The 109,457-nt window shown below is 53.4% G+C and overlaps 35 protein-coding genes across 35 annotated transcripts; 18 read left to right on the top strand and 17 right to left on the bottom strand.

Annotated features, from left to right (window-relative positions):
* Nucleotides 1-2,326: 2,326 nt before the first annotated feature.
* Nucleotides 2,327-4,822, top strand: CORC01_12263 (uncharacterized protein; the record flags this gene model as incomplete). Its single annotated transcript, XM_022623884.1, has 2 exons — nucleotides 2,327-2,519; nucleotides 2,604-4,822. 2 exons carry the CDS (start codon nucleotides 2,327-2,329, stop codon nucleotides 4,820-4,822), a joined length of 2,412 nt encoding a protein of 803 aa, XP_022469641.1.
* Nucleotides 4,823-5,065: 243 nt separating this feature from the next.
* CORC01_12262 (glycosyl hydrolase family 12) lies at nucleotides 5,066-5,908 on the bottom strand (the record flags this gene model as incomplete). Its single annotated transcript, XM_022623883.1, has 2 exons — nucleotides 5,066-5,465; nucleotides 5,574-5,908. The coding sequence occupies 2 exons, from the start codon at nucleotides 5,906-5,908 to the stop codon at nucleotides 5,066-5,068; spliced, it is 735 nt and encodes a 244-aa protein (XP_022469640.1).
* A 6,531-nt stretch (nucleotides 5,909-12,439) lies between these two features.
* Nucleotides 12,440-14,316, bottom strand: CORC01_12261 (uncharacterized protein; the record flags this gene model as incomplete). The annotated part of the gene is made up of 4 exons (XM_022623882.1): nucleotides 12,440-13,075; nucleotides 13,128-13,522; nucleotides 13,594-13,810; nucleotides 13,882-14,316. Coding segments are annotated over 4 exons (1,683 nt in total), but the record flags the coding sequence as incomplete, so codon positions are not given.
* A 2,277-nt stretch (nucleotides 14,317-16,593) lies between these two features.
* On the top strand, nucleotides 16,594-18,129 carry CORC01_12260 (uncharacterized protein; the record flags this gene model as incomplete). Its single annotated transcript, XM_022623881.1, has 6 exons — nucleotides 16,594-16,794; nucleotides 16,858-16,985; nucleotides 17,039-17,138; nucleotides 17,200-17,341; nucleotides 17,400-17,608; nucleotides 17,680-18,129. The coding sequence occupies 6 exons, from the start codon at nucleotides 16,594-16,596 to the stop codon at nucleotides 18,127-18,129; spliced, it is 1,230 nt and encodes a 409-aa protein (XP_022469638.1).
* Nucleotides 18,130-20,357: 2,228 nt separating this feature from the next.
* On the top strand, nucleotides 20,358-21,178 carry CORC01_12259 (uncharacterized protein; the record flags this gene model as incomplete). The annotated part of the gene is made up of 4 exons (XM_022623880.1): nucleotides 20,358-20,551; nucleotides 20,605-20,707; nucleotides 20,815-20,981; nucleotides 21,061-21,178. The coding sequence occupies 4 exons, from the start codon at nucleotides 20,358-20,360 to the stop codon at nucleotides 21,176-21,178; spliced, it is 582 nt and encodes a 193-aa protein (XP_022469637.1).
* A 173-nt stretch (nucleotides 21,179-21,351) lies between these two features.
* CORC01_12258 (uncharacterized protein) lies at nucleotides 21,352-21,636 on the bottom strand (the record flags this gene model as incomplete). Its single annotated transcript, XM_022623879.1, has 1 exon — nucleotides 21,352-21,636. The coding sequence occupies one exon, from the start codon at nucleotides 21,634-21,636 to the stop codon at nucleotides 21,352-21,354; it is 285 nt and encodes a 94-aa protein (XP_022469636.1).
* Nucleotides 21,637-24,415: 2,779 nt separating this feature from the next.
* On the top strand, nucleotides 24,416-24,955 carry CORC01_12257 (uncharacterized protein; the record flags this gene model as incomplete). Its single annotated transcript, XM_022623878.1, has 1 exon — nucleotides 24,416-24,955. One exon carries the CDS (start codon nucleotides 24,416-24,418, stop codon nucleotides 24,953-24,955), a length of 540 nt encoding a protein of 179 aa, XP_022469635.1.
* A 744-nt stretch (nucleotides 24,956-25,699) lies between these two features.
* CORC01_12256 (protein kinase) lies at nucleotides 25,700-28,764 on the bottom strand (the record flags this gene model as incomplete). Its single annotated transcript, XM_022623877.1, has 4 exons — nucleotides 25,700-25,995; nucleotides 26,070-26,335; nucleotides 26,415-27,268; nucleotides 27,334-28,764. 4 exons carry the CDS (start codon nucleotides 28,762-28,764, stop codon nucleotides 25,700-25,702), a joined length of 2,847 nt encoding a protein of 948 aa, XP_022469634.1.
* Nucleotides 28,765-30,602: 1,838 nt separating this feature from the next.
* On the top strand, nucleotides 30,603-31,601 carry CORC01_12255 (uncharacterized protein; the record flags this gene model as incomplete). The annotated part of the gene is made up of 1 exon (XM_022623876.1): nucleotides 30,603-31,601. One exon carries the CDS (start codon nucleotides 30,603-30,605, stop codon nucleotides 31,599-31,601), a length of 999 nt encoding a protein of 332 aa, XP_022469633.1.
* Nucleotides 31,602-31,831: 230 nt separating this feature from the next.
* On the bottom strand, nucleotides 31,832-33,613 carry CORC01_12254 (MFS monocarboxylic acid transporter; the record flags this gene model as incomplete). The annotated part of the gene is made up of 1 exon (XM_022623875.1): nucleotides 31,832-33,613. The coding sequence occupies one exon, from the start codon at nucleotides 33,611-33,613 to the stop codon at nucleotides 31,832-31,834; it is 1,782 nt and encodes a 593-aa protein (XP_022469632.1).
* Nucleotides 33,614-33,819: 206 nt separating this feature from the next.
* Nucleotides 33,820-36,637, top strand: CORC01_12253 (F-box domain-containing protein; the record flags this gene model as incomplete). The annotated part of the gene is made up of 5 exons (XM_022623874.1): nucleotides 33,820-33,824; nucleotides 33,907-34,138; nucleotides 34,255-34,309; nucleotides 34,461-35,250; nucleotides 35,320-36,637. 5 exons carry the CDS (start codon nucleotides 33,820-33,822, stop codon nucleotides 36,635-36,637), a joined length of 2,400 nt encoding a protein of 799 aa, XP_022469631.1.
* Nucleotides 36,638-37,243: 606 nt separating this feature from the next.
* CORC01_12252 (heterokaryon incompatibility protein) lies at nucleotides 37,244-39,076 on the top strand (the record flags this gene model as incomplete). The annotated part of the gene is made up of 1 exon (XM_022623873.1): nucleotides 37,244-39,076. The coding sequence occupies one exon, from the start codon at nucleotides 37,244-37,246 to the stop codon at nucleotides 39,074-39,076; it is 1,833 nt and encodes a 610-aa protein (XP_022469630.1).
* Nucleotides 39,077-39,570: 494 nt separating this feature from the next.
* On the bottom strand, nucleotides 39,571-42,083 carry CORC01_12251 (calcineurin-like phosphoesterase; the record flags this gene model as incomplete). The annotated part of the gene is made up of 6 exons (XM_022623872.1): nucleotides 39,571-39,687; nucleotides 39,777-40,614; nucleotides 40,671-41,178; nucleotides 41,263-41,554; nucleotides 41,613-41,736; nucleotides 41,854-42,083. The coding sequence occupies 6 exons, from the start codon at nucleotides 42,081-42,083 to the stop codon at nucleotides 39,571-39,573; spliced, it is 2,109 nt and encodes a 702-aa protein (XP_022469629.1).
* A 2,630-nt stretch (nucleotides 42,084-44,713) lies between these two features.
* Nucleotides 44,714-45,113, top strand: CORC01_12250 (uncharacterized protein; the record flags this gene model as incomplete). The annotated part of the gene is made up of 2 exons (XM_022623871.1): nucleotides 44,714-44,772; nucleotides 44,861-45,113. The coding sequence occupies 2 exons, from the start codon at nucleotides 44,714-44,716 to the stop codon at nucleotides 45,111-45,113; spliced, it is 312 nt and encodes a 103-aa protein (XP_022469628.1).
* Nucleotides 45,114-46,479: 1,366 nt separating this feature from the next.
* Nucleotides 46,480-47,839, top strand: CORC01_12249 (uncharacterized protein; the record flags this gene model as incomplete). The annotated part of the gene is made up of 4 exons (XM_022623870.1): nucleotides 46,480-46,843; nucleotides 46,946-47,111; nucleotides 47,220-47,627; nucleotides 47,728-47,839. The coding sequence occupies 4 exons, from the start codon at nucleotides 46,480-46,482 to the stop codon at nucleotides 47,837-47,839; spliced, it is 1,050 nt and encodes a 349-aa protein (XP_022469627.1).
* Nucleotides 47,840-48,164: 325 nt separating this feature from the next.
* CORC01_12248 (hsp90-like protein) lies at nucleotides 48,165-52,159 on the bottom strand (the record flags this gene model as incomplete). The annotated part of the gene is made up of 3 exons (XM_022623869.1): nucleotides 48,165-48,882; nucleotides 48,958-51,592; nucleotides 51,796-52,159. 3 exons carry the CDS (start codon nucleotides 52,157-52,159, stop codon nucleotides 48,165-48,167), a joined length of 3,717 nt encoding a protein of 1,238 aa, XP_022469626.1.
* A 1,748-nt stretch (nucleotides 52,160-53,907) lies between these two features.
* CORC01_12247 (BRO1-like domain-containing protein) lies at nucleotides 53,908-56,820 on the bottom strand (the record flags this gene model as incomplete). Its single annotated transcript, XM_022623868.1, has 4 exons — nucleotides 53,908-54,313; nucleotides 54,365-55,607; nucleotides 55,657-56,365; nucleotides 56,440-56,820. The coding sequence occupies 4 exons, from the start codon at nucleotides 56,818-56,820 to the stop codon at nucleotides 53,908-53,910; spliced, it is 2,739 nt and encodes a 912-aa protein (XP_022469625.1).
* Nucleotides 56,821-57,857: 1,037 nt separating this feature from the next.
* On the bottom strand, nucleotides 57,858-59,480 carry CORC01_12246 (uncharacterized protein; the record flags this gene model as incomplete). The annotated part of the gene is made up of 1 exon (XM_022623867.1): nucleotides 57,858-59,480. One exon carries the CDS (start codon nucleotides 59,478-59,480, stop codon nucleotides 57,858-57,860), a length of 1,623 nt encoding a protein of 540 aa, XP_022469624.1.
* A 2,757-nt stretch (nucleotides 59,481-62,237) lies between these two features.
* Nucleotides 62,238-62,456, top strand: CORC01_12245 (uncharacterized protein; the record flags this gene model as incomplete). The annotated part of the gene is made up of 1 exon (XM_022623866.1): nucleotides 62,238-62,456. A coding segment is annotated over one exon (219 nt), but the record flags the coding sequence as incomplete, so codon positions are not given.
* Nucleotides 62,457-63,975: 1,519 nt separating this feature from the next.
* On the top strand, nucleotides 63,976-64,311 carry CORC01_12244 (uncharacterized protein; the record flags this gene model as incomplete). Its single annotated transcript, XM_022623865.1, has 1 exon — nucleotides 63,976-64,311. The coding sequence occupies one exon, from the start codon at nucleotides 63,976-63,978 to the stop codon at nucleotides 64,309-64,311; it is 336 nt and encodes a 111-aa protein (XP_022469622.1).
* A 3,783-nt stretch (nucleotides 64,312-68,094) lies between these two features.
* On the bottom strand, nucleotides 68,095-69,904 carry CORC01_12243 (LAS seventeen-binding protein; the record flags this gene model as incomplete). The annotated part of the gene is made up of 2 exons (XM_022623864.1): nucleotides 68,095-69,209; nucleotides 69,271-69,904. The coding sequence occupies 2 exons, from the start codon at nucleotides 69,902-69,904 to the stop codon at nucleotides 68,095-68,097; spliced, it is 1,749 nt and encodes a 582-aa protein (XP_022469621.1).
* Nucleotides 69,905-72,460: 2,556 nt separating this feature from the next.
* Nucleotides 72,461-73,294, top strand: CORC01_12242 (citrinin biosynthesis oxidoreductase CtnB; the record flags this gene model as incomplete). Its single annotated transcript, XM_022623863.1, has 1 exon — nucleotides 72,461-73,294. One exon carries the CDS (start codon nucleotides 72,461-72,463, stop codon nucleotides 73,292-73,294), a length of 834 nt encoding a protein of 277 aa, XP_022469620.1.
* Nucleotides 73,295-73,472: 178 nt separating this feature from the next.
* On the bottom strand, nucleotides 73,473-74,552 carry CORC01_12241 (NAD dependent epimerase/dehydratase; the record flags this gene model as incomplete). Its single annotated transcript, XM_022623862.1, has 1 exon — nucleotides 73,473-74,552. One exon carries the CDS (start codon nucleotides 74,550-74,552, stop codon nucleotides 73,473-73,475), a length of 1,080 nt encoding a protein of 359 aa, XP_022469619.1.
* A 683-nt stretch (nucleotides 74,553-75,235) lies between these two features.
* On the bottom strand, nucleotides 75,236-79,571 carry CORC01_12240 (aminotransferase class-V; the record flags this gene model as incomplete). The annotated part of the gene is made up of 4 exons (XM_022623861.1): nucleotides 75,236-76,254; nucleotides 76,347-76,460; nucleotides 76,568-76,865; nucleotides 78,198-79,571. The coding sequence occupies 4 exons, from the start codon at nucleotides 79,569-79,571 to the stop codon at nucleotides 75,236-75,238; spliced, it is 2,805 nt and encodes a 934-aa protein (XP_022469618.1).
* Nucleotides 79,572-84,179: 4,608 nt separating this feature from the next.
* Nucleotides 84,180-85,076, bottom strand: CORC01_12239 (uncharacterized protein; the record flags this gene model as incomplete). Its single annotated transcript, XM_022623860.1, has 1 exon — nucleotides 84,180-85,076. One exon carries the CDS (start codon nucleotides 85,074-85,076, stop codon nucleotides 84,180-84,182), a length of 897 nt encoding a protein of 298 aa, XP_022469617.1.
* Nucleotides 85,077-87,325: 2,249 nt separating this feature from the next.
* On the top strand, nucleotides 87,326-88,939 carry CORC01_12238 (SPFH domain/Band 7 family protein; the record flags this gene model as incomplete). Its single annotated transcript, XM_022623859.1, has 1 exon — nucleotides 87,326-88,939. One exon carries the CDS (start codon nucleotides 87,326-87,328, stop codon nucleotides 88,937-88,939), a length of 1,614 nt encoding a protein of 537 aa, XP_022469616.1.
* A 791-nt stretch (nucleotides 88,940-89,730) lies between these two features.
* On the top strand, nucleotides 89,731-90,735 carry CORC01_12237 (uncharacterized protein; the record flags this gene model as incomplete). Its single annotated transcript, XM_022623858.1, has 1 exon — nucleotides 89,731-90,735. One exon carries the CDS (start codon nucleotides 89,731-89,733, stop codon nucleotides 90,733-90,735), a length of 1,005 nt encoding a protein of 334 aa, XP_022469615.1.
* A 1,222-nt stretch (nucleotides 90,736-91,957) lies between these two features.
* On the top strand, nucleotides 91,958-93,599 carry CORC01_12236 (CFEM domain-containing protein; the record flags this gene model as incomplete). Its single annotated transcript, XM_022623857.1, has 7 exons — nucleotides 91,958-92,050; nucleotides 92,107-92,478; nucleotides 92,543-92,579; nucleotides 92,642-92,709; nucleotides 92,775-93,157; nucleotides 93,238-93,308; nucleotides 93,376-93,599. 7 exons carry the CDS (start codon nucleotides 91,958-91,960, stop codon nucleotides 93,597-93,599), a joined length of 1,248 nt encoding a protein of 415 aa, XP_022469614.1.
* A 581-nt stretch (nucleotides 93,600-94,180) lies between these two features.
* CORC01_12235 (uncharacterized protein) lies at nucleotides 94,181-95,735 on the bottom strand (the record flags this gene model as incomplete). Its single annotated transcript, XM_022623856.1, has 2 exons — nucleotides 94,181-95,502; nucleotides 95,558-95,735. 2 exons carry the CDS (start codon nucleotides 95,733-95,735, stop codon nucleotides 94,181-94,183), a joined length of 1,500 nt encoding a protein of 499 aa, XP_022469613.1.
* A 1,337-nt stretch (nucleotides 95,736-97,072) lies between these two features.
* CORC01_12234 (uncharacterized protein) lies at nucleotides 97,073-98,920 on the top strand (the record flags this gene model as incomplete). Its single annotated transcript, XM_022623855.1, has 4 exons — nucleotides 97,073-97,211; nucleotides 97,272-98,366; nucleotides 98,432-98,783; nucleotides 98,848-98,920. 4 exons carry the CDS (start codon nucleotides 97,073-97,075, stop codon nucleotides 98,918-98,920), a joined length of 1,659 nt encoding a protein of 552 aa, XP_022469612.1.
* Nucleotides 98,921-99,496: 576 nt separating this feature from the next.
* On the bottom strand, nucleotides 99,497-100,624 carry CORC01_12233 (uncharacterized protein; the record flags this gene model as incomplete). The annotated part of the gene is made up of 2 exons (XM_022623854.1): nucleotides 99,497-100,015; nucleotides 100,082-100,624. 2 exons carry the CDS (start codon nucleotides 100,622-100,624, stop codon nucleotides 99,497-99,499), a joined length of 1,062 nt encoding a protein of 353 aa, XP_022469611.1.
* Nucleotides 100,625-101,393: 769 nt separating this feature from the next.
* Nucleotides 101,394-102,191, top strand: CORC01_12232 (uncharacterized protein; the record flags this gene model as incomplete). Its single annotated transcript, XM_022623853.1, has 2 exons — nucleotides 101,394-101,668; nucleotides 101,726-102,191. The coding sequence occupies 2 exons, from the start codon at nucleotides 101,394-101,396 to the stop codon at nucleotides 102,189-102,191; spliced, it is 741 nt and encodes a 246-aa protein (XP_022469610.1).
* Nucleotides 102,192-102,382: 191 nt separating this feature from the next.
* Nucleotides 102,383-103,425, bottom strand: CORC01_12231 (class II Aldolase and Adducin domain-containing protein; the record flags this gene model as incomplete). Its single annotated transcript, XM_022623852.1, has 3 exons — nucleotides 102,383-102,780; nucleotides 102,844-103,101; nucleotides 103,191-103,425. 3 exons carry the CDS (start codon nucleotides 103,423-103,425, stop codon nucleotides 102,383-102,385), a joined length of 891 nt encoding a protein of 296 aa, XP_022469609.1.
* Nucleotides 103,426-104,269: 844 nt separating this feature from the next.
* CORC01_12230 (uncharacterized protein) lies at nucleotides 104,270-105,790 on the top strand (the record flags this gene model as incomplete). The annotated part of the gene is made up of 1 exon (XM_022623851.1): nucleotides 104,270-105,790. The coding sequence occupies one exon, from the start codon at nucleotides 104,270-104,272 to the stop codon at nucleotides 105,788-105,790; it is 1,521 nt and encodes a 506-aa protein (XP_022469608.1).
* Nucleotides 105,791-106,027: 237 nt separating this feature from the next.
* CORC01_12229 (uncharacterized protein) lies at nucleotides 106,028-108,650 on the bottom strand (the record flags this gene model as incomplete). Its single annotated transcript, XM_022623850.1, has 7 exons — nucleotides 106,028-106,981; nucleotides 107,050-107,248; nucleotides 107,300-107,424; nucleotides 107,494-107,547; nucleotides 107,626-108,347; nucleotides 108,406-108,454; nucleotides 108,549-108,650. 7 exons carry the CDS (start codon nucleotides 108,648-108,650, stop codon nucleotides 106,028-106,030), a joined length of 2,205 nt encoding a protein of 734 aa, XP_022469607.1.
* Between the last annotated feature and the right edge of the window lie 807 nt (nucleotides 108,651-109,457).

Raw genomic sequence — 109,457 nt, 5'->3', positions numbered from 1 at the left:
TTTCATGGTTTTTTCCTTCTTCTTCCTTCTTCTTTTGCCTTTCAATCCATCCTCAGCTGGCTGCTACTTCCAACCCACCCCATCACTAATACCAATGACGGAAGGATAGCAAAATGAGTATGTTCTCCCAGGTAAGGTACCAGGGAGGCTGCTGTGCGATTTCGGAGAGTACGAGATAAGACGGGAAGTTGTCCACGGCCGAGGTAACGTATCAAAACAAAGTCTCCAAGTCGCTTTTTTGGCGGCATCGTCGTTAGTGTCCGGCCAAGTTGCGTAGCGTGCGGTGCGGGACGACGGCTTGACAAGCAAGATGCGGCAGAGAAGAGGATCTTGGTAGTTAGAATATGCCTCAAATCAAGTTTCGATGGGTGATGAGTCAACGATCAGGTCATACGGACATTGGCGCCACATCGGCTCTTTTGAAATTTTTGAGCTGCATGGCTACTTGGCTAGGACAAGTTCTTGGCTCGCACGACTAGATGCTGCCTTTTGATCCGTCTTCATATTGACAAGACACTAAAAAGTATGAATGGAGAACCACAAACTGTCAGATTCTGTTGTGACGGGTGGTTGTCGGGTCAAAAGGGCAATGTTTTTCTTATTCGGGGGCTGATGAATGGACGAAATAAGGTGTGGTGTGGTGGACGTGGTAAAGGTACGGAGCTTCGTCCGTGGTGATGGGCCAAAGCGCGAGGGGAAAAAATCTACGAACCGCTCCACAATTAGTGTGGGTGTGGGAAGCCGTTAGGTGCGCCGTGTGCGTTGTGGGGCGGCGCCGGCTGCTGACCGGATCTCGACTCTTGGTGCTTTCGGATGCGGGGGTGCAGACGGGGGCGGGATTGGGTGGGCGCTAGCGAGCCACCGAGGGGAGACTCAAGTTCCTTTGGTGGCCGGGGGGGGAACTGCTAGGGCGCAGCTCCGGGCACTTAGCGCCGAGGGAGGTGACTGGGTGGCTGGGGAGGACCCTGGCCGTTGTTGTTTTTCCGGACCCGCCAATCGCTCCGCAGTGCGCAAGCTATCTATCAGACGGACTCGTTCGCGTAGACGAAAACTATCGAAATCAGTATTAGCCTCGGCAAATGTCGTCTTGTGAGGTTAGTACATAGTAGAGAGGATACTCTGGCGTGACCTTGCGGCACTCTATTGCCATTGCCGGCCTTGCCGCGTTTAGTCACGGGAAGAAGGCGCCGGACACGCCGGGGACTCCCGAGGTACGTACCGGAACCATGCCTAGGTAATCCGAAAATTCCCTGGCGTCTCTCGCCCGGATAAACTTGGTTACCCCGCAGTTAAACGACATTATCGGTTTATCCGCACAATCGTACAGTCGTACAGAACCTGGCCAAGGGTCCTCAGACATACGCACGTTGCGTTACGGACGAACCGCGTTGGCATGTATTATGCACAGCCTCGACTTGCTGCTGACGTCAACCAACACCCGCCCGATCGCCCAGAACAAGTCAGGCCAGGCAGAGAAAGCAAGTAAGCAAGCAGGCAAGCAAGCGGACACACCAAAGATGCGAGGCGACAGAAGTAATCGGCGCAATCTTACACGCCCGACTCAGCGATGATTGCTCGACAATCACCACACACAGCAGCGAACAATCAGCACCGCTTCCATGCCCTGCCACTCACGCCACTGTCCCCCAGGCACTCCCATGTCACCCACGTGTCGACGCCGTCTGGATGCCCGCCTTTGCTTCAGGTCAATTGCGGCTTTGTTGAAGTTCAACGCAAATAGATCTGCTAAAGGTCATCCTCAACGACTTTCAAGCTGACACGCCTCGACTGAATTCCTGGCATTGCCCCCCCTTGCTCTTCATCATCGCCGCATCGCGTTGTTGGCACAAGCCCGAGAGACCGTCGTCAAAGATTTTCGACCTCCCGCAGGGTCGCGGCCTGGACGGCGCGGGTCATCATTCACTGGAATGGGAACTGCATCATTCTCATGTCTGTCGACCACCATCTCACGACTCTCACGCCACTTTACTTTTTCCAGCCTCAGTCTCGCGGGTGTTACACACGCACTTTTCCACATCGCGACTAGCTGTGCATGCCGTCAGTAAAGCATCATCTCAACGACCATCGACTGTTTGGTCGGCGTTGCAACGTATCGCCTGTTCATCTCGCTCCAGCGTGATCGTCCAGCAATAAACGCACCCACGTTTGCTCCTCTGCATCGGCGCATGTTTCGGCGTGAACTGGCCCCCAAACCCGTGGAGAAAGGCGGCAAACTGTTTCATCGTCTGCTACATACCCATGATCCTGGCATAGGACTCCCAAGTGGTCTCAATCAGGAGGCGCAAACAAAACCACCAACACCAACATGGCCTCGCTGCCATCATATCAGGATGCCGTCAGTATACTCGACTGGCTCGAGTTGGTGGCACCATATGTAGCAGACAAGGACTTTGCTAGTCTTTGTTCTGTGAATAGACGTTTCTACGCCGTCTTCGCACCCCGCCTGTGGAACGACCCGTTGGTCGCCGTTCGACGGTTGGGACTGGATCCAAGTGACGGTATGTTTGTCTCAGCCCACGCCCGTAAAAAAAAAAAAAAAACCCCATTGCTGACCCTTATCGCTGCTATTTCGAGTGCAAAAGACCTGGAATGGTACCTGGCATTTGTCTTCGATCGCATGCATCGCCTGCGGCCGACAACCCTGGCTCTGATCATCACTCTCGACTTTCGTGACTTTGCCAAAGACACTGCCCACTTCTCGTCCGACAGTAGCACCAGGACAATACCTCAAACTCTTCGCCAACTCCCCCCAATACTGCCGAATCTCAGATGCATCCTCCTGGACGGCCACGCCGAGGCGAACCCTGCCTTCTTGACAGCCACCCCGGCGTCCGAAGCAAACGTGACACCTCGGGATCCTTGTCAAGGTCTGTTGCTTCTCAGTGTTGCCCATTGCCAAACGCAACTCCCCAACGGCTTCTACATGTCGGACAAGCTCCAGTCGCTGGTCTTTCTAGACGTTTCCGGTTTGTCAGGTTCCCTGCAGCCCCTAATTGCGGCAGCACACGGACGTCGCAACCTACTCGCATTAAAGGTCCTCAAATTGAGGCGTCGAGAGATCAACGACCCATTGGCTTTGATGCTGTTCCAGGCGTTCAAAAGCTCGCTGTGGAGTCTGGATATCAGCGAAAACAACATCACAGACGCTATTCTTGGTCAATTTACTGCACTTTGCTTCAATAGTCCATCTTTGAGGTCTCAGTCCCGATTCATGACTGAGGGCAAACTTGTCTTTGATAGCCAACATAATGACACACATGGGCCGTTCATGTTCATTCAAGAATCCGACTCGAGCGGGACCTTCAGCCATGCAGAGCGGCACTTCGTGGATGCCCCCATCTACTCTGCCGATGCAAGTCGCGATCTGCAGGAGGACGAAGCGGTGCGAGCCAATGGCAGAACCCCGTTGAGACGAGACAGTGTGGACTGCGTTAAGGCCGCAACCTCGGGAGGCATGGATCATCCGGTACCTGACTGGTCAGACGTGCCATACCTCGACGTCTGCTCTGCACCTGCTGGGATCACCCACTTGCACATCTCAGACACTCACATCACTTCTTCAGGTGTGGAGAGACTATTGCGTAGCTCGCAAGGCCAGCTGGAAGAGCTGTCCTGCGATGCTCCGTCTTTTCTACCCGTCCAGGGATCTGCTTTGAAGCAACAGCATCTCCTCCCATGGCCCAAGAACACCACCCTGCGCGGCGTTCTGGGTTGTGCGCACATATTCAGGCCCGTCTTCTCATCCAACCTCCGGGAGCTGAGAATTCACCATTCGCTCGTGACGCAGATTCCGACGCTTGAGACCGATGGCCTGTCAACCATGGCACGTCTCTGGCTAGCCGAGACAGTCCTCAGGAAACGATCTGAGATGGCCTTCCCACAGACGTTTGAGCCGGACATGAACCCCCGGTTGACGTCCCTAACTCTGACCAAAATCCCACGTCGCTCCAATGGCCCATTGATCGACAAGCTTTTGCACTTTCTCAGACAGGTTGGTCTACAGGAGCGTGCGATCCTAGAAACATCGTCTCAATCGTTATCGCGACATGGCCCGGTGCTGCTGCGCGGCCTTCGCCATCTCCGTCTAGAGTTCGAAGCCGATCCTATTGAGGATCCCGCCGGCTTTTCAGCCGCAGACGACCTTGACGCCGAAGAGCTCTTGAACGTGGGCGTGGGCGAGGGCTTCAGCTTCTTCGGCGACGAGCGCAGGCCTCAGCCGCGCCCTGAAGCCAGCAGGAAAAAGCAAGCAACAGCGCCCGACGAGGTGGCTGCGCGCCCGTCCCAGCCCGCCACAGTCCGTCTGAGCGCGTTCCCCTACAGCGATATTGAGGGCGAGTTTATGCGCTACCGTGACACATGGGGCGAGAAACAATTCGAACGGAGAATCTGGGTCGGCGCCGGCGTTCTGGGCTCTGATCATCCTGCTGTCGATGCGTACATGAAGCTCGTGACGAACCCATTGCTGAGAACCAGGGCCGGACCAGCCACTCCAGCGCACGTCAGAGCCGGTGTTCCAGAAGGAACTGTCCTCTTCCACGCGGCTTGGGACGCCATCGTCATGCCTTCAGAGTTGAGACCTCCCAGAGCGGCAGGACTCCGTGGCATGCGGGACGTTTTGGAGGCAATCAAGGCGTTTCGCGTCGAGACTAGGGCGGCCTACGAAGCCGCGAAGAAGACTACCGTTGAAGGCGTGGCAGAGCTGACTACCACCAGACCGCAAGATTACTTTTGGTCGGGGAGGCTTGAGGTCTCTGCCCAGCAGAGCATGGCACACTATCGAGCGCCTGATTATTGGCGATGAACATTCTTTTTCCAAGTTCTCTGATTTCCAACGGTTTTTGGTGGCCCGTCTTACTCTCTCTCTCTCCTGTGAAGGCGCAAACTTTTCGTCATTTGTGATATATACTTGTTTTGAAATAAGTATGAACAGTGAAGTGGAATAGAGTCCTCGAGGCACTTTCTTTTCCCACCATATCCCACATGTCTGTCTCAGTCAAGCGCCCCCCCCCCTCCATCCAATGTCACCTGACTTGCTAGTCAAAACTCAGGAAAGAGAGGCAGTGTAAGCAGTGGTGGTGAACTTTGCATCCGAGCCGACAAAAGGCTCGGTGCCGGCGCCGATGCTCTGGAGAATCTGGGAGGAAGGGAGGCCCTGGCTGTTGACGAGGTAGGTCGTAAAGGCCTTGAGGTCGCCGCTGAAGCTCTGGACGTCGCTGGGGGCGACGAAGCTGAAGACGGTCATCTGGCCGTTGACGCCCTTGTAGAGGTTCCAGGTGCGGCCGGCGACGGTCGGGGTGGCAATGGTGCTGCCGGTGGCGCTGATGGGGCCGGCGCCGCCGAGGGCGCCGAGCCAGATCATGATTTCGTACTGGGCGGAGCCGGTGGCCGTGGAGGAGGTGAAGAGGTCGTAGGCTACGTTGGCTACGATGCCGGTTCCGGAATAGCTTTTTGATGATGATGTTAACATTCTTTTCTACGTGTGTTTTTGTATGTGTGTGTGTCCAACGTGAAAGCTGCAACGTGATGGAAAAAAAAAGAAACGAAAAAAGTACCTCCAGGTCCAGGTCGAGGGGATGCTGCTGATGGTGCTCAGGGCCTTCTTGCTGATATTGACGACGGCGTTGGCGTACGACTTGACGTTGTACTGGCCGCCGGACCAGGACCAGGTGGTGGACCACTGTAGGTTGCTGCCGGAGAGGCCCGTGAGGGTCGTGCACTGGCTTCCGGTGCCGGCGCTCATGCCCCAGAGATTATTGTAGACGGTATAGGTGCCGGCGACGGCCGAGTCCCACTGGCCGCAGAAGGTCGTTGCGCGCTTCTCGACAGTCGGTGTCGGCGTGGCGAGCGTCAGGGGGAGGAGGATGGCAAGGACGGCGGAGAGCTTCATGGTGGACTTGCAGGCGTGTTTTGCTTGACGGGGGAGGAGACGAGGGGCACCGAAGTTGGGATAGAATGGGAGACTGGTTATGGATATGGGATAATACACTGGCGAAAGGCTTCCAGAGCATTGACACTGCGAAACGGTAATCAAGTTTATATATACCCTCACGTTTAGAATATATCAAAATGGTCCTACGTTCAAGGTTGATATTGAGTTCCTAAGCCCGGGAGTCAATAATCTGCCTCATTCCCTGTAATCCATCCGTTCTTCCGTGGTGTCCCCGGCAATATCAGCCATGTCAGCCAGCTTGTCGTCAATATCATTGTCCACGTGGGAACGTTGGATATATCCGCGCGAATCGTCACCAATGCCGGACCGGTTTCGTGGACCTACCTTCCGTGACTACCTCGAAAGGGTAGACTAAATTGATCACGAGTGCCTTTGCTCCTTGGGACCGTAACGGGGTGAGTTACCAATTGGGACGATGATCATGTCCGCTCTTGATATAAGTTCTTCAGTACGACAGTGAGCTAAGGTCAGGGTGCCGAGTCTCCATTGGCGGCTCGCATCGTGCTGCTGCCAAACCCGGGCGAGATCCCATCCAGTTCGGGAGTTTAGGGAACCACGAATCAGGGGAACCCGGTTATTGGAGACGCGTGGAACCAGGACCATGGATGGATTGACAGTCAAGAAATTAAACTTTCTTGGAACGTTATACACAAAACTCGAGAGCGCGGTTATTTGCCCATGTTTCTCAGAGAAGCTGCATTCTGGAACACAAAACAACTAGTTCTAGAAGTATATTACGCAAGATAAGATAGCCATAACAGTCCAAAGTTATCTCGTCTGGCGTCTCTTCTCTCCAGGAAATTAACCACGCAATCCAGCCTGTGGCGCTGCAAGCCCAATACCGACATCACCTGGCGTACCGCTTACCCCAGCATGGCTTTCAACGCACGGGATTCGAGGAGATATAATCTGCCCTGGAAAGCATGGACTGCCGGCGGAAAATGCGGGGTTTGACTGCCGTCATCCGCGCGCTGTCCGGGGGGAGAGGTGCGCCGCGATGTAACCGAGAAGGGGAGGCCAACCAGGTGGAGTTGCGGCAAGGCGGGATCTCGAAGCCGCGATTGGCGGGATTCGATCGGGCGTTAATTTACTACAAACGCACCGGAGGTTTCCCCTTCGTTGAGGAGGAAGCGAAGCCTCCAGTCCTCTCTGTCTCTCTCTCTCTCTCTTTCTCTCGCTCTTGCGAACTACGAGCCGCCGTTTTCTTCTTATGAGAAGAATAAGTGCAAGATTTGCCCAATCTTCATGCTACGGACGTACGCGATCGGCTCCATGGGGACATGGAGTTTATAGAGGTACCATTATTCCAAATCTCGAGGTCTGTTGTCGTTTAGCCTTGGCAACGATGACGAATTTTTTTTATGCCCGTGCAGTAGCTGGATGTCAGTGTTGATCGGCGCCGGTGAGATGTCGGTGCTTCGCGACCCGTCATTTCAGCTTGCATTACGTGCGCATTCGATCTGATTTTGTGAACCCTTGGCTTGCCGCTGGCTCTTGGCGATTACGCAATTACCAACAGTCTGACCCTCTTCAAGTCTGGCAGAGAGGTATTGCTGGTCCCTGGATTCTAGGATGCCTGTTCCCTGGCAGCCATCTGACGGTTCTGGCCCTACATTCGCTTATCTGAGCTGGATATCGAGACAGGATGCACAGCTGGGACACGGACTGCCGGACCTCCCTTCTTTGCACGTGTAAACCAATCAGATTCAGATTCATATGCCCATGAGATGACCCCGCGTCATGATTTATCAATGGAAATGATGAAGTATTTGTGGACAGCCCATCTCATAACCCAGTGTCCCGGGTTGATCCAAAGCTTGTTAGCATGGGCGCTCTCTCGGTACAGCTCACAGTATGGTAGGTAAGCTCAGTATTCCACGAAGTCTGTGTTCAATAAGGGATCTTCTAAGGTGAAATTGAAGAACCACACCAAAGCTTTGCTGCATGCATGGATATGGAGCACCGTCCCAAACACAAACGCGGAAAAGGTCCGACACCGTGGCGGCGCCGCTGAGCTCCAGCTCAGCGCAAGCCCACAGCCTCATGACCTGGGGGGGAGAAGGGCTGGACGGACTCAAGAACGGCTCGTGGCTTCGTGTGAGAAAAACCAATAATCACCAGTGTGGAGAGGAGAGTGTGATAGTGGCTCAAGAAAAACCTATCGATATTTGGTTTTTCCTCGCGCTTGTCCAGGAACACCTGAACGCCTTCCTGCTAGGCTCGCAGAGCAAGCCTTCAGGGCACATGAACTAGTTCAGCACTGCTGGAAATATTTTGGTTTTTCTTCGTATCTGCAGAGTGAGCCTCGCGTGGGCAGCGCCGCGGCGGACTGTTTTGACGGATATGAGATGTGAGGAAAAAGTCGAGCACACCATGAGGAAATGCTGACGGCGCCGTTCGTCTACGCCACTTGGCATACGCCATCGACTATCTACCCAGGCACGCCAGGCAAGAGAAAAAAAAAAAAAAAAAAAAAAAAAGGTAACGCCTCATTTTGACCTAGGAGACAGGACTCATCTGGTTCGGACGAGAGACTGGGGCACTCGGAGCAACATGAGAATGGTCAAGGTTGTGATCTTCGGCGCTCCTTCCCACGAATCTGGGAAGATCGCCTTCGACCCTGTTTATGTCTTGGTTGTCTACCTGGCCTTTCCTTGTTTTGGGCCCGCGGACGTGCGTCGTGCCTGAGCCGGTGGAGACGCGTCGCGATGGTGGTGATGTTTGGGTAAAAGGGTAGAGGGGTGTGGTGAGTGTATGTTGACAATGGCACATTTGGCTAGCGGCGGGTTCATCTGAGTAGCGTAGCCGACAAGATAGACTCAACTTTAATCAGATATCATTGCTTTTTATTCTTATGCTGGGAAGGGGGTGTGTGCAGAGACGTGCCTTTTCATTTTCTTGCCGTCTTGCTATAAAGACGCCGAAGAGGGTTGGCCTAACGAGCCAGGGGATAGAGGTCCCGGTTCCGAGGAATGGAATTTGAGTTGTTATCCGAATCCCTGAGGGCGACTCAACACTGCGCTGTCTCATCTGTCCTGCGTTCCCGATCGGAAAGAGAACAGGGGCGCAAGAAGGGGTGGCCGGTTCCACGTGCTCGGGACCCAACCATGAATCGCAGAACTAAGCCTGATGATTGATTTTGTGCAAGAGAAGAGACTCGAAAAGCGGAGAGATGAGGGTGGTGTAGGTGAAGACGCACTGTGACAGGGATCGTGGAGAGACGGACTGAGACTTGTGGCGCACGCCGGCCGGTACGGGTTTTCGCGCCGGTGCGGCCTGCACTGGACTAGGCCCAAAATATGGGACAGGGCAAAGAAAAAAGACTCTGAGCAACGAACAGGAACGTTCATCGAGGAATGTAAAACGGGTAAATTGTGCGGCGGGAGCGTGAGAAAGAGAAAGACGATTTGCCGCAAAGGGTGCCCGTTGGTGGCCTGCCTCGCCCCCTCCACCACAATAGACGGGCTGGACTTGGCTTTCCTCTGTCCAGTCTTGTTATCAGCCATCGTACGCAGCGTTTTGAGGGGTCGAGACATGAACCGGCCGGAATGTGTCGGATGAGGGCTTGCGGGCTTTGCAAATGTCTATCGTTTTGACTTGTTTCTATTGTCTTTCACGAAGACTATGCGCGGTTTTTTTTTTTTTTTTTTTTTTTTTTTTTTTTTTTTTTTTTTTTTTTTTTTTTTATTTTTTTTTTCCTTTTTTTTTTTTTTTTTTTTTTTTTTTTTTTTTTTTTTTTTTTTTTTTTTTTTTTTTTTTTGGCTTTGGGGGCCTCTTCCCACGCTTTATTACTGTTGTGGCGAGAATGCCGTGGCCGTTGATTGAAACAGCAAAAGTGCGTGTCCAGGGAAGCTTTAGAAGCCGAAATCTGAATTGGTGGCACCTCCTGAGATGCAACGTCCACTTGCGTAACCTACTTTCACTTGTGTTGCTGACGATGGCGGTTGCCGTCGGCCTGATTTTCTTCATCAATGACTGCAGTAGCATAGGCGATCAGATGAGGCTCGGGTACTGCCCCATGTGAAGTCCTGCTCTCATCTGCAATGATAGTCATCAATATACAGGGCGGGCGTATCAGCTGCAATCTAGATTCTCGCTTTATGCATGTCTCTGCCGCTCATGCAGCTTAACGATTTCGGACATACATAATTACGCTCGGTGGTTGAATTTGCCCCCCCTCTCGCCCAGAGACGAGGCTTCGGATTTAGACGCTAGGGAAAGCTGGAAGATGGGATCCGGGGAATGCGGGCTGATCCTTATTGGGTAATAGACATGCCAAATTGAGGATAACCTCGTCTTTCCCTCATGCTCGGTCTCGGACTTTTGCGACAGCTGGGTTTCGACGGGTGGTTCGTTGGTTCGGTAATCCACCCGTAAAGAAGGGGGAGCTCGTCTCGCTATTGGTAGCCCAAAGACTAACATGAATCGAGGGCCTGCAGAGTGGAGGAACAAACAGAGAGAGTGGATGAGGCAAGATGTCTCTCAGTATTTGCGTTTTGTGCATTAGTGCCTCGGAGCTGAAAGATGCAGCTACTGCAGGACTCACCAGGGGTTGATGCAATTGAGATCTACATGACGAAAAGGAGATCGCCTGCAGGTTGAGCGGCGACTTTGAATGCCTAGCGGAGGTTGGATGTCATTAGATGTCAGGTAGATATCGCCAGACTGAGTCTTTTGCAGGTTGGAATCCTCACTATGACGATGAGCTCGAAATCTCAGTCAATAATTGCGCCACATGGGTAACTCGCCGTGCTCACTGCACCGAGTGGATCAATGGGAAAATACCATCCGACCCATTTCGTTTCTGAATTGTGATCGGAACCCATGGAAGGTTGTGATATCAACAAGAAGCGAGCAGAAGTTTCTTGACCCGTTTGGATTCTCACAAACTGTATTCTAGGTATCTCGAACTTGCAATAATGACTATCGGATAAAGTCTAGGGCAAAAATGAGGTGAATATATTCATGGCTGTCAATGCTTATATATTCCCGACCCAATGCTCCCATCTCAGGTTCAAGTTGGGGAGGATGAAATTCATCATTCCAGTCTTCTGGTCCATGGTTTTGGCAGCTCTCAAAAAGCTTTAACCGTAGTTCCCTTTCTTCTAAGCTTTATAAAGGTCATACTGGGGCTTGTTGGCAGAGAGAACCTGTGGCTCTGGTGCTGATGAAGCTGGAGCGCCCGAACGGTTTCATCCTGGATGCCAGCCTTTCTTTCTGGTTTTCTTCCTGAGTTTCTCCCTCAGTCATGGCCCGTTTAATGACAAAGAATAAGCTGGGGGAATTGAACTTGCGTTTCGATCTGTGACATCTACCTTATCCGAAGCTACATGCAACACTTCTTGTCGAGTCTGGTCTCAGCGGTGAAGTCGGCTACGATGATCAGTGCCGCAAACGGACGTAGGTCGTAATACTCAACGATAGAAATCAAAACCTGCTGTTTCAAGTCTTTGATTTAACTTCCGGTAATCAGTATCAACTCCTTACAATTAACTGACAGTGAAAATGTTTTCCCCTTGGACTCTTTTAATAGCCGTCATTATCTGGTCAGGGAATCAGGTGCTACATACGGATAGTGAGTGAAGTTTTTTTTATGAAGGCTATGCCCAGGACAGCAAAGGTGCCTCTGATTGATGTATTATAGCTTACTTCGGTCTTTTGCCGTCATCTAAATCACCATATTTAAGGCTCAGGTCACATCCGTACCGAAAAGAAGTGCAAGCTCTACAATAAATCTAGGGCTACGCTTCGGCTCGTTATTTATACTTCTATGCATTAATTAAAATCGCCATCAACGTCGTCCTTCTAACAATGATCACCATTGGTTTCAGCCTTCTCCGCTGTAGTTGTCTAGTTTCACCTCCCACCTAAGCAAGCCGAGAATGAGCATACTTTCACAGCATCAAAAAGAAGTAATAGATGACAAAGAAAGAAAAAAACACAAACCGACCTAAATTCGCTTCGAGCTGTTCAGGAAGCGGGCAACCATGAATCTCACCACTGACACAGACTTTTGCGTTGCATGAGGCCGCTATCTGAGTAATGAGGAGCAGGGACATCGTCGAGATGTTCGTCTTCAACACATGACTAATGACATATTTGCAAGCCATTGAGTATCCTACTCTGTATTTATGAAGGAAAATTGGAATCAAGAAGGATTGAGGCTGTGGGCCAAACCTCCCGCCAAGGCTGCGTTGTGAACCTAAATCGCAGGCTTTAGAAGTTGAGTGAGAACGACGCGAGAGATGTGCATGAATTAAGGGAGAGCATAGAAACTTGTTCTTTTTTCCTAAGTTGAGAAATACAAATTACACGCATGTTCAACGCAGGAGAGGACCTTTATGTCGGTACTAATTGCCAACTTCGATTTACGTGGTGATTTTCTAAAGATTAAGCTACTATCGGCTGATTCCCTCTTCAAAGTACAATAATTTCGTGTAGATACAAAGGCCAAACCTTTAAATTCTTCTACGCAATGGGACCGTAGAAGCTGAACTTGCCGTTAGGGTCATATTTGGTCTTCAGAGACTGGAGACGCTCTTGTCTCCATTGCTCGCTACCGTACCATTCCTTCGGGGTCTCGTCACCGAAGGCATAGTTCAGGTAGACGTGCTGCTCAGTGCGACCACTCCCTTCATGAATGATATCCCGCAGCTGGTTACCGAGTGTGGCGGCCTTCTGATCGAGTTCAGTTCCGTTGGGCAAGTAAGTGATGAGAGGCGCGAAGAGAAGATTGTCGCCACGATAGGCGAAGGCGGTCGAGTCGCTCTCAATGGCCTTCACACCCTCGTTCGAGTAACCCTCAAACATGAAGAGAGAGTTGTTGAACGGTGAGTTGCCCTTGATAGAAGACGCGAAGAGATCGTATGCCTTGCGTTGAGCCTCAATGTTGTATGACTCAACATAAATAGGGAAGCGAGGGTTGTTCAAGCCAACCTTTTGGCAGGGGATGGAGTCCAGAGCAATACCCGTCCATGTGGCGAGGTCGAGGTAGGTTCCGGACTCCGGAGTGGCGGAGATAGGTCCGATGTTCCGGAAGGGCTGGGTATACACAGAGTCGACGGAGGTGACACCCTCCTGGATGACCCAGAAAAGAATGATGGGCTTAGTTACAATTAGCAGTAGCCACAGACAATGATAAGCGGGCTGCACTCACATTCTCGGGGTCGGCATCGGGGTTGTTGAGCCAGTAAGACCAGTTGATAACTTCAGCAGCCTGGGTACCATTCTTGACGAGGTGCTCATTCGCAGCTTGGTAGACTTCCTCGACCTTTTCCCCGCCGAAGATGAACGTCTCAACTGCCCAGTCGCTGTGCTCGATATCATAGACCTTGACGTTGACGGAGGTCACGATACCAAAGTTTTGGCCAGCGCCCTTGACAGCCCACCAGAGGTCCGAGGTCTCATTAATGGACTGTAAGGTACCATCAGCTAGCACAATGTTCATGGATACAAACTGATCGGCGACCAAGCCGTGGTGGCCCTGAAGCCATCCATGGCCACCACCGAGAGCAGGCCCGAGAGTGCTGACGCACTCGCAAGTTCCCGTGACTGTAGCACGTAGTTAACGAAACATCCTCGATACTAGCGATGGAGGAATATAAAGCTAGAATGGAGCTGACCTGTCTGCTTTCCGGCCTCCCAGAGTGTGTCAGTGACGAGCTTGGACCCGGTGCCACCACCAATCTTGGCTGTTGTCCCGTCTGCTGCCATCTCGACCCCGCTCAGCTGGGACAGGTAGATTTCGATACCGCTCTCCATCTTGCCCAGAGTAGTGATAGCTCCATGCACGCCATTGTACGCAAGGAAGGGCATGTTCTTCTCGTTGGCGAACTTGACCTGCACGCAAGCTAGTGAGCAACCTGCTTCGTAGCTTTTACGTTCGGACGAAGCTAGAGTCAGTAACTAACCGTTTCTGCAACATCGTTCTCAGTCCCAGGAATCACGACGAGGTTTGGCTTGGGTGCGTGGAGATTAGACCACCGGATCGATGCGTTTGTAAACTCAACGGTGCCCGGCTGGTAAACCTTTGCAGCAGGTGACAGCCTGTCACCGAGCTCGGCCGTGTCTCTTGGGCAGATGCCTCCAAGGAGCTGACGCGCGACAGGAACGTTTAGGCTTGCAGAGGTGATTGCCCATGTAGCAATGGCTGTAAGGACCTCCATCTTGAATCGATGCATCTCGGCAGCAGGGGGGTGGCAGAAGAGGGAGCCGGATTGGCAGTAGATAAACTCTCGAAAAACCCAAGGATGCAACAGGTGACACAAAAGCTGTAATGTAGATGTCAAAAGAGTTCGAACCGAATGTGGTGGGAGTAAACGAACAGACCCCTCATAGTTAAGTGCGCCTAGTTCCAAACAGTCAATCCGTCGACAAGCAGCGCTTCCACCATTATTTGTTGTACAAGGGAGGAGTGATGGGTTCTATAAGCCAAGTTTACCGGGCGCAACGCTGACTGCATTCTTAATTTCGGCTCCTTGCCCGCGGTGCCCCTATGCATGCGCCCCTGCTTTTTTCGACCACGGAGCCGCCAACCAAGTTGATCAAAGGTGGCGAAAGCTCCTCGCAACCCTCGTCGAAATCTGTCGCCGTATTCTGCGTATCTTGGGGGACACGATGCCGAATTGGCCAGATGATTGCGTTTTCTGAGAGATGGAATTAACCGTGCGTGTTCTCTGCGAGACGTCTTTCCTTACACCCATGTGAGTGAGATGCCTCGACATGCCCCCCCTCTCAGCCCACGTATCTCTGTGTGTGTTCATTTGTAAGTGTGTTACATTCGTTTACCAAACTTCCAATCAGCACAGATTCCTCAGCGGACCCCTAAAGTTCCAGGTTACTTCAAGGAGGAATAGTGGAATAGTTCCGGCCAGTGTTTGCAAATCCTGCGGCCTGTTTCCGTACCATGGGACACCTGTGTACCAACGAGTCCAACGGCTGCCGGCTTCTTAGCGCAAAGTCAAGTCAATTCAGAGACAAAAATTCGAATTTGACCCATCTGCTACACCTCTACGTAGCCCAGCAATGTATCCCACTCTCAACCCCCCACCCCTTCCCATAACTTACCCTTCATTGCTGCTGCATAGAACTCCAGGTCCTCTGAATCCTCGGCTGTGCGGCACTGGGTACAGCGCAGCCAAAAACATCCCTCGTGCCAACCCTTTGGGAGGGCGTTATCTTCTGTTGTGGAGTGCCTTTCTTCAGTAAGGACATTGCTACTCGGAGCGCGTTTGCACTGGGTCCAATTGATCCTGGAAAGTTGGTTGAACGTGAGGCCGGAGTTTTTCCCCTAGTCTGTACCTCACTGTGCCCCTTTGCTACAGGACTTCTAAAAAGTTTTTTTTTCTTTTGGTCTCTCGGGCCGCTTTGACCTGTCAACCATCCTCTTGGACTCATGTAAGGTCTTCCATCATCTTCTTCCCCTTCTGGAAGTACTCTCGGGCTTGACCGTCTGATATGGAGCACCGCGACCGAAGTATTCAGCTGCCCGTTTCTGGGGCCGGGCCCTCTCAACTGCAGTATCGTCTGCAAATCCTAGCCATTTACGTCTAGTGTTCGCAACTCCCCCCGCCCCCTCCCCACATCACCCGAGGTATCCTCATTACCTTAATTATCGTAAAGAAAAGTATTGAGAGTGTGGGCGCTCTACGCCGAGGGAAGCACCTGCGTTCCACTTGGGCCCTCCTACAGGGCTCAGGGGAGCTGTTCATTTCGAGTCATGGGGTAGGCATGCATCATATTCCGCCATTATGATCTAGGAGCTTGACGAGCGGAGGAAAGCCGCGTCAACTGAACGCTGGACAAGCGCGAGAGCGGAGGCTACGTCGACCCAGAACATGGCTGCGAGGCTGCGTGTGATTATCATATTTAATCTGAGCTGATGTTAGGGGGCCTGCGGATCGAAGCGTGCCGATGGAGCGGACGGGGGCCCAATTCTTAAAGTATACATTGTAGGTATCCTTACCTATGAGCCCACAAATCCTTCCACCTAGAACCCTGCAAAGAGCCAGAATTACCGAGACAACTTGGACTGCCAGGGGTAAGGCGAGGGAGACAACCGCAAGCCCGACGATGAGCGAGTGTAGCATCATCCTGAGCCACCACCGTTGTGGTAACCCCGCGTCCTGCTCATCAGATGCGGGCTTCATCCGACGAACATGTTCATAGACACTCGAACCCTTATAACGGTAGTAGGTATGGTTTGTCTTGGTGCTTCCCAGACACGGAGCTTGGTTTGCGCTGTGACAGATTGGAGATGGAGGTATGCAACCGGCAAAGTCGGATGGGTCCTTGTAAACTCATCCAAAGTCGCCGTGCTGATAGTAGGGGAAAAGTCTCCTCCACCATGGGTTGCATCAGTTGGGACGCTGCGCTCCAACTTGCCGCGTTCAAGCCTGTTTCTGTGTTTCCAATGATCTATGGTCTAGTTCCCTTACACTAGTGTTGGATCGTAGACCCTGACTCAAACATCTACATGCTCCTTCCAGCATTCCAGGGTTATAATACTCGTACGAATGGCACTCCTCACTCTATCGGTCTACCTTGCCTTCCCACTTGGTTATTTCCATAGTCATCGGGCGAATTCAGAACCCATACTCTCTCAACTGCGATATAATCTACCAATGTCGACCAGCGAGCCTACAGACCTTGCTGCACAGGCAACGGCAGCAGCTGCCACCGAATCAAATCAACAGTTCACAATCGAAGTTTGGACGCTGTACGGAATCGGAGTCGCTGTGACTGTCCTCAGGACGTACGCCAGAGCCAAAGCCGTGGGGTTTCGAAATTTCCGGGCTGATGATTACCTCGTATGGGGAGCAATCGTATGTGGTCTACCAAGACAGCGCAAGGCACCAAGGGCATGTCGCTGAAGTCAATCTGTGTAGCTATTCTACACAGTCCTGTCAACCCTGGCCTACTCTATTGGCAACATTGCCAACGGCCTCGCCAACAATGGCATGACAGATTCAGAGCGAGCAGCACTGTCCACTAGTGATCCGGAATATCAACTAAGGTAGGCTTGCAATGAACTCAATACCTGAAGCCATTCATTGAGACGAGAAATAGAGTCACCGGGTCGAAGATCCAGATTGCCGGGTGGACCACGTATTGGGTACTCATCTGGCAGCTGAAGCTCGCGATGTTGGTCTTCTACCTTCGGCTCACGGTACCTACCCCTACTACCTAGTCATATCGTATCGTAGCTGGTGACTAACACAAGCACGCAGGAAGGTCTAGGTCGTCGATACCGCATGCGTATCTTGATCGGTTTCGGCCTTGTGATTGGGACATTCATCGCCTCTCTTGGGGCGGTTTTCTTGTCTTGCAGACCGGTCAGCAAGTATTGGCAAATAAGCCCGGACCCCGGCAGTAGGTTTCCAAAGTCAAAAGCTTGAAGTGCAGCCCATGCTGATCAGTTTTCTTCTAGATTCCTGTCAAGCTGCCGTCTCGTTACCGATAATCTGGACATCCTTCGCTACAAATGCCTTGACCGATATCTACCTTATATTGATCCCTATTCCTCTACTGTGGGGGACTACTTTGCGGCTTGTTAAAAAGATCGCGTCGACAATCGTGCTCGGCGCAGGCATTTTCGTCCTGGTCTGTGCCACGCTCAAGAGCATCTTCGTCTTCGTGGTACATTTCAGAACTCCAGAACTATTCATGTTCTCTTTGAACTATTTATCTGTTTACTAACACTGGCCTAGGATCCCGTCAATGGTGCCCAACTTGCCGGCAGTTGGGGCACTCGGGAAATCTTCGTCGCAACCGTCACTACAAACCTTCCCATGATCTTCCCACTCATCAGAACCCATGTCAAGCCTCTTTGGCCCAATTTCTTACGCTCAACGAAGAATCCCAAAAAGGTCTACAGGACAACAAGCGGCTTCCGAACTATCGGAGTCAGCCACGGAGATTCTATCCGTCGCACTGGCCCTCCTGGCGCAAACCCTGTCGCCTCCATTGTGACTTTTACCGAAAGCAAAGAGCGCATAATGAGCAACGTTCAAATGCAAAATCTAGAAGGCTTTTTAACGCCCACATCAGGGAAGCTGCCGAATGGTATCGTGGTATCGAACGAGGTTGAGGTCATCACCGAGGAAAGAACCAGCCAATTTGGTGGACAGAGCCATCAACGAGCATATGAAGCTTGGTAGTCCTGGAGCTCTTATCGTTCATTCGTGTTCAATTTCAAATTTGTTATCAATGCCCGGTTATTTACCACATATTAATTTCTATCTTCGTGCCATCAAGTAGCATGCTGGTTCCCAGAAAGCGTGTCTGACTTTACCATGCTGTTGAACGCCATACCAAAATTGGCTGGCTAGCCTTGTCAGATGGGAGAAAATTCATGTTGTTAGAGATTCAAGCAAAGGGTACAGATTCCCATCAGGGAGCATCGGCTGTACAGGCTGTACAAAATTTCTTGGACTGACTCGGCCCAAGTCATTTGAAACTCTCCCTCTTCGCAACAACCACCATGAAGGTTTATGCAGACTCGGGGAGTTTCTGAACCTTCGCTGATAGCAGAAGTTTAATTGAAAGCCAATCAAATGTGAGGGGAGGATACATAGCCGCCACCCATGTTCGCTCAGTCATCCTCTGTTTTGTGCACTCTACCTAGTCAGCAAAGGCGTGTATTATCACACAAAGAGGCCAGCCCACTACATTCAAATGTATACACGTCCACATGTTGGTGATCATATGTCTGTCTATTCTGCAACATTTGTTTTTGTTGGGAGTGAAGCCGCAGATCTTCAATGCACAAGTGATGATGCAGTGCTTACTTGGCGATCACCAACGACATCCAGAGCCCGGTGTCTCTCAAGAACATACTCTGTAATCTTCTCGGTGGATGCATGGAGGCAGAGCCACAGCGAGCTATCCCCACGTCGCTGCACAACCCATCTGTCTCCTAAATGAACCGGCGTCTATCTTGCTGACGCCTTGCTGCTACCTACATTTTGAAGCTGCAAAGACAACTCGGGCTAGAACGGACTATTTGCGGCCCACCTCATACCGTTTGCTTGAAGTTCTGGTTCCCAGCGGTGGGTGAGGTGAACATCCCTGCTCGTTGGGCCTCCCACTTCCCATGCCCGCTTTGAACATATCAGAGGGTGGGAGCATATTCAGCAAGGTACTTGGTTTGAAAATTTCAACGCGGAGAGCAAAATTTTCTTAGGTCTACTCGGGAGAAACATGAAAATTGGCTAAGCAAGTCCTTGCAATTTCAAGTTCTTGGGGTTGACGGACGATTGAAATGAATCTCACCTACTGTGGGTATCTCGACATCGAACTGGGTATACCTACAAAGAATGGTGTAAATTGTTGCTCATGGTCACCTCAAAATCAATACGATCTTGCTTGGACTATAAAAAAAGAAGTTACATTTGTGTGGAGGCGAACGATAGGAATCGGACTTGATGTTGGGTTTGCAGGCTCGGCTATCTGGACATACCTAGCACGCTGCCCATGCGGTTCACGAGGTGAATGAACATATGCTGAGCAACTCTCCGTATACCAGAATTGCCTGAATCCAGATGTTTGTACGGTGAGAAGGTCGTCGATGACATTGATTCGCGTGGATATTGTCCCTTATGTATCACCAAAGAAGATACCGGCTGTCGTTGAGTAACAGCAGCACGCTCGGCGCCTTGCTGTCGATTTATTGTTTTTAATCGTTGTTCGAGAGTTTCTCTGTCAGTTACCTCAGACAACCCATAGGAAAAACCTTTTTTTAAGCTTACGATCATTTCAGGCGAAAATTGACCAAACTAGCGAATTGCGTGCTGCCAAGTTGGCGCAGGTGCGTTGAAGTCCTGAGATGAGAAAACTTAGGCAACTGAGCGGGACGGGTTCGGCTGTGAGAAAATGTCTCAATGAACGTTTGGTAAGATCTCTTAATATGGACCGAGCTAGCCACACTGCGATTCTGTATTGGTGTTGTGTGGAGTTGCCCAATGTGAGCAATCAACTCGGCGCCGACAGCTTTATTTTTCAGCTTGCCTAATATATACCAGTTGTAAGACAATTGATTGTGCATTGTTTTCGGAGCCGGCGGCGAAAGTAAGCACTAAATTCAGGGAGCGCTGACAAAGATGACGTAGACTCGTGTAGTCCCAAGGGCTGCCTTTTTAGAAGTGATTATTCGACCCCACCTGACCGGCATGTCGCGCCGTGACAAATTCGCTCTGCCCGGCGCCGACAGCGTTAGTCCCGGACTTTCCAACCCGTCTTCGACATGGACTTTGGCTACATAAGGTTTGACTTGCTAGAATTATCACTGTGATATTACTGCTAGAATCGAACCAGTCAAGTATTACTTGCTATTCTGAGCTTGCCTAGTCACACTCAAAGACAATACAGTAATAGTTTTGTTCTCAACATGACAGATTCAGTGCCCCGCCGACGCATCGTCTTGTCGAATCTTCATCTCAACTCGATCGATGGCAACATCAATACTGAACCCGGGGTAGAGGTAGTAACCAACAACTTGGAGACAGAAAACCTCTTCGACGGTCTTCTGCAGAGGACCAAGATCGGTACTGTCTCTGCGGTCCCTGCGAGTAACGAGGGATTGTGCGTAATGTCAGGCTCCCAGAATCGAATGAGTTGATATTGATTCCTTGCAGAGGTCTCCCAGCTTTTGCTGATGTGCCTGGAAGTGGCATTGTTTTGCCTGGGGGCGTGAATCTTTACTTTTTGGACTTGGCCCCAGGATATACAACTCCGATGGTACGTAGAAACTGTCGGGTTCTTTATACCGATTGTTTGGCCCTTAAATACTTTCGATACAAGTCATGGCTTGGATTTACCTCCAATTCTGACTCAATTCTCTTCAGCATCGGACCGTGTCAGTCGACTACGTTGCCGTCAGCCAGGGAACACGCACCCTTATAACCCCCAAGACTGCTTTCAGCGCCGAAAACAATAAGGCCGACTATAAAGACACTATTGAAAGTCTGCTTCGTCCAGGAGATGTTGCCGTTCAACGCGGGGCTATGCACGCGTACGTACTACTCTCGTCCCTAGAGCCAAATGAATACCATTTCTGAACATTAGAGCTAATCCGTTATTTTTTGTCATAGCTGGGCGAACAGAACTGATGAATGGGTTCGTATGATTGGCATAGTTGTGGACGCAAAGCCGTCTGAGATTGTAATAGGCGGAAAGCAGCTGGAATTAGGTGAAAAATGGCTTCAGTGAGCACTGAAGATCCAGAAGCAAGGCTCTGTTCAGTAGAGCTTCCCGCTGTCTAAAAGGGTTTTGCATTGGAGTATTGACACGATAAACACACGAAGAACTATTGAATCTTGCAAGGAGAGAAACATGAGCAAAGAAGTCAGAAAAATGAAGACATTTGAGTCGTACGTGCGTCTCTAGTCCTTGGTATTCATGCCAGGTCGCGGGTTGTATACGAAGCAATCCCTGTTGTAGAATGTGATACCTGTGCCAACCTCTCCATCAACTCCGGCTTCCGCTGAAACCTCAAATAGCCTGCACTCGTTCGCGCTCGGCTCCCATGAAAAGGACTGGCAGCGGGGTGGCCGGCGAGCGTCGGTGCATAGCTCCCAACCCTTGCATGCGTTGTCGCTATCAACTCCAAGGCCGTAATTTCCATATCCGGGTTTAATGCTACCCTCAACATTGCAGGTCGCGTTCATTGGCGCCTCTGGTGGCCAAGATGATAGGGCGTTGACACAATATGCTAAGATGGCGAAGTAGGAAAGAGATACAAGATCAAACATATTCATATTTTGGCTTATTTCCCTATATTGATTTGAAGAAGATGTTTTGGTATACGATGATGAGCATAAGAATTTCATACGCTGCCAACCAAGATTGGAGCGACCTATATATAAGTCACGAAAAGCGAAGGGGAGTGATGCTAGCTTGCCCTTGAGACTAGCCTGCCACACTGCCTACCTGGGATAGGAGATTTGGAGGCTTAAACAGCCTTAACGCAGCTGACGAGGAATTCTGGTGATCCCATGTGTGAAAACATACGGAACTGCAGCCAAGTCGCAGCTCGTGTCTGCCACGGACGCTAGGCATTTGCAGGCTGGCTAAATTGTGCCACAGCGGTTTCGCGAAATGGCCACTCCTTAATAAAATTTCATTCGCCAACGTTGAGAAATGGCGAAACGGCAAATCAAACCACTATATCTATTCAGATTGTGTCCCTCTTATGCAACAGTATCTCACTCGAAGAGCTATGATAGGCAAGTATTGGTTGCGTTCGTCTCCAATCAGGATACCTGAAGCAGAGTGGCGTCGAAACATGCGATACGAGCAGGTGGAGGGCTTATCTCAGGCTTCTATGTATGATTTGTCCCGAGATAACCGAAAGATGAGTTTTGCCTAACAACAATTCATCGACTACAGATCAATATATTTTCAGCCATGAATAGTAGATATGTATTTATTCTTCCATTATTTGAATAGTTGGTTGTCGAAAAAACGACGCCGTTAATTGCCACCCGCAATTAACGCCAGATACACCTTTGTGGTACAGGTAGATAAATAAATCTCAGCGAATTTACATATTTTAATGTTGTTGACGCAAATTATTCGCCACTTTCATCTAGCTAAGGCTGACATTCTTGAGTTTTCAAGGTACAAAATTGTCACAATAGTGTACATAGCGTTAATTTTTGCCCGCAATTAACGGCGTCGTTTTTGCGACAAACTTCGGGTCGAATAGTGGATTGAGATACAAAAACTGGTAAATAATGAGCTCACAATTATGTTCTGCTCACATCTCAGCTCGGGTACGCTGGTGAAAAACGACCTACTGTATAGCAAAGGACTTTTGTAGTCTGAGAGACCTGCAAATTTCATGTGACCATGCCCAAAGTAACTTTATTTTGTCTCCGTTGCGTTCCGGCCCTCATCTTAAGTAGCATGGAAGAAGATAATTTGGTATTCTATGCACTCCTAGTTCTTCCTTGCCGAATGGTCAGTATGGAGGCTCAAATAATGCTTACTGGATCCTAGCCAGTAGGTGGCCTGGTAGGTGAAAGAAGCCATCCTAGCAAGTACGCAGGTGAGGATGCTGGTTTCTTTCGACGCCATATTAAGCACGCCATTTCTCGGAAAGGTGCCGAGACCTGATGTACATTGCCGATCGGGGCTCTTAAGCCGGACAAGCGGCATTTCTACTTCTGTCTGTTGATGTAGCGGCCATATGAGGCAAGGATTGAGACGGAACATCCTAGTTGAAGGATTTAAGCTTGTTCTGATCACACGGAACGACAAGTCTGAATTCTCCTTCATAGATGGGAGCATCATGCTACTTTGTTGCCATAAAGTCTATTCCAAACCTGCACAATGAAGTCGACGATGCATCACAAGGTCTATGATATCAATCGACGAAATAGGATACGGTAATGTCATTTCGAGAGGAAGTATTGAAGTGAGGCGGTCTCCAGCTACAGTTGGATGATCTGCTAGCAAGTGAACAGAGATGTTGAAAAACGCGCGACCGCCATACTGCACGTCAATAACATAAAGTATCAGGTATACTTCAATGATTACTATCACATGTGCGTCTCGAAGTCGATGATGATTGATGAGATGGCATGCCATCAGCTAGAAACGGCCACCGGCAAAGTCTCGGAAAGTGTGCAAGATACTGAGTGCCGAGCTTCAAGTTCAAGGATGCCGAGATACAAGCGATGCTTCCTTAAAAGTTATGACATCAGTTGTCGGCGGACTTTCAACAATGACGTTGGCGCTTATCACTTTGCCTGAATCAGAATCATGCCTCAGAACTCACATCAGCAGCCTATGATGGTCTTCTATGTGCGCGGGTACGTTATTCTCGATATTAGACTTTTCCCGTCACCATTATTCTCAATGACGTAAATTTGCCATGTCGATGACTGAGACGGGCTTTCCAGGAAAGCCGAAAGCACTGGAACTGGTTGTGTCAGTTGAGCCTCGGCCCGGTGAAAAGGGAAAGGAAGCCGTGCCGGCCGTCGTGACTCCGCCGAGTCCGCATTTCCATAGTTCGTGTTCGCATAATGAACTTGCTTTCCACGGAGGTGACGGGAGTTCTAGCCTCATCGAGACCAGTAAATCAGGGACGGATGAAAGCCAACGGACATAGGTCATTATTGGTTGGAAGTGGGTGTGTGAAGTCCAAGTATAAAATTTGGCAATTCCCTTCTCAAAATCAACTGATGAGAACGCATCCATCACATCTCTTCGTCCACCTGATAAGCCAAAGATCCCTCACACACACACACACACACACACACATACATACTGATCACTGTACCTTGTTTTATCATTCAAAATAAGCTTTTTAAATTTCCGAATTTCCCGTCAGTCCAAACTTTATCCACGTGGCTGGGCTCCTGATCTCCCCGTACCCGGGTTCCCCGAAAACTCAATCCTGAGAAACGCAGGATCATCTACCTAGCTATCTGCTTCGTTACAATGAAGCCCGTTCAACTTTTCCTCTTTGCCACCCCCATCCTCGCCGGTGTGGCACCAGCCACCGCCGCCGAAAAGTGCGGAAACCTCGGCGTGATGGCTTATACCGCCGCATCTCTCGACGCCGCCGGTGGCGTGGATCCCGCCCAGATCCGCGCTTGCCAGGAGCACCCCCTGGGCCCGGACCCTCGACCCGAACATGCCGTCGGACCCCGTCCCCAGGCCTCCCCCACCCCCACTCCCTCCCCCGCTTCGTCCTCTATTGAGGACGTTGACGGCAAGGAAGGAAACTCCACCGTGAGCCACTGGGGCTGGGGCTGGCACCACGGCGGCTGGGGCAACTGCTGGGATGTCGATCCCGGAGACTATGGTTGTTCGGGGGGCTACTGCTACAAGGCTTGCGACGGCGACGGGCGGTGGTGCTGGACCGCCCGCAATAAAGGCTACGGATCTTGGAAGAAGTGCGATACAAAGTCTGATTGCGCGAATATGGATGATCTCGCATGCGGCCGGGGTTGCAAGTCTTGTGGTTGCAGCTGCTAGACGACCACGCCCTATGTATCGCCTTCGCTTCTCTTCCTTTCGGAACTCTCTTGTAATTCTTGTTGCGTGTATGGACCCGGGAATGCGATTGAGTTGGGTGTTTTGGCTTCACGGAATTTTGTATTTAGTCTACCTTATTAGTAAAATCTTATTGAGGTGGCATTAATTATCGTCTTTGGGTTCCTCCCTGCTTGTCGCCGGTTTGGATTTTTATGCCCATGCCGTACTTTGCACGTGTTACTTTTCCTTGATTGACCATCTCGTCTCAAGAGTTGACGTAGACGGGCCCGGCATCGACACATGCATGACATGGATTAGAAATCTCAATCACAAGAACAAATCACATGAATCTCTTTTCGGATGCAGCCGAACTTTTCTCAGGCGCAACCAGGAGACGACACAAGAATGATATAGCCCTATGGATCTACAGAGGAAGATCCAATTGTGCTTACCTGAAAACCATTGTCGGATTGATTTTTTTGTCAAAACATCTGATCTCGATGTGGAATTTCTTTAACGTCGGACAATGCGTGACAAGGCTTGGGGTATGTATCTCAATATCTCAATAACCGGATCTAGCAGCTTCTTCTAATGAATAACAAATGCCCAGAGTCCGTTACTCCGGCTAGTAGCTCGGGGTTCTGCTTAACATCAAGACCCCGTGGTAAAGTCCCCATAAACTGATTCGCAACAACCATGAACAAGAAATTGATTTCCATCCACTGCAGCATCTTGTCTCATGATTCAGATCTGCTGACCTTGACAGTTGAAATCAGTCGCTCGGTTGTACTCATATTGAACCCGCTCCGCTTCAACTTGCGTCGATATTGCATCAAAGGATAGTGTTGAATCATTGGACCAACCACCTGTCATCGACGGCGCTTCAGATAGATACGTCGATGACTGTGTGAAAGACATTGGGTTCTGGAATTCGTGAACCCACTTTAGGCATATGTCAATCTCCAACTGGACGTTGTCGTAAATTCCATGCTGTTTCTGCGACTCCAGAAACTCGCGGAACCTTTCAAGCTCGTCGCGATCTAACAAGTCAGCTCTCCATTCGTATTAGGCTTCTCCACGCCAGCCTCGGCCCGGGTTTTTGAAGAACACGTACATGGAGAAGGAATTTCCTCTGGGGATGTCGACCCAAAAAGAATCTTGTAGATCTCACCCCATTTGTAGGCACCCGGCATGCCGCGCATCTGGGCTTGACATGAGCTCAATTGGGCGTCGTCCATCTTGTCATCAACCACGTCATTCCGACTAAGGCATGGGACTTTAGCCTTGTAGTGATCATTCAGTTCTGTCGCCGTTGGTAGCCGCTGCAGACACCTGCTACATCTGTATCCAGCAGCGTAATGCTTACGACGGAGATGTTCCCTAGTATAGGGTATTAGCCGGTGCCATCACGTACGTCCTGACCAGGTTAGACGAAACATGAGGCCGACGCTGAACTTACTTGAGTCTGGGAATCTCCCAGCCAAGACCTCCACAGGAGTTCCATTCCTTCACGCCATACTTTACCGGGTTGTATTTGAAATAGGGGCAAGCAAATAGTCGCTCTACCCTCTGGGCACTCGTAGGAGACTCGGAGCATGACTCGGCCGCCCCTGGTGAAGATGCAGCACTCCATGTCAGCGGTTTCTGCGACCTCTGCCGTTTACGGCCAGCCTGCTCGCTTGTAGGACCACGACGCCGCTTTTTCTCCCTGGTGCTTTGAGGGACAGTGAGGCGAGACGTCGAGGAATTCTCGAAAGCGGGTAGATTTTCTTCTATGTTCGGAGACGTGAGTTCACCCTTGTCTCGTGAGGCTAACAAGGCCATGTCTCCAAAGACATGGACTGGCTGATTCATGGAGCTGTCGTAATGAGCTTGAACCGGAGGGAATGACTCCGACAATGAGCTTGACGATGGCACACCAGACGTTGCGTCAACCCAGTCACCAAACCCAGTAGTTGAGTAGCAGGGACTCCAGGGAGCGAGCGGAGGTTGAACAGTCTGCAATGTTCGATTCTGTCGTTTTGGACTTGGTATTTGTACCATGTTCACACTGAGAGACCGAGCTTCGTGAGGCGAGGATCCCCTCAAAAGCGCGCTTCGGCAGTTCCAACTTGACATGCCTCCACAAGGTCCTGGCTTTGTATAGCCAGGGTCATCGGCGCACTTTTCGTACATCTTCTCGAGCCTGGATACGACGTCGGCGCTGGTTATCCGCTTGGACCCGTCGACTTCCAGCATTTCGTCCCGAATCAGATCCAGTAGGTCGCGTGTAAATGTGCTCGCTGTCGGGGCTCGACGAAGCCTGCTGATCCACTGCTCAGACCGCATTAGCATACGTACAACTGATGTCGAACATTTCAGTATCCGTTACTACTCACGTGAGAGACGGCATCCTTGAGTTTGATTCGAGTCCCCTTCGCCTGGTCTTTGGAAACCTCGAAAAAGGAGTTGTCGAGCCGTCCATCGGCCTTTGTCTGACGATTGGCGCTGAATGTTTTGACCCCTTTGCGTCCCAGTGTCATCCAAGTAGCTGCTACGCTCATGACGCAGCCGAGTGACCAGATGTCTGCCTTTTGGCCGTCAAATGCGCCCACATCGTGCTCCGGAGCGCGGTACGTCGGCGAACAGCCTGCAGGCCTATCTCCCAGCGAATGGTCCGTCCCGCTACCAATACGGGATAGGCCAAAGTCGGCGAGCTTCCACTGTCCGTTCTCGACGAGAATATTTTCCGGTTTGATGTCCCCATGATAGCCACGAACGGTCCTCACAGGTGATTCATGGCATTCTTTGTTGGGACGCTTCTTCAGCCGGCAGTAATGGATTGCCTTCAGGGCCTCGGCCACGCCAAGCATCTGCTTCGCGGTGAATGTCGTAACCTTTGTGGTACTGCCCGTGTCACAAGGCATAGAAGATGGCTGGCCAGCGAAGAGGCCGTGAAGATCGGTTTCGGCCCAGGGGAATACCAGATAGTAGGTTTTCCCACGCTTGAAAGTGGCAAGGAGCTCAATGACATGAGGCTGGTCTCGGCCGCCAAAGGTCTTGAGGGCTTCTACCTCACGCCGATAGTCTTCCGACCCCGCGTGGAGGAGCTCCTTGACTGCGACCCCGGAGACGGGAAAGTCGTGATGTCCGTCGTGAACATGGGCGTGGTATATGTGAGAATTGTTGCTCGGACCGTTGCGAAGAGTCCGCACCCCATCAGAGGAGCCCGGCATGACGAAAGGGAGGACAGTACCCGCCGGGAACTGGCGGGGCTCGCCGTCGAGATCTCGTCGCGCAAATACAGGCGCCAGAAATTTCCACTGCGTCTCCTCGAAGAGTAAAGTTTCGTAGTGACTGAACCCGACCAATGATAGATCGAAACAGGACGGGGTAGTCGTGGACCGCACTAAGGTGGTGGTCTTTTCTACCGGAGGGGAAGTAAACGCCAAGGGCAATTGCTCGTCGCCGAGAGAGTTCTGTATGAATCCTGGGAGTGCATCGACTCGACCGATCAAGACCAGAATGGCAAAAATCTTGGTGTACGTCTTCTTCTGACTGAAGATTGCAGAAGCATAGATACCGCACATGAAGTTGGGCATGCCAAGGCAAGAAGTCTGTAGAGCATTCCGAACCGACTCCGTGGTAAGGATCCGGCCAATGTTAGGCTCGGGGAGGAATTCTTTGGAAGCATTCCCATTGAGGTTGAAGGAGCGACACATGGCAGCTTCTAGCAGCTGTTTAAGAGGCATAGCGGACTCCGAGATGTCAGGCTGAGGCACATTCGGCGGGAAAATGGAGGTTTCATCTTCGGCAGTAGTCTCGACCATGCTCAAGTAATTGGTATGTTTATGGTATGCTGACGGGTGTAGTCTGATAAATCGACGAGGCTATGAGCGGCTTCGATGAGTTGGTGGGAGACTCCGGCAGAGGGCGGGAGCAACAGCTTTATAAAGACGAAAAATTGTCGCACTTTCCATGGAAAACAAGGCTATCCAGCATCAAAGTGCGCCAATGCCAGATTCGCTAACGCATGCCGCATCACTTTTTTCTTGCGTATCTGCGCGTTTGCGTAGGACTCGACGCTTGACGGGACATCTCGGGCCATCAAGATTGGACAGGTTCACGTAGGGCAACCAGGCATCCAGCACAGCCTCAATTCCTCAAATGCAGCAGCGCCTGTGATTTACTCGGTTGATTGGCGAGGCCAATCCCCTCACCGAGTTTCAGTGTGTCTGATTGACGAGTGAAGGGAGAATGGGCCTTGTGAGCCACAAAATTAAGAACTACGCGTGAGGAATGTTGGATAAATGAGGGAGTGGGTGGTGAGAGAGGTCGTACCTTACCTTTCTAGGTATTTTAGGTGAGCAACAGAAGCCGAAGTTTAAGCTTATCCGGAATTTAGATCGGACGTAGAGCTTGGTTAGTCATCCACCGACTCCACGTGCATCCCCCCTCCCATTGTTAAGGTACTTTTCTTCGACCAAAACTTTCAGTACCTTAATCACTTATAGCTCGAGAACCCTTCATTAATGACACTTGTCCGAGTGCCTCGCCTGCCATCTCATCTCATCGAACTCTACTGAGCATCTCACGCACTTACTCCCATCATGGCATCACGCTCTCAAACAACACATGGGGAATCGAATCCTTCCAAGTTCCGAGAAACGGAGAGCTGAGCATTGGTAGACTTAGATAAGCCAGCGCGAAGAACAATCGGTGAGTGTGCCAAGACCAATGCCAAGGAAAAGAAACCACCATTGGGCGCCTATCACCTCGCACCACGCGACTTTCTCGCCCGTTGCATGGTGCCGCCCCCCCCCGATTTCACTCGCTCTCTTTTTTTTTTTTTTTGTGCTCATAGATGTAATCTGTGATCAGTATCCGTAGTACCGTACGTACCTTGCCTTATGGTGTGTGTGTGTTTGTGTATAGTGTAGTGCCGCGCCTTTTCACCCCCGCTCACTCTCTCCTCCGTGTTCGCGTCCTCTTTTCTCGGCGGTGTGCCCAGGAAAATCCTCACTCTCCAAAGATCAAAACCAAGAAAAGAACAGCCGCCCTCGGGTCGAAGGATGAAGCCGGCGACAAAGGTGTCGGCGATATCTTCATTACCTACCATCACCACCATCACCCATCGGCAACCCGCCCATTTTTCTCCATCGCCTTGACAAACCAGAAAACCTCCGTCCGCATAGGTCGGCAAGCCAACAGCATACGCACACACACATACTGTACCGCACCGCCCGCCGCGACCCCGGTTAGGACAGAGAACACCAGTAAGCGTTTCCCGTCAAATCCACAACCCGCCCGCGAACACACGGCGCCGAGATCAGAATCTCACCCGTCGTTGCCGTACTTCCGTGCCAGACGAACCACCTCACTCCCAGCCCGCAGCATCGAGCGACGAACAGGCAGAGCAAACCCGGCGCACCGCGTTGCCATTGTTGCGCCCCGGCTCCCCCAGCCTTTATACCTCTTCGGCTGGGTCTTGGGTCTCCCTTTGCCTTTGTCTTGGCCCTGCGTGGCCTCTTGCCGGTTTCCCGTGTCTGGGTCCCCTTTACCAAATTTACCTTGCCGGCCGTGAACCGACGAACAAGTTGGACAACCCGTTTCGTCCGTCCGTCGGTCCGTTTCCCCCTCCCCTGCCTGCGGATACGCACCCCCTAGCATGAGGCTCTCGTCCCTGAGTCTCATGGGGACGTCCCTCCTCACGGGGCCCGCCCTCGCGACGGTCCCCATCCTGACCGAGGTCTCCCTAAAAGGCTGCGCCGACGTCGCCTGCCCGGCCGGCGCCGCCGACGACCTCGTCGGTGAATCCAACTGCACCCTCGGCGGCTCCGTCCTCCGCCGCGTCGGCATCGCCCCCGAGGTCCTCGACATCCCCATCGACGACGACAACACCACCGACATCCGCAAGCTCTCCCTCACCGTCGCCACCCTGGCCAACAGCCCCGCCCCCGCAAACTCCCCCAACTGGTTGAAGAAGCAGCTCTACACCCAGTCCTACTACCTCGGCGCCCCCGCCGGCCTCAACCTCTCCTCGGACCGCTACCCAAAGGGCTGCGCCCTCATCTTCCAGCACATGTTCCAGACCTTGCCCACCCCGCACGAGGTCCCCGACCTCGACACCACAGACTGCAGCTCCTGGCTGCAGCAGTCGTGCATGGACGAGATCACGGGCTACGTAGACGACTTCCGCGCCGCCCACGCAAAGGACGAGACGCTGCCGCGCTGTCAGGAGATTGCCATGTATCTCGAGGAGCGGACGCGCACGGACAAGGACTTCCACTGCAACCTCATCGCCGGTGCCGTCAACATCACCGGCGCCGAGATCATCGGGCGCGACGCGCCGACGGTGCTGGCGCAGGACGCCGGCGACAACAATGACTGCCATCCGACGCTGCCGCAGTCCTACGACATGCTGAAGCTGACGGATGTCGAGCTCATCCTCGACGGGGAGGGGAGCACGACGAAGCCGACGGGCGGGCTGAACGGGTATACACCCGTCATGAGCGTGTTGTTTGACAAGCTCCTATATTCACAGTGGATTTGCATGAAGACGTTGAGTGAATATGATCAAGAGAACGCAAGTGCGAGAACGAGCACACCGGTGATGGCGGGCCTGATCATGGGGCTTGCGACCCTAGTAGCAATCATGATGCTATGAACAAAAACCACGGCGAGAGAGAGAGAGGGGGGGACGACTTTGAGTGAATCACGAGAGGAAAACAGGACTAGCCCGACTATTTATGACTTTACGCAATATATACCCAAAGAAAATCACGGCGAGTAGATATGATACCCCTTATTCAACCCAGTGCCTTTGACCAAACGCCTGTATACATGCCCAAGTATGAATGTTGATGTGATGATGCAAATGGCGGTGGTAGTGATGACTTAAATGACGATGCCGCGTTGCGCCCATCCACCCTTGCCCTTCCAGGCAAAGAGGACCATGCCACATGCCACCCAAACGGTGACGGCCATGGCCCAAAACGTCGGCGCGTAACACTGCCGGCCGTAGCAGAAAACGTCCCCGCCGCCGCCACGTTGAGGAGAGTTTTCAGCGCCAGATTGGTATATCGCCGAGTACACCAGTCCCCAAAAGGTCGATCCCAGGGCAGGGAACATGGCGACGATGCCCCAGTTGGTCGCGAAGTTTTCGACACCCCAAATGACCGTAATGATGATGGGCGTCAGACTGAAAACAGCACCGTAACCGGAGCCGATCAGGCCGGAAACGATCCAGAATCTTTCGCCGTGTTCCTGGATGAAGCCGGAAGCCAAGGCAACCAGGCCCAGAGATAGGATGATGGCGAAGAAGAGCAGGAAGGCGACGCGAGAAATGGTAGGTCTTCCGCGAAGGAATGGCGGCGCAGAAGAAACCTGCAAGTGCTGCGTCTGCGGCGACGGCGCCAGAAGATCGGTCAAGGTACCGGTGGCGAGACGAGCAATGGTGCTCGTAATGCCAACAATGGAAACATGTGTCGCGGCCGACGTCGGAGGTCCAACATAGTGCATGGTGGGAGGATACAGGGTTCCAATCACGGTGCCGAGATTGTTGATGAAGGCTTCGCCGGGTCCAATCATCAACAGGAACCCCACGGCGAAGCACCACATGGTCTTGTCCGTGAGGAAGCTTCTGGTCTCGGTGTTGAGGACGAGCTTCTTTCTAAGTTTGGCATCGTCCTCCGCCTGCCCCAGGACACCGCCGTCTTCTTCGTCGTCGTCAATCTGTCCGATCGCGCCGTAGCCTCTGCTGCGCTCGACGCTGCGGGCGCTCAGGAAAGAGGTGCTGCGCTCCAAGAGACCACTCCGCTCGAGCTCCTCGACTGCTTCCTCAAAGATCTCTTCTTCGTCAACCACCTTGAGTGTGAAAGCGCCAGTCACTCCGACTACCAAGAGGAGAATAGCGAGGAAAACGAAAAAGTGGAAGACATCCAAGTCTCCGGCCGAGCCGTCCGGCAGGCGCTCGTAGAAGACGTGACTGCCCAACTGACTGAGCCACATGCCGCTCAAACCGAAGGCGGCGATGGGTACGGCTAGGGCCAGTCCACGATGTTTCCCCTTGCCAAAGTTCTTGGCGCACGTCGCGACGGCCGCGAGGTACATGGAGCAGGTGCCGACACCCACGCAGACGAAGGCGAAGATCATCAGCGGGTACGTCCAGTCGGAACCGCCAGCGAGGCGCCTTCCGGCATAGTCGCGCAGTCCACCCAGGTTTTCCGCCTCGAGCTTCCGGTATGTTCCCGCAGCTATGGCATAGCCGCCGCTGAAGAGTACAGCGGCCAGGAGTGAGAGGGGTGGGGTGCCGACGCGGTCGCAGATGTAGCCTAGGAACGAAACAGGGAGGTAGAGAGCGATGGAGCTGCTAATGGCGAGTCCATTGACCTGGAACTGGGTGTAATGTAGCCGTTCCTGGAAAATGTGACCGTACATGGAGAAGACGGTGATTGAGCCAGCGCAGAGGGCCGAAATCAACGCGGCGACGAAGGAGATGGCTCGAAGAGTGGTAGCCGCCCGGCGGCTTGGTCGTTTCCGTCTCGGTGGCGTCTGAGAATCAAAGGAGGACCTTGAGCTGAATCGGCTGATAGTCGAGGACGCATCGTCGTCGTCGTGAGCTTCCGCAACGAGGGTCCGGTCATCGGACGGGGTTGGTGTGTTTGAGGCTCGCGCCATAATGACTGATGGCTGGGTGGGAGGTTCGGGTTCGGAGATGATGGGAGATGCGATTGCGATCTGGAAATATGCGCCGTGGTCGGCGGTGTGTAAGGGAAAGAATAAGCAATTAGACAGGTAAAGAAAGGCAATCGCTGCTCATTATTGCGCAGATGAAGACGTGGCCAGATCCGCGAGACTCGAGTCACAAACAGACGAGACCAAACATGACGTGCGCGAGGGGGGAAGAGAGGGAGAGGAGAAGTCTCGGGTTGCGGATGGCGGATGGGACTGACTGGGGGAGATGACCGAAGATGGTGGGAGGAGACGGACGGTCCGCGTCGGAGTCAGGAGTTGGAGTCACGACTTCGCACGTCAGCAGGTCGCCTCAATGATGTCGTGCTCGGCGGCCCGGTGGAGGTCCTTAGGCTGTTTGAACACTGCTGGATGTTGTCCGGCGGCAAGTTTGTCACTGACACAGCGCTGAGCACGGAGCTTAGGCTGCACTATGCCACTGTCCAGTGGAGGGCGGGCAGCAAAGCTGGGGTGAGCTAGGCATCTTCCGCTTACTTTAGCGAGATCGGAGTCAGGTCCCGAAGCTCACCGCCGAGGTTCCGCCTGTTACGTACCTTAGCCCAGCCTCCCAATCAATGATAAGATAGGGTACGACTGGTATCGATAAGAAGGTTGATGTTGGTGATGCATCAGGCGAAAGAGGTCACGTGAACCTTCCTCCATTGAAGTCACCAACTCCCCTCTCACCCCGCCATACTCTCCCTTAAGGTTCTTCCATCTTGCTTCTCCATGACATAATCTCTCGGTACTTAAATCCCTTCTGAATCCTCTAAAACCAATCTAAGCTCTACAGACGACAAGATGGACAGCTTTGGGGACCAGCATAGTGTCCTAGCTGAGCAATTCTCGAAGCTCACACACGACGATGGGTCCCCGGATACATTACTCCGACACACCAACTTGAACAATCTCGTCTCGAGACTCACACCATGGGAACTAATATATCTCAGGCAACTGACAAGGGAGAGTCCTGTCAAACTTGGAGGAATGCAAGATCTTCCAGAAGATTTAGTTGCCATGATATCCCGGTATCTACGCCTAGGCGACGCTATGAAATGCACACTGGTTTCCAAAGCATGGCGGGAGAAATGGACATCTCACACAGTCGTCAAAGACATTGCAATGACCTACTTTCCTGGATTGACTGCGTCATCCCCGGATGCGTCAGCCTGGGATCTTCTTCGTCCCATCGCCCAAAAGGCCATAGCTCGTACTGAAGGCAAATTCATTTCCTGGCTCGCTGTTAGGACGGCTGACGTGCCTCTGCTGGACTGCACCGCCCTGAAACTCGATGATCGCAGCCTTGAACTGGCCAAGTCTAAGCCCAAGCCCAAGCCCTCGAGAGTTTTCATTAGTGACAAGTGGGGAGCGGGCTTGCAGGTCGACCTTGGCTTTGCTTATTGCAATGGAAAGGTCGCCTGGCAGTGGGATGCCTACAGATTCTTCATTGACGACATCCGAGCCTTGACAAGGAAGCTCGTATCACCGCCCGATCTTGTGCTAAAGGGTGACAGAGACTTCATGGTCTCTACGATGTCGGAAAACCTTCTTGTTCTTGCCAATCAACTTAACCAGAGGGCGCTGTAAGTTGTTCGACGAACATTCATTGGAATGATATATGGTCCTGTTTCGAACCTGATTAATGGTCTTAGTATCGTATATAACCTTGAAACGGACCAGCACCGTCGTATCACCCTCCCTGACCGCATGGTGGACATACAAGCCCACAAGGATACATTCGTCGTCAACTTCAGCAGCGACTACTTTGCCAACTATAAATCCGCAACCCCGCCTCATATCTGGCACTGGTCTACTGGCCTCGTCAAGCTGGAGGTTCCTGACTTTGCTGCGGCCCAAGAGCTTGGCTTGGCCCATGTATGGCAAGAAGACACGGAAGAAGGCGTGGACTTTCCCGATCGCTTTATTTTTCACCCAACGAAACCTCACATTCTCTACTTTGTCAATGCTGTTCTAGACTATTCAAAGACGGATGATGATATTGATGACGACAGTGAATCTCAGGCTGAAGCTGAGAAAACACCTCTTCGTTCACGCCCTTCTATCCTCCTCGTAAAAGTTCACAAATTCGAAAAAATGAATTTTGTCGAAACTTTCAGGTACAAGTCTACTATTGAGTCGCCGGGTATTCCACGATTTGCAACGCACTGCCGACCGATGAATGCCTTCGGGCTCTGCAATATTGGTATACTATACAGGCCACTTTCGAGGGGCAAAGTCACTACTGATAGTGGACTGCCCGGCTCGAAACTTGTAAAGACGCCTAGCCTTTCCATGTTACACCTCAATTTCAATACGGCGACGGAGTCATTCGTGTTGGAACAGAGAGTTTTGAAGGGCATGCGGAGGCCAATATGGGACAGCGGTTCTTTGGATCCAGCACAGGCCGGTGGTATCTTGTGGAACGACTCTATCCATTATGTTCAGAACCAGACACCCCAACTTGAAGGTCATCGTACTCGATGGAGACATGAAGGCGAGGGGCAGGTCCAAAGATCAATCTGCATCGCCAACAAATCATCGACGTTGGTCCTGGACACCACCAAGCTCTGGTTTAGAGAGCCCGTCCACGGGTATCACGGGGAGAAATTCCGAAGCATGGCGGTGGACGATGACTTTGTGATAGGCCTCTCCGGGAGGAGCTACGTCGTATACAACTTTGGCGACCCGCGTCTTAAAGGAGGGCCCTGGTCCGAGGCTCACCGGGTGCGGCATTACACGGCCAAAGACACGGACTGTCCCGTATGGGGGTGCTTCGGGCCGAGCAATTCAAGGGGATGCCTGAGTTGCGGCGTGGAAGGGAATTCGGTTGACGGCTCCGACAATGACTGGGATACTTCGGATGACGAGACAGGCCGTCCCCAAAGAGCGGATGAGGCTTTCGGTGGCAATACTACTGGCATTCTTCAGGCCACTCGCAGATTATTTCCGCCAGGCACATACTTGGGCTGATTTTAAGGACACTACTGTCTGTGGATTCAGTACTCCAAGACATTGAATTGACAAGAAACTGATAGCTGAGAGATTCGACCCCCTGGGCTACAGCAGCAGACAAAACACGACAGAGTCTAAAATGGTGGAAGTTAGGAATCCGACACTGCGGTTTTTAGTTACCTGAAGACACCACAAAAAAAAAACAGCTCAGAAAAGAATTGCTTGCCACAGAGGCGCCCATACCCCTTGCCCTCCAAGGCCTTCGAACACACTATCACCAATATAGGAGGTCTGATGCAAGTCACTCTTCCAGAGAGGCTTTGCTGCTCATCGAATATCCAACGGTTCATCCCAGCTGGCCCCAGCTGTCCACCGCTGCATCCCCACCCCTGCTCAGCCGTCACTGCGACTAATTCTTAGCAGGGAGGTTACATGCATCCAACGAGAGCACTATAAAGTCGGTCTACCAACTTTTTGCTAACGGTCAAACAATGTCCCCGCTTCTCAGCTTCGGATTGCGCACACGTCAATCCTAGGGCGGCGTAACTTTGATATTGATGCTATGCAGCGAGCCTAACCCAACTTACATGTCTCTACGGCAGTGTCTTTGGATTTTGCAGCGTGATGCGCCTCATCAACACTCGGACTTTGGCTCTAACCGAGTTCTTTGGCGATGAGATCCCGCGCTACGCCATCGTCTCGCACACGTGGGGCCTCGACGAGGTGACTTTCCAAGACTGGGAGGACCTCTGCGTCGCGAGGGAGAGGCAGGGGTTTCGGAAAATCGATTTGGCCAGGATCCAGGCGATCGACGATGGACTCGACTACCTCTGGATCGACACTTGCTGCATCAACAAGGAGAGTTCCGCCGAGCTGTCCGAGGCCATCAACTCCATGTTTGCCTGGTATGAATGTGCGGTGAGATGCTACGCCTATCTTTCGGACGTTGAAAACTGGGATTGCCCAGACGATACCGGTGATGGAGAAGACAGCTTCAATGTCCTTTCGCAGAGTCTCTGGTTTACACGAGGTTGGACACTCCAAGAGCTCTTGGCCCCGAGGGAAGTCCTCTTCTTCACTCGAGGCTGGCATCTCCTAGGGACCCGCAAGCTCCTCGCGGGCGTCATTCAGAGAATCACAAACATTGACCGTAAATATCTCCAGCCGAGGAGCAGGAAACGCCTGTCCGACGCCAGCGTCGCCGAGCGCATGTCGTGGCTGTCGTGCCGCAAGACCACCCGCAAAGAGGACCTGGCGTACTGCATGCTCGGCATCTTTGACATCAACATGCCCCTCCTCTACGGCGAAGGCGCCAAGGCCTTTGCGCGCCTGCAGGAGGAGATTCTCAAGACGTCGACGGACCAGTCGCTCTTTTGCTGGTCCTGGACCGAGAGCGACCCCGGTTCGTGGGTCAGCATGCTGGCGCCGTCGCCCCGGAACTTTAGAAACGGGCAGGACTACCACCCCGCGTACGATGCCTCGAGCAGGCCGGTGCCGTACTCCATGACGAATTTCGGCTTGTCGATACAGCTCACGCTGATACGGCCGGCCGATATCCGCATTTCCAATTTCGGCTTCCGGCCGCCAGAATATATCGGCATCCTGTCAGCGAGCACAAAGGGCGGCCACCTCATCGGCGTTCCCCTAGAAAGCACCGGCGTTGTGGACACTTATAGAGTCGTCCGGGACTTCCCCCGACCCATCTCGCTGCGATGGAACGTTCACGATCTCAGCCTCATGAAGTCAGGTAGCCTCAAAGTAGAAGTCCACGACATTTTCGTCCCCTCGAAGGCACCGGGCAGCGATCTGGGCATCGTCCAGCTCAAGCCCCACGACTCCAGCTTCCACCTGGGTGAATACGCCATCATGCTCCTCATCATGCACAGCCGGGGCTCCGGCGTCGAGATCTTTACGAGGATCGAGGCGATTCCGCGCTACACGGATTCCATGGCGGGGTTCATCACCATGAAGAAGTTCAAACTGTACCCGTCACCGACGACAACGACGAGGACGAGCCCGTCGGCAGAGTCCAACGTCTTTGACGCGGTCGAGGCCCACGGCGCGCTCGTCCGGCTGCACGCCAACTCCCTCAGCCAAAAGGACGGGGCCCTCTGGATGCTCTTTGGTGTGCTGGTCAACAAGGAAGGGCAGTCGAGGTGGATATTTCGGTATCTGGACGGTTTCGCCGACGCCTCGTCGAGGGCGCCCATGACCGAGGCGAACCTGGAGAGGCTGCTGAGGGACGCCGCGACGAACTGGCAGCCGTCGTACAGGGCCAAGGCGTACGTCTCCCCGCAGGCGGTCGAGAGCAGGCGCGTGACGAAGCGGGACGCCATCACGATCACGCTTGGGCCCGAGTTCCGTGCCGAGGTCAACGATCGAAAGACGGTGGCAAAGGCCGCGCATCTCATTGTCTCGAGTTTTGCTGCTGGACTCAAAACGGCAGATACCATATAAGTCGGTTGAACGTGAAGAAGATGGAGAAACAGTTTTGCTTTTGTTTGCTTTAGTTTCCGAACCTCGGAAATCGGATCTGATACCCTCCATACGGACGCTTGATCGTCTAGACTCTCGAGTCGAAAGGGTTCATGTGCAAACTGGCCGCTTTGCGCCTCTGTCTCTCGACCCCGGCCTTTGGGTTATGTGGCGCAGAAAGGGTTGCTGGCGACGGCTCTCTCGGTACTGACTAGGCTTCCCACTCAGCCTGTAGCTACCTCGTGTAGTCTCGATAACCAGAATTCAATGATCAAAGGTCCAATACGTTGAACGGCGTGCTTAATATGTACAATTGAAGAGAAAAATATATGTACTGGTGGCAGGTGAGAGATCCTACGAGTAGCGGTCTCATACGCCAGACACCCGATGAACCCAGGTGGACCTAGGTCAATCCCACGATTACTATGTTCCCTGGATGCTTGTGTACCCAGACTCTTATATGAACATCACTCTCTTTACGCGGTCGTAATGTTGTAGCCGATTCCCAATCCAACTGGGCAGTTGGGCACATCTGCCTGCCACGACGCGTCGCTCTTTGCGAACGCGGGCAAATAGGAGTTGGTTGTGAATGTCTACGAAACGGGTCAGCTTATCACGTCCAGGTAAATAGCGGCTCTCCACCACGGGTGCCCGGCCGCCCTCCACCAATGATTTGACTTACGCTAGGCAGATAATAAGAAACATCGGCAGACGTGTAACTCGCGCCAAGGGAGCGCAGCACCGAGACGACGGAGCCGGCGACGTAGTCCAGGAAGATGAGATCAATCTTGTCATCATCTGCCAGGGAACCACTGCTGGGGAAGCTGCCGTTGGCCTGGAAGAAGTTGGGGTAGTCGTACGTCGGGATCTTGGTGTGCACGGTGTCGTCGCCGTCGGTGCCAAAGTCGTCGCTGGTGGTGTAGCCCGGCGTGACGGCCTGGCGCCGGACGATCCGCCCGCCGGCGTACGAGCGCTTGGAAAAGTGATCGTTGGTCACGTGCGGGTCGATGCAGCTGTCTACGGCGGACAGACCCGGGTTGACGGGGGTGAAGCCGAACGCGTCGTCGACCGCTGCGAGAGAGCGCTTCCGCTTGGAGGGGAAGTTGCCGGATTCGAGACCGTTGAGGACCTGGCGGGCGAGGGACCACGAGACGTCGGGGATGTACTGGAAGCCGTCGGTGAAGGGGGAGACGATGAAGGACGAGTCGTAGTCAAAGGGGCCCTGGGCGAGGTCGAAGCGGATGTGGCCAGTGTTGGCGATGATGATTCGCGGCGTCGACTTCCTCGCCTCGGTGACGATGGTGGCGGCGAGGGCCGTCGTCGTCAGGGAGAAGATGGAGCTGTCCGACCGGAAGGGCGCGCAGCTGATGCACCAGGTCTGGGGCGCGCAGCCGTAGAGGGAGGTCAGGTTGAGCTCCTTGCGGGTGTCTGTGATTTTCTTGGACACGCTGACGCCCTTTGACGTGTTGAATGCCTTGATCTGGCTGCCGACCGCGTGGTACTCGAACGTCAGAGTGTTCCTGAAACGTGCGGTCAGTAAATTGCGTTGCGCTGATGGCACTTTGGGTATCCTTACCAGTCCAGGTAGCGGCGAGAGTAAGTGATGCTAGAGTTGCTGGTGGCAGAGGTCGGGCCAGAAGAAGCACTCTTCGCAGCCACGCTGACGGCCTTTTGAGAAGGGTGAGGTACGCCCTTGGGGTACACCGCGCCCTTGTAGCTGTCAGACTTTATGCCGCTCAGAGACAGCCAGCCCACGGTCTCGCAGTACCGCCCAGATTCCAGGGCGGTCGACTTGTCGTCGTAGACGGCAAAGTCGCGGATGTGGGTGTGGCCTCCAAAGAACTGGACCGGGGTATCGGGCTTTATGGCGCGGATGGCGTTGAAGACGGTCTTGAGCGTGCTGCTGCTCTGCGTCGGGCGGACGGGGTTGTGACCGATGACCAGGAAGAGGTCAATGGGCTCCGCGTAGTTGACGGCGTCGAGGAACCAGGACTGCTTCACCATGGTGGCGGCTTTGGTGACGACGGAAGCGTTGGAGTTGCCGGTGAAGTCAAAGAGAACGCCGAAAGCCATGATTCTCAGGCCTGCACCGGGGTGTAAGTTAGAATATCTGATCAAGAGATACTTGCACACTTGTGGGACCAATGGAAGATGGGCGGGCTACTTACCCTTGCGGGTGGTGAAGTATCTGTACTGCTTGCCAATGGTCTCGAGCGCTCCCGTGCTGGGGTTGCGGATCTGGACGTTGCTCGTCAAGTATTTGTCGCCGTAGACCTTAGCGAACTGGCTAAAGGTCTCGTACGCGATGGCGGAAACATACAGCTCGTGGTTGCCGATGCTTAGCACATCGTAGTCGATGTTTTCAAAGATTGGGTTTGACAACTGGCCGTTGACACCGGTGCCATTGGCGTAAGACGAGACGCCAGTGGCATCACTGATTCCTGCGCCGTCGTGCAAGTCCTGCACGTGTGTCAGTTGCGCGCAGTGGTGTTGAGAGTGGAGGATAGGGAGGACATACGCCAGTGTCGACTACCAACAAGTCGACATCCAGGTCCTTGGCTTTCTTGCGCATGTGCTTGACAAAGCTCACAAAGTCACCCCAGTCGGCGCCATAGTTTTGCTCGCGGATGTGTCCTTCGAGCCTGTGATTTTGTCAGTGTCTGGAGCATGGGACTCGTCAGGTAGGAAGAGAGAGAGGTCCTAATACCATCCGTGAGTATCTGGATTAGGGTTGTAAGTCAGTATACGCGAAAATGCACTCTTGTTTTGAGACGGAGTCCAGCTTACCAGTGGTGTGAAGGAAATTGAGTTGACCCCACGAGAGCGGACCACGAGGTGCGACTGTGGCCGCCTGCGCATCGGGCTGCGCGCGACGGACATTTCTGGTCATGACGACGTCTCTCTCGGGATGCTCGCAGCTCTCGCAGGCGAGGACCGGGGCGGCCAACGCAAGGGCGAGCGAGGCCCAGATGCCATTTCCGAGACGCATTGTGACGGAACCTGAAAGTGCTTGGCTCCCAAAGGAAAAAAGAGTGATCCAATGGGGAAGACTGACAAGCTCAAGCAAAAGACGGAGAACTCAGAAGATTGGGGAGGGTTCCTGTGAGCATTCAGGTAGGTAGCATCATCCAAGGCTTGGGTGGCATGCAGCCAAGCTTTTAAGCAAGATGCAATCCCACTCGAACAAGCTTTTCCTCTCCATGAGCCAAGGGACCAAGGGTTGTGGAGGAGCTGCAGCTTTGGCGCGGTGACGCGGCGAATGATAAACAACCCCCCCATTATCCCCATTCAATATTCATCGGGGGCGACCGAAATCGCAGAGTTGGGATCCCGTATCTTGCTATCATCCAAAGAACAAGACGACCCAGGCACGTGGGATAGAGCAGCTTCCAGGATTGCTGTGGACCGAGCTTCCTGTTGTTGTCTAGCGCCGACATGGCGGACCCGCACGAGAACTCGTTTGCGTGCCGGCATTGCCGATTTTCCCAAATGGTGATCGCTAGTGATCCACGGGGTGCCTTGATTGGTGAGTATATTGGCTGAAAGTCTATCTGTACTGTACCGATTAGCCATAGCAGCGAACGACCTGGGACCCTCAAGTAAGAAAGAAAAAAAAAAAGTTAATCGTCCCTTGGTTGTGCGTGGCTGGCTAAGGTCCCCAGTGCCACTTCAACACCACCATTGCAATTCGTAAATGTAATGTAATTCAACTCTGGGCTAGCCTACGTTGTACATGCAGATCCATGGTGGAGGCCAATGGTACCTACCCGCCTGTCATCCATTTGAATGAACCTACCTTTAGACGCTGTTCGAAGGCTGTTGTGCATAGACGTGCTGCGCGAGTGAGCTCGTACATAAGCGCGACTTCCAAGCTGGTGTCACCCTCAGCGTTTCCCGCAGCTCCCCACAAATCTCCACCGCCCATGACTGGGTGAGCTTATCATCGAGGTGCTATCAGTCCCAATCGTGCTGGGGTACATCACGGGTGACCAGCTACCTTACCTTATACAGCCTGTGAATATAGATGTAAACTGCTCAACGGTGGAAGGTGGAGAGTGCCAAAATCTTGAGTCGTGGTCGACTGGCCCACCACAACGGATCATGCGCACAACAATGGCTAATGGACGTCAACTCCCAGGAGAATACATGTATATTCCCATGCCATCGGCACTCTGTTTCAGCCTGGAACTCTGGTACTATGCATACCAATGAGGGCTGAGGTTGTCCACAGCAAGCTATAGCATACAACATTCTGAGTACCTATGCACATGCAGTGACTGTTCCTCAAACTGCCTCTGTACCACTACCTCGGGGAGCAGTTCGGCATGTCTGGTCTCGAACTAGTTGTGCTTTTCAGTCGTAGTCTCTGCCCACGCTTCTGAACTTGAGACGATGCGCCTTCGCGTCGCGTGGTAATCACGCATCCCGCCCTATGATAAGGTGCCCATACTATTCAAAGGGAATGCGGTGATGGGCTTGTGCATCAGCTGGCTGGGATACCCGACACATTCGCGACCCTCGGCAGCACCCCCTGAACCGGTGTGACGGACCCACTCAGCTATAGAACGAGTTTCGAAGCTTCCACCCCGGATTCGCCTCACATCAGCCGTCGCATCCAAAGACCTGGAACGAGGCTATTTACAAGAGACCCCACCAGATGCTGCTCGTACATGCTATCCGTTTGCCTGGTCCCAGTAAGAACGCAGGAGTTGGTTCGTATCGCTGTACCTGGTGATATGGTGAAGCCTACATGTATGATACTGTGCGTGTTTTGCTGTCCGGAAGTATCAAGACCTTGCCCTGCGTCCTGTCTCGACGTGGAGCCACGGTCCATCGGTTTTAAAGAGGCTCTCAATGGTTGTCAAAAGGAAGATGTACACCGAGAAGCTTGTCGTAGACCAAGGATTGGGGTCAGAGGCTCAGAGCCAGGTCATTGAAGGTGTCTCCCCGGCCAACGTCGCCAACTTTTGAGACAGAGTCGACGCACTGACAAAACACGCGCGAGGTCCGCTGGGAATCTTCAGATGGCAGCCCACGTCAGACTGTATGATGGGACGAGCTTAAAGTCTACAATTCACAAAGCCTTATTTCATCCCCCGGCCAAATTGTCCCCACGAGAGAACTACAACTACAACACGCGATCGGCACGATTTTCGCATTTCTCTTCTCTCCTCCTTTCTCGACAAACTGAATGGCGGGGTTTAAACCCATGTACCTAGCTTGGCTCTGCCCAATCTTGACACGTTTTGTGAATCAAGACTCAAATGCCCATTAAGCTTGGTTTTAGAAGCAGAGTTTCGCAGGGACTCCGGCGGTGGGCCTACCCCGTATCCTCTTCGGAGTGAGCGATCCTACCTAGCAACACAGCCGCGGTCTTTGGCCAAGATGCTCAGGAGCTGAGACTTTTGCAGATCATAGCTGAGCTGATGGTTAATAGGATCACCTCAATTTTCTATAAATCTAGATGCCAATACCGCGGTTTATACTTCCTGTATCCATTCAAGCCATCTCAATTCGAATACATTCAGGTTTTCTTTTCATATTACTCATTTACCTTTGTAATCACATTCATCAATCTGCTGTGCAGAAATCTTCCATTACAACCACCAGACCTCGACAATGCATTTCTCAACCATTATCCTCACCCTCTTTTCCGCTGGCGTCCTCGCTAAGAATGGGTTAGTCTAAACAGCAGAAATCGTAGATCCGATCAAGCTTGCTTATTGAGATGAAAAAATTTGTTTGCTAACCATGTGCGCGCATCAGATGCGGCTTCCCGGATGGACCTGATTGCAAATCCCTCGGCACGGGCGCCGATGGCCTGGAGCAATTCGCAGACCCCGATGGTTGCTGTCTGCTGCCCATCCGCTGCGGAAACGGCGATGGCGGCGAGAGATGCGAGCGTGTGAGCGGTGCCAGTGCCGGCGGCGCCGCCGCCGCCAAAAAGAAAAATGGCACCACTGGCAACGCGAGAAACGGAAAGAATAGGATCAACGCCAACGGAAATGGGTTCATTTAGTTCTGTTGGTAAAGAATTTGCGGCTGTTCCGTGGTCAGAAAATGGCAATCAATGCTTCATGGTACACCACTTTTATGAGTGAGGCCCTGGAGAAAATCAAAGCTCCTTCCGACAGACGTCTTCAGCCGCCCGTTGGAAAACAAGAATCACAAAGTCTCTTCAAAATTTAGACTTGAAGAAACCTATACCTTCAACTGTGGACTCCCATGCTGTGAATATTTCATTAGGTCAGACGTTTCTTCTCTTGAAATTAAGATTCATCGCAGCTCCTAGGATGATTATGGGAACGGTGAGATCCAACCTGGACGGATGCACAACCTTCTTGGGTATGCTACTACAAGAGTGCCGCTCCTTCACCGGGTCAAGAGGTTGAAGTGCCGTTTCAACTGGTCCTGAGGTCCATCTTTGTGAGATTTCAGACTAACGTCTTCGCCCCTTCCTCTCTGCGTACGACCCAGCCATCAGCTCGTCCTCGTCCTCGTCCTCGCCCTCGCCCTCGTCAAACTCGTAGGTTCTTGGGTCGACAGCTGCTACTGACGAGAACGCTGTGAGAAGATTTGCTCGAAGATCCAAGAGGTCATAGTCAGGCAATTCTTCTTCACTAAGGCGTGTATCATGATGATCTCCCCGTCAGGTTCGGTCTTAATTTTATAGTCAAACTCATTAAAAAGTATCTCAGCCATTGCATCTCTTAGCGAGGTTTGAGTATTCGCAATAGAACACATCAAAGTTCAATGATACTTTAAAATGAAGATGGGACTAGGAATTGAAAGTAGAGGCATAAGGTTACATCCATGGTCTTTCTCTATACGATCTTAATTACTTCTTCTGGTCTAATTATAGCTCATACTCGTAGCTAGAGAAGACATTGACCAAAGACCAGTATACATATCAATCGCCCACCATATTTCTACGTAACTTTTACGCTTTGTCGTGAGGATTCAGACCGTCCATGGTTTTTTCAGGGACCAGACGCTATCTTGACTGAAATCGTGGAGCAGCGGGTCTCCCGTCCGATCAAGTGCCGGTGTGAGCGGGACGCCCCATGCGAAATTCCTCACCCAGATTTAAAAGATTGCCGAGAACGGGCAAAAACCAGGCTGCCGCATGGAGGAAGGGGGGGCCGTTCACAGCAAACTTTCTTAAAAGCCTCAACTTCAGCGCAAAAGAGCTCCACTCACCAATCACGTCAACCATCTTTCGACTTCACATTGGGTCGTCTCCCCATTGCACTCTACTTTCTCTTCTCCTCCACGAACGTAAGTTGAGCCGCGCTCTGGAAAGTACACCATAAAAAAGGAGTAAAATCCTTTTTACATCGACCAAGGCAAAGGGTAACTAACAGATCAAAAAGGCACAAAAAAAAATGGCGGACAAAAACAACATCATCCACCAGCCGATCCACCCCTCCGTCCGCGCCAAGCTGGACCCGGAGTACGTCGCCCTCCACGACGCCATCATCCAGTACATGGAACCCTCCGAGGCCCGGCCGTGGGACCCGGCCTCGCGCGCCGCGCCCAGCCCGCTTGCCCACACCACGCAGAAGCTGTCCACGGTCGGCAAGCAATGGGACGAGGAGCTCGGCGGTAGCGGCGAGATCCAGGTGCGCGTGTTCGTGCCCGAGGGTCAGGCGCCGTCGGAGGGGGGTTGGCCGTGCTTGGTCTGGCTCCACGGCGGTGGGTGGGTGAATGGTGGTTTGGATAGCGAGAACGGCTTCTTGACGCACGTTTGTCAGTGTTGGTTTCCCCCCCCCTCCCCCCAAATAGAGAGGTGAAATCTTGGGAAAAAACATATGAGTGGTGAGTGTAAGTGTTGATGGAGCATCAAAATAGATGTGAGATGCGTTGTCGTCACCATAAACTACCGCCACGCCCCGGAGCACGTCTACCCCGCCGCCGTCGACGATTGCCTCACGGGACTCAAGTGGATATACGAACCTTCAAACGCCTCCCGTCTGGGCCTCAACACGTCCCTCGTCACAATCGGCGGTCTCTCAGCGTTCGTTATCCCAGCAGCCCTCACCCCCGCCCCCCTTCCAGACCTCTCTCGTAACAGTCACCTCTGTCGAGACAACGAACACTAACATCCTTCCCCCCTCCCAAACAGAGGCGGCAACCTCGCCGCAATCCTAACAATGAAAGCCTCCCTCGCAAACATCCACCCGCCGCCCATCGCCCAGATCCTCATATGCCCCGTCATCGACAGCACCGCCACCGCGGAGACGGGCTGGGCGTCCACGAAGCACGTCCCCTGGCTGACCCCGACCCGCATGGGATGGTACCAGGACCTCTACTTCGCCCGCGGCGACGAGGACAAGAAGCAGTGGCAGGCCTCGCCGTGCTTCGCTCCCGCGGACGTCCTCGCCCGCAGCCCCCGGACCTGGCTCGCCGTGGCCGGGGTGGACCTGCTCACGCCCGAGGGGCTGCGGTACGCGGACCAGCTCAGGGACGCGGGCGTCGAGGTCGAGACGGAGGTCTACGAGGGCGCGACGCATTCCGTCCTCGTTCTTGCTGGGTATGTTACAGTGTAGTGTTCTGCTTGGCGTATCTGCGCTTCGCTGTTTACCTTTTTCGTTGCTTGGACGTAGGCCGGCCGGCTAATTGTTCATCTCCAGTGTCCACCAGATTAGCAGGAAGCTTGTCCATGACGCATGTGCCGTCCTGGCCAAGGGCTTCGGCTCTTCTTACGATCCTGCGTCGGCTCCTATCCTGTCGCAACAGGAGTAAGTCATTTGGGGGAGGGGGGACCAGCTAATGCCCGGCCAACATCGGGTTCCATCTTACACTCACGGCGGCAGATAGCCTAGAACGCGTCGGATATTGGACATGGAGAGATCGTCAAGGTTGAGGAGAAACATAAAATGGTATTTTTTTGTAATTACAAACCATTACCGTCAAAGGTTTGGAACCGTAATACTTCGTCAGGTCTGAAATGTAGTTGACGCAAGACGACCTAATCTATTTCCCAGAAAGGGGGGTCTTGTTTATTATGCTGGAAGAAAGGAAAAATCCCAGGGATGAAAAAACCGGCCCGGTTACCGCTTTCACAAACTCACGACGCCGTAAGCAGCTTCTGCAACTCGGCAAAGCGCACCGGTTTGGGCAGGAACACATCGAACCCAGACGTCTCGGCGTCCCGCCGCGCGTCCGCGCTCGCCAGGCCCGTCAGCGCCACCACCGTCGTCGCCTGCAGCCTATTGTCCCGCTCGTAATCCCTAATGCGCTTTGTCGCCTCGAACCCGTTCATGATGGGCATGCTAATGTCCATGAGCACGAAATCGAAGCGCCGGCGCTTGCTGGCGCTCGCCTCGATGGACGAGCTCGAGGCCTCGATGAACCGGTCGAGCGCCTCTTGTCCGTTCTCGGCCTGCTCGTACGTGAAGCCGCACTTCTTCATGAACATGACGAGCAGCTTGAGGTTAATCTGGTTGTCGTCGACGAGCAGGACGTGCAGCGTCACGCTCTTCTGGCCGACCAGGACCGGCTGGCCGCCGTTGAGGGCCGGCGAGAGCGCCATTGCGCCAAGAGGCTTAATGAGGGGCTGTACACCCATTGCGGGTTCAAGTTGCTCGGGCCTGGCTTGCTGGTGGAGGGGAGTGCCGACTCTTTCGACCTGGCGCACCTCGTTCTCGGGAGCGGTTCTCCCAGGGGTCAGTGGGACCGGAGCCAGCAGCCCGGATGAATTTCGTGCCATTGCCTGACTCCTCTCTAAATCTTCTACCCGCTTGAGGCAGTGGCTAAACACTTTGGCGAGTTTTCGTGGGCCGCATCTGGGGCAAACGGTCAGCTTTTGCAATTGGCAGAGGGCTTCTCTGGTGATCAATCATGGGAGTTGGTTTACTCACGGTTGCGGTATCACTTCAACAATTTCTGAAAAGTCCAACAACAGCTTGCTGTGGTCCTGAAGAATTTTGACTGCTTCTTCAGCTGTCGGGCAGATAATGACAAAGGGTGCCTTCTTCTGGCTGGGCGATCTCCGCGAGTTGTTCTTGAAGCGCTTCTCCAACACTTCCACCGTGGGTGGCTCAGAGTAGAGATACATGTCTGCATCTGGTGGGTCGGATGGATTTTCTTCAGCAACGTTCATCTTGAACCATTCGGAACAGGTCTCTGTGAGAATCTGGTTCAGTTTCGCAGCGTGTTTCGGCATGGGTGGGGTATCGGCGGTGCGCTCCTCCTCCAGGAGGACAATCTTCATTCCCTTGGTCTCGTTCACGGTACTGCGCATCACCTCGTCCGGCTCGCGAGGTCCTTCCGTGTCATCGGATGCTGATGTGAAGCTGAGATGTACGTCGAATTCGGTCCCTCTGTCTTGTTCGGACCTGACCTCGAGACTTCCTCTCAAAGAGTCGACGATTTGCTTGACGATACTGAGACCCAACCCTGTGCCGGGCTGAAACGAATCTTCCTGGCTGAATGGAAGGAACAGCCGTGTTTGTTGGAACTCCTCGGACATACCTTTGCCAGAGTCGGCCACTCGTATCAATGCGTCGATCTTAGTCCCCTCCGATCTTGACTGGCCGGTCAGGGAGACAAGGACGTAGCCTTCGGTCGTGTACTTCAAGGCGTTTCCAAACAGGTTCATGATGATACGCCGGAGGGCACCTGGTTGCGCTTTTACCAGCCAAGGTATTTTCGGGTCGACGTCCAGCAATATCGATACAGTACCCTTGGCCCCCGGAGCTTGGAAATTGCCCACCGACCTCACATTATTCGTTTCCTGGACACTGATGCTAGGCTTGGGCCCATCCAGAGAGCCCGCGCCTATTAGTTTCTTGAAGGCGTGGCCGGCCGCGATGGCGTCAACAACCTCTTCGACGAGGACAGCAAGGTCTACCACGGAGGACATGCTCAAGCTTTCAAGAGAGTCTGACGTAATGGCGACCGGTCTGCTTTGGTTCTGTTTTGCTCGCCTCCTCATCTGCGCCCGTCCAAGCCTGTTGATCTTGCTGTAGTCGAGTACGTGATTCAAGGTGTCGAGCAGAGTCTTTCCGCAGGTGGCAATAGAGCTGATGAGGCCGGATTGATACGCGTCTGTGCTGGTATCTTGGAGGAGCTCGGCGGATCCGAGGATGCCGTGTAGAGGACTGCGGAGTTCGTGACTCATACTCGCGATAAAGGTCGTCTTTGCAGCCTCGTTCTTTTGGCTATTGATGCGGCCGACTTGGGTCATGATACTGTTGCTGAAGGCGCGGAGGTAGGAGAGGTCTTGGTCCAGATTCATCATGCGGCCAGTGACGGAGGTCCACAGGAAACATCCACCGGCAAGCCTGTCTTCGCTGTAGTCGAATAAAGGCACAAAGACTACCGTTTTTGCACCAGGGATCTTCTTGAGGAGCTCTTCGTGGACCATCTTAACCTTGCGGCGTCTGCCTTCGGATTTATCGGGTGGCAGTGCGCCGTCGACACCCATAGTCTCCCTATCACTAGCACTGTCGTCCCCTGATGATACCCCGAGGCCGGCCTCGGTAAAGGAAAAGGTCTTGCCCATGGGAAACATGGAGAAGTACTTTTCAAGGATGCCGAGTGAAAGCGCCGGGCCCTGCTCAATGCGAGCGCGCGCTCTTTCATCGGCCACGGAGAAACTCAGAATCTTGCAGGGTCTGGCGGATGGTGAGGTGTCAGAGTCGGAGCTGTCGAGCCCAGAGCCTGAAGTGGCGGGTCGTGTGGCGTCCTCATCGTCCGACGACTGATTCCTGCCAGACCTCGACTGACCTCCGGGTGTAGCAGTCGTTGCCGTGGCTCCGAAGAAGGCAACACCGTCAGCCAGCGTCGAATGACGGAGGACGTCTGTTGCACGGTTGAAGAGTTTCGAGAGGCCGTCGACCCTCGGCTGAAATGCTTTTTGGGGGGATGGCGGGTTTTCGGTGCTGGGACCTGGGGGTTCCGTAGTGTCGCTTTCCTGGCGAGACGTAGACGACTCTCGAGACCGTAAAAGGTCTTCGGCGTTGCGGAAGTACGAATTCGATCTCGGCATCGGACGCCGTGTCGAGACGAGTGGCATATCCGGCGGTCGTACTGTTGAGGGGCTTCTCGGTACATCGTCCTTCACAGAAGTCGAATCCTCATTCATGCTGGAACATCCCTCGATAAAAGTCGCCAGTCCCCGCACAATCCGCTCGCCCTTGAACCTGTCCACGCGATCTCGTGCCCACTCCAAATGCTCCATGGCCGTCTGGGCAACGCCCTGCATGAACCGAATCTCATCCGCCGTAAGTCCATCGTGAGGTCGTTCGTCGGAAACGGCAAAAGATCCGATCTTGTGGCCGCTGCGTGAGATGATGGGCACGCCAGCGTAGAAGCGTACGCCCGGTTCCGACAGCACGTACGGACGTTGGCTGAAGCGAGGGTCGAGGCGGCAGTCATTGACAATGAGTCCGGTCGCCGTGTACGAGCGGCCTCTGTGGTCTAGACCAGTGCAGGTGTTCACCATTGAGTGTTCGCAGACAGCATCGGGACGAGATAGGATGGTGGCGCCGACTAGTGGAATCACAAGTGTCAGCATATGAGCTCCCAACACGTATACCCCCTTCCATTGCGTCTGAGCCTGAAATTGCACGCGGGGAAGGAGATTGAGCATGATGCCATCGTGTATAAAGGCTGTAGGCATGCAGCGACGGCGGTGGCTCAAGAGGCAAGCAATAGCCGAGACGGAGTGGTTATCTAGATGGAGGCCTACGTACGCCAAAGTTCGCTATCACCACTGTTCGTCTGGTCATCCCCATTGTTCAAGCCGCTGCTCTGAGGGTCCTGCAAGTGGTCAAAGTCTCCGAGTTGAATGTTACGGGTACCCTCGGCAAGGATGACTTGGGTGGTGGAATCGATCAGCGACACCATGGCACGCTTGACGTTCAGTTTCAGTACGGCCAGCTGGGCAAAGGCTGTGAGAGCCTTGTCGGCCGAGGCCTTGGGCTTGTAGCCATTTCCATGTAAGTCCTGGGCGGCGATGCTATCGACGTTGAGGGCGACATTGAATGAGGAACCCTGCGCAACCTGCCAGCTCTGGAGATATCGCTGCACCTCCCGCTCGCGTTGCGCCTCGGACATCGGATGGGAACGCGAATGCGTGTACACCGCACAGGGGTGGCGGTGCGATCGGTCTGTGGGGTGTGAGGGGAACGAGTGAGAGGGAGAGTAAGAATGATAGTGAGAGTGAGAGTGAGAGTGAGAGCGAGCCGTGCTCCGATGTCAAGCAGGGCGGCGGCGGCGGCTCTCGTCTGCCCAGGCGTCTCTCCTCGGAAACGTTCTGCTTTTTTTTTTCTTTCCTCCCTCGGCTTTGTTGCTTTGTTTTTTGTCAAGGGGACTCGGAGTGACAGCCCGGGAGCGAACTACGCTCGTGGACCTCGCGTGGCCACGGGGTGCATTTGGAGAAGGGGGGAGAGGGGCAGAGAGGAATGCGGAAAGGCGGGCAAGTGTCACCTAACCGTTCCGGGCGCGAGCTTTTCCTATTCTTTCTGCTTTTTCTCTGGCGGCGGTGGCGGCGGTAGGCAGGCGGGTGGCTACTGGCTGGGCAGTTAAACCCAAATCCGCAGCCAAAAAAAATTTAAAAAAAAATAAAAAAGGCATCGGCGAGGCTCTTTCCTACGGCAAAGTATCTGACGTCTTACCCCTCCTTCCTCGGCCAGCTCCACCCTTCTGAGGGTCTTCCGCGAGGTCTAGAGCGACCTATAAGACGTGTCCCAGCTAGAGACCAATGGAATGATTCGGCCGGACGTTTTACTCCTTTGTCACCTTGTCATGATCGGATCTTGTCCTGTCAGGATCGAATCGAGTTGGTTGATCGCCTGATGCCGCAATACCACTTCAATTTGCCACAAATACGAGTAAAACAAAATCCAGACTGATTCAGATTGCCACGATAACAGTGTGCCTTTTAATCTACTCTCTCGTGACGAAACTTCTTCTTCAAGCCACTGTAAAAGAGAGGCGCAGTTGTCCAACTGCATATCTTCTGCAACAGCAGACTCTTCCACGGCTAGGTGTTGCGGACCACGTCCGAAATCCCCTTCGACAGATCCTGACTCAGCGACGCCAGCTGAATTACAATTTTTTCCCTATGGAATATGTCGTCTCAGTCCCATCGCCAATGGAGCCACACACGCCCCCTTACCCCAAATTCTCTCGGCTGAAGGAGGGCAGAAAAAAAAAATTAGAGACAAGAGGCGCAAAATAGAGAAAACATTCCCGCTGTGAGACTAACGCTGTGAGACTATTAGCGCTGAACCTTGCCTACCTACCTTACCCAGGGAACATGGGTGCAACGTCGACGGCTGGAGCCTCCCACGCAATCCGGGAAGTCCCGCTTCCGGCCATGCCGTGATTATACATAGTATCCCATCACATCTGACAACTCGATTCTGGCGCTTACATGAATGATGGGAGCGACGAACCTAAATAATGGTCAGATCTGCAATTCACATCATTCCCGATACCCAAGGATATGGCCTCCCATAAGGTAGCTATCACAAAGACCGCACACGGCACGGGTAACACATATATCCTCTTACACATGTTCCGTATAAAAAGTTTCTCCCAACATTTGACGTGGTCCAAATACCTCACTTGGGTACCGGTATGCTCCGCTTCGGCTACTGTGTGTGAATGAACCATGCACTTGTTGGTCATTTGCTAAACACAGAAAGCATGCTTTGCGACGGATCTATGGTACATCTAGCAAGACGGCGCAACCCCATCAACGCCAAACTACTCGCTCAAAAAGCCGACTCAATAGACCCTTCGCACTCCCCCTCCATTCATGATCTCTTCTTTCTAGGTGCTGAGAATCGATCCGCGTCCTAACCGAACTTGATCCCAGAAGAAGGGTTCCAAGTCCCTCCCCGCGGGGGCTGGCTCGCCGTGCTTTGGCCCTGCGTTGATCCGCCGGAAGGCGCCGCCGGTGCACCTGGTTGAGCCCCGAACTTGATGCCCATATCAGGTTGCCACATGTTTGATATTGCGGCCGCCGGTCTCGGGTGTTGGGGTTCGACAGTCGACCCGGCCCACGACTGGATGTGTGCTTCTGCGGGAGAGTGCACTTCATGACGCGAAGGTTGCTGCTGCTGCTGCTGCTGCGCCGTTGTGCCAGGGACGACGCTGGCGCTAAAGTAGGACTGGGAACGCGGGTCGTAGTTTGAACCGGTGGGGGAGTGGACCGGCGATCGGTTGAGGTTCAGAGAACTAAGCGGCGGCATGCTGACCTCCCTGTGAGCTGGTTAGCACAGTGTGTGTTGACACGCCGAGGAACTTTCTTACTCTTCGAGACTCTTGGCGTCCATCCGCCGCTCAGCAGCCCAGGCCTTGACAGGATCGCGGAAGTTCTGACCCACGACCTTGCTCAAGTCATTGTAGAACTTCCGACCGACGTCAACATTGTTAACGATCTCCTTGTACTTGTAGTAGGCATTGTCAAGCCTCTGGAGCGCCTGCTCGCGCTCGCGATTGCCGCTCGTCATATTCTTCTTTTGACTCTCAAATTCTCGGTTGACTCTCTGTACCTCAGTCATGAGACGCTCTTGTTCGTCCTCTTCCTTAGCCACAGCTTCAATCTCAGAATCGTACAGCTTGTCGAGACGCTTCTCAAAGAAGTCCTCAAAGTGGGCCGGGACAATCGCTGTTGTCGGGTATGTTCTCTCGAGTCGTGCGGCTTCTTTCAGGATTTCCGGCTTTATATCATCCGTTCTAGCCCTCTCCCGCAGCGCCTCCGCCTTCTTTCTCCTTTTAGACTCGAGTCGCAGGACGTCGTTGTAAGCTCCCCGAAGCCTACCTATCACCGGCTTCAGGTGTTCTGGGATGTCCATGCGCCTAGAAGAAGGGACAAAGTCCATAATGGCTCGATCGGATCCAGAGAGCATTTCGAGCAAGTCCTGGACCTCTTTGTACTTGTCTCGAACGACCGCGTCACTACTCGTGCTACTCGCAAAGTAGCCCTCGATCTCGGCCACTTGAGCCCAGAATTGGCCTCCCTGGGGGTCGCTTCGACTTTCTGGTCTTGACCACCTATCTGTACCGTATTTCCGTCTCATTCGATTGTCCTCCTCCTCTTCCGCTGCCAGTATCGCTTTGCCTTCGTTGAAGATTGCGATATCAGCAGTCCTTAGCTTGTCAATATCCGAGAAGGCCCGCTGAATCCGTCCAATAGCATCTGCTTGCCGTATTTCCTCCGCATGGTGAACCAAACTGTGAGGCAAGCCAAGCGGCTTCTCAAGGGCCTGCAACGAACCAGGCAGGTTGATGGAGCTCAGCAAGGCATGCAGCTTTTCGGTCTGCGTTTCCATCTGGCCAATGATGTTTTCGTTTACTATGCGATCGCGAAGTTGCTCGTAGATGGTGATGGCAGCGTGAACGGAGAATGGAACCAATTTCGTAAACAGGGCCGGTCCGAACTCGGCCTGGTCTCCGAGATAGTCAAACGGACTGGCTACTTGTGGAGGCACTCTGGCGATTGCCATGTTGGCTCTGTCGAGAATCTTGAGCTCTGACTTTGGCGGCACGGGTTCTTCTCAAGTTAGCCGTGCATCTACTGCTAACCAGCTTTCGGCACTTACGGAGATAGATGACGTCGTTGTCCTTCTCTGCCCTCTTGAGATCCTCTTCGACCTTTCGTTTGAGGCCATTAAGATCCTCGAGCACTGCCTTGTTCAGGTAGCCGCCCCGACTCTCCTTCAGGCCCTCATTTACGCAGCTCACAGCGTCCTGCAGGCGTGCAACCTCTTCGCCGTATTTCCTCTTCTCCAGACAGTCACATGCGGCTCGGTATTGCGCGGCACCAGCAAAGTGATGGTGCTTTGCGCTCATGTGGTGGATCCAGGCAGAGCTGATGGCCTCACTCTTCATCGCAGCGTCCCCCGCCGAGTTGTACAGATCAGATACGCGAGCGGCCAGTCGAGCAATGATGGCATCCTTGTACCCATCCATGACCGCCTTTTGCCAAAAGCATTCTTGCGACTGTGCCAGGAGAAGTTGGGACAGAGACTCGAGGGTGTTGGCGTCCATGTCCTCGGGTGGGTCAGACATGCGAAGTTCGGGTAAGACTTCCTTCTGCATATGTCCTAGTACTCCAGAAGCCGAGGCGAAATAGCCTGCGGCTGTTTTAAGACCTTCTGTACCTGATCTCGATTGCGCAACCGCGAGCTGGGAATAGAGGGAGGCGAGGTTGTAGAGGATATTCATTAGCTCGTATTTAAGATTGTTTCGCACCATCGGTCGTTCGGTATTGTATCCTAGCGCTGGGTACCACGTAAACTCGGCACCAATCTATTTGCAAGCTGCGTCAGCGATCTCAAGATTGCTCCGTCGGTTGGGTTTGTATAGGTGGAGGAGAGACGTACGTCGATTGGGAACTTGCCCCCGATCCACACTAGCTGTCCAGCATAGGCCTGAAGCTTCTTCACTCCGCTGGGGTGCGGCTCCCTTACATTGACCGCATCTCGTCGTAGGGTGTCGATGACCTCGAGGTCCTGACGAAACATGTCGGGGTGCTGGTCATACTTGGTGTTGATGTACTGTCGTATTGTCGACGAGAGCGAGAGCTGCGTGGACTTGCGGAATGGCAACGACAATATGTTTGAAATGCTGGCCATGACGAACAGGTTAGCAGGGGTCTCGGTGTGCGTAGAGGGAATACTCACGTCGCCATGGTGGGAGGTCGCCTCGTGGAGCTGACCGGACGGCGTTGGAGAACCTCGAGCTAGGTACGACACAAGCCTCATGACTTCATTGCTCAGAGCACGGAGAAGATGCAGCAATCCGAGGGATCAGACGTTGGCGGGGCACGAGAGCATTGTGGCGCGAGCGTATCCCGGGTGGGGGTGGGGCTTGGCTGAGACAAATTCATTTGATGCCTGACGACTGTTGTTGATTAAAGCCTGGGATGTCAGGCTGGAACGGCACAGTTCGTCCCATACAGGAACATCTCCTGCTGCAGATGGCAATCCCCAAGTTATAGCGACAAGATAGCGACAAGCCTTGCATGGGGGAGGGAGCGGGATGAAGTTTTTAAAGTGTGTGAATATTTCGTAGCATTGGTATACACTTGTTCTAAAACTCTACAAAGGCACCGATGACTGCCTTTCCTTGCACCAAAATCAAACCAAACCAGGTGGTAGACCTCCAAAAAGGACACCCAATGTCCTTATCATTGACTCCAAACGTCCGGCCTGTCACAGGTCTATGTGCCGATTGCAAGATCCGTCCACGCAATCCATCTATGTGCAATGCAATGCCACAATGGTAGAAAAGAACAAAGGGTAAGCGTTTGCCAGCATGCTGTCAATGAGGGGAAAAAAAAATGCTCCGTATCGTACTCAAACGCCGAAACTCTATGCGAGCTGTATGCCGAAGTCGAGATGCGAGTTGAATCGAAGAAGAGTTTTGGTGTGATGAAATGAGGGTATCGCGGTCAGCGGATTATAATTATGATCCTGTCCAGGGGTGTTGTTGTAATATAGGTACCCCTGGGCATTGCAACCTGTCGTTTTCTGTCTGCCAGATTGACTTTTTGCTGCCGTCTGAATCGGAATGGGCCCGTGCCATTTCAGCCGAATGCTAGCTATGAGAATAGGCCAGGATGTCCTTGTTTGGTCAAGTGGGTTGGTTAAGCGCGTGGAAATGAGCTTTGGAGGTGCTTTCGTCCATCCTTCAGCTTGATGCAATGCCAGAATCATCCGACCCGTCATGTCATGAGGCGAGAGGTAATCGAGGGTGCCTCTGCCCGTATCGTATCGTCGTGCTCGGCATATCCGACACTTCATGTTGAAGGGATCCAGACAAGCTCAATAACACCGTCAATCTTGCTCATTGGCTCGCCATCCTCCTCAACCCACCGCTCGTCGTCCTTCCGGCGGGTGTAGACTTGGAGCACAGATCCATCCTCTTGCACGTGAGCCTCCTGCAGCTCCCAGGCAATCTTGCGGCCAGTCTTGTGCAAGGATCTGCGTTGGGGGCCAAACATGTAGTCCAAGTTCCAGCCAATGTCATCCGGGGCAGGTGTGAAGGTGCGTTCCATTTGGTCAAGGTTGAAGTCGATACCCTGAGGATAATGGGCAACGCTGAAACCGTTGGCAATAATGAAGTCATCGGCAGTGATAAAACGCTGGTAGGCGCAGTCCTCGCCACAAGCGTGTCCGACCTTGGCGGATTGCAGAGGCTTGGCGTAGTGCCAACCGCCACCCTTGTAGTGGTGCAAGCTCAATGGTTTGATACCAGACTCGTAGAAGCCGGCCGGATCGCCGTACAAGTCGAGCTGCCAGAGCTCCCAGATATTGGTAAGACGGACCTCGGTATTTTCGTAAATGCACTTGCGGAGAAGGATATCGCCCTGAGGGCCCCAGCCAGAATTGGCCTCCTTGATCTTCGTCTCGGTTTTGCAAGACTCATAGAGCTGGTTAATCGCAGCTGCAAGAGGAACACTGAGGAAGACACCGGCACCGCCGAAAGCCTGGGAACCATGGCGGTGGATGGCATTGACGTCCTCAGAAAGGGTTCCAATGTAAAGGGGATCAAGGTGGTCGAATGTAGCAAACTTGTCGATCAGACCGTGCATACTGGGGAAGAATGTGTCGTCGTCGCAAGTGACGAGCCATTTCCTTGACTTGCGCTCGGGGTGGTTGTAAAGATAGGGCACAAGAGTGAGGTAGCGAACAGCCATCTCCATCGAGGGGTCGGAGTGGGCGACATCGGCGTCAATTCCAACCCTCTTGAGCCTGTCGCTGGCATCCTTCAGCTCAGCGTCGCTGGCGTCAAGGAGCAACAGCAAAAGCTTGCCGCCATTGGACTTTCCGTTGCTGTCTGTGAGCCAGTGAGCCCATTCCTTGATCGGGCTCGTCTTCGGGTCGTTGAAACGCTTATAGGTGGTAGAAACAGCAAACATAAAGTCGGAGGCGTTGACAGTGGACGGGTAGGGGGACTGATTGACAGGAACATCCAGGGGAGCGTGGCACTCCTCGGGAGCGTACGACTTTGTGATGTCGACAGTCTTGAATTTCCTGGGGAGGAACTCCTGATCTAAAACGGTGTAGCCCTTGCGCTGGATGGGCTTGCGGCTAAATCTGACGTAGCGCTTGAAGTAATGAATCTTTTCGGAAAGACCATACTTGTCCTTGAGGGTCTTGATGTGATCGGTGTTGATATCGCAGTTCATGACGTGGGTCGAGGAGGGAGCGGGCTCGGCAGGAATCTTTTCGGAAAGCGATGATGAACCGTGGGATTTGACGGGGTCCATAGGCTGCTGGTGGGTGATGGATGACTTGACGCCAGCGCCCGTCTTCATGATGCGACCGCGAACGTCGATAGCGTCGTTTCTGAGGGTGAGGGCCATGATGATCAGAACAATGACTGCAAAAAGCAGCGTTCTCGCCAGTGGGTTACGCATGCTGCAGACGCGATGCGGATTGGGCAGCTTCGCTCCCATTGTCCGAAGAAAGACTTCTACTTTTTTTTCGTCCAGCTTGACGGTTGTGAGTGGGTGTCGTCCTTGAGAGGCGGGGGAAGGTGAGGTATACGCAAACGCTGGTGAGAGCAGCTAGGAGATCTCGACCAAGTATCCTCTGGATGATGTACAGGCAAGGCGGCAGCGGTAGTTCGGATGAGAGAGCTCCACGGGCCAAGACGTGTCAAAACGGACGGAAAAGGGCGTCAAGGCGAGAACCGCATAGGAAAGACGTAGATACTAAAGATAGTAACTAGCAGTGCTATTATTGTTGCTGAGCGAGTGACACGATCATAGGACCGGCAAGTGATCGGGAAGACGGCGAGAGCGGGAGCGGGATCGGAATCTCTGCCGCTAGGAAACGAAGACGCAGACAGAGAGACTGGCAATCCAGATTTCGTCGTGAACTGGAGAGACGAAAAAGGAGGAAAGGAGTCGGAGGGGAAGGGTGGGAGATGAGGGAAGAAGAGGAGGGTAGAAGAGGTCTGGATGAACGAAAAGAGGGCCTTTGCGGATGGTAGTGGTGCGTAGGGGAATCAAAGGTGTACGAATAGTGCGCCGACATGAGCGGGAAACCAGGCTAGGTTAATTAGGAGAGAGAGACAGGGCCCAGTTCGCAAGGACCTCGAAGACGTATTCGTGGACAGCAGCGAAGAAGAGGAGACTCTAGTACGGCGTACTATGTAGAGTGACGGACTGGGGGTGGTGGGCAGTCCCAGAACAGGCCGCCAGGGGGGGTGGGAACTAGCAGAGATGGAGAGAGAGATGGAAACAGGAAAAGAGCAGGGGGTGTGTGGATGAGCCAAATGGGCGAGGACTACATGCACTAGGATCGTGTGGAAAGGGAAAGGGTGGGAACACTGAAGAGGACCGGAAAAGAAGGAAGTAAATAGGAGGGCAGTCTGTCTCTGTAGGGAGTCCTGGAAGAGAGACAGGTATTGGTAGTGTGCACTTGAAGGTACAGAGTAGAAAGAATACTGCGTACTGTGCAGGAACGAATTGAGAAAGAGACAGACTGGCAGAGCATTTTGGACCAGGTTTGGTTGGTGTAGCCGGGTCCTTGAATTGATGAACCGACACACTCGGAAGAGGACGTGGGGATGCAGGTGGGATGGTAGATTGGAATTAAATTGGGTGTACAGGGGTAGCCTGCCATGTTGAAGAAAGACGATGCCGTACCGTCCATCGCTTCGTTGTGCCGGACGGTACGGTTGAGGCACCGTCAAAATGAAGTAGCTAATTATGTGTGTGTGTGTGTGTGTGTGTTCGTGGGTGGGAATCAGAACACCAGCTTGGGAAATAGGGGATGGGTGCTTTAACGCCGCCTGCCTCCTACCTCGGATGAACAAGGATGGAGGTCAGCACACTGTCGTCGAATACCTACCTGGCCCCAAGTCTCAGCCGCCATTTTCTCAAGCGCCAGTTGACGACAAGCACGCCCGCCGCTGCCAGTGTCACTGACGCCACACACAACCGATTGCCAGTGCCCGCCAGACACCGAGTATTGTTTTAACGTACCCGGTTACTGATTAGACGCGGGTAGAGGTTGGGCCAGGAAAGAATAGGAATTTGTGAGGCGCGAAAAAAAAAAAAAAAAACGACAGAGAAAGAGAAAGAGAAAGATTCTGCGTGATGCAGTGACATTGACGGCAAAAGAACAGGGGCAAGCTGAACGGGATTGGACTGGCCTAGGAGAATGGGAGGCGCCTTCATCCATGGGAGACTTCCTACCTCATGCAGCAGAGGCAAGGTGCAGGGGAACCTGGGACGGTACCCTGGCGCGGAACGGGACCTGCAGCTTGCGTCTTGCATGGGAATTTGCAACCGAGTTGGAGGTTGACAAGGCGGATGGAGGGACCGAGTCGAGCCTCTCTCATTCTCGATTCCACGAGGGTCGAAAACGTCAAGTGAGGCTGCTTGCTGCTTGCTGCTTGCTACTCGTTGCTCGAGACAAGAAACAACCAGCTTGGTAGATTTCCGCATCGTCTCCCTTTTGTCGGGTGCACACGCGGCAGCGGCAATATGGAACAAGCAGAAGCAACATGAGTCTGGTCTGATGTTGCTTGCTGCAGTCGTTGCTTCTCCTGATGGCACAAGCGAGCGTCCTCGGCATCTCATCTCATCTTCTCGCGCCCCCGAGACTGACCTCAGTCATCTCCGCCGCCTGCATCTTAGCAGTTGGATAGACATACCATTCTACGGATAGCCTCAGGAGAGGTAGGTACCGTAGGGAGAGAAGAGACTGCAGGCCACTGAATGAGGTGCTTCGTATGGCGTACCGCGTGGGTGCTGGGTGCGGGCTGCACTGTGAGAAGAGGTGGAGAGAGGGGATGAAAATTAATGGGTAACGGCTCACGGGTCGACACCTGGAAGGACATGGGAAGGTGGGAGAGGTCCAGCCCGCGCGACAAGGGACGGGGAAAGAATCAAAAAGTTTGACTGGCCAGGACCGGGCATCCCACGAGGGGCGTCGAGATAGTCTAGGTGGGGGCTGGGTGGGGTTTGTACTTCCATTCGATGTCTATCACGCTATCACAGTACGTACCTCCATTGACTCCCCAGTGAGCTGCTCTGTCCTGTCGCCTGCGGCCTGCTTTGAGATCACTGGTTCAGTGTGCCCTTGATTGTTATCGCTCACCCCATCAATGACCAAACCCAGCTAGCAGTCTGGCGAGACCGCGGTTCTATTTGCTAGAATCTGCATCTCGTCGACGTTGCGATACCAAGACGGCAAGGGCCCAACAATCCCATCTGCTGGGCACGGCATCTGGCGGGCTGTCAACCGTGCCGAGAACGCTGGGCGCTGTATGCGGAGGCGCTATCGTGGATGGGACGGCACTGTTGTTGGTAATGATGATGATGCCGACTCTCGGTACTGCATCCGATGCTTGGAAACCTGGCTGTGAACATCGGCGTTGACGTCAGCTATCAACACATACAACACCCCGTCGTCTTGTCAACACCCGGAAAAGCATATAGGTATCCCACAATTCTCGGCCTTCAAGCGCAGTTACGTGGCAGAAGGCACCAAAGAGCGTGCTAGAGGATGGTCGATCTGACTCTTTTGCTGACATTCCCGTCGAGACGGCACTATCAACGGCTCCTGTTCCTGACTTGCGTTCCGAGTCCGGCGTCAGCTCCAAGACAAAAGCTTGAAGCTGGGCGAAGGCTGGGCTGGTCCCTATCTGCTGAGATTCAGCGCCGAGTCGCCTGTGGGTGGGCGCTAATTAGCGTCTAGATTGCATATAAGACTACTGCTACCTGACCTGGGGGGGCTAGGGTAGTTTTGAATTCGCAAGCGATGGGCGTTCGTTAGTACAGCCATCTACGGACTGCCCGACTGTTAGCTTTCCCTCCCTTTTACGCGGTGTGTTAATTCAGCGTCGTTCTTATCAGATAGGGAGGACAGATTTTGAATGTCGCAGTGTGCGCTGCATGAGCGCAGGATAAGGCGAAATGAAAGCCAAATACAAGTGCCAGAAGAAACTAAAAACGAAAAATGAATGACGAAATGTTCATCCGTAAGGTATCAGTCTATCAGAGTTCGCCATACCGGGGGTTACTATAGGGTGTCCACACTCATGTGATCCGTACCGTCTCATTGGCCTACAGACCACCAGATTCAATCGCCATTTGATCTCATGGCTCTGCCAAGTCTGTCAACGTGCTCGAGGCAATAGCACACAATTGGAAGGTGCGCGGTTTGCACGCTCCAAATACGCATGGAAAACCCCAATGGGCCCAGCCGTCATTGGTCGAGATGGCACAATCTGTCTGTGACTACGGAGTATGTCCCTTTTCCTTCTCAGGGGATCACTGCTTCGTTTCGGTGGGTGGGGTGTGTCAGTAGCGGGCCTTTTGTCACACCCTCCCTCCCTCTTTCTCCTTCCCCTTCAGTGCCTTCAGTGGGAAAAAAACTTGGGAAGGGACCATCTTGCATCCACAGCCCAGAGATGATGTGTGGCCAGGGAACCCAGAATGTACCTTCAACAGCCACCGAAATGACCGCGGCGAGCGAGGTACCGTCCCCGTGCCCACGAGCCACCTGCAATCTCTCGCCTTTCCACGTGCCGGGTGACCCTAATCTTAAATCCCACCCCCCTCATTTGCAACCCGCCGCGACCCAGACTGTCCAAATTTCATGAATTTGCTGCCGCGGTGCTATCCAGGCCAATCCCTTGCAGTCTACCCGAAATTCGCGTCTGGGTTCCAACTCAGACCGCAGCGCGCCTCCCAATCGGGTTGTTCTGAATTAGACTGCTCATGGCATCATCGCAGCCCTTCCAAACACGCGGTCCATATAGTGACTGTCAAGGCTCCCAGGACCGAACGTACCGCCGGTTGCAATACAGGTCCTTGGCCCGTGGGATTTCTCCGTCTGGTGGATGCTGCTGCACGGCTCGGACAACTCTGCTCGCTATTCAATCTATATGCTCCGATGCTGATCATCGTCGACTCGTCTCAATCCGGGCCTGCCGTTTCCAACTTCCGTTGGCCGGGGTATCGACAGCCCTCGGTCAAGGTCAAGAAACTTATGGCATCCGCCACGGAGTTGTTTCCGTACTCCGTACAGCTGCTCAACTCGCAGAGACGAAGCCTCCCCGAAGTCTCCACGGTCATATCACGAACTCGGACCGAGTCGCCGCTCCTCCTCCAGGAGACTCGTGACGCCGGTCCTGTCCGCCTTGCCATCGTCATGGACCCATCTAAACCCGCCCGAATCATGTGTACTCTATTTGGTTCCATCCGCTACAGGGCAACCAACACGAGCTGAACCGCTCTGCTTTACGGATGCAGCGTCCTCCTGAGTCCTGACTTGGGTTTGCGTGGTCGCCACTGGGGACTTTACCCGCTACAGATCGACAAGCACAGCCTGTTCTGGTGCCACTGCTTCCAAGTTCCTACTGTAGGCCAACCGCCGCTTGCTCAGTATTACTCCGAATGAAACCCTCCGTCTGCCAGAAATCAAAGATGCATACGACGGAGGAGTTGCTATTTTTTGCAACACAAGAAAAACGGGCCGCCTTACGCGTCGTCACCAACACCATCCGAATGACCCAGTATGTACCATCGCCTCCGCCGAAGTGGCCTAATAGCTGCGCACTTGGCCACGCCAGCAACTTTCGTCTGTGGCCCGGGAGGCTTCAAACAGAGAGTGCTAGTGCCTTCAAAGCATTTTACGCATTTGCCGTGAGCCGCGGAACGGTTGGTTACTGCGCTTCTTCCAGAAGATTACCGCCCCCGAGAGGCTCAGCAGATCTTCAGCAACTGCCCTTGTTGCCCCTCTGCCAACGCCTCCCATCATCATCATCAACGGTCATGGAGCACTAAGCTACCAGAATCTTGTTGCCAATCCTGTATTCTCACCGGCTAGGATCGACGTGGACAAAAGACAGGAGGCGTTGCTTTCAAGCCGCTATTCCCCTCTGGCCGGCCAACTGCTCTGGTACCCTGCGACATAACGGTCCTGAAAACGGACTGAAGACTAGCTGAACGGGTCCGCCGTCACCCTGTAGCAAATCATTTCTCGAGTCTACGTATCCTAGACACCTCTAAAGCTCTGACTGACAGCGACTCTGCCCGATTCAGGGATTGTGCCGCTGTCGCTTGATTCCTTTCTGCTTCGACGAAACATGAAGCGGATCCTGCTGCGAACCGCGGCCGATCAGCATTTCTCTGACAACAAACACGCATCCTTTGTTTCCCTTTCAAGCCATGGTGGTATTCAAAACCATAGCGGATGCTCGGAGCGGCAGCTGGCCCAGCCCAACAGACTTTCGGCTCGACGCCGTGCACCCTAGCCATAATACATACTTTCCAGCCTTCCAACGCGTGCCCCGACAAGCGGGAAGGTTAGAGCCAAAAGTCGGGGAAAAGTCAATTGTGGTGCCAGCTCTACCCGGTCAGTCAATGCAAACATTTGGACTGGGCGATGAGCTTAATCGTCCAGAAATCGCAAATGTTTAGATGACGGCTGCACCAGCGAAGCGGTCGCAGCCGCGTGCGAATCGTGCAACAGACACACAGAGTACACCCTGAGCCCCAGAGCGAAGAAAAAAGAGGTAAAACCGGGGAGCATTGATAAAGACAATCGATCGACCTGCCCATCCATTTAATGGACCCGACACGGCCTGACGGATCTGTTACTCAACATTCCAGTGCTAGTTTCCAGTGACCGTTTCCTTGGCGTGGGGATATCAGATGAAGACGGGGTTGTGGACGTTAGAGGCAAAAATAGGGGGGGCTGAGAGTCGCCGGCGAAATGCCGAAGCAAGCAACAAGGAGACCTAACCTCTGACGAGGGCCCAGAGAGCATTGTTGCCAAAAGACCTGAGAGGCCTGCACATCCCAGGCCGTCTCATCGTCGTGGAGTCGATGACGTCCTCAGCACTACCGTGCGCACCAAATACAGTCTCCAAGCTCCTCCGACCTCCACCAGCCCACACACTACCATGAAGGCTGGGAATTCTGGAATTCAGCTCAGCTCACTCGGGGATTCAGAATAGGGCACAACTAGTCCGTACCGTGATCCGGATTGCGGCCTCGGCGAGACAAGAAAAGTCCAGACATCTGTCACGAATGCGACGCACTGCCTTGATGGTTGCGAACTGGAATGTCGATACCGAGTTCAGGATTGCACTGCCGGCGGGGGGAAAAGACGAAATAGCCTATTCGGACAAATACCGCGTACGGATATCCGTACAGCAGACGGATACAGAACCAACCTCACGTGCCAAAGGCAGCCGACGGCCAGCCATGCCTTCGTCCATCGTCGCTCTTATTTTAGATCCAAGACACTTGCTTGCAGGATGAACGTCGTCTGAATTGGTCAAAAGTTACCTGATGAGACCCCTGCGGATCACCCAACTGATCCGTCTCACATCACTTGAGGATCGTCCTACTCAGCATGACTGTTCCCTATGACGCCTTCCAACCTTCGGCGTCCTTTAAACAGTGATGAACAACTACGGACACAATCCAGCGCAGGCGGCAGCTCCGAATTGATTGTTACTGGTCTAACAGATGCTAAACTTCTGACCACAACGGGACCGCACGGCAGCGGGCAGTTGAACCTTGGGCCCCGCACCAACCTCTGTCTATAGCCCGTCGGCAGCTGTAGTGCCAAAGTGCAAGGGGCTGTATGGCGGATATCACGATCTGCTGTCTTCCGTCCGCTTATCTCAGTGGCTTGAGCAAGGCCCGTCTCGGGGCCGTAGGATGATTAATGCCATCCCGAAGAAGCCTCTTTTTGAATCGTTGTTTATGGGATTGTTGCGAGCTCCTCGGTGGCTCGAAAGTCCGTCTTCCAACCAATATCGGGCGTCCAGACTTGCTCCTTCAACCGCCATCGTTTCTCGTCTTTGAATTCTGCAGATTGGACCTCGTTTGTTCCCTGCCTGAGCCTCCGCACTTGGCCCGATAAGTACTTCGAACCGGACTAGCCATTGCTTTTTGCTTCCCTTGTCGGCGCAGCATCACCCTTTTTTGTTTCGATCCAATAAGTCAAGTGTGTGTTGAGGGGCCCTTGACTCCCTCCGAATCAGACAGGGCTAGCGTGGGGTACGGTCAGCCAGACATTCCTCGCAATCATATTCGTGAAGCACCTCTGGGACAATGGCGCATGTATTTGTGAATTTTTTTTTGCAAGATGAAGCCACATAGGTCACTCAAGATGGCCGACAGGCTGGCGGAACCCAGTCAAGCGGAGGCCAGTCAAAACCCAAACCTCTTTCTTCCCCACGTCTCTCCAGATAGGACGCTGCCATTCTGATGTGTGCTTCCCACTTGAATCCTAGATACCTAGAATTTGTTGAAATCGACGGCCAGAAATTCTGTACGACAAACGGCCGAGCTGGAGAACGATCTTGTTTGCCTCTCTTGCTTGCCCTACCTTACAGGATCATGGGCGCGCAAACGCACAAACGTCGTCCACGGTTCACCAGTGTCCTTGTCCTACCCGAATCTGCAGCGGCCCTCGCCGTTGCCGTATCGTGGCTCTTTTTTTTCCTTCTGTGCAACCCATTCGAGCGTTATCATGGTTTGTGATGTATCTGACGCTGTGCAACTTTGGAGAGTGTGAGGCCGAGGGTAAGGCAAGGCAAAGGCACTCTTGACAGGCGTGACCAAGCTATGAACGGACGCGGAATTACGGGTAGGTTTGTCTTGCGGCTGTTTGCATGCTTCCTCCCCCCCCCTTTTGTTGTGTATTCCGGACAGGAGGGACCAACGACGTGTGGAAGGGACTTTTCTTTTTTCCCCTTTTTCCCCCTTTTTTCCCCCCTGGCCACGCTGCCAGGATGAACTCGCCAGATCGGGGAAACGCCTTGAATACAAGACAGGCGGAGGAATAGTAAGTCTAGCCGGCAGGTCACTGATGGCAAACCACATGTGTACGGGCCGATGTACTCTCTGGATGGGGAATCTTTGAGTTTGAAAGTCATCTAAGCTAAGCTGGAGAAAATGCCAACCACTGAAACGCCCGCGGGGATATCTCCGATTCCACGGAATCTCTCCTGTTCTACAGTCTAAACAATCATGACATGGGGTACTCGCTCTCTTACTGGTAGTGACCCTTGTAGTCACCGACGCCCGGCCGCGCCACGCCGTCATCCACGTACCCCGGAAGCTGCTCCTCGCGGCTCAGACTACCCGAGGCGACGGAGCCGCCCTGGCCGGGCGGGTGCGAGCCCAGCGGGTCGCCGGCTTCTGTGTGGACGTACTGTTGTTGTTGGCCGTAGGCCGGGATACCGGTTCCTTCGGGTCTGCCACCGGCGGCATATTGAGGCTGCTGAGGGGCCTGACCGGGGACTTGACCTGGGGTCGCCTGGGGGAGGTGGACCTCGGGGAGAGCCTGCTGTTGCTCGGCGATGCGGAGGGCCTCGTAGAGAGGGTGCGCGCCGGCGGGCCACATGCCGTGTGGCCCTTGGGGCGGCACCTGGCCCTTTACAATCTGGTCGACGGTGACCTTTTGTCCGTAAAAGGCGGCGTTGGCGTCCTTGCGCTCTGTGACGACGGTGCCGTCGACCTGGACGCCGGCGTAGAAGCCGCGGGATTTCACGTAGGAGAAGACAGGCTTCAGCGACGTGCTGCTGCTCCTGCGCTTCTTGTCCTTCTCGTCGGGCTTGAGCTTACCGCCATCGACGGGCTTGGCGTCGGTGACGTGGTCGTCGCTCTTGGCCTCGGGGTTCTTGCCGCCAAAGGAGGCGCCTACGTCCATGACACCTCCGGCGCCGTAGGGTCCCGCGACGACGGCGACGTCCGGACCGAGACTGACGCGCGTGCTCATGAAGGCGGCTAGAGCATCGCGGCTGTTGATGACGCAGACGCAGTCATAAATGTCGACGCCGATCATGAAGCCAGCGCCCAGAGCGTGGACTTGGATGCCCGAGGGCGGGCTCCAGGAGCCGTCGGGGAGGCGGGCGATGAGGATGCCGGAGCCGGTGGCGCCGGAAAATTGGAAGCCTACGCGGGCGGTGGTGAAGATGGCGAGGCCGACGGCCTTGTTGATTACTTTGGAGGGGATCTTGACAATGGCCTTATGCTCCTTGCGGACCTTTTCCTTGTTGGGCGTCGTGGGGCGCGAGCCGCCGTGGCCACCTTCGGCGTGCTTGCCGGGCTCGAGGTGCTCGCCCGTCTGGGTCTGCGGGGGCACGTCGGATGTGATTCCCTCCTCTGTGACAATTTGTGTTAGCCGTGTGCCTGATATGGAATCGAGGCCTGGGAAAAAACTCACTGCAGAAGCTCTTGAGGATCTTGGCAGCCTTGTCGCACTCTCTGTCCATGGTGGTGGGCAGGAAACTCTGGGAGCCCATCTTGTTTGCCAAGGCGTTGATGGGCACGGCGGCCTTCATGCCCATCTGGGAGAGACGCTCGCCCCATCCGCGCTTCTCCTTGTGGTTGGGGTCGGTTGCGGGTGTGATGTACGCGGCGTGGGCGGCCGCCGGGTCGGTGTACGGGCCGCTTTGTGCGTGGCCCGATGCCCCCGTGCCCGGAGGACCCTCGAATTGTTGTTGCGAGTAGTGGTGGCCAGCGCCGTGGTCGGCGGGGTTGTAAGGAGTTTGCTGGCCGGGCGTCTGTGCGTATTGCTGTTGGGGGACGGCGGTGCCGCCGGCGTATTGCTGCTGCTGCTGCTGCTGGGGAGCGTGTGTGAACTGCGGCTGGTTCGTGGGAGGGGGGCCGGGGGGCGGAGGGGGGAAATGCTGCTGGTCCTGACCGGGACCACCGGCACTCTTCTGGTCTGGGTTGTATTGGTCGTGGCCGTAAGAGTACTGAGGAGGCTGCTGTTGGCTGTTATCGCCGGTAGGAGGGGGAGGGTAGAGCTGCTGCTCCGGTTGGATGGGAGGCTTCTCCGGGTTTGTGCCAGACATAATTAGAGGTGGCTTTGGTCGATGACTGGTTCGGTTTGGGCTGAGGATAAGGGTATCGAAGCAACGATGCTAAAGACGATGCTAACTCTTGAGAATTGGGGTATCTTGCGTTGGGAGTATGATGAAGAAAAGTGAGCAGATCTTCGAAGAATCGCTGTGGGCTTGTTCTTTTTGTAGGTCTGGTGGTTTGACGAAGCTTTACGGTAAGGCCGGTGGAAGTTTAATGAATTCTGGGAGGAGTCAATGTGGCGCAAACTGTCGTCAACGTGGGTATCGTATGCCTGTGAGGCTGAGCTCTGATAGCTTGTGGTCCAGAAACGGGGTACCTATTCGCAGAGAGGCCTCTCAATAGCAGGGTCATGTCATCGTATGCCAGCTCACCACCAGCAGAGCTCATACCTTGCACAGCGTGGGTGACCGAGAGGGGAAACCTGGAGGGGCACCGTGCAACGTCATGATGTGGCTTATTCACAGGGATAGCGGCTGGCGCGACCCGTCCTTTTGCGTTAGCCCACAGCTCAGCCACACGCCTCTGCCGCAGCCATAGCAAGAGATCCATCTGCTTACCAAAGCAACCCATTGACCCCCTTGGTCCACTTACCTAAGTCATCTTACCTAAGGCTTGAGGGAGGTCTCCACCTTTGCCTCCCCACCTCCTTTCCCCAACAACCCAACCTTATTCCCCCGCGGATGCGCGGATGCGGGTACACCATTGCCAAGCTGTCGTCTTCTCGACTTTGAATTCGTTTGACAGCTTGACATTCGCGACGAAGGCCAAACTCTCGCTCCTGGCGACCTCTGGCGATGAGGGCTACGCCGAAGAGAGCTGGTTGTCATCTTCACCAGAAGCCAGCCCAACGAGTCTCATAACGAACCGGGGGGGGGGGGGGAATGTTGAGTGGACATTATGACGAGCAAAGATCCGGACCCCCGGGGGCGGCCGGGGACGAGGGGTCAGCGCTGAAGGGGTGTGTGTTGATATTGTCCGGAACCGCACGCAACGAGTATTTAGGCGGCAGGGGGGGGGGGGGGGAATGGTCGAGTGACTATATGAGCAGTCAAGTATCCGGACCTCGACGGACTTTACCTCTTCGGCGAAAATGAGACACCGGTGGAATAGTCGGGGAATCAACCCTCGGTGATCGAACCCCGAACCACCATCGCTGTTGCTGTTCCCGTCTTCGCTATGGCATCCCATTGCAGCATTGCGACGATCGAGAACTTTCCAAGGCGAGATTCATCGGACGAAATGCTCGGTTTTATGACATTTATTGGTTTCCATGTCGCACTGCCGGTTAATTAATCACGCAGGTATCGACCGGCGAGGATAAGGGACGTGGTTGGCTGGTCTCGGACCGGACCTCGCCAAGATTGGGAATCCCGGACGTCTCCCAATGTGTCCGTCGACGTGCGACTGGAATTACGAAAGAGGGCAACCTGACACCCAGTCCCGTCTTACCAACGACCGGGCTATTGACGCAAAAGTAAGAAAGGGCTGACCATCAGCGGCCACAGAGTGTTTCCGACGCCCTCCGACTCCGAATCACGCCCGTCAAACTCTGGGAAGAGACGGAGACACCCTGCCTCGTCTCATTCTTTGTTTGTCCTTGTTGTCAAAATCTGATCTTCGGCGCTGGCTGCAGCTGCTTGCCCATACCGCCGGGTCTGACAGCGTCGCTTGTCGTCCTTTTATTTTGGTATTCAGTTTGACCATGTTTGCGACACTTTCAGAGACGAACTTCCATTACGGTAAAGCTCACGAGGATTTCGCATCAAACTGATGAGGCAGCCTTTAGGGTTTTCTGCCGCGAGGGGGAATTCGTTGGGACGAGTAATCCACTTCCCGGCGGAGTTGTCATCCACACCGAGACGATCCCACCCCACGACTTTTCTGCCCTCTAAAGACGGCCCTGTCTGTATTTCCCCCAGGCTATCCGCGGACGGATACTTGACTCGCATTAATGAGCCTGATCATCGAACAGAATGGACCAAGTCTTGCTCGATCTGCATGTTCATTCCCGGTATTGTATGCTCTGTTCGGGTTCAGTAGACTGTCAGCAATCAATCAAGCAAGTGAAGAGATTCGGCGCCAGTGCCTGTGTGTCGGAGGTCCGGCCGGTGAGCGACGGACAATGGAATCCATCGCCCCACATTGGCGCTCTGTTTGCTGCCCTTGCGTAAAAGGTGGGCGGGCAAGCGGCTAGCAGATAGAGAGCGAGAGAGAGAGAGAGAAGAGAGAGAGAGCCGTGAGCGAGCGCAAGCGTAGTTTAGAGCCGGGCAACGCTCCCCTCTGCCCGCCCGTCTCTAATTAGAGTAAAGACGTAGCCGACCTTTTATCATTCTGCTCGTCCTCTCTCTCTCGCGTTTATCTTCGCTCTTCGCCTTCTTCTCAAGCATCCGAGTCTTCACTGTTCGGTCCCGAAACCCTACGTCTCTTTCTCCTTGCAGCACTGAGACTCATCAAAGGAACACCTGCTACCACTGCCACTATTACTGCTACCACTACCACACGCATACACACGCCTTAAGCGCCGAACAGGCGGCCCTACGCACACAATGCCCAGCGCAACATCGCTGCCGCCGGGTCCTGACCCCACCCTCCACCTCCCGCGCATTTTGTGCCTCCACGGCGGTGGTGTAAACGCCTCCGTCTTCAAGGTCCAGTGCCGCGCTCTCATCTCCCGTCTCAAGAACAACTTTCGCCTTGTCTTTGTCGACGGACCGTTCATGTGCGCCCCGCACCACGATATCGTCTCCGTCTATGGCGACTATGGCCCCTTCCGCCGCTGGTTGCGCTGGCTTCCCGAGCATCAGGCCGTGGATGCTGAGACGGCGTCCGCCGAGATCCACTTCCAGCTGCGTATGGCAATGGACGATGACGACGCTATCGGCGCGACGGGGGAATGGGTGGGGTTGCTCGGGTTCAGCCAGGGGGCCAAGATCAGTGCCAGCTTGATGTACACTCAACAACAGCTAAAGAAGAAGTACGGCAAGCGCATCACGTCGGCGGGCGGCTCGGCGGACTGGAAGTTTGGTGTACTGCTCGCGGGCAGGGCGCCGCTGATTGTGCTCGACGACAGGTTAGAGGTGCCACAGGGTGTTGGCGATGCGGCCGAGGCGAGCGTGGAGTTCCACGACTGGCCGACAGGCTCAGGGACGGAGCACGTCTTGAAGCTGCCGACGATTCACGTCCACGGCATGAAGGATGCTGGGTTGGACCATCACCGGGTGTTGCTGAAGCAGTACTGCCAGCCGGGGACGACGCGGTTAGTCGAGTGGGACGGTGCTCATCGCGTCCCTATCAAGACATGGGACGTTGAGGCGGTCGCGACACAGATCCTCGATCTCGGAAGGGATCTGGGGATCGTCACGGAGGAAATCACTGCATAGACTTGCGTGCGCTGCATAGCATATTGGCGGATTGTTTGAGTACCCATTTGCTTTCCATTTTTTTGTTGGATATTTTCATGAAAGCATATATAGACCTTTCAATACCAGAACTGTAATTTCTTGTCTTCCATCTTGTCTCACTCACCAACTGAGAATCATCAGAATCCACCTTTGTCGCTCAGTCACGCGTAGTATACACGCCAGTCGACACGGCGTGATACCCCTTCTTGCCAACCTTGTGCGTCAGCTCGCTCCTCCAATCCTCCCCCCTCGAAAGCTTCTCAACAACCTTACCAATCGTCCACTGGGGCCTCCATCCGAGCTCCCTGACCGCCTTGGAGGAGTCGTATACCCGGTCCAGCCTGCCGAGGCACGTCCATCCGAGCTTCTCAAACACGACCGCGCACCCGGGCACGACCTCCGCGAAAACGGCGCCCGCATCCGTGTCCAAGCGGCGTAGAAGCGCTGCACGGGCAGCGGCGGCGGCTCCTACCTTGTTATCACTGACGTTCTTGTTGCTGTCGTCCTCCAGAGCAACCGCAAAGGGCGGCGGCGCGGAGATGATGTACTTTCCAAATCCGAGAGCGGACGCCCTCTCCATACCGCACACCACGGCCGAGACGACGTCGGCAATATCTACCCTGCGGTAAGCCAGCTCGCAGACCTTGAGGTTCGCGTCTCCCATGGCCGCGCGGCGGTCCTCGTCATCGTCTGGCTCGGGAAAGAACCGGGACGTCCTGAGGACCAGCACGGGTAAGGAGGTCTGGCGGTGAACCAGGCTGCAGAGATCTTCGGCGGCGCACTTTGTCACGCCGTAAATGTTCTTGGGGATGGGCGTGACGGACTCGTCAATCCAGGCGGCCGGCTGGCCCTGTTTCGGGGACAGGGCTGTACCAAAGGTCGAGGTCGTGGAGACGAAGATGAAGGATTTGATGCGGGATTGGGGAAGTCGGGCGGCTTCTTCTAGGAGGACGAGGGTGCCGGTGATGTTTGTGTCGATGAAGGCGGATTTCGGATGGGAGTCGACGTGCGGCTTGTGGAGGGTTGCCGCGTGGACGATGTGGGTGATAGAAGCGTGCGTGGCGAGGATAGAGGCTACGAGGGCCCGGTCTGTGACGGAGCCGACGGTCGTCGTCGTCGGGGAGGGGAGGATGTCGATGCCGAGGGGGATGTGGCCCGCGGACGGGAGGGAGAGCATCAGGGCCGCGCCGAGGTGGCCGGAGGAGCCGGTTACGAGGACGGTGTAGGGCGAGGCCATACTTGCAGGAGGTCACTGATACCGACCAAAAGGTTTTAGCGGCTGTAGTTATTGAGCGACAATTCGAAGTTGGCCGATGAGCTTTTTGTAATGGGGTGAGTGTGAAGTTATTTAGAGTCTCAGTGTTAGACTTGGGAGGGTGAGTCATTTGTTGCCTGCAATACTTTCACGCCAAGCGGGAGGGCGCGCGACTAGCTCTTATGAGGCTCTTTTCCGATCAAGCCATCCAGAGCAATTATACTCTCCCTCGCAAAAATGATAATTGAATTCAGTCTTCCTTTGAGCGTTTGTTTTCCGAAATGCCTAATGTACACCGTGGAGATGTAAGCATATATTTATCGCAAAATTGTCTTTGACACCGTACGTGAAACTCAAGTAAGTCAACGGTCTCCATCAATGCATCGGAAAACTCTGGTGTAAGCAGATATTCTTGTAAAGTGTTTTCGAAGCACTCATTGGGACTTAGCTACCTGAATACTGAAACTAATTCAATAAGAATACGGAAGCAACACTACTACAGGTCTCCATTTAGGAAACGGCAAGTCTCTCGGGTGATCAAAAAGCATGGTGCTGAACATGAGATAAACGTTATCGTGGCTACTTGCATCTAAGGAAACAAAACAGTAGAATATAGATAAAATAGGATAATAGGAACGTCTCTGATACCTGTGGCTTATTTCCTGTTACGTGTACGCATTTTTGATGTCAGCTGCCTCCAGCCGGCTGACCTTTATCTTCAAACCCCCCTTGGGCCTCATGACGGGGCTAGGGTTAATGAGTTCAATGTCTTTGGGGTCTACCGTGGCTTCCAATTTGAAGTTGCTCAAAATCGCCACCAAGATGACCTTGATCTCAAGCAGCGCAAACGCCCTACCGATACACTGCCGGGGCCCGGCCAGGAACGTCGCAAAGGCGTGCGGGTTGGCCGCCTCCCCTGTGAGACGGTCCCAACGGTCTGGATCAAACACGTCCGCGTCGTCGCCCCAGATGCGCTTACTCCTGTTGATGAGGGCCGGAAACATGTAGAGTGGTGTTCCCTTGGGGACAAACGTGCCCGCAATGGTGATGTCGTCCAGCGGCTCGCGGGCGGCGAGGATGCCTGGGGTGTAGAAGCGCAGGATCTCCTTTGTGAGGTTGTCAATGAAGGGAAGGCCTTCTTCCAGGTCTCGATACTCCGGGTTCGGATTTCTTTTGAGGAGGTTGAGGACTTCGTCCCTAGCTCTGGTTTGGATTTCGGGGTAGAGAGTGAAAATGTGCGTTCCCCATGTGAGTGTCGTAGCCGAGGTCTCGTGGCCTGCTACCATCATGTTGAGACAGTTTTCGAGAATTTCATCTTCGGACCAAGGTTCGCCGATGGACCTCGACTCGAGGATCATGTGCGTGAGGAGATCGGGCATCTTGTCCACGGCGTCCTTCTTGACCGCGTCGTCAATCTCTGAAGAGCGTTCTCTGATGATATCCAGCATCCTCGAGCGGACTCCCTCGCAGTTGGCATTGAACTGCCGGTTTTCTTCAAAAGGGAGCGAGCGCGTTTCTGGAATATATCCGGTCATTAACATAAGGACGGCGCCGAAGAGCGAAGGGTTGAACATGTGATAGTACGCTTGGTGGAAGAAGGAGTCGTTCAGCGTTGCTTGGAGGTCAATGCCGAGTGTCCACCATGCTATGATGTCGATTGTGACGCGGCTAAACGCTTGAGACACTGTGTACACACGTAACACGAGTTTAGTCAACGACTGCGACTATGACGTGAAGCTGCCCAAGAAGTTTGCCCGTCTGACGAAGCTGACTTACTATCTACAACGCCCTGTTGAGACTCTATATGGATATCGAAGAGCTGGACGAGATCTTTTTCCTTGCTTTGGAAGAGCGGAATCGCCTTTTTGATGTTGTTGATGGAAAACGGGGCTAGGAGATTGCAAAATCAGCGCATGTATATGTACGGTATGTTCATATCAACGTCGAAAAAAAAACGGGGAGCTACGGGTGTAATGTTTTAGTGAGCCTCTACGTACGTGACAGCAACTTTCTCTGCGCTTTGTGGACGTCGCCCTCTGAAAAGACCATACCGATGCCAGTTATTTGCTCAACAATGCGTGTGTTGAATTGTGCCTTGATAAAGGAGTAGCTCTTTGTCTGGAAGACCTCCTTGAAGGTTTCGAGGTTGTTGATCATTAGGCAGTCCGAGTTGCCCAAGCCCGTGAACTTGATGAAGGGCTCATCTGGCCATTGGCGGGCCCATGAGAGGTATGGCTCTATGGGGTTTCCTGAGCGAGCCTGGTTTAGAAGGTGGCCAATTAAGAAGTGGTGGTCCTGTTATGTGTGTCAGAGAATACTGATCATCTGTCTCTGAACCTTTGGAATTCCTTGCCTTCGGCCCGGGGATACGTCTCAAAGGGGACACGAAACATGGGTAGATGAAGACGTAGTATGCTGTCCTGACTAAATGCCGCGCCGCCAGAAGAGCGATCAAGTATCGAGCAACGGTCTGCAACGATGACTCGCGAAGAGTCGCCAAGACAGATAAGGCACCCACCGCCAGTATTTCGTGGTACCAAGATGGTTTCAAAGACGCCATCTTGGCTTTGAAGTTTGACTGGTGATGGCCGCGTTGGTGACTGTTAGTCGGTGTCGATATGGAGAGTATATGGCAGAGACTGCAGCACCAGACGAAGTGACGGAGATTCTGTCATTGATAAGAAAGAAGGGAGAGTTTCCCCATGGGACGATGGGTCTAAAGAAACTCAGTGCTTTGCTGCAGCAGTTGCCACAGCTTCTTCGGCGGCTGTGTTGGTTCCAACGTCCAATATAAAACCTCCAACAGATGGCGACTGCACCCCACATTGTTTGCCCTACCATGGCGGCAGAAGGCACAAACACGCCTCACCAAGGAACACCCCAGTCTGTGAGACAAACATGTTCTTCTTATCGCTGTCTCTTCCGATACATACTTGTGAACAGGTGCTTAGAACGATTACAAGTCCCACTTGTGCCGAGCACAGAGCCTAAGCACGTACATCTGTACCCGTCCAAAGTCGTCAAGGATGTACGAAACAGGAAAAATTCTCGATTCCACGAATTACGTACAGTGGCCAGTCAGCCCGCTGTTGATCTCAGCAAACACCGAGAGTGTGGCGGCCAATCGCGCAGCAACAGTTCGTCAGTGACGAGCTCACGACGAGTATATTCTGTTGCAGGACTTATTCCATTTTGCAGCCTTTACCCGCTGAGAGACAATCCCCCTCGCAACTAGTCATCGATATAGGAGGCTCAGTTTGCTTGCGATATTTGATACATAGTGGGTATCCCGAAGTGAGCGTGGCCAGCAGGATCATCGCTATCAAAGCTATCTGAGTTCTGCGCACAACTTCGGAAAAGTAGTCAACCCCACAGATTTCATGACTCTTGAAGTCCCCATGTTATCAATGAAGTCAGATCCACCCGGGGTGGAAGGGCCCGTCCGTGAAGACTTGCTCAAGTCGGGTCCATTTGAGACTACGCAACCTAGGTAAGACAATGTATTGAAGTCATCGATGCATCAAATCCGATTCGATAGACTCAGCAATGTTCGTGTGGCGGAAGGCCATTGGCTGTTGTCAGTCTATCTGTATATGTCCTTCTAACAAAGTCCAACAATCGATCTACATCCCCTGCCGTCGTTATGAACCCGAACGAGACGCGGACGGCACCAACAGGCGCTAGTAGCCTGATATAGTCATCCATTGAATTGCTCTGGATGTTACTGAGCGGTAACAATGCCCTCTTATCTAAACCAAAAGCAGCCTCGCCGGCCCCGGGGTTACAGAAGCAGCCAGTTCGCAAGGATATCTTCTCAGCAGAGGCTTCTTTGGCGACCAATCTCTCGTCGACGACCCTCCCACCAATGTCCAGAAAGTTGAAGCATATGGTTCCGCCTCTGAGCTTCATATCAGTTGGACCATATATCCTAACCATGGGCGACCCGTCACTATGTTCCAGATTTCGCAACCGATCGAGGCACCAGCCGGTGAGGCACCTGACCCTGGTGTCAATCAACGGCATGCCTATGGTCTCGAGCCAGTCCAACCCAAAGGCAACATCCGGTATTGATAGAAAGTTAACCGTGCCGTCTTCGAAAGCAGTCTCGTCTGGTGCCATGACGTGCCACGGTGTCCCAACCGAAGCTGCCGTGATCGTTCCACCCGAAAACCAAGGTCGTGAGTTAGCGAGCCTCGCCAGCGCATCGCGTCGAACAATCAGACAGCCGACGCCGGTCGGGTAGCCAAAGAGCTTGTACCAGCTCACAATGACGAATTCCGGTTGAACGCCCGATGCCGAAGAGAGGTCGAGTCTGGACGTCGGCAGGTAGGCCGCCGTATCGAGGAGCACGTCATACCCCTGTTTCTGCGCGACGCTGACCCACGAGAGCGGATGACGGACGCCGCTGAAGTTGCTCTGTGCAGGGTACGCGAATAGGCCACTCCTCTTGCTGCGTGGGGGAGCTGCTGTGCCGAATAAGCCACCCCTGCGAGGTTTTAGTGCTGACATGAGGTCAGACGGATCTATCCTCAGCTCCGGGGCGCGGACAGCAACGTAGACTGTCCGCGTGTGTTTTCGGCGCGCGAATTCTCGAAGGCCGTTGACGGAGTTGTGATTGTCGGACGTGAGGACCAGTCTGGTTCGTCTCTTGAAAGGGTACGATTCTGCGACCAGTCTCGCCGCGCCAGTTGCGTTTGGTGTGAAGACTACGGTGTACTCTTCTGGGGAAGCGTTGAAGTAGGAGAGTACGCGGGCTCTGGCATGCTGGACAAGGTGAGTGGCAGATTGGCTTGTTGGGTTGACGGAGTGCGGGTTGCCGCAGAGGGTTTCCTGGAGTCGGGTCTCGTGGGCTCGAATTTGGGATCGCGCAGCGAGTCCTGCACCTGTGAAGTCGAGATAGATGTGCTCTTGTTCGTCGAGATAGCCATAGTCGGTAGCGCGCAGATCATCTAGCCGCGAAGTTGATACATATTCTGGGTAGCTGTCGAGAATGTTCTCCATGCTGAAGACCTCTAGGATCGGAATGTTTGTTTTCGGTATAGCCTCAAACCTGTGGTATAGTCAAGAGCAACTGGCGGGAAGGTGAATAGAACATACACACTGCGAAAACGATGTCGCGCATTTGGAGGAGACATTTCTGTAGATGTTATAGGCCAGCCCCTAAAGAAAAGGAGTGGCAAAACCGATCAAATACCTCGCGGAGGGGGTATCCCATATCCGATCGTCCGAACTATTGTGGGCGAAAGTTCTTTGGTATGCATCCTGATGAGAACCTCCTCCACTAGTACTACTTTAACGGCAGGGTTGCATCGGCGACGGGCCGGGGGTTCTCGGCCAGCCGAAGCGGCCAAGCCATCGTTGAGTCGGGAGCAGCACTCGATGGGATTCGCATTGCTACCTCTCATGTGGCATTATTGAGCAGTTTCGCAGTGCGTACAAGGTGGACAGTGCTTGGATTTATAAACTCTTCCCTTTTACACGTTTCGTTGCATTGTTCTACATAGTGTCTGCAGCTTCAGGAAACGGATGACTGCGTTTCTTCAAGTCCATGCCAGATTTACGTGCGAGAAAGGCCCTCGAGCTGCATAACAAGTGGCACAACGGCACAACAGGGCCCCTCGTGAGACTGGTGCCTGTTTTTGGGGAATGCGGTGGCGCCAACGTGGAATTTCTGACAAATTGGGCCGCGAGATACCAGTTTGGGTCACCATTGCTGACACTCAGGGCCGCCGGCTCCTGGGTGCGCATCATCAGCCGGCGGCGCCGCGTGAAAAGAGCTTGTGGGAAGGATATTGATGACTGTAGGGCGAACTTGAGAAGAGTGATGGAGATGGCTGAAAGATTGACGACACGGAGGGATGGCCTTCGGAGATTTGGTGACTTGAACACAAGGCGAAGTGGTGCTCCGAACCTCTCGGCCTACGATCGAAACCCGGTGAGCAACCCCGATCACGATCATGCTGTCCGCTCCGACCGGCATACGCGGCCGATGATCGTCGTTGGCGTCGCTCCAACATGATGGGCATCTCCATCTGTGCGCCCGCATCACTACCTTGAGAACAAGCCACGTGTTCACGTCAATGTTGGTTGAATGTGCGACTACGGTGACTTGACGGCCGGCAATTCCATGGCGTTAGAGACTGTCATATAGACTTCCAAAAGATTGAGCCCGTGGCTCGCTTAAGCTTTGAGGTCCATATCTAGGCGAAAGAACAATGCTCTCTCCTCCAACTCGTTAGCATCCTTGTGCCCAATCAAAGACCAGGCCCTCTTTGGCACCATCTCTGGCTTGCAGATAGGGCGCGAAGGTTGTGTTCTTGTTCCGTAAATCCAACCACAGACTAGCCTGCGCTAGTCTCATGTATTCGTGGACCAGTACCAACTGTTTCTCGGACTCGACCACTGTCCCCACAGTGCTTTTATTGATCCACCAGTCTCCTCCCCACAAGGAACGAAGATTTACAGCTCTCTCTACTTGGAAGTACGAAGATGGTGTGTAAGACGAATGTGTGCAGCGCGGCGCCGCCAGCTGAGACGAAGTGCATGGGCGCCAGTGCAAGATCGGTTGACCCGGACAAATGATTGGATACACATTGTCTTATTGAAATCTGCATGTTTATCGTGAGGAGGCAGGGGATGGAGCCGCTTAGCCCAACGCATTATTAGTCGAGAGGTGCTACCCGGGCACAGCTTACCATGCTGCCCAAGTTCCTAACCAGGTTTGGAACCCTTGCGAGTCCTCGGGCTAAAGCAAACAAGGGGGGGTCATTGGGCAAGCAGCTAGCCAACCGAATCAAAACCATTCCTGGTGATAATTGTTAATGGTAGTGCGTGATGAATCGTTAGAATTTACAAGAACGCACAATACGTGGCAAAGGTCCTCCGAACTGTTAGAATAATCCCCGTCGCCGGCCCGCAACGTTCACTACAGACTTTCCGGAAGATGTACCGGCATACAGAGTACTATTAGAAGAATATTTTACCAAATCTAGAGCTGCCTTCAATTGGGCTTGGCCGCAAAGTAGAGATATATAGCGAAGGATTTCAGGAAGAAGAAGGAGACGCTGAAGATACCGCCCGCCTCAACCACCCATACGTCTCTTAGTTTCATCAAGCTGCGAGGTATACATTAGTAGCGCGTGGCCTGTTGATCAGCATCCTCTTCAGCCGCAAAGTCGAACCCCCCCAATCTATGCTTTAGTGCGAGATAATGGGGCTTGCAGCTTGCAGCTCTAAGCCCTGAGACCAAGTACACGTGTCGAGCGTCGTTTCAAACAGTTTGTACGTTGAAATTTTGGTCTTGGGGTGTCTATGGTCCACGTGTTCATGGGTAGTTGAGCATTCTCTTCTGATCAGAGGGGGCTCCGACTATCTGCTTTTACCCCTTCCTTGACCAATTGAAGCATCAAAGCAGTAATGGAAAAAAAAGAGAACGGTAAACTCTGCCCCTAAATCTATGGGATTCAAAGCACACAAAACTCTAGAAATCTCCTCTGGGGGCAGTGGCATAAAGTAGGGCGAATGTCATGTTGTCCCCTCCTTGAGGGTCAGCTGCGACACTGAGCATCGCCGGCTGGATCGTGGGTATGTGGAGTATTCTCACCAAGGGATCAATGTTCTGGAGGTAAGTGATCCATAATCAGGTGAGATTCTGAGAAGCTAGGGAGATCTGCTCCTGTTCAGATCCAAAGATATCGATGGCAGCTATGCCATAGTCGTTGCGTTATAGGATCCTTTGACTGGGTGTCGGCGAAAGGCCGCCGGCGAGGCGGATCCTCGAGAATACTGTAAATACATCAATATAAGTCTCGTAGACAGCACATTGGGAAGAGTTTTACCCTTCAAAACAGCCCAACAAATGCCGAGTCATCGACATAGTTTCCTCTCTCCTCATCTGCGAAAAGTAATTCTTGTGATGGTATAATTGGTGCAACCGGCACGGGATCCGTCACATTCAGGCCCTGTTAACCCGAGTCTCGCAACATAGTACCACTACGAAGAGAAGAAACGAGATGAGATACCAGCCCTTCAACGCGTTTGAGTCTATCCGGGAAGTCTTGGTTCGTCGGTTGCGTTGCTTACCCTGGTAGAGATTCGCATTATAATTCACCAGAAGCTTGGTAACCAGGACCTAGGTAGTCAACAGTGCGCTCGCAACGATGATGATGGTGTATGAGATGAGTCAACCGGCCCGCCTACCGAAGTTTCCCCACGTGTCCCAATTCGGCCGGTCGGCCGGTCGGCCGGTCAGGTGAAACCATGTAGTCTCTTAGTGTGAAAGCAAGGTATGCCAAAGATAATTCATGAGTAATTGGAAAAGTTGTCCTTGAGTTTCTAATACTGTCCTTTAAGCCCTCAGACACTCGGCCGAGAAATCTATGGCCCATGGAGGATACTATTCCGCTCGCCCCTCGTGCCGGTCTCTTGAATCATGACGGGCTTTACATCGGCTCTTTTAAACATTATTCTTACGTACATATCCTTTTTCTTCCGAGAAATGTATAGTTGGCCTCTAGACCCTGCCGGGCTTGCCTAATTGGGTCTTGGATTCGGGAGCCTGGCCGGTCTGCTCTTCTTTGCCAAAACACCAGATCTCATCGCGGTCCGACTCACAAAGGCAAATGAAGGCCTGTATCAGCCGTAGATGAGACTGTTTACTACCTTAATCTCAGCCTTGTTCATTCCCCTTACCTTTTCTGGTATGGCTGGTCGACGTACAAGAGGACGCAATGGATCGTTCCATTGATCAGTTTTGAGCCGCTCGGTTTTGCCAAGCTTGGGATCAACGTCTCTGCTCAGGCTTACTTGATGGACGCGTCTGGCCCTTATGTATCTTCTTCCGTTGCCTGTTGCACATCGGCACGTTGTCATTTGTGGGGATTCCTTCCCCTTGTTGGACCTAGTCAATAGAGAAACCTCGATCTAGGATAGGGTAAATCGGTACTAGGTTTAATTAGTTTGGTTATGGTTCTAGTCCCGCTTCTGTTGTATCGATATGGCCAGAGCCTTAGACAGAGAGGCCCTCTTAATCCTGATTATACAGTGAGGATATTCTCATTATCTGGAGCCCCACCTTAAACTAATTTGACTTGCTTCGTCTTCAATATCTTTCCAAGGCTGAGAATAAAATTTTGGGGTTGAACTATAACACCATCAGCGAGAATATTGCTCCTTTTCAGCGTTCAGTTTATCCCAAAGATATTCTGGCACGGCTAGAACAAGAATCCGGGCTCCTTTCTGCGGGTGTTCGCCAGATGTCTATGATCAAAAGTCCGAAGATTTTGCCGTCCCAGCAACCAAATTGCTTGGGATCTGTGTATTGTCGATGGATCCCGGTCTCAGAGTGGAGATGCCCAGCTTTCATACCTCATTAAGCTTATCTACAGGCTTACAAGCAAGGATCAGGGCAATCAATTAAACTGGAGAGAAGTCTTGTCTATGAAAGGTATCGCTCTAGATGAGTTGAAAATTTAGAGACCCGAGACCTATGAGCGTGATTACCGATACACGTAGGTTTGATGGGATAGCGGGTAGACATGGTTTTTGACGTCCATTTCCTTTTTGCACAGCACTCATCTGCGGTCTTTGCTTGGGTGCCACGACCAGGTCTCACGTCCTTCGTATCCTCACCCTCGCCACAATTCCGAATCCGCGCATGCTCTCCCATATCCCCATTTCATTCTCCCGACGAAAGGTAACTTCTTCCGCACGCACCGTCATGGAAACAATCTCTTCGGGCATTGCCGGTGGCGGCATGGGCGTTGCAAACTGCCGAGGAAGCGGTAGGTTCAAAGAGGACGACAGAGGCGACGAAGGCTCTGCACCGGACCTGAAAAGCCCCCACCGGCCGGCTTTTTTGTCTTCCTTTGCCTGTTCGACCACGGCGCGGACGACGGTGCGGTCGAGTTTCGGTTCAGGCTGTAGCCGTTTCGCGAGACGGCGGGCCAGGCCCTCGTCGCTCCACCACCATTCTCCCTCCCTCGATGACGAACCTGTGTTGTGACGACTGTCGTCGTCCCAACGGCCCCATTCGTCAAATTCATATGACGAGCCTGCGACTGCATTTCCCGTGGCTGAGGCTGAGCCCGCGCTTTGACGCTTCGTGCCACCCCCTGCCTTTGAATCGGGATCGGGCTCCGGTTCCACGCGGATGACTTCCGCAACCTGTCCTGACTTCGGGTCGGCGTCTGAGGCGATGATCCATTCTGGACCGACGGCTGCTGCAGGCACGAGATAGAGCTCTGTTGATACCGGCGGGTGGGGCGTTGTTCCAAGGCGGGTTAGGAGCGACGTGATGTGAGGGGTGAGCAGTGGGAGAAGGTTTGTCGTTGTGACGGTGTCGCGGGCGGTCTGTTGGGCCTGGGTCTCGCGGAGGAGGGAAGAGAGGTTATTGAGGGTTGTTGAGACCGACGAGTCGGGACGAAATGATGGTGGTGCATCGTACGATGTCGTGGCTTCGTTGTATGACGGGGGGAGGTCCCCGTCTCCGCCGGGACTTTTCGACATTACGACGATACCTTGGGGAAGGATTGGGGTATTATCTGATGCTTCGTGATGTGTCCCCTGCAGACACAGACTGAAACCTGTATGGAAACGAACTCGTAGGGCTGATGCAATGTAAGTTGGGTGTGAGATGATTGGAAGTCAGGCGTTCGTGGGTGACTGCGTGAACTACCTAGGAGATGACTTACAAGTCGTAGTTCCTTGAGCAGAAAACGCCTCGGGCGACGTCTGACATCAGGTGCGTGCCGCAGCTGTGAATGAACCTTGGAGGATCCAGAAAAGGCAGGCAACGACTTTCGGTGCCGAGGCGGCAAGACTGCAGGGACGAAATCAGGTGAATGAGGTTGTTGGAGTGCTCTCGGCCGACCCCGATGGGAGCGTCAATTCCACTTCCACTTCCACAGGGCTGAACTTTGGGACCAGGAATTTCTGCGTGTGGTAGGACTCACAATCCGGGGATGGCGGCGTAGATTATCGGATTTGGTGGCCACGGGGTCCTTCGACCAGTGAGTGATATGCAGGGGCGAACTCGTTTGACCATGCGGATTCGAAGGATAGAAACGGAATGAGGCTGCGAGAGAGGCTGTGGGTCGCTTCGTGGTGTTGTAGATCCTTCAATAATTTGATGTTTCTTGGGGCCGGTTCAGGCGGCAGTGCGGCTGGGCGAAGTAAGGTAGGTTTCTGTGAAGGCTAGTCGACATTTATCGTTTATGCTACTAGTCGTTTACGCTACTGGCATGCTTCGAGGTTTCTTGGGGGCGTTCTCGAGTGCCTTGAGAGGTGAGAGTGTTCAATGAACAGAAGAGAGGGGCGATGCGCCCGACTAAAGTGCTGTGCTGCGCCGCAGCGGGTTCCATTGGGGCGGCAAAGAGGTGTTAGCGCGCCTCCGTCGCTCAGCATTCCCGGAACAGGTGACCGAGAATGAGGCGCATTGGTCGGTTTCCACGAGGGAGAATCGGTCCCGGAGCCTCGGTCGCTGGTTGAGGAATAGAGGCCAAGTCGAGTCTGATGTCGATGCAATTATCTGAGCGATTTCATGTTGTTCAGTAACAAAACATGCTGGCATGCTAGTCACAAAGCAAGTGTTCGGTGACGGGAACGACAGGCCATCATTGAAATCTTGCGGTGCCCGAAAATGGAGCGCAATGTGCCGTTTGAGAGATTTTGCGGATGAGCCATTATGTCCAATGTCTCGATGAGCTCGACGAGATGACTCGGACCTTGCTCACTGGTGTTTCTCCGTCCCCTGGTGCAAGTCTGACCTGGCGATATTGTGGATGAGGGTGCCAATATTTAGTGTCGGGCGAAGAAGTGGCAAGCCTCAGATAATAAATCATGGGACGCGCTGGGGTTGATCGACACCTTAATTTCCCCAGACCAAGCCTTGTTATTAGGCGGTTACATAGGCTGGCATTGCCTGGCACCCGTTTGAGGAAGCCTTCGAGAAGCGCTCTAGCGCACTCGGACCACACCACCCAACCTGACTCATCCTCATACCAGTCGTGATTGGCTAGAAGATATTGGGCTGGGTCACGTGGAGAGGCAGGACTGACTAACCGGGTCCCTGCCGTCTGATCCAGCAATCGGAACGGTCAATTCAGCCATTCCACTTCCTTCACATCATGCACTGCCACTGCCACCAATCCAACGAACAGTGCTCTGACGGTGACGGTCTCCCAATGCCCACCACCCACGCATTGTGTACACTCCCATAATGCTAGGCATGCCACGAGGCTCATTCCATAGGCTGCCAGATATTTGGTGCAACGAGAAAATGCCTGGTCACAGCACAGGCTAGCTTCAGCCATTTACCGGCAGTTTAGCTTGCTTGGCTGGGCTTCCCCCCCCCGTCATGGGTTAAGTTGCAAGATGTCAGTCCATTCTCAAGCTGGAGCTCTCTTGCGCTGTCTTGTTCATTTCTATAAAATACGGCGAGTCTCCTTCTGTTCGCAAAGCTGCGTCACACAAGCATTAAACTAGGTACTCAAAGATACCCCAAGTCCCTTTCTACCAGGGTACTTACCGATCAACAAGCAACCCTCTGAACATTCGTTACTCCAGAACAACCCTCCGAACAACCTTTACTCCAAACATCACCTGAGTTACGTTACCCACGTCTCTCACATCAGCCTCAATATCAACCTAGTATAAGAGCAGTCGCCTTATATTTTCTCACTTTCTTCACAAGCCTCCATCCTTCCCTTTTTGCCAATCTCATTCTCACTTCCTCCAACCTCAACAACACCGCCAAAATGTCGTACAGAGTCGCCGCCCCCGATGAGTACCTCGCCATCACGGGTATGTCCGTGAAGACGGTCAAGATCACAAAGGCAGCTTGGGTATGGCCTTTCCAGCGCTGCATGCGCTTCCGGATCACGCCCCATGACTATGCCATGAGCCTGCAGGCCATGACCAAGGAGAAGCTCCAGTTCCTCCTGCCTGTGGTCTTCACCGTCGGCCCCGACGTCAACCAGCGCGGCGCCAATGCCGTCCACAGACCAAGCCACTCCGAAGCCTCTGAGCAGCAGCAGCACGACGAGGATGACAACTACATCTCCTCCAACCGGCGTGAGGATCGCGGTGATGCCCTCATGAAGTACGCCATGCTCCTGGCCGAGTCCGCAGACCAGAAGACCAGCTCTCTGGCTCACCTCGAGAACATCGTCAAGGGCATCATCGAGGGCGAGGTCCGCGTCCTGGTCTCGAGCATGACCATGGAAGAGATATTCACCGAGCGCGAGGTCTTCAAGCGCCGCATCTTTCGCAACATCCAGTCCGAGCTCAGCCAGTTCGGCCTCAAAATCTACAATGCAAACGTCAAGGAGCTCAAGGACGCGCCCAACTCGAACTACTTTGAGTCACTTTCCCGCAAGGCCCACGAGGGCGCCAGCAACCAGGCCAGGATTGACGTCGCCGAGGCCCAGCTGCGCGGTAACGTCGGCGAGGCGAAGCGCAAGGGCGAGCAGGAGCGCGAGATTGCAAAGATCAACGCCGAGACCGCCGTTCAGAAGACGGACCGCGACATTGAGCGCGCCACCGCCGAGGCGAATCTCGCCACCCGCCAGGCCTCCCTGAGCAAGGACGTTGACATTGCCCGTGTCGAGGCCCGCCGCGCCCTCGAGTCCAAGGACGAGGACCTCAAGCGTGAAGTCGAGGTCAAGCGCGCCGCCGCGGAGATTGAGCGCCTGCGTGCCACCGATGTCGTGAAGGCCACCATCGAGCGCGAGGCCCGGCAGCAAGAGGCCGACGCCGCGGCGTACGCCATCGAGGCGGACGCGAAAGCAAACTTTGAAAAGAGTCAGCGCGAGACCGAGGCCAAGGCCTTCAAGACGCAAAAGGACGCCGACGCGCACACGGCGGCCGAGTTCAACCGCACCACCAAGACGGCCGACGCAAACGCCTACAAGTCCCGCCAGGACGCCGACGCGCACCAGTACTCGGCGCAGCTGACCGCCGAGGCCGACCTCACCCTGATGCTCAAGAAGGCCGAGGGCATGTCGGCCATGGCGGATGCCTACGGCAAGATGTCCACGGCTTTTGGTGGGCCGGCCGGTCTGCTGCAGTACCTGATGATCGAGAAGGGCACGTACGTTGAGCTGGCCAAGGCCAACGCCGAGGCCATCCGCGGCCTGCAGCCCAAGATCAGCGTCTGGAACACCGGCAGCCAGGCTGGTGGTGAGGGTGCTGCTGGCGGGAACTCTGGTATCGACACCATGCGCAACGTCTACCAGATGCTGCCTCCCCTGATGACGACCATCAACGAGCAGACTGGCATCACGCTGCCCGAGTGGCAGTTTGGCAAAATGAATGCCGGTATGCAGGCTATGCAGAAAGAGAACGGCGCCAAGGTCAACGGCGCCAAGTAAGGGGGATTTCATCATGGACATTCATTGAAAACAGTGGAGAATTGGGGCAGCTTGGCGTTTTATGGCTTTTGCTTGATTCACGAATTTGATGATACCACAGCAGAATAGCCATAGTCGTTTCTATAGATTTCCTTTGTCTGTACTGGTAGTGCTACACTGATAGGTAGTTACACTGATAGTTACCTAATTTCTCCTTTTATCCGAAATATGAACAGCATTTCCAAGTCTTGCGTGGTACAAAGAGTGCTTGGGTTCTACTCTCATCTACTTAAGTTTCATCATCTTTTACCGAGTGCGTCGAAACTGTTCAACTCCAATGTCAAGCAAAATATGGCGGACCAAGACATTTCGAGCTCAGCTATCATGCCATTCCGTCGGATTGGTTGGTCGGACAATTTTGGTTATCCACCGCAAAGCTATCTATCCGAATGGCTTTTTACTGCTGACCAACCCCCTCGGGGCTCGGCCTCGATGGCGGGACGTCAGTGAGTACGGGCTGACCAATGGCCCGAACCAAGACGTCAAGGTTTCGTGCTTCTCGTCCGAATTTCGATCGAATGTTGGCTTTCGGGTAAAATGTACAAACAGGTTCTGCCAACACCGAACAACGACACGAAGGAACCATTCGCGAAATTCAGTCTTTAAGTAGGTTATAAGACATGGCTCAGATCAAATGAAGGCGGGGCTAATCTACCGCTGATTGTACATACATATACATCTCGTTGTTATTAACTGGTTCAAAGAATAAACAACAATTTTTTTTCTTGGGAAACTTGCCACAGATTTCAACAATGGTTTCTCTCCAGATAGTCAATCAGTCGAATGCCCTCGTTGCATCTCTACCCAAGGGGTTAGTAGCCGTCTTCATCGGTGCAACATCAGGCATCGGCCAAAGCACCCTCCACCACCTCGCCCAACACGCGCAATCTCCACGCATCTACACCGTCGCCCGTCCCCAGACCGCACCATCCCATGAGCACTTCCTCTCCTCGCTGCGCGAAACGAATCCAGACGGCATCTACACCCTCATCCCCGCGGACCACACGCTCATCTCCGACATTGACGCTGCCCTCGACACCATTATCCAAAGGGAGACAAAAGTCGACATCCTCTTCCTCTCCGCCGGCTTCATCGCCTTCGAGGGCCGGCAAGATACCCGCGAGGGCCTCGACCCGTCCATGTCGACGCGCTACTACACCCGCCTCCGCGCCGTCCAGAAGCTCCTACCTCTCCTCACGAACGCCCCTCGTCCGCGCGTCGTTTCGGTGCTGGCGGCGGGCTTGGAGGGCGCCATGGTCGACGAGGACGACCTCGACCTCCGCCGGCCGGGGAACTGGGGGTTCTGGCCCGCTTCCGTGCAGGCGACGACCATGGGTACGCTCGCGCTCGAGGTGCTGGCGAGGGAGAACCCCGGGGTGAGCTTCGTGCACCTGTTCCCCGGCTTGGTCGCCACGCCGGGCTTGGAGAGAGTGAGGCGATTCGGGATGGCTGGTGGGGGTACGGATGGGGAGATGAGCGTGGAAGAGGCGGGTGCGAGGGGTTTATTTTTGGCGACGAGTGATCGGTATGATTGTCGGGGACGCGAGGGTCTCGTGAGGGTGCCTGAGGGGGTTGAGGATGTAAAGAAATCAGGGGGTGGGATCTTTTTGGTTGATCAGCAGGGGGAGAGCGTAGAGAATGAAGAGGTTTTGGGGGATATGAGGAGGCGAGGCTTGGATGAGAAGGTGTGGAAATTCACCCAAGAGCTGTTTGATGATTGTCTTGGTCAGAGTGGAAAGCCCAACGAACGGTCGTAGACCCGTAGAGGATCATCATTGAGGCTCTTGGAGACGACTCTCTTGGCTTGACCGCAAGGGGGATGGCCACAAACCTTAACTAGTTTGGGGGATGGCAGTGTATGAGGTTCAAATTAACGCCATGAGTCATAGACTACGCCCATGTTGAGATCGAATGTCTAGTTGCTTGAGATGCTGAAAGCTATTCTTTGAAAAGAAGCCATTAGAATTGTTGAGGGAACTTACACCATAATTCTTGATCCTTCAACGAGAAGCCTTTGCATCATATAGTTCTAGCAAAAGAATGGTGTGGCAGTTTACTCGTCATTTGTACGGCATGGCGGTCACATGTCACATTAAGTTGTAGTGGTAGCCTTGCTACCTAAAGTAATACGCACACGTTGAAAGAATATTTTGCATATTGAAACGGTTGCCCAGGAGACGTAAGGAGGATCTACGGATCTCTCACGCTAGTGTTGTAGAACGTTTAATTCAAATACAAATACAGTCTGCCGCACGGTCTTTCTGATTCCAAGGAGGGCTCGATTTGATTCTCTCAGACTGGATTCTACTTCAGTCGGACGTGCCAAAGTGTTCTTCTGGCGACTGGCCTCGGCCCGACAGAGGGAGATGCTAACGGGCTGGAACTGTAAGGCATATTGTTTTTACTGGCGCCTCCAGGATCTTGATTCCATAGTAGATGAGAGGCTATGGCAAATCAGATAAGCTCAAAGCTAAACACTTTGGCAGATCGAGAAGCGGCTCGGCTGGAGCGCCCGAGGTGAGCATTCTAGCCCGAAAACAGCTTCTGTGGCCCTAATAGATGACCGAGGCTAGCTCTGGGTCAGCATTTGTGGTGATGCTCGATAGAAAGCATGCTTTGTTTCCGTCCAGCGCCACCCAATCTAGACTGATGCAAATGGCATTGGAATGTCAGTGGCGCCAAATCAAGCCACAAAAGAAAGCACTGAAAAACACTGCCTCCTCTGTGTGCATATGCCTGCTCACCTAAGCGGCCCGAACGGAGTTGTGCGAGACGTCCTTCTATCGCTTGATCTCTTCCATCCTATGTTTGAGGTAAAACCGGATCCCAGCAACTTGCCCATATCAAGCAACAAATTAATCGTGGCCATTACCAACCAGGGATTCCGTGGAACAAGCATATACTGGAACGAAAAACGAAGCCTCATTGAGAGGGTACAGCCGTACGTCGTTCTGTGTACGATTTGTCGCTTTCCCAGCCATGCGTTGGGCACGGCTCGCGCCTCCCTTGCTTCTGCTCTGCCTCGGCACCCTGACAAGAGCATTCGACCTGCCCGACATTCCTCAATGCGCTGTGAGCATATTCGCTTCAAAGATAGCCCTACGATAGTGTTTCGTTAACATCAGCAGGTTCGTTGCCAATTAGAAGCCATTCCCCAGACAGCATGCGCTCCCAATAATCAGACATGCCTCTGCAAAGACACGTCATACATCAATCTGGTAGAGCCATGTGTCAAAGCAAATTGCAAAGTCAAAGAGGCCCTGGGTCAGTACATGAAACCCCCTCTCAAGGAGCCCCTGCTGATTGTTCACCCAGTCACGCAAAATATCACAACAACAGAATGCGGCTTTCCAACGACGAACGATTTTGCCGTCATCAAAATCATCCGCATAGTTTTGTTTCTTGTGCTGCCTACTCTCGCTATCATACTCCGTTTGATCGTGAAGATCGCCCGAATATCAACGTGGGGAGCTGACGATACAACCATCGTGTTGGCATACGTAAGTCACAGCCTCAAAAATACATGGTTCAGTGAATGGAGAAAGGTCTGACGAGGGAATCAAGATCTTTTTGATAACTATAATCCCGCTCAACCACCTAAGTGAGGACACACCCTGCACAGAATCGTGGCATCCGACAAGGATGATGCTAATTACGTCACAGATGAGATGAACGGAGCTGGGCGAGATATCTGGACTCTCTCCTTCGACCAGATTGACCACTATTTCATGGTAACGAAATTCCTATCACAATTTAACGGGTTTTTAGACGAGAGCGCTTAGCTGACTGGTCCTAGACCTTTTTTATCGCGCAGTTACTGTACACAACCAACCTGATGCTGATCAAATGTTCCATTTTATTCATATTTCTCCGGATATTTCCGGGCGAGAAGATTCGTGTGGTTCTATGGGCAACCCAAGCTTTCAGTCTTGCGCTCGGAGTCGCATACATACTACTCGGAGTGTTCCAGTGCCAGCCCATCGACCTGGTATGGAAACAGTGGTCCAGGGAGTATCCAGGGCACTGTGTACCGCTGATAACAATAGGACTATCCCACGGAGCGATTAACATCGCACTGGATGTCTGGATGCTCCTATTACCGGTAACTCAGGTGATGGCCCTGAATATGAAACGCCAGAAGAAGTGGGCGGTATTATTCATGTTTAGTCTCGGTCTATTGTAAGTGTTGTTCGCGAACCTCCCGTCCCGATCTAGAGAGTGTAGCTCTTCCGGCCGATGACTGACTTCTTGATGATTAGCCTCACAATTGCCAGCATTATACGATTGAGAGCAATTATGATGTATACGGTTACTTCAACGAATCCCACTGGTATGTAAATCCACCCTCAAAGTGCTGCGTGACGCGCTCCTACGAACGGCCGACCAACCATCTCTAGTTGATTCAACGCCCAGCGCTGTGTGGTCAGACGTGGAGCTCGACGTGGGAATTTTCACAGCTTGCATCCCGAACATGCGGCAATTCGTCTGCCGCTTCGTTTTGAGGGAGTCGAGGCGGGCAGAAAAGTTGAGCTCGACACATGCACAAAATCGAAGTTTGGAAGAAAAGCCACCGCCACCGCTGCCGACGGCGAGGGCGTTTGAGGAGGAGCTGAGATGCTAAATACGGTGGTGTGCATAGTGCCGTTCCCGGTTACTACATGTCCGCAAACATGGTGTTGCAAATATTATCATAGATTGCAGCCGTTTAATACATAATTTAATTCATGTGTGGATAGAAAACCAGCCGTATCTGTTGAAAATAGGGCAAGAACTCGAAGATGCGTAGATGAATGTAATTTAGAAGACAATCCACAACAAGAGCCTGTGTTAAAAGATGGCTGGGTCTCTGGACCACCACCTCGTGCATGACAGGCAGTCCGAAGAAGCCCGGACCAAACTATCTTTGGGGTATATTGTAGCGTGTTTTGAGCAATGATTTAGCTGCATGATAAGATGTAACAGATTCTTAGCAGCAGTCGGGAAGCACTTCTGAGGCTACAGCCGTGTCCTCCGAGCCCGGGTTGGCAGTCTCTGGATCTGACATCCTTCCTTCACAGTCATCCGATTAATAGTTCAGGTCGATTATGAAGCCAAGTTAATCTTGAGACGAGGAGATAGTAAAAAGATTTTTGCATAAATCCATTCGAGTGATACAGCAGTTACTGACTCAAGCTTCAGTCACTAGCTGTCGGTATCTACTTCCTACAATCTAGCCTTTACATCACCACCGATTTCTATCTCAGTCGCCAGAGGCACGTTGCCAAGGGCTCTCAGGCCCTGAATTCCTTCCATTAGAACATTATATGGCCTCTCCTGCTTCCCAATATGTCTCCACTTCCAAAGCTTAGGTGGGATCCGATCTTGCCCCTTCTTTTCCACCGCATCAACAACCCAGTTGCCAATATTGGGAAGATACTTAAACGCGTGTCCGCTGCCACCAGTCGCCACCATGAGTGACTCTTCTGTGTCGGGAACATGATCGATAACGAAATGGTTATCATAGCTATCAGTATACCAACACACTCTGGTAAAAGAGATGTCGATGCCCTCGGCGCCTAGCTCGGGGATATTTTCTGCCAAGAACGAACGCAAGACTTTCAAAGCTTGTTGGGGAATTGTCGTCAAGAGCCCGCCGGCGGCCTCGTCAGGTTTGCCAGGAGGCGAGGCAGCTGACCACCGCGTAATGGGAACACTGCGCTCCTTGCCATCAGCTTGCGTGACGGGATTCGTGTATTTCGTTCCGCGGTAGCCAATCTTTAGCCAGCCGTTCTCGTCCCTGGGGAATCCATACAGGCCGCCCTCGGCGCCGTCCCGCACTTTGTATGTAAACGTTGGGAAATTCTCGGGTGCGAAGCGAGCAAAAAGTGGCGATCCGCGAGGGATCTTGAGCAGAACGACAGACCCTGCCGTCGTCTCACAGAGGCCGTCCAGAGCTGGAAGCAAAGAGGGTGTCCAGCCACCACACGCCAGAATAGTCAGCTTCGCGCGGTGTTCCTTGCCGTCGAGGGTCTTGATCCCGACGACCCTTTTGCCCTCGTAAATCAGCGAGACAAGAGCACCGGCCTGAGAGTCTAAAATAAACTTGACGCCTTGGCTTGTCGCTTTATGCAGAGCAAAACGACAGGCCTTGTCCGCCACGGCCATCCCCCCTGTCGTGTCGAGTACACCGGCCGCGTTGAGACCTCTCTCTAGACGGCGGAACGGGTCCATTCCGAAAGTCCATCCCTTCTCAGCAGCGATCTTCTGATGTTCCTCGTCAATGGTGATGAGTTGGGTGTTTCGGTGCCCTGCTGCTTCCATGTTGTCGACAGTATCTTGCTCGAATTGTGGAAGAGTCGCCGAGTCTGAGAGTGACAAGTTGCCATTGTTGACAAAGACGCGGTCGTTGGTGGTTAGACCGGGGGGAACTGTCTTCCCGCTTGCCAACTCTTTGTTCCACGCGGTCCAGCCCTCTAGTGCCTCAATGGTCAAGCCCTGATACTCCGTTTGTGCGCCATAGGCAGATCTGATGATTTTGTTCATGTCTGGAATGTACATTAGCATGATGATCACCGCGCTAGGAATAATAAGGTTTGTTACCTGCAGAGGCTCCGTCGGCGCCTTTGAAGTACGAGTACAGACTCTTGTGATAGGGCTGCTTGTCATAGACTGTGACATTTCTGTAGCCCCGGCGGGAGAGATGCACTGCGGTACTGAGGCCAAAGATGCCGGCCCCGACGATGATGACCTCATCGTCCTTGCTAGGTGAGCCTGCCATTCTTTCGGGCGCGCTACTATATGCACGGCTGAACCGAGCTGAAGAGCGTCGTTGTTGTCTCGGTAGTTTTAGCCCAAAAGATGTCCTAGACGCTCTGGCCAGGTTTCGGAGAGGAGTCCGAAAGGATTGTGCGTGCTTCTGTAGCGTCTGCCAAGCTTTGAGCGACGACCATCGACAAGGCCGAGATGTTGAACACCAGCTTTATGGTACGGTGTCTAACAATCTTTTTTTCGCGGATTAAGCAAGCTAGTCGTGTGCCAACGATTCGTATGGTTTGATCTTTCGGCAAACGCCGTGGCACCGTTGTCGGCCGGGTCGGAGCTAGAAGAAAGGTGCAGGGAGCTAAAGCAGCTCTGAAGATATCTTACCTAAGCGAGTCAATAACTGCATCAAGGACTGTTAGACGCTTTCGAAAGAACGTGAATGAAATCCCATCGGCGATAATTGGTGACCCGGTAGAAGTATGGATATGGCGTCAAACACAAGATAGTCGGGATGTTAAGACGCGATATTTGATTATCAGGAACTATGCAATCAGTCCAATCAAATAATCATCTGCCCCGGTCGCCCTCGCAATCAAATATACATTTTGCCTTAACAGGACCCTTGCCTGCCGGCCGCTCCACGGGCCCTCCCCCGCCGCGCGGTCTTTGGTCCGGTCCCGGCAGCTGATAGCCCGTTACGTAGTAGTCTGCGACCCCGCTCTCATCATTTCGCAGTGTGCCGCAGACATGGATACCCTTGCTCGGATTCTCCCGGATAACGTTCCAGGGCGGTGGTTGGCAAGCTAGTGCAAACTGGATCAAGCGGGTGGCTGTCAACCTACGTACCTTGGGTTATGATAAGGGGGGGGGGGGAGGGAAGAATCCTATCTCAAGACCTTCTTGGTCATGAGCCGTAAGGGAAAAGCGGACTGGAAACACCCGCGCAAAGGTGGTGACCACGGATCTTGAGCTTGCAGAGACGACAAACCTGCGGATTGGGACTTCTTGGTCAACAAGCGAGGCATGCTCAAGGCGGGGGTTTGAGCCAGACATCTCTTTTTCGCATCTTGGCTCCGATAACGTCCAGCTGATGCGTACCGAGCCAACAGACATGCAATCAGGTTGACTTATAGATATCCATTGGGACTCCTCCCTGTCCGATGCTACATCGCTGGACCCAACGGCGCAACGCAGCTCCTTTTGATTCATATAATCTCTCACTTGCCGCAAAGGTTTCATCTGCTCACAGCAACACCAACAAGGTTCTCGTGCCAACCATCCAAAAGAGTTGTCAATTTTGCCGGGAGCGCCACTTGAACTCAAAAAGAACAACCCGTCGTCGTCCTCGGTAAGATGGGTCTCAGCCAAGTCTTCACCGAGTCGACCTTCGCCAAGTACATCAAGGCAATCAGAGAGTCGCCTCGAGAACTGATCTCGAATCGCAAGCTTCTGCTTACCGCCGCCCTCTATGCCACGAGTGGCATCCCCATCAGTAAGTACATGTCATTCGTCAAGACTATAATACATACGACGGCTGACCTGGACAACGTAGCATGGGATCAGGGCTCATCCTCGGTGGTGCCGTCCCTTCCCGGGTTCCAAAAGGATTTTGGAATCAGCTCGGCCACGAACCCAACCCAAGTCTCCAACTTCATCTCTTTCGTCTACATCGGAGCTGGCATCGGCGCCGGCCTGTCATTCTTCCTCAATGACCGCATTGGCAGGATGTGGTCTTACCGTCTCTACATGACCATCTGGATCATTGGACAAATCATTGCAACAGTATCGATGGGTAACATCGGTGCCCTCTACTTCGCTCGCATCGTCTCGGGCCTGGGCATCGGTGCCCTGACAGTGACCGGACCCGTCAGCATCGTCGAGATCGCCCCTACCGAGATCCGGGGTCTCCTGGCAGTGTGGTTCAGCGTGGTCATGCTGCTCTCCTTGACCGTGTCGGTCTTCATTGTCTACGCATGCTTCATCCATGTCGCTGCCGGCAGGCTCCAGTACCAGATTGTCTTCTTCTCCCCAACCATCGTCACGGCCATTCTCATCGCCGCAAGCTTCTTGCTCTACGAAAGTCCCCGCTGGCTGTTCATTGCCAGACGCGACGAAGAGGGCATCCAAAACCTTACGGCTCTTCGAGGGCTGCCGGTTGATCACCCTCGCGTGGCGACGGAGATTGAAGATATCAAAGACCAGATCGCCAAAGAGGAAGAGAAATTCGGACGTAATCCCGGCTTCGTTGTCTTGGTAAAAGACGCATTCCTGGTCCCCTCCAATCTGCGCCGCGTGCAGCAGGCCGTTCTATCGTATGCACTGGCTCAATTATCCGGAGCAAACAGCGTCACGTCATACCTGGTTCCCATCCTGAGCATGCTCGGACTTGGCGGCGGCACTGCCCGTAGCTTGTTCCTCAGCGGCATGTACAGCATGGCCAAGTTCTTTTTTACGTTGATTGCTAGTTTCTTCTTCATCGATGCCCTTGGACGCCGCCGCAGTCTCTTCACCGGCATCACGATCCAGATGATTTCTGATCTGTACATCGGTATCTTTATCAAGCACCGACAGGAGGGTTCCGTTGCACCTGGGTCTAGCGAAGCAGCCATCGCCGCCATCTTCATCCACGGATTTGGATACTCTGTCGGTGAGTAAACTCAAGAAAAGTGCTAGGCCAAAAAAAAAAGGAAGCCTTCTAATCTCTTTCTACAGGTCTACTCGTCTTACCTTACGTCTTTGGTGCTGAGCTGTGGCCCAACCACTTACGCTCCTTTGGCAGCGCTTTTGCGCAGTTCTTCCACTGGCTGTTCTTCTTTGGCCTCAACAAGGGCATGCCTTCACTTCTCAGCCAAACTCACAACTGGGGCGCCTTCATTTTTTTCGCGGGATGGTGTTTCCTGTCGTTGATTTACGTCTACTGCGTCGTCCCCGAAACGTCTCTGCAGAGTTTGGAGCAACTGGATGAGCTCTTCAAGGGGCCTTGGTGGAACGTCAGCCGCAGAGCCAAGCAGCTGAAGCAGCAAGCTCGAGAGCAGGAGGCAATCATCGAGGCTCAAGAGTCAGCGTTAGTACCGCCACCGACTTACAAATGGGTTCAAGGCAAAAAGCTGACCGAAATATATCTTTAGAAGCGATCAAAACAGCGAGCACGAGTCCAGCATCGAAAAGAACGGGGCGCGTGCCGTCAGCCAGAAGGTTTGACCAGATGTGCGGATGCAGCGAGGCTTGAAGGAGGACCGGTCTTGAGAGAACCTTGGTCAGTTAAGGAAGATGCTTATAAGACATCTTATAATTACTTTCTTTTGGTTTTGGTAGCGATGAATCGATCATGTTTGAATCTTCGTCTTAATATGTGGCAAAGTCTGGCCTTTCGTGTTCCGTCGTCACTCTGTCGGACGCAAGTATCCGCCGCGTGAGGAACAGATCTACCTTGACCAGGAATGTAGTTGCTACTTGGGTTGGAAATCTTCACACAGGGTAGTTTGGACATGATAAAACTAACCGCAACGGAGTTCCGGGAAATTAGTATTGGGCAACCCAACATATTGTGAAGGACGCGACTATTATTGGGACGCATCTTAACCAATTGAGCGAGGTTGAGATATACAGTTTCGGCTTGAACCAGTGAGTTTCGATGTAATAAAACTTGTGCTGTCATGCCTGCCTAAAGCAATTACCGGGTCACCCGGAATTTGCGGGTCGTTCTTTCAATTTTCCAAGGCTAATGCTCCAATATGCTGATAGATAATTCCGTACAAGCAACTGCGGCTTAGGTTACTAGGCCAGAGCCTTCCCTTTCCTGTCAGGGATGTCAATAACTGGGGAGTTGGGCTTCCCATTCTTGAACAAAGCCCGAATATTCTCAAAACATTCCCTCTCGGCCTTTTGGAAAGCCATATCTGTGAGGCCCCCAAGATGGGGTTGCGCAATAACATTCTCGTGCTGTACCAAGGCCATGTCAGGCTTGGGCTCGTCGCAGAAGACGTCGAGACCAGCCCGTGCCACCTTGCCAGAGTCGAGGGCTTCCTTGAGAGCCGCCTCGTTGATGACGGGCCCACGGGCAGTGTTGACGATGAAAACGCCGTCCTTCATTGCTGCAAACTCTGCTGGACCGATCAGGCCCGTCGTCTCGGCGTTCAGCGGGCAGTTGAGTGACACGATGTCGGACTTGCCGAGGAGATCTTCCAGTGTTGGGGAGTATACTGCGTTGTACTTTGCCTCCTCTTCTGTGGGAAGCTGGTGTCGGTTGTGGTATCTAATCTTGAGGTTGAAGACGGCCGCTTTCTTTGCGAGATACTGCCCGTTACGAGGTTAGCTTGCTTACTCGGTAGTGCAACTCTGATACCATGGCAAAGAACAAACCTTGCCAATGGCTCCCATTCCGACAATACCCAAAGTCAAGCCAGACGGATCCCTCCCAGGAACAAGACCCGGAACTGCCCTCCAGGTACCGGCTTTTGCGCTCTTCTCAGCATTGCTCGTGTTGCGCAAAACAGCCAGGGTCAGAAACAAAGCCATATCCGCCGTCGCCTCAGCCACGGCGTCGACGGTATTACAGAACCAGATGCCCTCCGAGGCCATCCACTCGACGTCGAACTCGTTGTACCCGGCGCTGGCTGACGTAATGATTTTGCAGTTGGGCGCCAGCGCGCTCAAGAGACCCCGGTCGAAGGGTTCGTACGGCGGCGTGCCCATGCGGATGATGAATGCGTCAATAGGCCCGTTCTTCTCAATGTCCTCTGGAAGCATGGCTATCGTCTCCGCTCGGTCTGTGGCCTCGAGTACGGAGTAGTCGAACTCGGTCTTGAAGTCGGCGAGGTAGTCGTCGCCAACGTATTTTGGGGTGCCGAGGGCCACGACGCGCGGCTTCCTTGCGCCCAAGTCATCTGTCCGAGCTGGGGCCATTGCGAAGCAGAACGCCTTCTTCCTAAACGGTGAGAGGAAAAGCTGTTGTACAATTGCAAGTCGCTGGGTATGAAACAACGAGCGCGCGGCCTATGAATGCGAGAGGAAAGAAATATGCGACGTGTCAGACAGGCAGCCGATTGAAAAAGACATGACATTTAGCCGCACAATATCCCTGGCTCCTTGTTGAAATAACACTGAGAGATGCCCGAAGGATCCCACATTTACCTAAATTGCTTTCTGTCAGTGACAAACAGCTATCAAGGTCGCCACAAATCATCACCACTTTTACACCCGACTTTTCCCCGGTCGCTGGTGCGGATCCGAATCACGGAGGGGTTTATACAGGTTCGGATTCTCCCGAGCCGCAGTGGCCCCCATTCGGGAGGATCCGACTCTGGGGGGACCTTGGCTGTCTGTCCTAACAATTTCCCCCCTCGTTGATCGTTTCACGAACGAACTGCGGGGTAACGTTGTTGTACTGGACGATAGTACGGCTAAATGTTGACGGTGCAATCAACACAGTACCTTCAGCAGGTATATCGAGGAATGGCGATATCACCACCACTGCGATTGCGAGCGGGATCTAGATAACAATCGGTGGCCAAGGGCCCTTCTTTGGCAGCTACAAGCGTGGCTGGTGCTTTATTACGAAAAACAATCCATTACCAGAGCGAGAAACATTGACCAAAAAAAAAAAAACGATTCGAGCTTCGCCAGTATCGTGGTCGGTGAATCATTGAATCAAATAGCCAGAATATACTTCAACATGGCTGAACCTGTGGAAAGTATCCCACCGCTTGGTTTCATTGCCATAGACGTGGACATTCACCGACCACCAGGTGACCCCTACAATGAGCGGACCTGGCCATTCCCTCTCATCCGTGAAATGGCCGAAGGGTCAAAAGTTTCGCAAGTCGTAACTTCGTCTACCTACGACTCTGCGTTCATAGGCCGTTTCGTGGATGCCGGTCTCCGTCTAGCAGCCAGGGGCTGCGTAGGCATCATCACCAGCTGTGGTTTTCTGGCACTGGCCCAGGCGGAGTGAGTTTCGCGCCATCAGCTGTAAGAGACCCGTTTCTAATTCGTGGAACGGAATAGACTCACCGCAAAGCTGCCTATTCCAATCGCGACATCATCACTAGCTCAGTTACCCTCCATCCTACCTCTACTTCCGCCGGGCAAGAGTGTTGGGGTCCTCACGTACGACGAATCAAAGCTGGGCTCACAGCATCTCGCAAGCTTTGTGCCAGAGCAGTCGCTTTCCAAGATAGTCATCGGGGGCGTACCTGCTGAGGGTCACTTGAGAGGGACGATTGGAAAGGGCGCCCCATACGTTTATGCAGATATTGAGGCAGAACTCATCGCGGTCGCAAGAGACTTGGTGGCGAGTCGGCCTGATATCAGAATCCTGGTGCTTGAGTGCACTAACATGCCTCCATTTTCAGAGGCAATCTTCAAAGCACTAGGTGGGAAGATTCCTATCTACGATGTGTACACCATGGGTCAATGGTTTTACTCTGGGTTGACGAGACGAACACCCGTTTATTGGCATGGGTCACAGTAACAGTCAAAATGCCACTCACGCCGTCACTTCTGCAATTGAGACTGAATAAATATTGCTCCTCTTCAACTTTGTCATGTTGGGCTATGTGCGACAGACACGAAAATTAAATTGGCGATAAAAGATGCTTGGTTTTGTGAGCATATCGAGTTTTCCTCCCTTCCCGGATTCCTAAATGTAGTCTACGTACTGTCTCATGATAGAAAATCACCTCCCGATTCCTTCAGGATTAATTGATACTCCGGCACAAACTGCATATACATGACTTCAGGTGTACCGGTGCCATCCTTTGTGTACTGTGCCTCCTCGTCGCCAACAAACCTCTTCTCCAGCCCACCGGCAGCGCCGTTAGTGCCAGGAGCAACAGCTTGCTCAACAAGAAACTGAGCCTGACAACAGCGCTCGAGGGCGATGAAGAAAGCGGCCGCCTCGGCCACCGTCCCGCCGGCGGTAAGGAGGCCGTGGTTCTGTAAGATGATGTTCTTGTTGGTAGGACCGAGGGCTTCGGCAATGTGCTCGCCCTCTTCCTTTGCTAGTACCACGCCGCCGAATCCTTGGTAGACTGAGAGATCATTGTAAAACATGCACGAGTCTTTTAATGATTCGGTCAGTATAAACTATCCACATGAAAGAGGGCGGGGGGGGCTGTGGCTACCTTGATTTAGCATATCAATGGGACGTCCGAAAGTGCTCCATGCTCGGCCGTACGGGCTGTGCATGTGGCAGGCAGCGTTGATATCCGGCCTTCTCTTGTGGAGAACGGAGTGAATGGTGAAGCCCGCGGTGTTGACCGGCTTATCGGCACCTCCGATACGGTTGCCGTCCTCATCAATGTGGACCATGTCCGACACCTTGAGAACGCCAAAGTGCACCCCGTACGGGTTGATCCAGAACGTATCCGGTCTGACAGGGTCTTCCGGCCACATGTTTTAGCATAGTGCCTCGCCAAGAAACACATGATGTTGCTTGCTGGTATGGAAATCAAGAAGAGGAAGAGCATACCGCGTAGACTGATATGCCCACTGCTGCCGTCAGAGAAGCCCAACTTGGCAAAGATGCGAAACGCGGCCGCCATATGTTCCAGCTGCCATTTCCGGGCGGCTTCTTTAGATTCGGGAACCGGGATCTGGTGAAGGCGTTTGAACGTGCCGCTACCCGTCTTGCCCGAGTCCAGCGCCGAACTGAGCGATGCTGGCGGTGCTGATGCGGATGCCGTAACGGTCGTGGTGGTTGACATGGTGGTAGAGTTTTGTGCGTGATGTGGAAACGCTGTCTCTCAGCTGCAATACGCCGTGAGAAAGGATACTTTCTTCCTCAGCTATCCAGTCTTCTTATCAACCCAGCATACGAGATGATCTTCGCTATGTGCTTTCAAATGAATGAAGATGTCGAGTCAACGAGCTGTGGGATACCGATAACGTTTGGCGGCTGCTCCGATGGGGACGGATAAGCACACACACGCAATGTCGCCATCACTCGGAAACCCCCGATCCCGGCGGTTGGAGACGGTTTATGCCCGACTAACGCCCGTCACGCCCCTCCTTGCTTCCGATCCACCATTCGGTAACTCAACGAGATGCCGGCGCCCCATAGCCCCATACCCGAAGCCACCCGACAGTCATGCTCCTCGCATCTTATCGGTAGTCTCCATTGTAGGCAGGACGACGTAGTTGATGACCTCGGCCATGTTCGTGAAGCGAGGTCATTTGACGGCCTTTTGGCATGTTCCTAGTCAAAGTTTCAGACTAATTAATGATGTGAACAATACATTCGGGAAGAACCACGTAGAGGCCTGGCTCGCTGACAATATTTCCCTCCAAAGTCACTATACGATCCAAGTCATCATTTGCACTTGCTTGTTACCGGTTTGGCTCTTTGTTTCATTATCCAGGATTTCTGCGAGATATCTAAAAACTTTGAAGCTCTACTACGGACTAGTGTCGTAGCTTCATTGATCCTCCTGCTCGGATCTAAACCTCGCCACATCAACCCTTCTCTTGACCTGTAAATCCTCATTCATCTTCGCCAAGAGATCGATTGTTGGCTTCTGAAGAATAAACATTTCGTTATCAAATATCATCATGTCGACCAGCCTTCTGTCCACGCACCGGTCAGATCCTCCGGGGCATCCGGCACCCGACGCCAACTACGTCGACGCCGACACCCTCCGCACCACCTTTGCGCTTGCCATGTCGGCAATGTACAAGTCCGAGGTGCCTCTCTACGGCGACCTCATCCAAATCGTCCAAACCATCAACAAAAATGCCCAGACCAAAAAACGACACGGGCTCGACGGCTCCGCGACAATGCAAGCCAGCGTCGAGCGCCTCACCCTCGAGCGGCACGGCGCAATCCGCCTCGGCACCCCCCACGAACTCCACACCGTCCGGCGCATATTCGCCCTCCTCGGCATGCACCCCGTCGGCTACTACGACCTCTCCGTAGCCGGCCTGCCCATGCACGCCACCTGCTTCCGCCCGACGTCCACGCGGTCCCTGGAACGCAACCCCTTCCGCGTCTTCACCACGCTCCTCCGCCCCGAGCTGCTCACGTCCGGCACGGCGCGCGTCGTCGCCCTGGCGCTCCTGGCCAGACGGAAACTCTTTAGCGACGCCCTCTTGGAGCTTTTGACGACCGCCGAGGAGGTCCAGGACGGTCGTCTGACGCCGGAGCAAGGGGAGCGTTTCGTGGTCGAGGCGATTCGCACATTCAGCTGGCAGCCTCTGGCGGCGGCGACCCACGAGGAATACGCTCTCTTGCGCAGCGAGCATCCTATCCTGGCCGACATTGCCTGCTTTCGGTCGTCACACATCAATCACCTCACACCCCGGGCCCTGGACATCAATGCCGCGCAGGAAGCCATGCTCGCTGCCGGTATGGCGGTCAAGAGCCGCATCGAGGGCCCGCCGCTGCGCCAGTGCCCGATCCTGTTGCGTCAGACGAGCTTCCTTGCTCTCCAGGAGGGGATTCGCTTCGCAGTGTCGGGAAGAGACGAGTTCGTGGACGGCTTCCACAAGGCGAGGTTTGGAGAGATTGAGGAGAGGGGCGCCGCCGTGACACCTGCTGGTAGGAGGCTGTATGACGAGCTGTTGGAGGAGGCAATGGCCACGGCACAAGAAAAGGGAGAGCCTGCTGACGCTGGAATCGTGGACGAGATTTTTGCAAAGGTCTTTGAAAAGTACCCGGATGATTGGGATGAGCTGCGACGGCAGGGACTCGTCTACTCGGAATACCGGTGCACCAAAACCGCCAAAGAGAAACTTCGAAGCCTCGCTGACCTCGACGCAGCGGATCCCGCTTCTCTTTTGGATCGGTTGGTCTCTGAGGGCGTGCTGGAAGCGCTGCCCATCACGTACGAGGACTTTTTGCCCTTTTCGGCTGCTGGGATTTTCCAGTCAAACCTTCAATCCGGCACCGGCTCGAGGGAAGCTACGATGGGCGGCAATGAGGAGTTGACGGGGCCGGATGTGGATGGGTACGAGAAGGCGCTGGCGAGAGAGATTCTTGACGCGAACGAGTTGTATGCGCAGGCCCAGATGAAGAGTTTGCAGACCTGCGCGGAGGAGCTGGGTCTGAGTATGGGCATGATTCCTCGAATTTGACGAAATTCTAAGGTCTGAAGAGAGATCCGGGATTTTGACTTTTGACTTGATGTGATAGTCTGGTCCGTGACTGAATTACGTGTAGATTGCTTTAATCAGGATAGTTTAGTTTTCATTTCTATTTAGGCGACGTTAGCTAATTCTGTAAAATGAATGGTGTCCTTTCGCCTCGCAAGCATATATCAACTGCGTTCAATATAACTCATGTCATGTATTGCAAGGCAAGAATCGTCACAGCTAATAATCCCGCACACCTTGAAGCAACTCCTGCACCAGCCACTCAGACTCTTGCGGAATCGACAAGTCATCCAACCCCATGATCCAATCCTGCATCGACGGCGCCGCGTCACCGCCAAAAGGAGCATGCATGTCCGCCCCGGGTCCAGGCCCCATCGCCGGCAGCGAAGTAGTAGGGGCCGCCGGCTTCTGCCCATCGTTGCACACCATGCTAATCGTCCGCTGCGACAGCGCCTCGAAAATGTCCCGGTACGAGGTCGCCAGGTTCCAGCGCTCGGCAATGATGATGAGGACGGTGGTGCACGCCATGCACGTCGCGACAACGTCCGCCTGCCTCGTCGAGTCCCGGACGCGCTTCGAACGCCACAGGCAGTACAGGTACGTTAGCCCGCCGAGGAAGAGGATGTGCAGGCTGCCCCAGGTGAACTGGACCGAGGAGCTCTGGTAGACGCGGCGGTAGAGCATGCACATCTCCCGCGCGCGCACCGCGCACTCTTCCAGCGCTCGCTCCGTGGCTTTGTTGTCGTTCATGTTGGTTCCGTGGCCGCCTCCGCCGCCGCCGCCGCCGTCCGGCGTGGCGTGGTGTGCGGGTGATCCTCCCATCATGTAGTGGCGATACAGGAGCAGTATCGAGTGGTCGTAGGCGAGCTGGAACCAGGAACGGGAGGTGAATACCGAGAGCGGATGCGCCCTCGAGTAGTCTAACTGGTCGGGCGTTTTCGCGCGCCACTCTTCTAGCTCTTGGCGAAGGCCTTCTACGGTGGCCGTGTGTCCGCAATTACACCGTCGAGTTGTGGGGGGATACAGGTTATCGCTGATCTTTGTCCATAGACGCCTCAGTTTGATGGCGTGGATGAAGCCGGTCATGAGCGTCGGCGGATCTGTGCTGGACGTTCGTGAGGCTGACAAAAGGCCACCTGAGGTCACATTCTCATCATCTATATCTAGTGGTAGCTGCCAGCTGAATTTAGCATAGCACGGAGACAGAGTTGTTCTGCAATATTGTGACGTGCAAAGCTTACCTCGACGTCAATTGAGTCATCCGGGATGCCGACTGGACGACCTAGGGTGAAGGCAACGACTCTGTCAATGTCGTATGCCACCCAGAAACACCGTTTAGACATCTCTTTCGTCAACGCGTCTGTGTTTCTATGATACCTCTCGGCACTTCGGTGGTAGCCGAGTTCAATGCAATGGCGGATAGCCATGCCAGAGACTTTCCTAGAAGCCAGTCAAAATAGTCCCGACACATGGAACAGGCCCGGAACTTACCATAGACTTACGCCAACGGGCGATCTGATTGAGTATACGGCGCATGCCAATATTGCTTGAATGGACTCGAGGCTATCGAGGTCTAGGACTGCAGATATGTGATCCAATGCCATAGAGTAGTAAGCCTGCCGTCCCATGTGTTAGTACCCAAAGCTGCGGACCACACTGCCCCTGAGAGAGATGAACAAGCATACCTCGGCAGCATCATAATGGCTTTGACCGAGAACCAAGGAGCCTATCGAATAGACCTTTGAAATGTGTTAGATAACTGGTGGATCTCCTGCAGATATACCATCTAGCCTAGATATTTTAGCGTTTCGACTCACCATAAGCACGAAGAACAGTGTTGATCCGCCGACACTGCTCAAATCTCCGTCGAGGCTTGCTTTCAGGCAAGTCTCTTCCCAAATCTGAAACGTGGGCTTGTGAAGGAATGGGTACTGGGGGTGTATGTTGTTAAAGTACGCCTCAGATAAACTTGCCCTCAGAGTTGGCGACGGCAACCTCAACGGGACCTCTCGAACGACTTCAGGGCCGATATCTTTCCCCCGGCCGGCATGGCTATGTTGCGAGCTCCCGCCAGTACTGGCAAGGCCCATGGTAGCGCCAACGATGCGTGAAAAGGAGACGGCAGACGATGGGCCAAAGTAATGCGGCTCTCGGCCAGCGGCACTGAGACAGAGCAGCGCAACCTCTGACGACAAGGTATCGACATGGTGGTCATCGGCCTCTACAGAAGGCGCGCGCAGCGCACGTGAGAAATCCACGTCTTCGAATGACGAGTGGTGGCCCTGGAGGGAGGTTGGGGCAAGAGCAGACGGCATGTGCATGATGGACATTGCTTGCGTAGGGCCGTTGTGTGGAGCGGCGGCGTGCTGGTTCGCGTCACGACCACCACCCTCGCTCCCGTTGGGGCCGAAGTGATCGAGGGCGACCTCGGGCCGGGCCTGCTGTAAGAGACCTTCGAGATAGGCAACACGCGCCTCCAACGACTTCATGTAGTCGCGCGGGCGATGTAAGCCGGTGCCAGGGTCTTCCACGAGGCAGTCTGGTTCCACAACATCAGCCACGGTTCATCATGCTGTCTCCAGTCACTTTGGACCTACCTCGTCCAGTCCTCACGCAATTTTGGCACTTTGGACTTTGTCCGTCGCACTTGTACGGGACCAACGTGAGTCAGTCCGGGGTTCCTTTTTTTCTTTTCTTTTTTTCTTTTTTGCATAGAGGCATAGAGGAGACTTGTATAGACCTTGAGCTTCTTCTGCTTGCAACCGATGCAGGCCAACATAGTACGCTCGCCGAGTCGCGGGCGTTTGGCCTGATGGGTGCTGCCGCTTCTTTGACCACTCATTGTGGGAAACGAAGGAAGGGGGGGGAGGAGGAGAATTGTGTTCTCTAGACAAGGTGGAAGTGAGTAAGGCCAAACGGCGTGGAACCCCCGATCTGCACAGTGGAGACTTGAGAGTCAGATATCGTAACCCTTTGAAAGCATGTAAACGACAATGGAGACCAGACGTCCGAAAGTCTGGGGTACGTCGCCGGCCCGTATGTGTCAGCAGAGATGTTGATTTGACTGTTATCTCGTGCGGAGACTGTGGGAGTGGACGAGCACGGCCGTCCGGAAAGTTCCTGCTCCCCTAAATTGCTTTGTTTTGCGTTGGAAGTACACCTGTTAGTGCGAATGGACGTTGGGTTTCGGCCGGGAAAGTCTGTTTTCCGGCATCGGAGCAGAAGGACAAGCTAGGCCGGGTTTGCTGTGACTGAAGGTCTACGAATGCTTGCGCATTTCCACAGTAACCGTTAGTCAACCTTCTTGATACATTCATCTTATGTCTACTAATGAACAATCCATACAGCGGCACTGGATTAGTCTTTTCGCTTACTAGTCGATGAAGGAGACCAGCTTGGCCCACAAGACCTAGTGCAGCGGTCCTTAGCCAACTCACCCTTCGAAATTTTCAACCTCCCAGTCTCTATGGCTCAGTCGGTAGAGCGTTGGTCTCATATCCATATATATGACTCTAGAACATCTAGGGATATCCAAAGGTCGCAAGTTCGAGCCTTGCTAGGGACATTTCGTTTTGCTTTTGCTGTTTCAATTCGCTTCGTTGAAGTTCTTCTGTTGATTATTTATTCTTTTATCCTTTTTACCCTCCCC

This window comes from Colletotrichum orchidophilum (assembly GCF_001831195.1).
Source record: "Colletotrichum orchidophilum strain IMI 309357 chromosome Unknown Scaffold_147.1, whole genome shotgun sequence".
NCBI classification, from domain to species: Eukaryota; Fungi; Ascomycota; class Sordariomycetes; order Glomerellales; family Glomerellaceae; genus Colletotrichum; species Colletotrichum orchidophilum.
This window is presented reverse-complemented; position numbering and strand designations above follow the sequence as displayed.